At 39.0% G+C, this 144,179-nt stretch overlaps 1 protein-coding gene across 3 annotated transcripts; it reads right to left on the bottom strand.

Annotated features, from left to right (window-relative positions):
- Nucleotides 1-52,934: 52,934 nt before the first annotated feature.
- LOC143269476 (uncharacterized) lies at nucleotides 52,935-128,626 on the bottom strand. Of its 3 annotated transcripts, none has more exons than XM_076554695.1 (9): nucleotides 128,289-128,626; nucleotides 117,453-117,641; nucleotides 115,255-115,377; nucleotides 104,167-104,507; nucleotides 102,799-102,944; nucleotides 101,123-101,193; nucleotides 88,370-88,468; nucleotides 84,717-84,831; nucleotides 67,474-67,951 (listed from the first exon to the last, which is right to left on the bottom strand). In XM_076554695.1, the coding sequence occupies exons 4-7, from the start codon at nucleotides 104,226-104,228 to the stop codon at nucleotides 88,445-88,447; spliced, it is 303 nt and encodes a 100-aa protein (XP_076410810.1). In that variant the 5' UTR covers nucleotides 104,229-104,507; nucleotides 115,255-115,377; nucleotides 117,453-117,641; nucleotides 128,289-128,626; the 3' UTR covers nucleotides 67,474-67,951; nucleotides 84,717-84,831; nucleotides 88,370-88,444. The 3 variants fall into 3 exon arrangements, 2 of the variants coding, with proteins under 2 accessions (XP_076410810.1, XP_076410811.1); XM_076554696.1 differs by lacking the exon at nucleotides 67,474-67,951 and adding an exon at nucleotides 74,794-75,529; XR_013045897.1 differs by lacking the exons at nucleotides 67,474-67,951; nucleotides 84,717-84,831; nucleotides 88,370-88,468; ... (1 more) ...; nucleotides 102,799-102,944; nucleotides 104,167-104,507 and adding exons at nucleotides 52,935-53,072; nucleotides 57,217-57,261 and having other exon boundaries at nucleotides 128,289-128,614.
- Nucleotides 128,627-144,179: the final 15,553 nt, after the last annotated feature.

Genomic DNA, 144,179 nt, shown 5'->3' with positions numbered 1-144,179 from the left:
TGTATACAAATGTAAACATTGTACATGTTTATGTATATGTGTATAGTATATGTGTGTGTATTTAGCTAATATGCATATACATGTATGTGTATGTAATGTAGGTATTTGTTGCTTTTTTTGTTTTTTGTTTATTTGTTTTTTTTTTTGAGACAGGGTTTCTCTGTGTAGCTTTGTGCCTTTCCTAGAACTCACTCTGTAGCCTAGGGTGGCCTCAAACTCACAGAGATTCACCTGAGTCTGCCTCTCCAGTGCTGGGACTAGAGACATGCACCAGCACCTCCCCGCTGTATTACTATTTTTTTACACCAGGACATCAGTGTATGTATTAGTCTTTACCCAAAACAACAATTGCAGGTTTATAGTAAACATGAAATCAGGTAGAGTAATTCTTGTAGTTGACCCTTTTGTTAAAAGCTATTTAGACTATTATGTGTATTTTATATATTTATAAAGATCATTCTGAGTTACAAATTGCATTCTGTGGAATTTGTGCACAGCTCTGGTTATTATGCATTTCTTCTGTTTCTTTAACTTTGTTTTTGTTTACTCTTTGTGCCTTTCACATCATGCCTCCCAATCCTACCCATCTCCTTCCTGACTCAAAATAAAACAAAATTAAATTTAAGAGAAAAATGGGGTGGGGGAGTAAGAAGGGGGAAATCTCATCATGGAAGTGGCAAGTGTCATCCAGTGAGTCACAAAGTAAACCCCTTCTTCCATATATTTTTACATGTAGGCATTCATCACAAGGAATCACTGGTCTGGTTTGAGGCCCCTGATTTCTTGTACTCCATCCATGCTGATCTCTCACTAGGACTCTTCCTGGACATCCTGTTGCTGCTCTTCTCATGGAGATCCTGCAGCGCTGGGTCCACAGGACTGACACACCCCATCTCCACTCGCCTATCCCTTGACTCAGCATCCCTGCCACCCACCCTGTGCTCCAGCAGATCACAGATGGGATGGATTTGGGGTGAGCCAATACATAACTCTGGGCCTGGGTATTTGCAGGGATGGTCAGCACACCAGATCTCCCCTGTCTTCACCACCAGGGTAAGCTCTCTAGCATTTACCTGTCTAGTTCACCCTTGTAGTGTTCTGGAGGACAACTGAAGCCCCATCCCAAGTCTCTGGACTTAGGGAAGGAAGAAGTTCACCCATGAGCTGCCTGCAGTTCCTAGACATGACAGGTTCTGGAGGACAGCCAATGATCATGCATTTCTTACCTGGCCTCCAGATCTATGAATTTTCCTTAATATCTTTTCACAATATTGTATCTGTTTGTGTGTTTGGGAGTTTATAACTATGTTATTAATTTTTTCTTAAGTATTAATTCTGTTAAAATTAATAATTCAATTTTTAATAATTCATTGAATAAATATACAGAAAATCAGTTGATATTTATATTGATGTAGTATCCTGAGACTGAGATAAATTCTCCTTAATGGGCTTTTGTGTGTTTCTGGAATTTTGTTTGTGAGTCATCTATAAGTAGACAGCTTAACTGCTTCCTTTCTTATCTGAATGTTGGTTATTCCTTTGGCATACTGCACTGTGTTTATTAGTACTTTCTCTACAATACAAACATTGGTGCTCGAGAAGACAGCAACTTTTGATCATGCACTAAGAACAGGCCTTCAGTTCTTCACTGTTATCTATGGGGTTTCCTGAAAATCTTTCAGATTGGGGAAGCTCTCTCTTATTCCTAGCATACTGAATTTGTAATTCAAATCATATATATTTTTCCCATTAATATTGAATTATTTTGTTTATTTTTAATGTTCAACCAACATTAAGTCCCATAATAAACTTTACTTAGTCATGACGTTATCTTTTATCTACATTTCTGTTTCTTTCTATCCCCAGTGGTTTGTGCTCTTAAGTTCTTGTTTTTGAAGTTACTGTTAACCATACTTCAAAGTTACTATACTCCTATATATTGTAAGTGCCTGTTTTGCAAGTGTGTGCTAATGACAGAACATAGATCGTCACACATATTAGGCAAGTTTTCACCAGTGAGCTACCTTTCCACCACTCAGTGTTAATAAATACATAGCAATCTATCATCTGCTTTGATCTAGTTTGATTTTCAGCATATGACCTAGTTTGTTTTTCTCCATATTGTCTACTTTGCTTTTCTGCATATGATAAACCTGTTTAAAATTTTTTTAGCTTTTCTCAGATGTTTTGCTGTGAGACTCTCACAAATGTGCGATGTTTCATCAGGCTCTTTTGTAGTTCTCAAAACAAAACCATATTATTTTATTATTTCACTTATGGCTTTATGATGGCTCTTATTTTCTCATGTGAATGAGCACCTCTCTCACAAATCTTAGGGCTTTCCCCTAACTTTATGTAATTCTTCCTGAATCTTTCTGCTTTTGTTTAAATTTTGTACTAAATTTACCAAGTTAAAGATCAATCTAACTATATATTTAAGTGGAATCCATTATAATTACATTCTAAATGAAGGAATACTTTATATACGTATAATATTTAATCAGTTCATCTAAAAATGTGGGCTTTTCATGTATTGCTATTACCGTCTATGTACTTTTTTTGACATTTTAAACTTTCTTATAAGTGATAAAAATATAATTTTGATTGAGGTTAACTCTTACATACATTAAAGTTTATTACTATTGTGGATTATTGTTTTATTTTTACTTATGCTTCTGATTGTTGCTGGAGCTATTAAATTTTTACAAGTACTTAAATTTTATCTTATGTAAACATTGTAGGACTTGCTTAAAATCATGGTTATAAGTATTAGTTCTATTGCTTTTTCAGAATGATAAGTATCTCATCTGAAAATAATGACAGTTTTATCTTCCCCAATTTCCTCATTTTCTTTTCAATGAATTAATTCCAGTCTTTAATCTATCCTTGGTATCCTTTTACCTGCTTCCTACAGGTTTCAACAAGCAGGATTCAGATAGCTAACTGTGAGTAATTTGCAATTATTATTGCATTTTCTCTGTAATGAGTGTTATTTAAATGGGTGTCCCTCAAATGTAACCACTTGTGCATGTGCTTAGAAGTTTATGTTTGAAATTTTCAGAGGCGTGTATTTTCATTGTACAGAATAACGATGTATACAATTGTATTTGAAATGTGGTCAGAAAACATGGCAAGGATCACATTTTCTCCTAGATATCTCCTGAGACTGAGTGAACTGTGATAGCTTTGTCATTTATTTCCCCAGATAGAGTCTTCTTTCCTTCTACGCTCCTATGTGCTGTTAGAGGCTCTCCTCTCTGGCTCCTACCATTTAGGCTCTTAGACCCCAGATTCTTTGACAGATGGGAGGCACAGGCCAAAGATCAGCATCAATTTGGGATTGTAAATGACTCATTCCCTGCTCCATCCTTGCTTTGTGAGAGTATAACCTGCCTGCACTGTGTACAGTCACTGTTTCTCATTATGATGTATCCTATGCTCAAATCCCAAGTGAGTCATTTTCAGATGTAGTGTCAGATGTAACCATCTTTCCTGCTTTCTGGGATCTCGGTATCCTTTGCTTATTCTCTTCACACATCACAAATACCTGTTAAATGTCTCTTCTTCAGTTTTTCTCCACTGACATCCTTTTTGTTAACTTTTTAAAAAGCTATTTTATAGTGATCTTTTTAAAAGAACCATTTACATGCTTGTGTTTGAATGTGAGCAACTATATGTCTGCTCCTGAGACTCTCGGGGTACATGTACACCCATGTGTGCAAATACATCTGCTTATAGCCATGCAATTAATCTGAAAATTATGTTGGGCATTCTCTTCTATCACTCTCTGCATCTCCTTTGAGTCAGGTCTTTGTTTATATTTGTATTTGTTAATCATGTTTTCTTGGCTAGACTGGAAACCAACAAGCCCCAATGATCCTCTCTCTGCCTCCTCAGAAATGGGGTTATAGGCATGAACTGGATACCCAACTTTTTGTGCAGACTCTGAGATTCCAATTCCAGTCCTTTGTGAAGGCCAAATAAGTGCTTTTAACCACTGTTCTGCCTCTTCAGTCCTCACTGACATCTCTTAAACTAAAGCCCAGATTCCTTTCCAAAGCTCTGCTGGTCTGTACTTCTCCAACAGTAGATAGAAAATAAAATAAAAGCCATGAGTGGACAATTGAAAATTACCAAGTGCTTAATTTGAAACATTACCACAAAAGATAAGGAGTTTTATTCCAGAATCTCTCCACATAAACTGCATATGAACCAAGCCACACATCTTGGTCTAGACAAGAATCATTACTGAGTTCAAATTTTAAGTCAATAGCATAACACACAACACCTCTCCCAGGTAACTGAATAAATATAGAATCCTACCAATGTGCTCCAATCTGCAGTTATTGACCTGATCCACTCCTCTGAAATACATTTTCCTTTGACTATTTTGATCTATTTATTGTCTCTACTTAGTCATATTTTAGTCCTGTGTTTAGAATTTGAAATGTTACAGCATCGGAGCAAAAAGAACGTGGTACAGGAGGCCGGAAAGAAGAAAGCCATCCATAGGAAAATTATCTGCTTCCAGGAGATTCACCAATTTCTTTTTTAAAAAATGTTTATTCTTCAGAATTTCATAATTTATACAAAAAATATGATCACATATGCCCCTCATTTACATTCTCATTTCTCCAATATCCCATGACACATCCACATCCCAAATTCATGTCTTTTCTTTTCTTTTTTTATCTACTCAAAATGAAGACTGGAGCATTTAGATTATAAGAACACATTTGCCCAAAGTATTACAAAATTGTTCTGAATTCACAAGTTCACCTTCGCATCCAAGAAGTCTTCATCCAAACTACAGATGGTGTTCCTCCCCAGTCAATACACTTACTTTGCTTTATAAGCTTGCTATGGGGTCTTTGAAACTCTGAAACTTGTGCCATCAGATTGCAGGCTTGATCTTCACCTATACACTATGAGTAACTAAGAATAGGGGAAATTACTGGGAGATCAGATGGCCGGCCATCTGGGGATCTATCCAGCCTTGAATGATGGCTATTTTTATTTTTATTATTTTGTAGACCTTTCAGTGTAGTTGATCACCCATGCTATTTAGTCATTATTCTTATTGTAATCTCATCCACTAAATCGTTGTTAACTGGTCCTCTACCAGCAGTCGACTCTGTGTCTTCACCAATGATATTAGCAACCAAAATTATGAAGTTCCTGCGCCCTCATAGATAATAATCTAGGTTATGAAACCTGTGAACAAATCTTCTCCAGAATTTATCTTTTAGAGTATGTATCATGGTAAGATGCATAACACCCATACTGTAGAGAAGAAATTGCATATTATGTTATAGACAAGGTTATCTATCAATAAAGAATGGCCAAATAATGAGGAAATATTGGAAGATATGTAGGGAGAAAAGTTGAATTTACTAAAAACTGTGGGAACTGAGGCAACTTCCATGGGAACACATGGTTTATAAGAGTACAGTCTTGATGGTTCCATCAAAGAAAACAAATATTACAAAGAAAACCTGGGATGATATGAAGACTTGCTCTCTCTCTCCCAGACCCCTACTTTCCTATGGGTTTCTCTTCAATGGCAAGATCCAGGAAGAAACCAGGATTAGGGGAAACTGGGTGGCCACTTCCTCTTTAGTCAGCTTCCAGGGACACTGAGGAGGATAGAGATAGCATAAAGTAGGTTATGATGAAAGTGTTCTGTTTGTTCAGTCCTTGTTTTAGAATTTGATGGCCATTGTCAGTGATGTGTGAAAAATTTAAGTATTAGAGGCAATTCCGTACCACTTATGGCAGGGGCGTAGTCTGACAAGTAGCCTCCTCAGCAGCAGGTATTTTCCATTCTATCCAGACATTCCCTCACACCCATTAAATGATTTTCTCCTTCTCTAATCTCCTGTGCTTGCAGGTCCATCTCACCTAGTCTTTCATTAGGTCATTTTGCACTTTGACCAACCAATTTGCTTCCCTGAGCCACCCCTGCTAAGAGCCCATAGATAGGTCTATGGTGGTAGTTTTAATGAGAATGACCCCCATGGGTGCATATATTTGAATGCTTGTTCCAAAGTTGGTGGAAATGTTTGGAAAATAATTATGAGGTATGGCCTATTGGAAGAGGTATGTTTCTAGGAGTGGGCTTTGAGATTCCAAATACATTTTCTTAGTCCAAGTCTCAGCTTCTCTGCTCTCTAGTCTTTTTAGTCTCTCTACTTTCTGCCCACCATTCTCTCTCTCTCTCTCTCTCTCTCTCTCTCTCTCTCTCTCTCTCTCTCTCCCTCTCCCCCTCCCCTCCCCCTCCCCCTCCCCCTCTCCCTCTCCCTCTCCCTCTCCCCCAACTCTGTCTTATAGTTGTGTTGGAGAAAATGCTCTAGTACCATGGTTAAATGTCCCTGGCCATGCCTCCTGCCATGATGATCATTGATACCAAGCCTTTGAAATTGTAAATCCCAAATTAAATGCTGTCTTTTATAAATTGCCTTGACCATGATATTTTGTCACAGCGATAGTAAACTAACTAAGATCAACCTTAGTTGGTCACTCTTTAGTGACTCCTTAGTTCCCACTCCTTCCCTGCTGTCACCATTTCTGTCACAGGAAATCATAGATATGACTCTCAGTCTTTGTTGGAAGACTTCCCTAGCATGCACTCAGGTATGTTCCATCCAAATATAACCCCATGCCTACCATCAGCGATGCTGGATTTTGGCACAAAATGTCTCCCCACTCACTTTTCACCAATGAAGAATAGTGTGTGTGTGTGTGTGTGTGTGTGTGTGTGTGTGTGTGTGTGTGTGTGTTGTTTGTGTGCTTGTGCATGTACCATTTTTAGGAAATACATGTTTAGCAGCTAGTCTTTTCAGCATATCATCACTCTGTGATCTATAAACTGAAGCCATCTCCCAACTACTTGGCTGTAATAAATGGAACTTTTAAAATGTATTCTTAGGCCGGGCGTTGGTGGCGCACGCCTTTAATCCCAGCACTCGGGAGGCAGAGCCAGGTGGATCTCTGTGAGTTCGAGGCCAGCCTGGGCTACCAAGTGAGTTCCAGGAAAGGCGCAAAGCTACACAGAGAAACCCTGTCTCAAAAAACCAAAAAAAAAAAAAAAATTTATTCTTATTTTGGTGTATGTGTTACTACCTGCTTGTTTGTATGTCTACACCCAGAATGTGTGAAAATTCCTGGAGAGGCCAGTAGAGAGCACCATATCTCCCAGAACTGGCATCAATAGGTTTTGAGCCATCATGTGGGTGCTGGAAACCAAACACTGGTCCTTTGTAAAATCAGCAAGTGTTCTTAAGCACTGAGACATGTCTTCAGCATTATAACTTTATAAATTTTTCATAATACAAATGTCCCTGTTCACAAAACAAAAATCCTATGATCAGAAGACACACCCTTCAAGTTATTTTCCCTTACTCAGGTGCATCTTTCATGCTTGTGGGAGCACACCAATTTAGTAGAACATTGTTGACATAAAATGAGATTGTCTCATATAACAATATTTGTGACAACAACTTTTGTGAAGCAATGTTCTGACTGGATGGAAGATAGCACTTGCTTTATCCCAGAGCAAGTCCAGTGGGAGGTGACAATGTTTGTTTCTTTAAACAAACTACTCAAGGGATGAAATGTTTCATAACCTAAAGAGAAAAAGAAAAGAAAAACAGAGCATACATAAACTTTAGGGTAATATGCTTCCTAGTAAAACGTTTTACAGCTTTCTCAAACACATGTGGACAGTTAATCTGTCACATTTCTCATCAATGATTAGGGCAGTGTTTCCCATATTCCAAAACCTAGTGATAATATATGTAACACTGTTTGTAGTTACAATAAAACCCAGGCAAGATATGTTTCCTATGTAACAGAAATATGTCCATTAGAGGGTGTATCTTCTATTAAAATCACTCGTCCTGAATAGTCACATAGGATTCTAGGTTGTAACACATGCTCACATTGTGATCTCAAAACGTCTGCTCATCATGAATTTCTAGAAGATAAATTATATTTCAATCTATCTGAACCTTCTACTGATTATCCACTTCCTTTTGTTTTGGGCATGCCAAATTTTGTAATTCCCTGTTATTGTACGTTTAACAATCTGGCATGATTACCTTCCATCATTAGCTTTCAAAAAACAACCATATAGCCCCTGACATACTGACTGTACATAAGTATGATAAATTCCCCAAAAATCACCTCTTGCCTAGTTCTAGTCTGTTTCTGCAGAGTTCCTTTGCTCTTCTGTTTCAAGCATTCAGAACTTTTCATCTTTGTTTCCACTCTCCCTTCTTCTATGAACAGTTATAAACAGCAACTGTGATTTTCATTTTCTGAAGTATTAGGTTATTGTCTCCAAAAGGGTCATAAAGAGAGTCAACTTTTCCTTTTATGTAGTTTCAGCACAACTTATATCATGAACCGTGCATTTTTAAAACCATCCATTTAATTGTCAGTAATGAATTTGATCTTTCTTTCATGAGATGTTGATATATATTGAAAAGAGGGGAGTCCTCTAAATTCCAGTGTCTCATACTTTACCTTTTTAACAGATATCAGATAAGTGGTGGCAGTTATTGTCCTTTGTAATTTGGCTTTCATTCATATTCTACTTACAAAAATACAACATACACAAAGGTGCTTTATTGTTTGAGACACACAGTATAGCTCATGCTTGCCTAGAACACACTAGTCTCCTTTATCAAGTTCTAGAATTAAAGGTATATAATACCACTCCTAGAAGACACTCTAAGTTTTATGATAAAACATGTTTAGTTCTTCTTGAATGTTTCTATGTGGTTACTGTTAAGTGCTAGCTCATGAATCTTAAATATCAAGCCATCTTTTTTTGCATTGTCCCTTCTATACTCCCTTTAAATATGTACACTTAAAGTAAGCTATCTTATATGCATAAGCATATTTTGGTCACACCAAACATAAAAGGGTAGTTCTCAGACAGCAGCTACAGATTATTTTCAGTGAAAATAAATTCTGGAGAAACTGTCTACAATGGATGTGGTTACCATTTTTCTGAGGTAAGGGAATCTATTCCTACCTTCATCCCTTCCATCTTTCCCATCTTTCATTGGACCTTCCTTGTCACCAGGCATCAAGCTCAGGTAGATATTCATGTGGCTGAAGTTTCTGCTTTGGGGATCATAAAAATATCATCCAAATAATTTAAGGACTTCTTGAAAGCTATTTGGCCATAGATATAGCTTGATAATTGCAGCCATGGAAGGCAACTAAATGGAAAGGATACCTTGAATGTTGGTCTCAAAACTATTATTTCATTTTCTTCCACTCATATCCATTAGGGTGGTCCAAAAACCTGGTTCACATTTTCTTTATGTATTACCCTTTAATTATACCTGCATTCCATCCCTGTATTTCTTTTACCTCTCATAGTTAAACTCATGAATGACTTTTTCTTTTCTGAGCAAAAGGAGTCTACATAACAAGAGGTAAACATATTATTAATATTAACAATAGTTGGAAAAATGTTCATCTTTTATACAACCCGTATTCTGCGGCATAGCCCATTATGTATGTGTATGTCTCTCTCTCTCTCTCTCTCTCTCTCTCTCTCTATATATATATATATATATATGTATATATATATATATACATATATATATATATATATATATGCCTTTGTTTGTTGGTGTCTTCTCACTTTGAACTTCTTGCTTCCATCTTTCATTCCCTCTGTTGCTCACTTAGTGACCAATATTGTTCCCTTTCCCATAAGCATTTGTTATAAAACAAACACAACTTAAAATATCACTCAAGAAGTATTTTCTGTCCTATAATTATTAAGAACAAAAGGGATGATTTTTAGTGTGAATGAATGTGAGAAGCAAATGAAGAGAGAAGCATTTTGTGGTAAAGAAATCACTGTAGATCTTTAAATTATATAAAATGACATCATTATATTCTTTCTAATGACAATTCAATAGTCAACAAAGGCATGATGTTATGATGTAAGAAGCTCACATTTGTCCAGAAAAAAAAATTTCCCAAGAACCTTCTTTCTTAAACCCTATTATAAACACACTGTTCCATGAATATAGAGAGCCCACCATGCCTAGGAAATAGTTACCAATGGTGCCTCAAAAGCACAGGCATCTGACTTGCTATCCAGAGTGTTATAGCCATGCTGTTTGTGATTTTAATTAGCTTTCCAAACATATGACAAAACTAGATTGAATAAATCAAACTGACCTTTAAATTTCTAGAGTTATAGCCTATTTAAATGTCCATAATGCTGCAATGATAACCCAAGTTAATAACCATTTCACTCCGCTACCAGAGAGGCTCTGGGGTGATACACAATGTTATTAATTTTGGCATGATTACAAATTATTCCTATAGTTCAGGTTTAATGCAGTATTGATGCTGTTATTAATATGGATTTGTCAGTAAAGATACAAAACTGAGTTAGTCCCAGCTAATGTCAGTTTTAAGACTGAAAAATAAAAACTTTTAAAAAATCTACTTTATATGCAGGAAGCTAGGCAAAACCGATAAGACCAGAGCTTCATTTAAAGGATGTTTAGCTTATTCTAAGAAAGAATTCAAAACAGTAAAACAAGGAAAGCATATACCATAATTCTGTCCATTAACTAGTGAAATATTATAAAGTTATATGTTTTTATAATTTTAAAAATATCTTAGGAAGCCGGGCGGTGGAGGCGCACGCCTTTAATCCCAGCACTCGGGAGGCAGAGCCAGGCGGATCTCTGTGAGTTCGAGGCCAGCCTGGGCTACCAAGTGAGTCCCAGGAAAGGCGCAAAGCTACGCAGAGAAACCCTGTCTCGAAAAACAAAAAAAGGAAAAAAAAAATATCTTAGGAAGTTGATCGACCTCTCATGATAACTCCATAAAGTCTACATAAGGGAAGTTTGAGTTAATTTTCTGCATTAGATGAAGAAAGAGCATAGTTTTCAGTGTGAGTCATTTCTTTTGGAAATTTTCCAGGCAGCATTTCAATGCAAACTAACTATACATATGTGGCTTGGAGAAAAAGATCAATTACCATGTATAGAAACTGTTGTGGTAAGACAGTTTAGCACAGTGGTGGAGAGTTATAGCTGGACTCTAGTGGGAACTAAATTTTAAATTGGCTATCTGTATGCTTGGTTTAATAATTGCTAAGTATATTTATACAAAATGCTTCATCTGAGGTATTAGATTAAAACATTATTTATCTCAGAATGTTTGCAGTGGGCATATAAGAGGACACATGAGATGTGTTCAGTGGTGCTTGCCCTTGGTCAATTCCCAGTATCCATAAGCTCTAGTTGATACATGCAAAGGAGAGAATATGTTCTCCATGTTACTCCTATGCCCAAATAAATAAAGTAATCACCATAAGGACTCACAGCTATGAAACATTTTTGATGAGATTAGAGCCATGATGCTTGCAGTTCATCAGTCACCATGCTGACTCATCTGCTTAGATTATTTTCTGAGGTAAAGTTTTCTAGGTAAAGTTTGGATGGAGCTTAGATTTTTCCACATAAAAATTAATCCTCCTTGAGTTTTGTTTGCACTAATTCAAATAAATCCTTAACATAAGATAAATAGAAAAGCTGGGTGATTCCATCTTCCTTAGAGATATCAAATATCTGTCACTAAGTGGTGTTCTATGGGAAAAACATGAGTATCTTACAAAACACCGGTACCTGCCTTTTCATTGGAAATCTCCCCTGATGCCTGAGAAAATGGGTGGAAGTGTGCTAATAGTAGTTTTTCAAAGCCTGTATGTACTGAAACATTTTTAGAGAATTTATTTTTTTTCTTCAAAACTGACAAATAACGAAGTCACAAAAGTGCTTCTGATGAAGTTCCAACCTTCTCTTTCAGCTCCATTCCCACTGTCCACTAGGTATCCAACCATGTTGTTTGCTTTCACTGTTGATTGCTCTGTTTAACAAGATGCTTTTCCCTTTTGAAACTCCCAGTTCACTCCCTCCATGAGTGACGCTATCCTTCTCAAGAAAGTGGTCTCAGGGTGGTCAGTCGCATCTCATTGTCTTTGCCTTCCCAGTGGCAATGAACATATTCCCTTTTATATCCCGTGCATTTGCATGCATACATGTTACTACCCAAGCAGTTTAGAGGTTTTTGAGTTACAGCTCTGACTGTCTTACACATTTGTGTTTTCTTTTGAGTTAAGTTCTGTGGAGCTGAAAGCTCATGAATTTTACAGACATAGGGCAAAAACACAGAACTAGGAGGATGGGTTTTGGAGATTCTTGGGAAAGGTGGAGAACAGAAAATTACCCCCCAATAACGATAAAACGTTAGGCCAAAGCATGAAAAAAGTCTTTGGTTTGCTAGATAAAATTATTATAAAAGGGTCAACTTCCCTAAGGATATCCAAGAGGAGTCCCAGTGAGAGCCTAGTATCGAGGTGTAGCAGAAGCTCGAGGCCTCAAACCAGACCAGAGACTCAATGCAATAAACACTTACAATTGTACAAGTATACTGTGTGACTGACTCATTGGCCAAAATTTTTTGTTTAGGTTTCTTTTTTTGGTTTTACTTTTAAATTTTGTCTTTGGGAGGGAGGTTGCAAGGGCAGATGGAGGAAGAGGAGTGATGTGGAGGTGAGTGTAACTGGGATAAATGATGTACAATCCATAATGAATCAATACAAGATGTATTAAAGATCAATTTTATCTTTATTTTAAAATGTTTTCTCTGTGAAATTTGAGGTGTTTTCTATTTATACCTGGGTCTCAAAATGATATGAAGCAGACAAAGTGGAATTGGCAGTCCCTGCAGCTCACATTCTAGGCTCCTTCCTCACTCTCATGGTTTGGTTCTTGTTGAGGTGATTAAATCAAAGATATGAGGCAAAACAACCAAAGTTCTTCCTAAGAAAATGAAATTACAACCAGAGCCAAGCAGGGTAGTGACTTCTTACACTGTGATTGAATGCTCTGAGCATTCAATCTCATCCCCACCCCCCCACCATCACCTTCTTAATAGGTCCCATATCTAGACCAGATGACATTTTCTCTTTTCTTTGGCTTCTATAGAAAATACACACCCTGGAAACACCAAACTGTCAACATGTGAGACACTTCATCACTGCTCCCTAACTACAATAAATACCAAAGCAATCTTTTGAAGGCATTCTCAAGGCATCATCACAACAGCTTGGAAATACAGTATCTGAGTCTAGAGAATCTCATCATGTGACCATTAAACTTCTTGACCTGTTTTATAAAATTCATCTCACTCAGCTCAAATTTGGGGTGGAAGTATTTTCTATTTAATTCTGATCACATCATGAGAAAACTTGCATGAGATTACCATAAAAATGTTTGATGGAGACTAAAACCTAGAACACTTTTATGTAATGGACAGAATTGTGCCTGAGAAGCTGCATGCTGGGAGACACATGTCCCAGACTAAACAAATTATTTTCCCCTGTATAAAGTAAAAATCCGCTGAAGATAATTGACTGGGGAAAAATGACAGACCTCACTCATCCAGGCTCTCGGACAATGTACCAGGCAAATGTGCACTAACTGGTGAGAGGAGAGGAAACAAAAAGATACAAGATGGAGATATAATTCAGTATTTAAAAGCACCTGCTGTTCTTCTACAGGACCTAAGTTCAACTCCCTGTATTCAGATGGCAGCCCACAACCATCTGTACCTCCAGTTACAGGGGCTCGGATGCCATTATCTGGCCTCCATGGGCAACAAGAGCCCATGTGGTGCATAGACACAGATGCAGGTAAAACACCCATACACATAAAAAGAAGAAGGTGAGTGCATTCACAACATAATATGACGAAAGGGTTAGACAGGAGCAAGCCTTGCTCCCACAAGACAGTAAGTGGTTTCATGTAGTGTTCAATGGGCATGTTAAGCTCAGGCTAGCTAGTGTTGGCTATCACATGAATGGGAACAAAACAGTAGCTCAATTAGTTATCATACACAGTGTTAGGCAACTCACGTCCAGCTTGTATGCAAGATGTTGAATAATAATTAACAGTCAGACTGAAAGCAGAATCTTAAAGATGGCCTTCTACAACTCAAACTGGATTCCAAATCCCTACTCTAAGGCTCACATCCTGCATCATGTCCAAGAGTCTAGATAAGACTAAAAGTGAGGGGAGATAAGTACCTCAGTCCAATAGGTTAGACAAGCAGAAGAAAACTGTGATGATGCAAAATTAAGGGACATTTGATGAACTAGCAATCTCTGGTATTTTTATATATAGATACAGTGTTTCTGAAGATGTGAAAAATATCAGATAATGATTACTGTAAGAGTTTGAGCTATTAAGAAATACAGTTCTAATTATTGATTTAAACTATAAAATCATGAGCTCAGGAAGAAAGGCTGTATCCTAGAAGTTTATCATGTATACTTCAAGTTAACTGAGTACCAAATCTCTAAAATTGTAAATTTTATAAGGTTTTCTAAAAGAATGTTTATCTATAGATAACTAGAGCTATGTTTATCTATCTATCTATCTATCTATCTATCTATCTATCTATCTATCTATCAGATTTATTTAAGAGGAAAAGCATACCTAGATTCATGAGCGTGGCTCCTGGTGTTATATATTTGCTATTAGGAAAGATTACATGCACAGGATGGAGTAACCAAACTAGTCACAAACTAGTCAGTGATACTGCAAATGCAGAAACCAAAAGAAAGAGGAGTCTCAAATGGCCAATGCTGCTTTCATTGGTAGAGCTGTATTTGCTGAGGCATTAGTAAAAATTTCACCAATGGACGCATCCATAAAGATGTCTAACAGAACAGTAAATCACAGAGATTTAAACCTACTCACCTTGTTGGTTATCAGAAAGTTGATGACTGCTCTATGAACATCAAAGTTCTGAATAAGAAGCACAACGCGTCCCTCCTCCTTCCCTCCATGGTTACATGTGTGTGCAGCAACTTCAGGTACCATCTTCTCCCAAGAAAGACTCCATAGAAAGTTGGGGATGGGCAAGCGATATCACTCTACTGTAACAGAGAAAAACAAAATCTTCCTGAGGCCTTCGTTGTTGGATCTTGTTCACATCTTTGTTCACATATGAATGACCTAAGTTGTCTGATGATATTAATCAAAACTTGACCGTACTGAGGCATTACTAACCATGAAAGCGAAAATGGACAATGGTCCCTTCTCAGTGGTGGCCAGTGCTCCAACTTAGAAGTCCCTGGTGATAAAAATTACAATGACTGGCTAGAATTAAGGCTAAACTGGAATGGTGAAGTCTGTGGAGCTTCTCCCTTCGCTAGCCTCCACTTGCTTTGCCTCATATGTCTACAGATGAAGTCAAATCTGACCCTTTAAAAATACCTTCTCAGAATTGGTGTCTTCTTTCCATATTCACAAGAATTAATGCTACCTCTATCTCTCTAACTCATATTCTACCTTGAGATGTTGCTGGCAGAAGAGACAGAACTCTTTGTTCTGTCAGGAAGAGAAGCCTTTCTTAGGCTTCTTAAGTCACAAGTCATCATGTTGTGCAAGAAATAGTTAACTAACCTGTATTCTCTATGTGCTGTCAGAAACTACTACCCACAGATATATAGCAATATGTTTGCAGTAACTAAACCATCGGAGGAAATAATATTGTATTCACACATGATGTACGGTGGGAGGAAGATGAAAGGCTATACTCTTCTTCCTCCCTCAAATACCAATACCTTATAGACATTATGTATGTTCAAATGACAGGATAATTTTGCCAATGTATCATAAGTTCAATTTAATATTTTAAATGGAATAGAAAGTAAGAATAAAGAACACAGCACTGCATGTGTCTTTCTGTCTTTCCCCCATGAAATATCTAGTGATTAAATATGATTTATTGTGGCAAATAAAAATGAATGTTGTTTGCTTTTCCTCTGAGAGCCATGTCTAGTGAAGAGTTGAATGCCACCAATGACTTCTTCCCTATTCAATTCATTCTTTCTCTGGATAGAAACTGCAAGCCAGTGGGCACATGGACTCTCCTTGTGATGCAAATTGTCTTAGTGTTCTTCCCTGAGGTTGTCTCTTTTGTTCTGATTGTCATGATTTGGACAGGATAGTGAGTATTTAGTAATGACCACAGTTGTCTCTATTTTCTATAGGATAATTTGAATAGGACTAGAAGCTACTCCAGGATCAAAAGTGGGCAACAACTCTGAAACTCTCATTGATGTTAGAAGGTATTGGGCAATATAGACCACCTATATGCAGTGTGCAGGTTACACATGTCAATCAACCTCAAGCTCAGTAACTTCAAACTGCTCAGAAGCATGTGATGGACCACCCCACATCCCCACCCATCACCAAACATTTTAGTAATGATATGATTCAACCCAGCGAGTTTCACTGTTCTTTTTATAAATAAATCAAGTGCAAACATATGGGTAAAATGAAACAGTCAAACCAATTATAAACACAAATACAACTTACTTAATAACAGAAAAATGACTGAAGGAAAGTTTGAGCTCTTGACAATCTGGCATGCCCTTAAGACTGTCACTGATGCATTGTTACATCTTTAAGTCTGTTGATTTGATTGACTCACTACTTTGACATTACATGGCCATAATCTAAAGATGCTTAAAGCAGTAAGTTTTCCCACATTTCCTGCAGAGTTTTAGTCAGGAGTGATGCTCTCCTCATATAAAAGGAGGCATTCTAAGATGGACCTGAAGATTCCAGGGACTCTTGAGTACTTTTTGAATCCCAGTGGCTAGAAAAATAGGAAAAACCAGTTTGAGTTGTGCCACACCCCTAGCTCTGTCGTTGACTAGCACTCCCATCTTGTTATCTCTGCTTGAAAAGATGAAGAACTCACAAAGGATTAAGTATGGCTTATTTTGAAAATAGTTTCATGTTAATAGCTTAGAAATACATCCCAATAATTTTGCTCAAACTTGCTTGACACATCTGGATATTTTCATCTAAAGCTCACATCCTGTACAGTTCCCTCCTCTCAACCTCATTTCTTTATATATCAGAATTTCTTTCTCCCATTAGTAAAAATAAAATCATGTAGGTGCAATTTTGTTTTCTTTATTCTTTGGGGACTAAATTTAACTAATTAACATTTTAATAACATTCCACCATTTGTTCTTGCAAAATTAGGGGACTTGCTGAAGATAGATTAAGATATACTCTGAGCCATCTGGAATTCAAGCAGCTTTGATTTTAAATAAGTTCTTCTTTTTCTATGTGCTCCTGGACATTTTAGAGTGATTAACATATAGGCCATAAGGTAAACTGTGGAAAGAATGGGATTTATTTATTTTTATTACAGTTCTCACACTCAAGAGATTCTGAATTTTTTCCCTAAATGAGATTTAGATATCAGTGAGTATCCTGGCAGAACAGACACTTGAGGTAAGGCTGTGGCATCTCACTGATTGAGAATCATCTGAGGAGGCTCAGTCCAAAGGTTTTTTAATAATATGCTTGTCAAAAACAAATATTTTCATTACTTTTAAAGTATATGCTATAACTCAAGTTAAAGCATCGTTGCTGGCAGCAGCAGCATGGCACTGGTTTAATGATTGACTCAGGGTTGGTTCTGTGTAAAGGATATGTCGAGGACAACTGTTTGGGTTAGGTACACATTTCCTCATAGGGAAAATGGGAAATGTAACTCTGTTGAGATTGGAACAAAGAAGAAACACCTAAATAGGATGCTAGGATACACAAGCTACAGATTAAGTGACTATGTCCCTAAGAAAGATATCTTAAGCCACTTGATTTTAGAGGACTAAGTGGATTTTTCATTACAGGGATAATAGTATGGGCCCAAGTGATCTTCTCTGATAACTGTAGACAGAGTCAACAGAGGTTGAAAGAAAGCTAAGATTATGAAAATTTTGGATAGAGTAAGGAGGGAGTCTGTAAGAACCAAAGTCCCTAGGTTTAACATCATGTCAATTCCACAATGGCAAACATGATGAAATAGAATTCTACTCCCATGGCTCACTCAGAGCCAAGGACTCTCTGTTCCCAGGTGGAGCTGTGCTGACCCATTCTCCTCTCCTAAACTGATTTTTAACCATTACTCAACCATAAGCCTTTAAGTCTGCCCTTAGCACAAATCTCTAGGATTTATACTACTCTTCTCTCTTCTCCTCTGGTGCCTTGTTCTTGCTGAGTATTACATTGTTTTTCTCCCTTTACCCTCAGTTCTGAAATAAAATGTATTTCATTTACACTTTTATCTGACAATGCACATATTTGTAAATGGGATAATAATATACCCTTACCCTTATGTTTCTGCCCTCACTTAAACTTCTCAATAACTTTGACAACTATGAATTTCTTTTTAAATTTGTTTTATATTTATTCATTTTAGTGTGTGTGTGTGTGTGTGTGTGTGTGTGTGTGTGTGTGTGTGTGTGTGTTTGCCTGCATGTATGCCTGTGTACCATATGAGTGATTGATGGTGCCTTTGGAGGTCAGAAGAATGACTCAAATCCCCTGAAACCAGAATTACAGATGGTTGTGAACGACCAGGTGGGTGCTGGGAATGGAAGACATGTCCTTTGCAAGAGCAGAAAATGCTCTTAAACATTGAGTCTCCTCTCCAGCCCTTTAGCCCTTATAGCTATTATTTTCTATTCTTTCATAAATTAAAAAAAACTGATACACAGCAAGTTAAGCGGCTCACTTACAATTACAAGGACATTTTCTGATTCAATTTAAGTGGACCTAGAGAAAAATAGTTTCATTTTGGAAAGAGTGAAAAAGACTCAGGACATCTATATAAAAGAAATAATATTCTAAAAATTTCCTGAGTAGATCTAAGGGGTTTAGAGTTCTAATATTAGTTAAATAACAATTGACATGATAAATCTGTGACTCCAGGAGACTTATTGGTTGAAAATTTGATTTTAAAGAATATCAAAACTCTAAACCACAAATTTGCATAAAATTTCTGAGCCCTTCCTTCCTAATCTTTCCAAATTTAGATATTTTTGGTGCCTAAAACAGTCTTGTATCTGCATGAAGCAAGACAAACAGTCAGCCAGGAAGACCTCAGCCTCAGTCCTCAAACAAATTATACAATTTTTCCTGAGTGAATTTACTCAAATTTAGAAGGAAAAATCAACAGCGAGTGAGCATCATAGTGAGAGCCCAGGATCTACCCTGCCACAGAGCTGTTTAGCGACACCAGCTCTTATGTCTCTGCTAAGTCAGAGATTTGCTGCTGAGCTTCAGTGGACTGGACCACATCGTCTCCATAGTCAACTATTATGCTAGGAAAGTAGCCTTGGACAGCACACAAATGACAGCAACGACTGTATTCTAACATAGCTTGATTTGCACAGAAACCATGTTTCAAGTTGGCTTTGATTTGCAAGTAGCTTTGCAAACTTTACCCCTGATTCTGGTAAAGTCCTAGGAGAAGTTGAGGTTAAGATAAGATGTGTGATAGAGGGACTGGGGGAATGACTCCATTGGTAAAGTACTTACCAAAGAAGTATGAGGACACAGGTTCAAATCCTCATGACCCACATAAGAAGAAGTTGAACATGGTATTGCATTCTTGTAATCCAGGTGTTAGGGAAGCAGAGGCAAGATTCCCATGGAACGCTATCCATTTAGTTCAAATGAAACAGTGAGTCACTGGCTCAGTGAGATAACTTGTTTCAAAAAATAAGGAAGAGAATAGATTAAAGAAGGTGTCTTGACATCATCCTCTGGCCTCCATATGCACACATCTACCTACACATGCATATTCACAGGCATGAACACAAACAAAATATATGACAGAGAAATGAAACTAGAACGATCCCAAAACCACTTTTGCAACTCTCGCTCTTGATATGACTTTAAAGCTGTACTATTCTTTGATTCATTATCTAATACTTGCCACTTTCTACTAAAGTCTAATTGAATGTGGGTTAATATAGACTAGCTCTGGTTGCCTTGGCTTCAGAGTAAGCATGACAAAAAAAAGATAGAAATAAGCCAACAGACAACAGAAGCTATTAAGTCAGTCAGTAATTGTCCTTCATAGTTGTCTGTGGACCATCTTTGCAGCAACAGGGTAATGTGAGCAAATATTTTATCCTCAGATGAGGTTGAAAAAGAATATTGAACCCCCTCATTCTTCCACCATCCACAAACTTAATCCCAGAATGGGTGAAGCCCTACCACACAACTCCATCAAGGCTGAGATGCCCATCCACTTTCCTACCTGAACAATGTACTTGTCTTAGACTTTCATTTCCGATACAAAATACCTTAGATGATTACTGAAGGAAAGAGGAATTTATTTTGGTTCACAATTTTCAAGTTTTCAGCTCAAGGTTGGCTGGCCTTATAGTTTCTCCACCATGGTGAAGAAAAACATCACAGCTGTATTAACCAAGGTTTTCTAGAAAACCAGATGCATCAGATAAATATAAATATAAATATAAATATAAATATAAATATAAATATAAATAATATAAATATAAATAATATAAATATAAATATACATATAAATATACATATACATATACATACATCATATATATATATATATATATATATATATATATAGAGAGAGAGAGAGAGAGAGAGAGAGAGAGAGAGAGAGAGAGAGAGAGAGAGAGAGAGAGGATTTATTAGATAGGCTCATACAATATGGACTGGATACCCCAGAAATGGTTGTCTGCATACTGGTGAGATCAAGAAGCAAGAGGAATCCAGTTATTGCTCAATCCATAAAAAATGGGTAACCCAGCAGTCCCAATTTTATGCTGGAAATCCAGGAAGAGCCATTAGTCTTCAGTCCATAATGGAAAGCAAAAGAAGGTGGGCCCCAGGGTCTGTGACAAATGGTAATGGCAGTGGTAGAAGCCATAGTACAGGGCACATGAAGTCCAAAACAAGGTACTAAGACAAACAGAAAAGCTCAAAAGAAGTGTTTGTTTGTTTGTTTGTTGTTTCCAGATCATCCTGCAACTGAGCAGCTTCTGAGAGGATTACATTCACATTTAATGTAGGCCTTTATTCTGTAAATAACATAAGGCGATCTTCACAGGAGTGCTCAGAAGGTCATCTCACCAGTGATTCTAAATCTTTTTAATTGACAATCAATGTTAAGCATCACTGTGACATAAAAGTATTTGTTTAATCTCATGATAACCAAAAAAGCTAAGGGAGAATCAGAAAAAACAAACAAACACTCAAACATACACATTTCCTCCACCCAGGTGACAATTTTCAAGGTTCCACCCCCTGCTCATGTTGTATTCAAAACTTGAAACCACCAATGAATCTCCTAATGAGGGAAGAAAACTTACTATTTAATCACTTTCGAAAATCCCCACATCTGAAGACTGCATGCTTCAAAGGCAAAGCTTCTATACTTCAACCTTTTGTGGGACAGTGCATATGCAAATCGTAGTACTACTTTCCAGGAGTTATTATATTCTCTATTCACTTCTTTCAAATGCTGAATTGCTGTGGATATCATTCTGTATAAATAAAACACTGATTGGCCAGTAGCCAGGCAGGAAGTAGGCGGGACAAGGAGAGGAGAATTCTGGGAAATGGAAGGCTGAGTGAAGGAGATACTGCCAGCAGCCACCATGACAAGCAGCATGTGAATATGACAGTAAGCCAGGAGTCACGTGGCAAGGTATAGATTTATAGAAATGGGTTAATTTAAAATATAAGAACAGTTAGCAAGAAGCCTGCCATGGCCATACTCTTTGTAAGCAATATAAGTCTCTGTGTTTACTTGGTTGGGTCTGAGTGGCTGTGGGACTGGCAGGTGACAGAGATTTGTCCTGACTGTGGGCAAGGCAGGAAAACTCTAGCTACAAATGGCATCCAACATGTTGGCAAGAGTTTCCACCTAAAGCCTGAATTAAAAGATACTAAAATGGAGCTAAAAACCGTTCCTAGTTGTCTCTTTCAAGTTAGCAACAGCCTTCGCTGGACCTGCAGTATGGCAGGAATGAGGCCTCTGCAAGTGGCACATTAAGCTGCATTGTGGATTTAGCCTTTGCTAGTACAAAACAAAAAAAGAGGTTTCTGGGCTACAGGCTGTTTTGATAGAAGCATAGACCCACTATTTCTGAGAGTTGATGGCTCCCAGAGCTGGTAGAAAATGTACCACCACCATGTTGGGAAGCTGAAGTGGGTGGAGCCAGCAGTCACAGTGCCATTTCAGTCTTAGAATGCTACAGTTTAAAGCAATAGGCTCAAGGTAATATAAAAAATAAGCCAAGTAAAGATGGCTTTCGTAAGATATTCGTTAACTAAAGAAAAACATTTGATTGCAAAAGCTGTTGAGTTATGCCAAAATGTATATTTTAAAGGTACCTTGACTTCAAAATTTGGATGTAAGGATATGTTGCTTTGGAAAGGAGACTGCTTTTGTTTCCACAGAAAGCCAGAGGCTATGGATTTGTTCCAGATTAAGATACATTAGGTTTGACCAGACAAGACCCCCTGAAAGTTCTCCGATGACACCAAGGCCCAGATGATGCAACATCCAGAACCATTTCAAGGCAACTGGCTCAGACGATACACCCTCACGGACTACTCCATAATCCTAAATTTTTTTTTGTGTCCCCATACAGTGCCCCCCTCCAGCAGGAAGTAGTAAGAGAAGCTACATCCAAATTCCCAAATATACCAAGCTGGCTTTGGAGATACGTAAAAGTTAAAACCTTCCTTTAAAAAAAAAGAAAGAAAGAAAAGGGGAAGTGCTGTGGATATTGTTCTGTATAAATAAAACACTGGCCAGTGGCCAGGCAGGAAGTAGGTGGGACAAGGAGAGGAGAATTCCGGCAGGAAAACTCTAGCTACACTGAATCACATTTTCCATCGTTGAGTACCCCTTCCTTGCCCTGTAATATCATTTATCTGAACCATACTGTTTACATAAGGTTATATGTAGATGGTTTAAATTGTGCTCTCTCTACAAGAGGTAACATTCTACTTCAACTTAAGGCAAGCTGAGGATTACACGTGTACACATGATGCCAACATGATCTCCTCCCTCTGCTTACGTTAGTAGAAGCATACCCTGTGCTTCATATAGAACTCAGAGCTGGAAGATGTTGATCTGCATCCTACCAGGGTTATATTCACTAGTTCTGGGAGTGCCCAGACAGAGCCCATCTGCTCAGCTGTCAATTGCTCCCTACTTGAAGCAGTTCACAATTGTCTTAGTAGTGACTTCTGGTGAAATTACAACCATAGTTCTTAGCAGTGTAAGGTGACAATGAGAGTTTGTAGAAACACATTTTTTTTGTCTCCTTCTAACTCATCACAAACAGGAATCCATTGATTCCCATACAAAGCAGATTCCATTCACCTCTGATGAAACAAATCAGGCAGGTATCCAGCGGCAGAGACAGAGTCATGGATCCTTGGTATCAACCTGTCCTGTATGCATTTGGGGACACAGAAGACCAGGATTTAATTAACTTGGTGACTGGCATAGAAGTCATTTTGTCTAGAGTCCACATGACATAGAGTTTAATGTCTGGCTTTCCAAACAGTCTGTTGACTGTCCCCATGTGTTTTCAGCCTCTTAACCATCTCTCCCTTCAGAGGAGAGTTTTGCTGAACACACTCAGAACAACAGAGACACTCTACAAAAGTTTTATTGAGCTGCCTTTTACAACGGAAGTGTTCAGTGCAGGGACTTTCCCCATCCCTAATCAAACTTCATAATCTTACAAAATTGAAATCCGTGGCTATCACATTTAAAAATTAAAGACTTTCTAACATTCTGTATCTTTTGTCCCATAGTGTACACAGACATATCTTATGGTAACTCCTTTTAAAACAGTAAATTTGAGGTAAAAATATTACATAAATGATCAGAACCAGCCAGTCAGCAGTAGAACTTATTCTAAGAACCTTGTCTACTAAACTCATCACAGGAAGTTTGTAGCTTTCTCTGGGTACTGACACTTGGGCTTTGGGTTGCAGGCATCAATAGTTACTTTGTTTAGTTTTCAGAATATACTTCCTAATTTCCTAAAATACATTTGAGAACATTTCACCAATCCTCATTACTTAATTAGAAGAAATATTTTTCTTAGAAAATGTCTTTTAAATGTCTTTGTTGATGACTAATATTCTTTCAACATAGATCAGGAAACAGAGAGCAACTCCGTGAGAATATAATTCTCTCTTTCTGTTTTAGAAGACTAAGTTTATTATAGATTCTATATGCTTAAAATATGTTCAGGTTATAAAAAATCTTCCCTGGAAGGAAAAGGAAGTATGTATGAAGGTCTTCAACCTTAGTTAAGGATTTACAAAGTATCTGCAGAGAAGGAAGAAGCAGGGCCAATTTATATTATTCACCTTGAACTTTAGACATGTCAGTCATCTCATCTCAGGAAATAGATGCAAACTCAGAATGATCAGAAAGCAGCTAGGTCTCAGTGGGAGGGAGAGATAAACATGCATAGTAAGTATTCACTCTGGTAGGAACCAAACTAATATGCAGCAGAGGGTCTTCTGAGATGATAATACCAAGCTTTGGGACTGTGTGGCCAGCCAGGATACTAAGAATAAGAATCAGAAATACAAGTAAAAAGACAGATGTCTTCTAAGATGGTCTTTCATGAAGTATGCCCCAGAGAACAAGAGTTCTGAGCATGATCCTTCCTAAGAGTGTTCTTGGTCAACTAACTAGAAAACACCAGCTGCTATACCCTCTTGAAGATTCAAAATGCAAACAAGTGATAAATATACTTAAGTAAATACTCTTCAGTATGAAAGATGTTAAATATGAAAAATGTGCCTAAGAATAAAAACAATCCCCTATACCCACTTGTAGTGGTATTGTGTTCCCCAAAATATTGTGTACTCTAATAAATTTATCTGGGGTCAGAGAACAGACAGCCACTAGATACAAAGGCTAGAAAATGGTGGCACTCACACCTTTAATCCTAGCATTCTAGAGATAGAAATCCCTCTGGATCTCTGTGAGTTCAAGGCCACATTGGAAATGGCCAAGCATGGTGACACACGCCTTTAATCCCAGAAAGCCAGCCTTTAATCCCAGGGAGTGGTGGTAGAAAGCAGAAAGATATATATAAGGCGTGAGGACCAGAAACTAGAAGATTTTGGCTGGTTAAGCATTCAGGTGTGGTGGTAATCTAATTATACTGAAATGTGATTTTGATTGTATGTTAATAAATAAAGTTGCCTGGGGGTCAGAGCTATTAGAGCCATAGAAAGAGTGTGGCGGTGGTGGCACACGCCTTTAATCCCAGAAAGCCAGCCTTTAATCCCAGGGAGTGGTGGTAGAAAGCAAAAAGATATATAAGGCGTGAGGACCAGAAACTAGAAGCATTTGGCTGGTTAAGCTTTCAGGCTTTGGAGCAACACAGTTCAGCTGAGAGCTATTGGGATGAGGACACAGAAGCTTCCAGTCTGAGGAAACAGGACCAGCTGAGGAACTGGTGAGGTGAGATAGCTGTGGCTTGTTCTGTCTCTTTAAATAGACTAACAGACAGGAAATAGAGCCCTGATTCGGGAAGCTGGGATTTCAGCTCTGAGCTCTGACCTCTCGGCTTTCTCTTTTGCATTGTTTCTGTGTTTCTTATTTAATAAGACGGTTGGTTACATCTATATTCAGGCTTTTGAGCAGTAATTCAGCTGAGACCCATTCCAGATGAGGACTCAGAGGCCTCCAGTCTGAGGAGACAAGACCAGCTGAGGATTCGGCGAGGTGAGATAGCTGTGGCTTGTTCTGTCTCTCTGATCTACCAGCATTGACCCCGATAACTGGCCTCAGGTTTGACTTTATTAATAAGAACTTTTAAGATTCATGCTACACCCACTATTCAGATTAAGTAACACCGTGCTTTGTTGTTTAACATGCATAATTTTAATGATTATAGAAGCTTTCTTGGTGCAATTGATCCGTCAAAACAATCTTCCCAGCCTTCTTAGGCAGCTACTTACTTCAAACATGTTTACTCAGAGAACTTTATTTTAATGATACATATAGTAATAGTCCATAGAAGATCTGAAGTAAACTTACAATTGTTGAAACATGATTGAGGATTATCATCTGCTATTTTCAAAATAGGATAGTGATTGTGCTTCGGACAGAGAGAAATGGGTCAGGAAAGGAAAAAGGAAGCTTGGGACCACAGTGTACAGTGATTCTTGGATATATGAAAGCTACAATGTCAGATCTCTCTGGGAGATGCCAGAGCACAGAGGATGAATTTTATGAAAAAATATGAAACGTCCCTGTTCCTCCCGGGGATCCACTAAGGCTCCAGGAAGGCTTATACTATGCTAGACAGAATATTCTAGGGTTCCAAGTCAGATAAGGGATAAACAAGTTCTGAGAAGAGGAAAAATACAAATAAAGGTATGTTCTAGAACTAACATCCTCCTCAGTGGGTATCCAAACTACTTACAAACTACCAGATCTAATATGGACAAAGTTCCTGTGAGAGATTCAGTTCTGTTGACACCTAAATCCAGGACATCTCTCTGTGCCCTTCTGTGCCCTCCAGAAACAAAGCATTTCTTCCATTTTCCTGAAGCCTCAGTAATTTTGGTTGAAGTTATTGGTTTAGATTTTTGTCCATCTCATTCCCTCCACAGATACAAGGAAATGGCCATGTCCATCCATCTCAGCTGAGTCCAATTTTCTTTTACCAAATTGAAGGGCAGGGGAGCAATAATGAGTAAGGTCTGCCGAGGGACTGAGCTGAGTTACACTTGCAATAACTTCACACAGATGATCTACACCCTGAGCTATGTGGTGCTATTCAGATCCTTCTGAAGTGGAGCCAATGTAGCTGATGTGGCTGAAGGATTCTCAGAAGTACGCCTCAAGAATTTGGGATAGCCCCTTAAACTATTTTGACTATCCCATCCTTGGTACATTTGTTTTCCTCTAAGGATGAGTGCTGTTTATCAGTTCAAGAGTCTGTGATGGACCAATTGTCAACTATTTGACCCTAAGAAAGGGAAGCCCCTTCTGACTATAGCCATAATGATAGATTTCATCTGTTTATAGAGGGTTACATGAGCTGAGACCCACGCTGCACATGTTCTAGTGTGTGGCACGTAATAGAGCCTCAAAATTCAAATCTATTTTTGTTACAGATATTATAAATAACTGTAAAACAAAACAAAAGTCTGTTTGCAATAGCAAGGCATGATTGTCTTGAAGGATTTGAAAAATTACAATCTGCTAGAAATATTTTCAGACAGTAAAAGCCAAGTAGAGAACAAAGAAAACAGAGAAGATGAGAGAATATGTGTGATCTAAATGGGTCAAGGGAGGGAGGAGCTAATTGAGATTTAATTGACATTTTACCAACCTAGAATAGACACGCAATTCCTGGATACCACCAAGCATGGCTTGTCTGAGACCTGTCTCTTCTCTCTCCTGCCCTACCCTCCTGATGCTCCAATGCTTTGGAACAATGGGCTTAGGCCTAAATCACTCATTTAAAAGGAAAGCACCGATTGCACTCGATTTGACATCATAAAAATTAACAAAAACAGAAATTGAGCTTATTGTAATCAAAGAAGATACAATCAGGCTGACTCATGTGTCCTGGACAGTGCAGAAGACCATCCTACAATGGCTCTTTACGTGTGCTCTATCCACATCTGCCTTTTCAGTGTTCAGCATGTTTTGTTGGGCACTTGTTTAGCATATATAATTTCTTAATCTAACTGTCTGTCTAAGGCTATTCTATCCCACATGGCAGCACCTATATCCCCTCTTCCAGGACCTCTTCACTGAGGCCCTCAGGCTTCTCATCTTTAGCTGATACCGACCTGGGCATGATAAGCACTGCGGGGTGACCTAGCACCTGTATTGCTCTGAGGTTACATGGTAATTCTGTGTCATTTGCAGTGGTATTTTAAGACCACGTGGGGTGCACACCATGCCTTCGGAATTTCCTTAAGTTGCTATGTCAGGAATGAGTAGATGAAAACCAATTAATAAATGCCAGCAAAAAAAAAAAAAAGAATGTTTTTGAAATCTAAGCTAAAAATGCACCTAGAACATTCTCTAGAGACGTAAATAAGTTTAGAAAAGTTCGAGTTCAAAAGCATTTCACCCTTGCAAATGCAGTTCAGAAGGGTCTCCGGTGCAGTCCCAATGAGCTATGAAGATATCTGCCAAGTGAGCTTGAAATGTAGTGATGTCATTCAGATGGAAAATAGAATCACTTATGAGATCGTGCCTCATTGTCAATTCTCTATATATTTGCATTTATTGTGACAGATGCTGTCGATTCTAATCCTAGCTCTATTATTCTACAGAAATAGATTGGCCCTTGTGCTATACAATAATAATTAGAATAATATCACCCATTAACGCTCCATGCCCCTTTCTATCTGAAAGGCTCAGAGAAAGCTTTGATGACTATAAACCTAAACTCTATTACCAGTCGCCACTGGACCTTCACTTTTTCCAAAAATTTCATTTTTGACTAAAATATCTCATGGGCTATTCACATCCCAAAGGGAATTTTTTTCCCAAGTTTGAGATAATGACTTTCCTCCATCTTGACTTAGAGTAGAATGAATAAATGCATTTTCTCCACCGAAAATTCATAATGCCTTAAGCTGAGTCTGTGCCTATGACATATTCTTAACTGCCTCCTGAATTGCTTTCTCTTATTTTGGGGGTTAAATGGGAAGCCTGCAGCCTATAGTAGAACTCCACTATATGTGCCAGCCGAAATTATAAAAAATACTAATAAAGTAAAAAGAAACAGTTTTATTGTTATCAGGCTGCACAAGAAAAACATGAAAACTTTCCAAGAACTTTCAGCAAGATGCCTGCTGCTTACTACTATCCACAGATGTATAAGTTGCAAAATTGTGTGTCCTGTGCTTTAAATATAAGACATTCTTTCCATTTTAAGAGTATTTACATTTTAAGGAAGAAGAAATCATGTATGGTTTTGGTGTTTTTTCAATTATATTCTACTTTGAGGCATTAGGGATGCCTCAAATCAATCAGCTGTGCAAGAGAAGCTAATTCAGGCTGAATTGAGTGGGGACCTGAGGAATGCAATTAAGTTTCAGGGGAAAATAAAGTAGCAAGGATCTCAGGGGTTAAACCTTTAATGTAAAAGTAGTTGAAGGTGCTAAGTGTGGGGACCTGGGCTGTAGGGTAATACCTTAACAATCTAGTATACTGAACTGAACATTACATTGGAGAATTGGTCTCTGTAGAGAAGATCTGGCTATGGAAATGGCCGGTGACCAGGCCCATCATGAGCTAGAAGAGCTTACAAATGACCCAGCCATCACTCTTCCAAGTAGTTCAAAGGTGAAAATGTGTCCTAATAACAGAAGTGAAACTTGACCTATGGACACATGGGGCTAGCCATGTAGAAAAAGCCTGTGAAGTCTAGAAGCATCAAGCTAAGTTCTGCAGGACATCAAGACAACTGCCACAGCAACAGGTTGACTCTGGCATAACATTAAATCTGGGGTCATCAGTGTGAGAAGAATGATCATAGACAAAGTTATATTATGGACCTTCCAGGCATGTATGAGCAACCATGTATCTCTGTGTTTCAGCTCAAATGCTAGATTCTGCCCACACATAGAGGCCATCAAGAATATGAGTCATTCAAAATGATATGAAGATTATCCATGAAAAAGTCTTTGGATTCTGATAAATCCTTGCAAGCTGAGCATCTATGAAGTTGTCTTAAAATCTAGAGATAAAATGTTTTTAACTATTTATTAATTGATAAGGGAAACACATATCCATTATTTTAAAATATAAATTACCCTAAACCTTTGATGAAAATAACAGCTTTGATTTCTTCTATCTATCCTAACAGAAATCCTGTTTTCTAGAAATAAACAATGCAAATTGCTCCCTATATGTTGTTAATATTCTGTATTTGAAGTACCTTTCATAGTTTCCTACTGTAAGTTTTGATTTTCATTCATATTCTTAGCATTTCAAGTATCTCCGCACTTGTCTATTTTTGTTTATGATGTGCCATCACCTGTACTCATCCTTCATGGGGAGTGTTTTGGTTCTGCCTTAACTTCCTCTCTTCATTATCTCCTTCCAGAACAACTATGGCTCCTCATTGAATCATATGAAAAACACACTAGGCTTACCCTATCTGCCTGCATTGGATCTTTGGTTCAGGTTATGCCGTTCATACTGGTGGTTCTACTGTCACTGTTCTGTCATCTTTTTGGTTTTTGAAGACATTCCAGTCTGGACCTTCCTGGCTACATTTACACTTAAAGGGCAGATTTGGTCTAAAGGAACTCTCTGGGTGTTTACATGGGGCTTGCTGCCTCCAGGATGAGAGATCTGTGGACTTGATGGTAGAAGATGAGAGCATAATGATTAAAGATCATTGTGGATTTTTGCTGAGATGCTTCTGCTCTCCTATTCGGGGAAAAGAAGCTACTTCATGTTACAGATGCAGGGAAAGCTTGGTGACAGCTCCTCGCTCCTGCTGTCAGACATCAGGTCTTTGAAGCACTTTTCTAAGTCTTTGGACTTTGCTCTAGTGGATATCTCACTGTCCACATATATAAATCTGGTGAATTTCTCCAAAGATTTAAATTGAGTTCCTCTGTACATATGGCAGGAGAGCCGTTATAGAGAGAACAGGTCATCTCTGACACTAAGAAAGGAACAAAGTTGGACGGTTGCTCTGACCTAAATATTCGTAAGCCCTCCTGGCTATGAGATCTTTTATGAGTTTGGAGGGGAAATATTCCCACTGATTCCACAGTACCTCTCAGCAAGCACATAGCCACCCCGTTTTACCTCTGCCATGCCAATTATGACCCCATCATCATATCTACACCCCACTAACTTGATGAGATTTCAGTCTCTTCTCGACAACACCTTGAAACATTTACGAGAACTCTGTGATATTTTAAGGTCTTTTTATTTATTTCCAAACATGGTAGTCCTGGACTCAGACTGTTGACAGAATGCATTTGAAGTGAATATTTTGAGCATTATTATTCCATAGATCTATTCTAGATTAAGGATTATTCTGCTTTCTCTGTGGTTTCTCTCTATACTTTATTAAGAGATTTTCTATTCATTTTATATACCAACCACAGATTCCCCTGTCTTCCCTCCTCCCACCCTGCCAGCCTTAGTTCAGTAGGCAGTGCGTCAGTCTCTATGGTTTCTCAATATGTGCAGGCATGAAAATGAGTTGGCACTAGACACAGCATAGGAAAAACTCTCAATTTCCCACTTTAGGGAGCATGCTCTTCCATTCTCTTTAATGTATCTTCAATATCTTAATTGTGTGACTTTCTAGAATTTCAAAGTAATCTAGACTAGATAAGTTTGGCCTCCAGATGAGAAGGACCTGAGATGCACACTAAGTTCACATATTTGTGAAGATGGTTATATGGAGTAGGGAGATCTATTTCAGCTTCTGCCGATAGGAAAGCCACAGGAGGCAATCATGCCCGAGAGTCAGCTGTAATATTCCAGTAAGCTGGATTCTCTCCTGCCTTGATCCACTGTCAGCATGATGCTCATCAGAACTTCTCTCGTGCCACTGCTGTTTTTGCATCATAGCTTGTGTATCTAGAAGAGTAGATAAAGATGTCAAACTTCCAACCTTTAATAAATTTCATTTTTGACTGCAAGAAAAAAGTGACAGAGTATTACTAATGCTTAGAACTGTGTCTGAACTCTTCCAGGGGAGAGGAATTGGATATCACACCAATCTATTTACTTTCTTTTCAACTAGGTTTTCAGAGTAACAATTTTTATATTTATTTATAATGTTTATCATTACCCTAATGTTAATTTAATCTCTTTGAGAAAAAAATCTTCAGGCTGGTAATAAATGATATACTGGGAAATAGGGAATTGATAATACTTACTGATTTCAAACTCTGTCTGAAATTATAGTCTAAATTTACACTTAGGAATTATTTTATCCTCTTATGTCATATCAATTTAAATAATATCCCACACACTGGGGCATAAAGAATAATGCTAATATTAAAGTTTCTTTTTAATGTTTGCTAATTGCACATGAAAGGCTTATATCCACTGCATTTAGGGTGTGTTTTTATTTAATATTACTGTATTATAAAAATCTATGACATTAAGTATCCTGAAATTATTACATTTAATTATTGAATAATAAGAATGTTGTCCCTAGGATCCCTACTGTATTGTGGGTCTTGAATAAGCCTTCCTGCCACATTGGGAAGGGAAGGGGCAGGGTTTGTTATGATCTTGTTGTTAGAAAAGTTACTCCTCTTTGAAAATACCAAATCTACATTTAAATAGAGCCACTTTATTCATGAAAATTGTGTGATGGAATCAGCGGTGTCATAGATTTTGTTAAACTCAGACCAAAATGAACTGAATCTTATTACAATAAAGGTGAATCTGGTCCTAAAGGCATACATACAAACCATTAGTGACCTACTCCAAATTCTTAGGCAGATCCAAATATTCAGAACCTCTATACACAGCTTAATCAGACCACTTGATATTGGGGCTGAGAGGTAAATACAGAATGAGGTCAATGTTCCAAATGAAGATATAACTACACAGCCATCCAAACTTCATGGCCTCTGTCATGCTGTTTACCTTCTCTGAGCATTAGTGGTAAGCAGAATAATGATGTTTTAAATTCCAGGGTCAATCTTATGTCCCTAAAAATATAAAGATGATTAAGAGAATAATAAAATTAAATAGGAGAGGCTCTACATGTGAATAGATTGTCATGCAAACATGAGGATCTGAGTTTGATCCTCAGAACCCATGTAAAAAATGCCAGTAATGGGAGCAGATGCTTGTAATCCCAATACTGGGGAAGCAAAGGTAGGCATATTTCTGGGGCTCTGTGGCAGACATTCTAACACATTTGGTGAGTTCCAGGCCAATGAGGGAATCCTGTTTCAAAAAAATAATTTGATGACACCTGAGGAAGAACAGCTGATGTTGACTCCTGACCTCCATATAGAAGCACACACATCTGCATGCAATAAACAAGCATCTGAATACATGCACACACAATACACACAAGCACAAGCACACTTGCATGCATATAAATTTCTATATATGTAGAACGGGTATTTATTGGAATGACTTAAGGTGGTGGTCCAAAAAATCCAACAATGGTTACCTAGGTACAGAAAGTCTAAGAATCCAGTAATTGTTCAGTCCATGAAGCTGAATGTCTTAGTCTTCAGTATATTCCAGAATCTCGAAGTAGTCTCTAATGCCAGTGAAGGAAAGGACTTGCTAGGAAGCTCAGAGCAAGCAGGCAAAGAGCAAAAGCTCCCTTCTTTCCTGTCCCTATATAGGCTTCCATCAGCATGCATGGCCCATATTAGAGGTGGGTCTTTCTACCTAAAAGATCTAGATTAAAGGTGTGTTTTCCCACCTCTGAAGATGGAAATTGGAAATGGATCCTCCCATTTCAAATTAAGCAAAAATCCCTCACAGGTTTGCTCCTCCATTTCTTGAGTTTTAGTTAATTGCAGATGTAGCTATGTTGACAATCAAGAATACCCATCAACATCAAAGTGTGGTAATTTCATGAGTGATTTTTTTTGCTTCCAAACTCTAATTATGTATGCATTAAATACTTATACCTTCTCACATGTCAACCATACCTCAAAGTGTGGTTAAAAAATAGACTATTGTCCAAAATTGGAAGAAAGAAACATAATGAATTTCATAGACTTTTGCTGCCTGTGGATCAAACCTGGCCACAGTAAAATAATTACAATTACATAAGATGTTCTTACCACCTGTTCCTTTAGGTATCATGTCCCTGATTAAAAAAAAAAACACCTTTACACCATTACTAAAGAGCTAATAGTTCAGTATGACTAGCCAAACATCAGACTGTAACCAATTCTCTACCTGCCTTTCCCACTTGTACTCATGTCCCACCAATATCCTTTTAAAAAATAGGGTTGGTTTATCTACACTAAGCTCCCTTGAATCTCATGACACTATTCATTTTCCTCCATTGAGATTCCTTAAATTAGGGAACACTCTAAGAGTTCTGCATCTCATTTGGATGTTATCTGGTACAAAACACAGGAAAGATTCTGGTGCCAGCTAAGCTGTTACCCTGTCTAACAACAGTATAGTCAGAAACAAAGTCATTTTCTACTGGGGAAAAGAAGCAATATGCACAAACAACAATGTTTGAGGAAGGTGATCCATGGCATAAAAGCAAAGCATGCAAGACTGGAGAGGTGGGAATAAGATAATCCCTGGGCTCACTAGACAGAAAACATAGAGAGCATAATTAACAATTCCAGGTCTTTCCCTTTCCTCCAACCTCCACAACCAACCTCCACCTAATACACACACATCAGAGAGAGGGAGAGAGAGAGAGAGAGAGAGAGAGAGAGAGAGAGAGAGAGAGAACAAAAGTATGTAAATAAAATAGGCTACAGAACCTGTTGCTTATATCATTTGGCAAAACAATTAATGCAAGAATAATTTAGGTCCGGGTAGTGGTGGCGTACACCTTTAATCCCAGCACTCAGGAAGCAGAGGCAGATGGATCTCTGTGAATTCAAGGCTAGTCTGTTCTACAGAGCAAGTTCCAGGACAGGCTCACAAAGCTCCACAAAGAAGCCTTGTCTCGAAAAACCAAAAAAAAAAAAAAAAAAAAAAAAAAGAGTAGTTTTGTTCCCTATGTGAAATGAAAGTAAAGAAACTAGACCTGAATATAAGTTTAAAACATGGAACTCAGTTACTCTGTAGTATGAAAAATGGTGAAAGGATAAAGCAGAAAAATGAAAATATAGGAAAGAGAAACAATGACAGGTGGTTGTTGAGGGTAAAGATGCTGTCACCAAAAGTAACTACAATGATGATGCTGATGGTGGTGATTATGAGAATGACAATGTTGATGATGATGATATTGCTGATGTTATGATGGTGATACTAATAATGTCAATGCTACTAAAGTTGATGCTGCTGCTGATAATGCTGACTGATAACTTTGATGAAGAAGATGATGATGATGATGTTGATATAGTTGTTGATGATGCTTATAATATGATGTCAAATATTATACTCTTGTTTCATCAACTCAACATTTCCCAAATTAAATTTTCTTGAAATGAACTGTTCACACATCTCTTTATTATTCACAGACAGTATTTATAGTACAATGCTGTAGTCATAGCTCAGTGACAGCAGAGTTGGTTTCATCACAATGGTCTCCTATGATAACATACCCTACCATTACCAAAACAAACAGAACTGAAGGTAGTCATATAGTCTGAAGCAGAGCTAACATGTCTATCCTTAAGGAAAAGGTTATTGTAATTACCATTCATGTTGAGAAAATATTTATAATTTTACTATTGTAAAATACATAAAGTTGTCAGTTTTATCATTTTTATAGTTAAAATTATAGGCTCTGTTATTTCATGTGTACTGTTATTGGGCAATTATGCCACACTTACACAAATGTTGCCATCTTGTTACCAAGACATGGGAACACTGTGGCAAGTAACATACTTGGTTGTGAAACCACTGGAGTAGCCACTGTTCCCTTGTGATAGTGTTCTCTAAAGATGGAATAAATTTCATACATGTACACAATATATCTTGGCCATGTCCATCCTCATTACCTCCAACATGTTTTCCATATCCCTTACAAGTTCACATTTTTGTTTATAATCCAAAAAGTCCTATTAGAGTTGCCATATGTCTGTGTGCAGAGTGTCATCCATTGGGTTATGAACAACATATCAATAGTTACCATCCACACAAAAAAAATGACTCTCCCTCCCTCAGCTGGCAGTGGTGAGACATCAGAAGCCCTTCAACCATGCTGTGTTAACTCTCTTGTTCTTGTGGAGGTCTTGTGCAGATAATTCCATAATAGCCATGACATGCCCAGAGGACAGCATTTTACAATAGTTCTTACCCATTCCCTGTCTGTTAAATTCTTTCACCCCCCTTTCCAGGATATTCCCTAAGTCTTGAGGGTGGAAGCTGATTTAGTTTCCCCATCTACACTATAGTAGTCACAATCAGTTATTCTGGAGTTGGACTAGTTATAAGTCCCTGCATAAGCCCCATCCTCTCTAGTAAGAAACCTCTCTGGCCAAAGTTCAGACTAGCATAAACTTATGAACATAAATTTAAACTTAGAAGGGAGTTTGATAGCATTACTATTCAGCAAAACAGCATCAATAGGTTCTGCCCTAGGGTCTAAGGCTTTAGACCATGTCCACAGTTTTAGGTATGAATTTCCTCCTATGGAAAAAGCCTCAAATACAATCAAAGGGATGGATGGTTATTCCCCTAAACAGTCTTGCCAGTATTAACACCAATGAGTATATCCTGCCTGGCAGATTCCTACTGTAGCATGTACAATCCAGCACTAGATAAAACTATTGATGTCTTTTCTCTTTCAGCAGCCTAAATAGCACCTTCCAGAAGTATGAAAGCTAGCAAGCAAGTAGAGAGGTTTATGGCCAGTTCAAGATTTATTTCTGTGTCCTGCAACTAAAATGAGTGGTGTCCTCAGCAACAGGATCTTACAACACAGTTATGATGGACAACCAGGAGCAATGACAATTTCCTGTTGCCTTGGGAGACTCTCAGGTCTCCTGACCAATAACTTTTAGGAAAGTAATGTGAACCTGGCACTGAGATTTCCATCTACAAACTGCTGAATTTTGAGAGCAGTATTATCTGTCCATCTGGGATACATTTGTTCAAATTCCTGCTTTTGAAAATATTATCTCTAACCATCTTATGAGCTGACATGGTTTCTTGAGACCTCTTCATAAATCCTTAGTGTTGGTTAATCTATCCCCCTACCTCTTATTTACCCCACCTCTCTGCCCCCGTCCTTACTTAAAACTTTAACGGCTAGTATCTACTTTCCATTCTTTAATATAACGTATGCTCCCCTATCCTCTTTTAATTTATCTTTTACTTGAGTTACAAGGTCTCAGGTTCCCCTGTAGATTCTTCATACCCACTTTATTTTGGTTAAACCCATCCTCTTCGCCTTCATTCTCCCTTCCACATATTTCCACTACCTGGTCAAACCTTCCTATCCCCAGTGTGCCCTTCCTCTTTCCAAAAATCATTATAAACTTCTCCTGTCACTGCATCTTCCATGGAAAAAAAACAATTCAAATTGTTAAAGCAATGGCTCAACAGTTAAGAGCACTTGTTGCTTTTGCAGAGAAGCTGGATTTGGTTCCCACAACCCCCATGACCAATCACAAACATCTGTAACTCCAGCTCCAATGTATTAATTAATCTTCTGGTCTTGATGCGACTTTATGTACATGGTATACATACATTTATGCAGGCAAATATCCAGATGAACTAAATAAAAATAATAAATGTTTAAAAATAAGGAAAAACTATGTGATGCATCTCATGCACTCATTTTCCTTATGAAAGATTGGTAAAGAGAAGGAAATTCCTATAAATGTAGCCTTAACAATAAAATGATGTGATAGTAAGATACTCACATAAATGCTTAGGGAAAGAATGTTCTAGAAGGTATAGGCACTATCACTGCAGGGAAACTGCAAAGGACACATTTTCAGACCTCAGAGACACAGGATCTTTCTTACAAGGAAGAATGTTGTAGAAAAAAAAACAGCAGTTGGGGGGGCTACAGATTTTCAAGGGTGCTTTACTCTAATGATTTAATTATAATTTCAGCAGACAAGACAAAAATAAATTTCAGCTGGTATCACTGTCAGCTAGGAGAAAGATGTTTGTATCTGGAGAAATCTGTGAAAATTTTCCAAACAATAGAAAATAGAGGTTGTCTGACACAGTTAGAAGAAGGTTGGTGGGCATGGGTCGCCAATACTTACCTCTACTAATTGTGTAAAGATCATACCTTGAAATACAAAGAGTGATTGCTAATACTAAGTATGGTAATCTATAAGTTTACAGAATGTTAGATGAATGTTTCTGGGTTATGAAACTAAGCATGGATTTCTGGCTAATAAAATCAAGCTCAAGAATGTATACAGGGACGTATTTATAGTTAATATTTTTTAAATAATTTAATTTGGAAGGTTGTAGTTGACTGATGAACAGTAATGTCAGTTTAATAAATGCAGATATTGACCAACCAGGAAATCGATGGTAGCTTAATACATTCAAAGAAAATACAAATATATCATACTTATTTAATCAGATTATGTATTACTTTTAAATTACTTACAAAAGTGAGATTTGTTAGCAAGGAAAGAACAGCAAATATTTAATTAGAAATATATTGTTAGTGCAGTCATTACTCAAAAGCAACCGGAAAGAAGAAAGGAGAAAAGGGAGGGAGGGGAAAGGGGAAAGAAAAGAGAAGAGAAAGAGGGAGGGAGGGGCTATGATGAACAGATTTACTTCTCAGGTGAGCTAATACAAAGATAATGATGAATGTACAGCAGAGTCTTTCCACAACTCTTAGTATAGGTGACTCCTTTGTGGCAACATGGTGTAAAATCTTGAGAAAATGCCTCTCCACACACAAATAAAAACACTATGCAAAGTCAAATGTTTAAGCATTTCACCAATATATTCATTGGTACTAGAAAAGCTTACTGCTAAATCATTTTTTTTTCTAAATAGGCTGCTCATCTAAAACACTGCTGTAAATAAATAAAAAAAAAAAGCTAAGACCAGTTATTCTTGGATATTAACATTTGTGTGTGGATTAGTTTACCAAAATAATCGTCATCAAGGAGACTGTTTCAGTTAAGGTTTCTATTTCTGTGAAGAAACACCATGACCATGACAACTCTTATAAAGAAAAACATTTAATTGAGGTGGCTTGCTTACACTTCAGAGGTTTGCTTCATTATCATATGTGGTGAAATTGTGTCCCCCAATGTATTGTGCATCCTAATAAACTTATCTGGGATCAGAGGACAGAACAGCCACTAGATAGAATAGAGGCCAGAAAGTGGTGGCACACACATCTTAAGTTCTAGCATTCCAAAGGCAGAATCTGGATCTCTGTGAGTTCAAAGCCACACTGGAAACAGCCAGGCATGGTGACTCACTCCTTTAATCCCAGGAAGTGATGGCAGGAAGCAGAAAGGTATATGAGGTGTGAAAACCAGGAACTAGAGTTAGTTAAGCTTTCAGGCTTTTAGCAGCGGTTCAGCTGAGATCCATTTGGGTGAGGACTCAGAGGCTTCCAGTCTGAGGAAACAGGAGCAGCTGAGGAATTGGAGAGGTGAGGTTAGCTCTAGCTGGTTCTGTTTCTCTGATCTTTCAGCGTTTACCCCAATACCTGGCTCCGGATTTGGTTTTATTAAAAAGATCTTCTAACACTTCGTGCTACAATCATAATGGTGAGAAGCAAGGCAGCATGTAGACAAACATAGTGCTAGAGAAGGAGATGAATGTTCTTACACCTTGACTCACAGGCAACAAGAAGTAGTCTGAGGCACTGGGTGTGGCTTGAGAATACATGAGACCTCAAAGTTCACAGCCACAATAACATACTTTCTACCACAAGGCCACATCCACTCCAACAAAGTACAACTCCTTTTGGGGGCCATTTTCTTTCATACCACCACAAAGAATGATAGATTCAAAACTGATATTGCAGGGGAGGAAATGTCTATGTTGTATCACATGCCCATTCAACATAGTTAAGATGGCACAATGTGATACCTAGCACATGTTGTTCATATAAAGTCATTTATTTCAACATTTTGACCCACACTTGATTTATGTTCTATAACCATTTTATGTCTATTACTTTTCAATGACTTTTGATCTTGTTTCCAAAATGTAACTACTTTCTGATTTCCCCATTACAAATAGCACTGCCAACTACTCCTGGTGCATGAATATCTCTATCTATCTATCTATCTATCTATCTATCTATCTATCTATCTATCTATCTATCTATCCATCTATCTATCTATCCTGAATCTCATTTTTCACCAATCCAGGCCCTACCACCTCTCCATTCTATTTTCTGCTATCAATTATCCACACTCTCATCATTTATCATTTGGGTTATTGCTTCCTTTCTTAATTTCATGCTGTCATCAGAATGATCTATTTAAAATGCAAATCAAGGAACTTTATTACCTTGGGAAGAAGAAGAAACTGTTTGGCTGACATAATAATGGTAGAGGAAATAATGATGGAGGTGGTAGAAATTTAAAGAGAAAAGTTAAGCATCAGGTTTGAGAATTACCCACACACAGAGAAATCATCAACTGGAATTTCATCTTAGATAAGTTTGTTGAAGAGACAAACACAACAGGAAAAGAAATAATACAATGTGATAAAAAAAATACCCATTTGTTGGTAGCTGAGGAAGTTCCTGAGATGGTCTATTGGGGTGGATATAGGTTTGGTGAAAGCTGGACAGAGACCAGTAACTTGGGATAAAACTCTAGGATACACCGTGGCTTCCCAATTCATGAAAGCAAGCTTAGAACCATCAAGTGTGGGCAGGTTTTAGAAAAAAGTTACCAGCTCTACAGATAAGTCTCTTCGAGAATGGTAGCAGGAGGTTCAAGGTGTGGCTTGCTTTTCCCAAGAGACAAGATGGTAGATTAAGAATTGAAGCCCAAGAGAAAAATATGAACCTTGATACAGTTACCTGGCCTCTAAGAAGCATGACACCAAGCATGCCCCTCACTTCCCTGTCAATGTGTCCTTCCCTGGGAAAAAAGACAGAAGATATTTACAGAGGGCATGAGTAGAAGACTCAAACACACAATGTGTCTACCAGAACATTCTTTGTCCCCCAGACACCAAGAGCTACCACCTACTGAGTGTTCACCCAAAATTCAGTCAAACATATACAGTGGTTCATCCTTATCTACATACAGTAACAATTCAGTTCTCAAAAATATTTTTTCACAGTGTGCTCTACCTTAGTACTTCCATTTAAAAGATTAAGTGTTGCCAGGGCTGATGATAGACAGAACTGGATGTATGAATTATTTTATACACCAAAAGAAACATTTTAATTAATCAGGGCAAAAAACACATTGGAAACAATCTCTGGATATAACAATATGAGACTACAATAGCCAGAAATCCTGAGTCTAGATATGGGACATGATCAAAAGAATGGTTCCAGTGGGAGTAGACTTCAAAGATCAGTCAGGAGGAAAGTTACTAGATATAGAGAATAAAAACCAACACATTTTAAATATTTGTCTTTATACACCTCATCAAGGAAACTTCTCTTTGCAAGAGACAGATATCACTACAGAAAACCACAAGTAATCAAAATGCAGAGTTGTGGAGTCCAGTTTGAATGGAAACATCTACAGAACACTCCTATACCTGAGACTCATGAACATTGCAGAAGAAAGGGCAGAAAGGTTGTATGAACCAGATGAAGAGGGAGTGTGCTGTGTGTCTTGTAGGAATGTGAGAAGAAGCTATATCCATAAAGGCTCTCCAACTTGACTGCCTATACAGAAGATGAATAGACTAACAATAGACATGCTGATGTGGATAAGGGAAAGTCCTCAACCCTCAGCAAAGAACCACAGGCAACCAAGAAATGCTTAGACTAGGAGAAATAGCCTTCCCTAGGAAGAACACACCAGTTGGTTATCCAATACCAAATGGTCACTCAGTCCTAAAAACATGCATACAGGTAACATTATACATACTGCGCAGGTTGCATTTAGGAATACACACACACACACACACACACACACACACACACACACACACACACATTATTATGCCTGGCTAAAAATAAAAATAATTTTTAAAAACAGCACAGCATATCTGCCTGCCATCATGAATTCCAGAGTCCAAGGAAGATTCCAAGAAGAATGCAAGCAGATTGGTCCACTCAGGAGTGGTAAGGAGAGGCTCTGCAGCCCTTGAGTTTCAGCATGCCAGCACTTTGCTTTGTTCTAAATGACTGATGTTTTCCCAACCAACAGACTTCATCTACCCTCACTCTGGACTCACACATAAATACTTCAGCAGCTTCAAGTTACACAAACACCTTGAAGCCTTTATGCCAATATAGACAAAAGGGCTGGAGTGCTATCCTTAGCCCCTTGAAAACTGAGAAATACTCAAGCTCTCTGTTCAGGACAATTACTGAATTCAAGTCTGCCTGCATGAGAAGACATCAAGAACAGCACAGTGTGACTCACCCTATTCCAGTTAGTTGGTTTCTGTAATCCTCCCATTGTTGTGCATACTTTAAGATCGGATGGAATTCCCTTTGTGTTCAGAGTTAACGCTCCCCTGTGAGGATTCTGGGTTACACGGATTTGGGCCACTTATGCTTTGGTATAAATGAGGTCCCGAAGAGCAGACACTGGGATGGGAATAAGAAGCCTGTGGAGAAAAAAACCTGAAGGGGAAGCAGTGGTGGGGACAGAAAAGTCCACATGCAGATATCTACTTTTCATAGCCCATGAGGAGAACAGCCCTCTTATCATTCCCTACGTAGGCTGCTAGCCTCATTGCAGTTTACCTTGGTCAAATGGCAACATTGCTGTTAGACAAACCAAAGAGTTTGTAGGAGGAGGGTTTAGTCAATAAAATCAATATCCATAACTAAAATTTAGTTTAGTCATATATTTTATTTCAAATGTATATGGAATAATCTATCTCTTGCCGCATAACTCCAGCCTCAGAAAGAGTAGATGACTGACTGCATCTTCTCTCACTCTCAGAGAAGGATCATAAAGATTTCATGGTCACCACACACCTACTTGGCCTTCATGGATCTTTGTTTGTTTGTTTTCCAAACTAGTTCTCAGAAAAAGCACAGAAAATTTTAAATAAACCATGAAAATCTTCATAAAAATTGGTGATATTAGTGAAAACATAAATTAATTAGGCAACTGTTTGAAGGAAAATCATAGAATACATCATATCCTGACCATTCCAAAGTTATTATTTTCTGTCTCCTATTACCAACTTTTAAGCATCTCCTCTTCCCCAGATATCCAATGTGTTAGGTTCATGGAGAGGAAAAAAGTCTCATAAAATCCCTGAAAAATAAGTCTCATAAAATCCCTGAGGCAAAAATGTTAGGAAGCAAATGGATTCAAGGGTGAATGGTGGTATTCAGAAAGATGATGGTTTGAAGTATGGATGAACCCACAGACATGCCTGACTCCAATATGCATCCATTATCATTTTCTATGCATTTTTGCTTAGCTAAGATTATTATTTACAAGTTAGGAAAGTCAACTCAAGCTTATGCCTGTAGAAATTATTGCATGTTGGTTTGTGACTAGAAAGTTTGAAGCATCAGAACTACATTTATTAAAGCTGGATTTAGTAGTTCAAAGCAATCATTTATTGATTCCATAAATAGCAGCTGAAGGCCAACATTGAATCTATAACTATTCAAGGTGTTTTGTGACTAAAAATAGTTATGTCTCTAAATATGGACAACAGAGGTGACAAGAAATTTCAGTTGATAAAGTGCTTGCCATGTAACCATATGGACCTAAGTTTGAACCCCAGGACTCTTGTAAAGACCTAGGCATGGTGGTATGTATGAGTAATTCCAACACTGAAAAGGAGATGTTGGCTGAACAACCTAGTCTGCTCACTAAGCTCTAGATCCCTGTGAGAGATCCAGGCTCCAAGGACAAAGTAGAAGATTCGAGAGGAATGAAACCTAAGACTGATTTCTGACCATAACCCATAATTATACATACACATATACTATGGTATAGAAAATGGTAATATGTTTTGTGGTGAAAACCAGCATAAATAGGCAGGATATAAATTGCATGGTAAATGAGGGCATTACTCTACAGAGATGTAAAAGAAGCCAGCTAAAGAGTTCTTCCATTGCCTTCATCTTGAACATAGACTCCTTGTTGTCTCTGCCTATCTCTCTAGTTCTGATTTCATCTAAACAGGTTCATTCTACAGGTTCAAAGACAGATATGAGATATAGAAATAAGGCTATCATTTCTCCTCCTTGGGAAAGAGACATCTTCTCTTTCTAAGTGTCCCTATTAGTCCCTTAAAATAGTATTTGTTTATCTAAATAACAAAAGCACCTTGAATGTTTCACCACATGGAGCATTTTACTGATTGGCCTGGAACATATATTAAGACTTGAAGCAAAGGAGGCAGGGCTGGGTGATTGGCAACACCACCAGATAAAAAGTATAGTGGGAATAGAAATAGCAGGAAATGCCAGCTGAACTGCCCCACTCCCAAAATTTGCTTCCTAAAGATGCATTCCAATGCCCCTACCTGCCACCTAACCACAGGCTCCACTGCTGGACCCCTGCCCCCAATTCCAAAAGATATCTACATGCCAGTCAGAAGAGGTGAGATATCTCCCTGCCAGCTGAACTAGACCATTTCCTAGATTCCGCTCCTGCTGAGCTCCTGCCCCCAACTCTGGTGGACTTTGGACTTCCAATGCACAGATGCAGTCCTCACCAGTCAGAAGAACAGGTGAGTGACCTGCCTGCTAGCTGAATTGCCCCTCTTCCTAGATTCAGTTTTCAAAGACCCAATTCACCGCTCCTGTACCCAACCCCTCTCCTGCCCCACCACCATCCCTTCCCATTGCTGTGCCCCAGCCTCCAACTCTGTTAGATTTCTGCTGCCCAGGAGCAGGCCACACCATTCAGAAGAACTGTTGCAGGCCATGATAGTTTGATGAACAAGTGTAAGCCAAGCAAGCCAGAAAAACAGATAGACAAATTCAGGCAGAGACTACATGCTGAACCAGATACCACACCCACTGCCAGAACCATCTACAGGTAGCCCACCCGAAGGCCTCCTCCACTCACTCAGTGAGTGTCCCCCAATAGATTCATTGGTCAAAAGAAATGTTAAATCTAAAAAATCACTAACACAAAACATCCAGGAAATCTGGAACACTATGAAAAGACCTAAGAATAATAGGAATAGCAGGAGAAAAATCCCAGTCCAAAAGTCCATAAAACATATTTAATAAAATCATAGAAGAAAATTTTCCTAACCTAAAGAAGGACATACCTATAAAGGTACAAGAAGCATACAAAATACCAAATAGATTGGACCCGAAAAGAAAGTCCCTATGTCTTATAATAATCAAAACACTAAACATACAGAGTAAAGAAAGACTATTAAATACTACAAGGAAAAAAGGCCAAGTCACGTATAAAGGTAGAACTATTAGAATTACACACAACTTTTCAATGGAAACTCTGAAAGCCAGAAAGGCTTATATAGATGTCATGCAGACTCTAAGAGACCATGGATGCTAGCCCAGACTACAATACCCAGCAAATTTTCAATCACCATAGATGGAACAAACAAGATATTTCATGACAATGTCAATTTTAAACAATATCTATCCACAAATCCAGATCTACAGAAGATACTAGAAGGAAAACACCAACCCAAGGAGGTTAATTACACCAATGAAAATGCAGGCAATACATAATCTCACATCAGCAAAACACAAAGAAAAGAAATACACACATACACACACACACACACACACACACACACACACACACATGCACACATGTGTGCACAGATGCTACCACCACTATCAACAAAATATAGGAAATGACAATCATTGCTCATTAATATCTCTCAATATCAATGGTCTCAATTCCCTCAATAAAAAGACACAGGCTAACAGAACAAATATGAAAACAGGATCCATCCTTCTGCTACATACAAGAAACACACCTCAACATCAAAAGTAGACATTACCTCAGAGTAAAGGGTTTGAAAATGTTTTTCCAAGCAAATGAACCAAGGAAGCAAGTTGGTATAGTTATTCTATAATATCTAAAAAAAAAAAAGACTTCAAACCAAAATCAATCAAAAAAGGGAGAAAGGCTTTTCATGCTCATCAAAGGAAAAGTTCACCAAGATGACATTTCAATTCTTAACATCTATGCCCCAAACACAAGGGTACCCACCTTTGTAAGAGAAATATTACCAAAGCTTAAATCACACATTGAACTTCACACGTTAGCAGTGGAAGACTTTAATACCCAACTTTTACCAATGAACAGGTCATCCAGACAAAAACTAAACAGAGAAATTCTGGAGCTCATGGGATATGAACCAAATGGAACTAACAGACATCTACAGAACATTTCATCCAAACACAAAAGAATATATAGTCTTCATAGCACCTCATGGAACATTCTCCAAAATTGACCACTTAATCGGTCACAAAGCAATTCTCAACAGATACAAGAAAATGGAAATAACCCACTGTATCCTATCAGAACACGACAGATTAAAGCTGGATTTGAACAACAAAAGAAACAACAGAAAGCTTACAAACTCATAGAAAACTGCACAACTCCCTACTGAATGACTACTGGGTTGAGGCAGAAATAAAGAAATTAAAAACTTGCTAGAATTCAGTGAAAATGAATACACAACATACCCAAATTTATGGGACACAATGAAAGGGGTGCTAAGAGGAAAGTTCATAGCACTAAGTGCCTTCATGAAGAAAATGGAGTAATCTCATACTAGTGACTTAACACCATACCTGAAATCTCTAGAACAAAAAGAAGCAAACACACCCAAGAGAAGTAGAAGGCAGGGAACAAACTCTGGGCTGAAATCAATAAAATAGAAACACAGAGAAGAATACAAAGAATCAATGAAACAAAGAAAATTAACAAGACAGACAAACCCTTATCTAAACTAACTAAAAGACACAGAGAGAATATTCAAATTAACAAAATCAGAAAGAAAAAGGAAAAAATAGCTGCAGACACCTAGGAAACAAAGTATCATTAGTTCAAAAACCTGTACTCCACAAAAATGCAAAATCTAGAAGAAAATGGACAAATATCTCAATAGATATCACTTACCAAAATTAAATCAAGATCAGATAAACAACTTAAATAGACCTATAACCACCCCTAAGGAAATAGAAGCAATCATTAAAAGTCTCCTGACCAAAAAAGCCCAGGGCCAGATGGTTTTAGTGAAGAATTCTTCCAGACTTTCAAAGAAGAGCTAATACCAATATTCTTCAAATTATTCCACAAAATAGTAACAGAAGGAATATTGCCAAATTCTTTTCATGAGGACACAGCCACCCTGATAATGAAACCAAAGATTCAACACAGAAAGATAATTACAGACCAATTTCTCTCATCAACATTGATGAAAAAATACCCAATAAAATACCCATAACCCAAATCAAAGAACACATCAAAAATCATCCACCATGATCATGTAGGATTTATCCCGGAGATGCAGGGATGGTTCAACATACAAAAATCTGTTAATGTAATCCACCATATAAGCAAACTAAAAGAAAAATACCACATGATCATTTCATTAGATGCTGAAAAAGCCTTTGACAAAATCTAGAACCCCTTCATGACAAAAGTCATGGAGAGATCAGGGATACAATAGACATGCCTAATAATGATAAAAGCAATTTACAACAAGCTTATAGCCAATATCAAAGTAATTGAAAACTCAATGCAATTCCACTATAATCAGGAAAAGACAAAGCTCTCTACTCTCTCCATATTTATTCAATATAGTACTTGAATTTCTAGCTAGAGCAATAAGACAACTTTCCAACAAGTTGGAAAGGGAAAAGTCAAACTTTCACTATTTGCAAATGATATGATAATATATGTAAATGACTACAAAACTCTACCAGGCAGCTTCTAAAGCTAATAAACACCTTCAGTAAAGTGGATGGATACAACATTAACTCAATAAAAAAATCAGTAGTCCTCTATATATAAATGGCAAATGGTATGAGAAAGAAATCATGGAAACAACACCTTTCAGAATATCCATAAATAATATAAATTATCTTGCAGTAACTCTAACTAAGCAAGTTAAATATGTGCATGACAAAAAATTCAAGTCTTTTAAAAAGGAAGTTGAAGAAGATGTCAGAAGATGTAAAGATCTCTCAGGCTCATGGAACAGTAAGATTAACATAGTAAAACTGGTCATTATAGCAAAAGCAATCTACAGATTTAACCCAATCACCATGAAAATTCCCACACAATTCTTTATAGAGCTTGAAAGAACAATACTCAACTTCTTATAGAAAAACAAAAATTCCAGAATAGCTAAAACAATCCTGTACAGTGAAAGAACTTCTGGAGGCATCTTCATCCCTGATTTCAAGCTGTACTACAGAGCTGCACTTAGAAAAACTGCATCGTATTGGCATAAAAACAGAAACACTCATCAATGTAATTGAATCAAAGACCCAGACATAATTTTATACATCCATGGACACTTGATTTTTGATAAAGAAGCCAAAAATATACAATGGAAAAAGAAAGCATCTTCAAATGTTGCTAGTCTAACAAGATGTCAGTATGTGGAAGAATGCAAAGAGATCCATATCTATCACCCCAGATAAAATTCAAATACAAGTGTATCAAAGTATTCAACATAAAACCAGATACACTGAACTTGATATAACAGAAAATGGAGAATAACCTTGAATACACTATCCCAGGAGACAATTTCCTGAATAGGACACCAATAGTGCTGGCACTAAGATCAAGAATTAATCAATGGTACCTCCTGAAACTGAAAAGCTTCTGTAAGGCAAAGGACATTGTCAATAGGACAAAAAGACAGTCTACACAATTGGAAAAGATTTTCATTAACCACACATCTGACAAAGAGCTAATATCAAAAATACATAAAGAACTCATGAAATTAGACATCAAACAACTGAATAACCCAATTAAAAAGTAACATACATATCTAAACAGAGAATTCTCAACAGAGAAATCTCAAATAACCAAAAACACCTAAAGAAATGTTCAACCTCCTTAGCCATCAAGGAAATGCAAATCAAAGGACTCTGAGATTCCATCTTACACCTGTCAGAATGGCTAAGATCAAAAACAGAAGTGACAGCTCATGCCAGCCATAATGGGGAACAAGTGGAACATTCCTCCACTGCTGGTGGGAATGCAAACTTATACAGCCACTTTGGAAATAAAAATGAAGGTTTCTCAGAAAATTATTAATTGATCTACCTCAAGACCTAGCTATACCACTCCAAAGGACACTCTATCCTAATACAAGGACACTTGCTCAGTTATGTTCATAGCATCTTTATTTATAATATCAAGATACTCGTAACAACCTAGATGTCTCTCAACCAAAGAATAGATAAATAAAATGTGGTACCTTTACACAATGGAGTATCACTCAGCTATTAAAAACAATGACATTATGAATTTCCAGACAAATGGATAGAACTACTACAAAATCATTCTGTGTGAAGAAATATAGACCCACAAAGACAAACATGCTGTGCACTCATGTATAAGTGGATATTAGCTGTTAAGTAAAAGATAATCATTCTATGGTCCATGACAGTAACCCTAGCAAAGACTTCCTAGTAATGGGGGACATGGAGCCTGAACTGGCCATCTTCTATAAGCAGGCAGGGCCTCAAGTGGAGGGATTGAATTGGGACAACACCATAGCCACAAAACCTTGGACCTACAGTTTCCCCTGCCTTCAGAGTGTCCTGAGACCAAAGCTTAGCAGAATCATCATCAAAGGGACCAGAGAAAATTCATCCAGCAACTGATGTGAGCAGATGCAGAGTCCCACAGCCAAATATTAATCAGAGCTCAGAGAGTCCTGTGGAAGAGAGGGAGGAAGGATCTGAGGAACCAGAGGGATCAGGAACACCAAGAGAACCTGGCCCACAGAATCAACTGACCAGGATTCATGGAGACTGGCAAAGATCAAGGGAGTCTGACCTAGGCACCTTTGCATATATGTTATGGCTGACTTGGTGATCTTGTGAGATTCCTAAAAATAGGAGCAAGGATTGTCTCTGAATCTCTTGACTGCTTGTGGGACACTTTTCTGACACTGGGTTGTCTTGTTCAGCTTTGATGTGATGGTATCTACCTGACCTTATTTCAGCTTTTTAGCCATGTTTGGCTGAGTCCCTGGGAGACATGTTCTTTTCTAAGAGGAGGTAAAAGGGAACTGATCTGGGGGAGAGTGGAAGTGGATGGGAGAGACTGGAGGAGAAAGGATGGAAAACTGAAGCCAGTATGTAATATATGAAAAAAGAATAAAATAAATATAATAAAAAGAAATAGTAGGAAAAGCACTAGCCATAGAAAAATAACAGCTGTACCTTACATCATACAATTAGACCAAAATAACTTTATCTACAATAAAAACAAGTATGCTTATATAATGAGTAAAAGTGAATATTTTCCTAGATTATTGCTGTTGATATGATAAAATAATATGACAAAATCAACTTAAAAGAATAAGGAGTTTACTTCAGCTTACAATTTCAAGCTACAGACCATTCTTGTGAAAAAGTGAAGGCAAGAACTTCAAACAGCTAGTCATATCATATCCACCATCAGTAAAAGAGAACAATAAGTTCATACTTGTTCATTTGTTTTCTTTCTTGTAATCAGAAAAAAATCCATTCATACAGTTCAGGAACCCAAGACTGGGAATTAGTGCTAGGCTAGATCTTCTCATATCAATTAAGTTAATCAAGACAATCTACCATAGATATGCCCACACGCCAATCCAAGTCTGCATTGAGAATCTCTTCCTAAGTGACTCTTAGTTGTGTCAAGTTGAAAATCAAAGGTAACCATCACATAAGCTAAATATGAAAGCAGTTTGAAGTATATGGACAGCACAAATTGGAGTTAATGTGTTATTAATTTTTTAAAGAGAAGACACAAATATGAGGGACAGGAAGGTAGGTATGAATCTGGGAAGAGTTAAGGGGAGTGCTTAAGTGGAATGAATGTGCTCAAAATACATTGCATAAAATTCCCTAAGAAACAATATAAATATTTACTAGACTGTATTAAGTATATTACATATAATGTCTACTTACTCAAATATTGGCTTATAAAATACATAGGCCTTGTCTAAATTCCATATGTTTATACTGAAGATAGGAAGAGGGGAAGACAGAAACATGGGCTGTTCCTGCTCTCTCTGGTCATTGTAACTGCCATAGCTCATTCCATCTCTTGATGTAATTCTCCCTAAGACAGCAGGCATCTTCTGTGTTCTTTCAAGTACACTGAAGATATGGTCTCAGTTCCTTCATTCACAAGGACTGTACTGCTCATATGGCTAGGTATGAGGTACCAAAATAATTAACAACTACAAAACCACAAACATGATTAAATGCTACTAATTTTTGTCTTTTATATGAATCTCAAGGAATTTTGATAATAAATGAAAACTCACATTCTACTATCACTGTAGGAAACTTAGGCTTCTTCCTGAAACTTGACCTCTAACCCAGAAAGTAGGTCCCAACTTCAATACAGCTGCCATCTCCAGGAGCTGAAACAGCAAGTATGCTCAGTATAGCCCCTGTCCTGTTCTTTACTTTAAAGTGTTAGTCTTCAGACAGAGTTATGGTTAATGCTGATTAATCAAATACTTGTCAACTGGACAGGATATAGAATCTTCTAGAAGATAAACTTCTATATCTAGTTTAGGTTAACTATGGTGAGAAGACCCACTCTAGATGTGTACAATACCATTTCATGTGCTGAAATCCTAGGCTGCATAAAAAATGAGAAAGCTAGCTGAACATCAGAATCCATCTCTCTCACTCTGCTTCTTGACTGTTTCAATGTAACTAACTGTCTCTTGTTGCCTTGACCATCCTGTGCCTACCGTAATGGACTGCATTTGCTTGAAAGGTAAGTCAAAATAAACCCTCTCTCCCTTAAGTTGCTTCTTGTCAGTGATTCAGTCACAGTAGCAAGACAAATAAACAAAACAGACACATATCTGAGACTGAAATGTAGGCCGCAAACTCAAAAAATGTTTGTGGGAGGTCATGGTCACTATGATGGTGGTAGTCAACATGTTCATTTAGTCAAACAACAATAGTTGGTTTCCCTCTAGGACCTTTGACCTCCTTAGCCACAGGCTTTTTGATGAGGTTTATAATACCAGGCATGAATTCTGTGGTTTTGCCTCAGATATAATCAGAAAGTTCTCAGTTGCCCCAATCACCTTCATGCCACTTCACTTCATGCCTGGAAGTTTGGTATTGTATAATTCATTGTTCACTGCTGGGTGATACCATTTATGTCTTTTCTCAAGACCAATGCCATGCATAACATCTTCCAACACTTTGAAAACTTGTCAGAAAGGGGATAGTTTTCAGGGCAGCTCCAGTTTGACTTTTCTCTGTCCTATAACCTACATGTGTTATGTCTTCATCAGTGGGGTCTCACCACTTTGTCATGTCAGGGAACCATTATCAAATGTTCTCAAACTCTTGAATAATCACATAGGCCCTGATCATCTTCAGATTTCTGACTGAAAGTAATGAAGAATTTTAGCCTCTATAACAGCATGAACCTATTTTTATTATAAATTACACACACACACACACACACACAAACATATATATATATATATATATATATGACCACATGTGGGTGTATTAACATATATGTGTATATGGAAATTGTGCAGAATGGATTAAGGAAAAGAAACACATTGGGAGAAGTTTTAAGTCATCAGTCATTGTAAATCCACGATGTAGGTTTTATTGGGGCCTGCGGTTAGATAGTAGAGGGAGCAGAGTAGAAAACTAAGAAGTGTACCTCGTGGTACCTGAGCAGGAGAAGTAGGAGGAGCTGTTTATCTGGCTGTAGATATCCACTGACAAGAGACAGTGTCGCACACAGTCGTCAGGCACATTTCTAATCTTATCATGCCTGGGTTTCTTTTTCACGTGTCCTTCCTTTCCTTCAGCTACAACAGTACCGTGTTCCAGGATGCTGAACTCCTCTTCTATAGCCTAGAAGGCTCTGAGTAGATACCATAATAGCATTGCTATGTTTGCTTGACTCCTTGTTTTTAGTTTTTAAGCATAGCATGTGTATAGAGGTCAGAGAACAACTTGCTCAACTCAGCTCTCTCCCTTTAACATGTGGGTCTCAGGAATCAGACTCAGGTCATCAGGCTTGGTAATAATCACCTCTAATAGGTAAACAACTCACCAACCTCAGCACTGTTGTGTCTTATGTATGTACTCTTACATCTGTCTGCAGTTTTTCCTCTGAAATCCTTTCTTCCTCCTGTATTCTCCAACTCTTCGTTTAGCATCTTGTCTTCTCTGTCTTTGTTTTCATTTTCAGTATCTAAGTGTGGTGAAAGGAAAACACATGCTAAAGAGATATCCCAGAGACCCTCAAATCCCATGATGTTTGCTGATGACTCATCTGGACCCCTAGTTAATCAGCCCTTTGACAGACCTTAGTCCAAGGCTAGAGTTGATACAGCAGTTACATGAGAGGCTGAGCTGTGACCATCAGGAACTGAATAATCATGTGCACTCTCCCCTAAATCCATTTATATTCTAAATGATCAGCTTGAGTGAAGTCACCCTGGCACTTGTCAGGGAATGGATGGCTTGGCAACACATTGCATTTTACGGTGTGGGTGATGACAATCATTTTACATACTAGTACTATTTCATGACTATGGTGAATGACTGTATCCAAATGGAAAGAGAAGGGTGTGATTCACAGTGAAGCATGGCCCAGGGATACATACAGGACCTGTTCGGCTTTCCTCCTGCAGAACGTCTCCCCTGGGCCTGAAAGTGACGTTTATCTGCAAATAGTTATTATTACTGTTTTATTATTGCCTCAGTTAGCATTTATATAACACTTCATATTTTCAAGGTGCTTTTCAATCATTTTTATTAGTGAGAGAGGGCAGATTCCCAGGCACAGGTGGAAGGAACTAAGAGTCTAGGTTTTCTTGAGAAAAGAAAGACATTTCTGCAAACAGACAGGCATTTTGCTCTTTAAATTTGACTTTTCAAATGGTGGTTGTGAGAAACGGAAGTCATTTCTGCAGCAATTATCCAATAAAATTCCACTAAGCCTTCTGAAACGCCAGGGGAGAAATTATAAATGCCATTCGGCTATGTAGTCCCTGGGAGAAAGATTCATGCTAGGATGCATGCAATTTGGTCCTCAGAATTCACTAGAAAACTAATGTCATTTCTTCAGACACTGTCTACATGCCACAAGAACTACAGAGAAATCAACCCATGGCTTTGATATTAAAGGACTTTATTTTAAAGATAAAACATTTCAAATAATTAGGAACATGAGACAAATAGGGCTGATTTAAAATACAAAAGGGTTTAGAAACGAATGATGTATGTGTTTGGGTAGGCACATTCAGACTGGGTTCCCTGAAGAAAATTGGACCTGAGTCAGTGTTCACCGGGTAAGCAGGTGTTGGAGAATGTTCTAGAGAGAAGTGAAGAATATGTGATTTTTATCACCTGGAATGATTAGTGCAATCACTAGAGTTATTAGTTCTCATTTCTAAAGGGTTCCATAAACAGATATTGTGATTGGAGAGATAGGCAGACCATTCATTAGGATTTCAGAATAAGATGGTATCCAAAATAAGGTTAGCATCACTAAGAGAATGTGTCTGCTAAAATGCAACAGAAAGATATTTGTAGAAAAGAGAAATCAACACAATTCAAGAGCAAAGTACTTATGTTACCCCTGTTTGTACTCTTTGTGGAGGGGATCTTTTTTTTATTAAGAAAATTTTTAATTCATTTTACATACCAACCACAGATCCCCCTTTCTTCCCTCGTCCAATCTTTCAGCCTTCTTCCCCAACCCACCCTCCATTACCTCTTCCAACAAGGAAAGGCCTCCCATGGGGAGTCAGCAAAACCTGGTACATTCAGTTGAGGCAGGTCCAAGCCCCTCCCCCTGCATTAAGGCTGTACAAGATGTCCCACCATAGGTAATGGGCTCCAAAAAGCCAGCTCATGCACCATGGATAGATTCTGATCCTACTGCCAGGGGGCCTCTTAAGCAGATCAAGCTACACAACTGTCTCATTTATGCAGAGGACCTTGTCCAGTCCCATGGAGGCTTGTGGGGGAAATTTTTACTCAGTCATCTTAACAGGGATTACAACTCATGATGACTAAACACTACAAATATCTTGGTGTGTCAGAAATTCTCCATTCATATATTTTCCCATTCCTTTCATGACTGTAGAAAATTGTAATATGGAATTGTACAGAAGATAACCAATGGTACAAACTAAATCTAATATTTGATATAAAGGAAGTGGCATTTATGCTAATTCTTAGTCCTAGCTTTCTTTAATACAACCCATCTATGAATATTTATCCATCAGCAGCTGTACTCCCTCTCTTGGGCTAATATCTGCAATAGAATTATGGAAAAAGACCACTTCTGGTTCTCAGGGAAATTATTCACTTATAAGTGGCAGCTTACTTAGAGTGTCAGGAGAATAATGACTGAACGAAAGGAAAGAGCCTAGATATATATAGGAAAGAGCACAGTTGGTAAAGTGCTTGGCTAGCATGCACGATGTCCAGTACCTGATGTCTAGCCCTGCAAAACTAAGGCATGGTGGCCATATCTATAAGCCCACCACTCAGGAAACAGTTGTGGAAGTATCATAAGATGAATGTTATCCTTGTCTGTATAGTGAGTCTGTTGTCTCAAAACAGTTTATCCTTCTGTATTTGGGAGCATTGTGTGTGTGTGTATGTACGTAAATAACAATTAATGAAAAAAAAAGGACAATTAATTTGAAAAAGGATGAAGAGAGGCATATTGGAGGCTTTGGAGGGAAGAAAGAGAAGAGAAAAGTGATGGAATTAAATTATAGTATAAAATGAAAAGAAACAAAGCAACAACAAAGGGTAATTACATGAGAGAATAAAGATAGGAAGGTGACAAAAGCCAAGACTTCTACTGCAGAAAGCAGTTTCTCTGATGAGGGTTTAAAGATCCACTAGTATACTGATACAACAATAAGTCATTAGGATAGGTTTGACACTATGACTATTTAACAGACTAGTAGTGGATCATCCCATAGGTCCTAAAACCTGTCTAGGTACAGGTACTGCTTAATGTCTAAAGAATAATAGACTTAGCCGGGCGGTGGTGGCGCACGCTTTAATCCCAGCACTCAGGAGGCAGAGCCAGGCGGATCTCTGTGAGTTCGAGGCCAGCCTGGGCTACCAAGTGAGCTCCAGGAAAGGCGCAAAACTATGCAGAGAAACCCTGTCTCGAAAAACCAAAAAAAAAAAAAAAAAAAAAAAAAAAGAAGAAGAATAGATTACAAAACTTTCAGTCCAAACATACAATATTCTTAATATGCACATTAATTCTTCTCTAATACACATATTCTGTCTCCTCCTCCCAAGGACAAGGGATCATTTCAGCAGAGAAAACACAAATACTTTAAGAATCAGAGACAGAAGATGACTATGAGGAAATATTTTCTAGACACACAATAATAGTTGTGCTTGTGAACTCAGTGCAATTGAGACAGCATATACAAGACTTGTGTAAGCTCAAGCCAGACAGTAAGAGGGGAGCTGGGCACAGAGCCTTATGCCTGTGTATGAGGTAAAGGCAGTTTTCTTTAAGAGTGTGGCCCCTGGGAGGTCCATTACTCTCTGGTGAAAGGCCACAAATCCAAGAATATATGGACATCACAAACTGGGCTTGATGTGATTTTTTTTAACATAACAGGATACAATGTTGAGTAGGTAGTTAAGTGGGTGAATCTGGGAGAAGGGGGAATGGTAAATATGTCAAAATACATTGTATGATATTCTCCAGGAACTAATAAAAATGAGGGGAAAAGGTCAAGACATCTGTCTCAGATAGGAATATTATTGGAAAACAGAAACTTGAAGATATCTTTTCATGCTGGAACCCAATGTGCACAAAGAAGGACATTAGAACAAAAAATATAGTGTCAAAAAATGATGTCTGCAAGAAAAATGAGAGGAGAGAGAGAGCAGTTTCTTCTTAAATGAGGGCACACGCTCCTATCTCCCATTCTCCTTTGTTCATTCTATCTAAAGCCCAGCACTGGTGGAATCGGCAAGTACAAATACCAGACTGAATAAATGTGACTGATAGAGCCTGGAAAACTACTTGTAACTAACATGTGATGTAGAGGGAATAAACTAATTAATGATAATCACTGAATTGTAGGCACAACTATCTCACCCAGCTAAACTGAAAATGAAATGAAAATCTACAAATCTCTCAGCATCTCCTTCACCACAGTACCTACTCAACAGTGTTTTCCTTGTGTTTCAAATTTATACAAAGGTCATGGATTTTGCTTTACAAAATTGTTTCAGAATTCTAACCCCCTCCAAAATGATGAGGAAATAGACCTTAAAAGCAAATCTCTACTAACCTATAGATTATATTTATAATAGTTTACCTTTATTGGTGCTTTTACCTTTTTTACACAGCTTCATGCTCTCAGTGTAACCTTGGGTGAATTCTGGAATAAGAGAGAGAGATTTTTTTTTCATTGAAGGTAAGTGATTCACCAACACACACTTCTAAGTATTGCCTAGCCTTGAACTTGGGTCTTAGATCTTCTTTATATTGCCTACTGTTTCTTGGTGTATGTTAAAGTGAATCTGCTTTAGAGATGCATGAGTCGTATAAACAAGCCTTCCTTTATTTTAGGGGAATATAATAGTTCTACAAAATGGAGCCTGTGATTTTAGACTCTGAAAAATGTATTGTAATGGTTACAATTGTACTGTTTTTTTAAATAAATGGAAGAGATATTTTGAAAGAATAAGAAATTGTATACACCAGATTCTTTTGGCATTTCCCTCATAACAAGAGTGAAGCTGCCTTTATTTGTGAAGCTCCTGGCCCAGTACACAGGCAGAGAGGAGGGTTGGGTGAGTGATCTACGTGGGCCCAGGCACATTGAACTGTTTGAAATGAGAAAGAATAAGTATCCCAGAAGAAAAAAAGTACTTTATAACATTTCAACATGAAATTTATGGTCATACCCCATGGTCCAATCAATAAAGTTGAGTAGAAGCCAGGAAATGAAGAATTTCTGTTTGCTGCAAACTTTTTGATTTGTTCTATTATCATAATTGATGACCTAAAATCAAGAACTCACTCAGCTAGAATATCAAACATCTCATTCTTGCATAGACAAATGCCTCTGGAAACCAATTAGGAAAATGTTGATTCACCTAGCTCTTCTCTTCCCTGGCAAATTCCTCTCTCATTCTCTGCTTAGCCATCTGACTCCAGTTTTAGTCCTTGGGAATGTGTGTGTTGAGGAAACAGAAGGCTCTGTTGGGATGTTACCTAGTCTGCTCAGAAAAGTCCTGTTTGTGGAAAGCAAAACTCACTGCCTTTGTGAAGTCATTCCCAAGATCATCCATCCAGTGCCCTTTGACTCATGGTGTTCATCACAGCCAAGCTGTTTCTTTTGTTCTTCAGGGCACCTTTCATGCAGCAGCCTCTCATGTACCCCATGCTTATGTCCAAGCTTTTGTTCAGAGAGTAACCCAAGCTGTGGGCCTCCACAATCAACTTTCCCTATATCTGGCTTCTTTTACTATTCTGTTCATCAGAAAAGCTTCTTTTCCTTGTGACTATAACAAAATACCCGAACCAGACTAACTTTATAAAGAACTTAGGTGAATTTTAATGATGTAGATCACAGCTCAGGGAGTTAAAGGGCATGACACTGGGGCTGCCATCCCTTAGCTCCAGGGAGAAGATGATAAATGATTTACTGCAGTGGGAACATGTATAAGGAGAAGAGTTTATATATTCAAACAGGAAATCAGAGAGCGTCAGATGGGGTCAGACTTGGCTTCTGAAAGAACTACTTTGCTGCTAAATGACAACTGGAAATTTTGCTTATTTATGGGGTACAATGTGATGTTTTGATCTATGTATGCTTTAAAGAAAAGTTCAGTCAAGGTTATTAGCATATCCATCACCACACAAACTTACATTTTTTTTTGTGGTAAGAAATAAAATATCTACTCTTTCAGCAATGTTCTGATAAGCATTATTACTACTGGTGGTCCGAATGTAAGACAACAGATGATTGTATCCCTCCAGTCTACTTGGACCCTTTAATCAACATGCCCCCCTCATCTGCCTTCCTTGGGCCTCTGGCAGCTACCCTTTTTGCTTTGTTTGTTTGAGATCACCTCTTTCACATTGCTCACATAAGTTGAGATCATGCAATATTTGTCTTCCTGTACCTGACTTAATTCACTTGTCATAATGCCCTCCAGCTCTAGACTCAGACTATTTAACTCCTTAATCAGTGTTCCTTTCCAGTGAGGAACTGCCAATACCTGTGACCCTACCATAAAGTCTCACCAATTCCCAAGTCATCACACTGGGGACCAAATTCTCAATGTAGGCTGCTCAGGAGTCAAAGAGCCTCTGAATCGGACCTGACCTTGCTGCCTACATTTTATCCCTATACCATTTTGCGCATACCATCCTACATGATTTTCTGTAGCACTTCTGTCTATCTACAATTTCTTTGTTGGCTTACCTACTTACCATCTATTTCTCTGAACTTGGGTAGAAAACACACAGGGACAGGCTTGCTGCTGGGCTTCTGTGCCCATCCCCAGCTCCTAGATTATAAGTGTGTGACATAGAGAAAATGTCACTTAACACTTGTGGGAGTGCACAAGCATGAGCCACAACACTGATTTGCCTCAAGAGAGTTGTCTGCATATCTTTATGCTTATTTCTCATTACTTTTAGATATTGATGACTTCTTTTATTAACTCTCCAGAAGAGTCTGTGTCTACTCTGTCTCCTGTGGCTGATCATCACACTGATACAAGGGAAATTCTTAGTGCTGATTAAAAGGGGAAAGGTTGAAACTGCATTTCAAACATAAATACCATAAATCAAACAAAACCAGTAGATACACATTCTTAGTAAGGAAAAGAAGTAATTCCTTTTCCCATGCACTTTAGTTGAGGGAATATGAAATGAAAATGTACACATAGAAATATTTAAGGACAGAATGCTTCTCTTGAATTCACACAATGGAGGCTAGTCTCTGATGTGATAGCCTAAAGAACTGAATTCAGAAAGTAAATAGGTCCAAAAGTCAGCAGTCCCTTGATAAAACACGTATCCTTGTTAGACGAGTTGGAAGAGAGCTTTTCTTTGCTTCTCTTTGCTTTCTGCCATACTAGACAATAAACTACCAGCCCTCTTTTTATGTTTTAGATTGAGATGACCTCTCACTAAATTGCCCTGTGTGGTCTTAAACTCATTCTGTATCCTAGATGGCCTTTAATTTTAAATCCTCCTGCCTCAGTCTTCCAATAGCTATGATTCCTGGCCTGCATCACCATCCCAGTGATATAAATGATAATTATTGAAACCACTCAGTCTATTTGTGACAACAGACTGAACTAAGTTAAGCAAAAACAGAAGCAAAGATCCAAAGGATTTCAGCAAGGAAGACTGTGTGGCTGTCAGGAAAGATGAGGAGCATGGGAAAACTAAAAAGTCAAGGACACACCAGATCCTTGAGTCATGATCACTGTGAAGTGGAGAAATCTTCATCCCCAAATGGGAAGCCAGGGAGAACATTCCATGCCATTGAATGCAGGAAGAGAAGTGAATTTTAGTCCAGAAAAACTGAACACAAACCTGTGGAAGACACACGCAGAGATGCCTTTCTCATATCAGAAAATAAAGCATGAAGTACAACTGGAGATGGAGATTTAGCCTGTTGTCATCTTCACGTCTATGTGGATGAGTTAATATATCCAGTAAGCAGACAAGGGGTCAAAGGGCAGCCTTAGAGAACACATGAATGAACAGAATTGAGAAAGTGCGGGGGTGAAAGGAGAAAAAAAGGTGAGATGGAGAAGAGGACACACAGGGGAAATGCCATGGAAAATAGAAAGAACATGCTGCAGTTTCTTTTAAAATGAGTTATTTCTTTGATCAGAAAATAAAGGCTAACTATATGCCTTTGTTTCTGTGCTTATAGTATGAGAGGAATGCACTTATACATGAATGTTCTTATTTAACCACTTTAATGTGTTTAGTTCACTTACTCAATACATGTGTACTATAGTACAAGATGTCAGGACTCCCCCCCAACCCGGCCTTTGATTCCCCCCAACACTCTGGCACCTTCTTTGAGAGAACTATTTTGTGCCTGTCAACCAATCCTTCCCTGTGATCTTTGAAAGGTAGAAATGCATAGTTTGGTAGTCGGCTTACAGTGACAGCAAATGATGTTATACTATAGGGCACTGTGTGGCACTTTTCAAAAATCCTCGAGCATACATGTTTTGCTAAAAACAGGGATGCCCAAAAAGGAACGTGACAGATTCCTCCCTTAACTAGAACTTCTGTTCGGAACACAATTCCCCTGACATATGTCCTATGCACATGTGTGATTTTTTCCATGGTTCGACAAGCCTTGGAGTTGTGATGTTAGTGAAGCACCACTATCATCCATTTCTTACTTGAACCTCCCAGGGACCACTGCAGACAGGCCTGAGAATGTAGGGAGCGAACCAAATGCTGGCTGAATTAAAATCCCTACAGCTAGCATGTGCACTGGCCTTTCCCGCCTTTTCATATCACTACCCCTGGATTTAGTGCAGGCTCAGGGCAGGCACCAGAGGGACAAATGCAAGCCCATTCTTTGGCACACTGAGGAGCAATGATGGCCTGTGCACTCTTAGTCCCTTAGATCCACAGTACTGACCTTAAAAGAAGGTACACAGGGTGCCCAATTTCCTGCTGGAAACAGTTCACCAGAGAATATGTGCCTCTCCCTATTGTTGAGCCTCTGTGTGTCTTCCTAACCACAAACCCTAGAAGGATCATACCACCAACTTGTCTCCACACTGACACACTCACACACCCACCACAGCCAGCGCATTCAGACTCTTGGTCCCATTCAGTCCACGTGGTGTTTTGAAAATATGTAAACGGAGAATGAGACTCCAATATTTCCCCTTCTCATAAAAATGGCATTTTAAATGAGGTTCATGCATATTCATCCTCTGTTTTTTTCCCCTTCTTTTTCTAAATGCACACCTATCGATTAAGTTTTATTCTTGCTTTTCTCTAGCTTCTTGGTTTGAGTTGGAAAAATTGAAATGTGGAATATTAACCAAATAGTTAAGTTGGATAGAACTCGAGTCCCTGTGGGAGCCTGAAAAGACATGGAATGACAGTCTCCCAGTAATTAACAGCCACAGGAAAGCAATAATCTGTAAACAGAACATTTATGGAGAACAAGAGATTGATCTGTGATGTCTGTATTGTTAACTTAAAAATCACACTTTCTAATTCAAGCTAGAGAATTCTCAGGTCATTCAGGATTTTGCTGAAGTTCCCTAGGAACTCCATGATCTATGTACATTGGCTCTACTACACCAATGTTCAAATGAGTCCAGCACAGATAAACTCCATCCAAAAAAATCATTAGTTTTTACTTTTGCTTTCTCCTTTTCTTTTAAAAAAAGAAACCGAGCAGGAAATCTCACTTAAACAAGCTGTCTCACGACATTTCTGGCAAATCCTGATTCCAACAAAGTTGAAAATATCTCAAGAGCAGCCTGTCATACAGAATTTCAGTGCTTCTGTTCCAAGGAAATGCAGAAATAGATGATATGTGGGATTCCGGGGATTTAGATCACTTAAGAAAAAACATCATGATGCCAATTTCAAGCTGACCTGCTTTATGTCAGAAGCATATGCTGCCCTCATGTATCAGTTAGCTACTGCTGTGTAACAAATCACCCCGCTACGTCAGTGATTTAAACTAACTTTTCTCTTGCTCATAACCAGCCTACAGTTCAGATAGGCCATTCTATTGTCCTTATCTTGGCTCAGCCAGTTAGTCTAGTGAGTCAACTTTGCTGCTCATGATTCAGTGCTCTAGAAAACTTGAGAGCAACTTTGCTCTTCTCTGTGTGGTCATTCACTCTCCATAGAACTATCTCACAATTTTCTATATAGTGACACCAGGCACAGTCTCTTAAAGCCCAGTCTCCTAAGTATCATGCCATCTCTGTCACTCAGTTTCTTTGGTTAGAGTGGATCACAATGCCAGCTAGGTCCTAGGGCTGAATAAATCAATGAAGCAACAATAGAAAGAAGTTGGATACAGCAAAGCCATCAAGTAGGTCCATTAATTCATCTACCCACCATACTTCACATTTGAAGTAATAGCTTCAGGCATCCCATGACTGTGATTTAAAGGGTTCTTTGCAAGGCACCTGTGCCACAACCTCTTTACCACATCCCAGACAACAGCATCAAGATCTCTGTGGGCACACATCCTGCTTGCCAGAATTTGTAGGAAAGTAGAAAAGAGAATTTAAACATCAGCACTACTGTACTGCTCTCTGGAAAATTCACAAGTATTTCCATATTTTGTCCTCTCTGTATTCTCTCCTAAGCACCTCTGAAAAGAGTGTTGCACGTGTTTCCCCCATCACTGTCCTCAGTCTTCGAGCATAAATGAAAAGGCCTTTTGATCCTACCAGGGAATATAAAAAAAATAGATTTTCAGAAATGTACCAGAACTCATATTCCTCATAAAAAAGCTCTTAAATGTAGTGACTCAACCTCTGAAATACTGGTTGCTGAGAGACACCACCAGAAACACAACCGAGTGGGCACGTGTGGCTGTGGTGACAGTTGAACTTGTATCTCTGCTAGGCCACAGCAGTTATCAGCTTCTATTGTTTATGACATGATTCCAGAAATGTTAAAATGTGAGCACAATGAGCACATTCAAATCAATGTAATAAAAGTACTAAACATCACTGTACTCACTGTGTGCAAAAATGTTTTCCATAATACACCAAGTGGTCTTTGGATTGTATTTTCCCAAAACAGTTCTATTATTCTGGAAGTTTTTCAGTATGGAATGTATTCCTTAAATTTTACCCATTTTATGAATGTTTAATTACAGGATTTAACTAGAATTGAGTTTCTATTGTTTCCAAAGGGGGTATATTTTCCTTACTAAGCAGTTGACATTACCTCTATGTGACATTGACTCTACAGATGAAAAAAATCCCTTCCAGAGAAGTTTCCTTAAAATATTAGGAAGTATGGTGCAAGTGAGGACATACGGACACAGCCCTTGGGGCACAGTTTGTCCTTTGACTATCATTACCTTTTCAATAAATTAGTGTCTCCAAGTTTAACCTTCATCTGTAATCCATCTGGGGCTCCAGCTCATAACTCACTCCAGAAGGAACATCAGTGGATCTGCGTTTTCTCCCAGGGATTCTCCCTCCTTCTGTTTTAAATCAAAAAATGCTTTTGCAAATTAGCCAAAGGAGACAGGCTATAAGCTTCTGTAAGAATCCTTCAGTGTGCCCTCTGGACTTTTTGTCTGGCTGTTCTCAGAAGTTGTGCAAGTCGGGATGGACATTAAAATCTACATGGAACGTGTAAACAGCACATGTGGGGACACACGACTTCCATAAAAACAACAGGCCTCTGCAGCGTGGCTGCTATTGAAACCCAAAGCACACATGCTCACCAACTAGGAGCAAGCAGCTACTTTCTCATTTTATGATGCTAACAGCATTTAGAGACCATGAGAGTGCCATCCCCTCATTTTACCTAGGAGGAAGCAGAGCTTAATTATTCTTTCATTCTAAACATAATTATTAAGTGTCTATAATCAGACAGGAACTGTGCTAGCTCTAAGGCACAGAAGAGCAAAAATCAACTGACCTATCTGAAGGCACAGAATAAGCTATCGTCAGGCTTACACTGGGACTTGAGTGCCCTGTTCCTTCTCCAGAATTCTAAGTCAGTACCTGTGTCTTTAATTGACTTAGAATATTTGGCAATAGGGACACAGAAACAAAAAGTAAATCTTAACTTCCAATGCCCTGACCAAATATTTGTTCTTCTCTAGTTATTCACTTACCTTCAAGAGAGCAACAGAAAGTCAGTAACACAGGCCTAAGTGGCAACCTCAGTAACAGAACTGCACTGCCAAATCAGTACCCAGAGGCCACTGCTTTGAAAAGGCACAAAGAAAATGTGCGTTTCATTCATTTGTTCCATAATTTCCACTGAACTGGCTCTGAGCAGAGTCCACAGCAAAATGCAAAAGGGACTATAAAGGAGAAAGATGCAGCCCCAGTCCTCATAAAACTGCTTAACTATCCAACTAAAATCAACAACAGCAAAAGCCAGCCTAACAATTAGAGGCTAGATGTGTCCCAGCACATGCCCATCTGTGCCATAAGAAGAAAGCAAGTTCAGCGTGGAGTGAGTCAGCAGCTTTCGGGAAGAGACCCATTTCCAGTTGGGTCTTGAAAGCAAAATAATTAGTGAATAGAATCCACATCTTTTGTCTTTGAGAAGTCATCTTAATCTTTAGGGTTTTTGTTTTTGTGTTTGTTTTGTTTTGTTTTTTACCTAGTGTTTCTTTCCTTTCCTTTCAGGGACAACACATGCTTTACACTCAAGCCAGCTTTTCATCTTTCCCATCTATGCTTTTCATTCTTTTCAAGTTTGTCCCATCCAGCTTCCTTTGCTGGCTGTTATCAATGATGACACTGTTTTCAACTTGGCATGTTATATTATTCAGAGTTTTCTAGAAGGACAGAACTGATAGAATGAATATAAAATATACATATATATTCTAATGTGTAGAGTAGCTTACAGAATGTGGTCCAGCTAGCCCAATAATGGCTTTCTACCATTGGAAATTCATGAACTCAGTAGTTATACAGTCCACAGAGCTGGATGTCTCACCTGTTCTTCAGTGTATTCCATAATCCTGCAGAAGTAGGCTCTGGTGCCAGTGAAAGAAGGACCTTGCCAGTAATATAAAAAGCTTTATCCCTTATTCTTTATATAGGCTACCATGAGAAGATGTGGCTCAGATTAAACATGGGTCTTGAAACATCAAGTGATATAAACTTATGGTGGGTCTTCCTATCTCAAATAATCCAAGTAACTAAAAATCCAACACATCTGTGCTGAGGGACTTGGGTTTTCGGTTAATTCCATATATAATAAAGTTGACAACCAAGCATAGCTATTACACATATGCTTTTCAAGATTTTTACTCACCAACAGCCCCCTACAGTGCTCAAGTACAGGCTTCATTTGAGTATTGTTTTATTTTTTTTCCTTTTCTTTTTACGTTCTAGGCCATGCCATGTAATCTCTGGTTTTCTATCCCATTCTTATGCTGTCCAGGGCAGGACCTCAGACATCTCTGCATTAGTTTACTTGGTGTTTTGATCATGGACAGACGTTTATTTTCCATTTGGTTTTCTTTCATGACACAGTGAATCAGATTCTCTGACCACCCTGTTGAGTAGCTTCATGGAATTTTGCTTCCCTTGCTATCTCAGTCTCTCATAATGTCTTGTTTTTCATTCCCTGTTTATACCATCACTTTGGGAGATAATTCTATATGTTTTACTTTTTGAGGCTCATCTTCAAGTGTGGTAGTTCTCCCAGGCTCAGCTGCTGGTGTCAGGGTGGCCTTTGCAGAATGTGTCATGTTGGCCTGTAGCAATGCGTGACAGCTAATCTTCCTTATTCTCCCTTATCTGCTTCACTGAGATTAGTTTGTTTGATGCAAACCTCTGGGTATATCCTATATCCCTGTGTTTCCAGCGAAGCTGACCTGCACAGGGAAGACTCATCCTACTTCGGTGGAGGACTGGACTCAATCAAAAGGTAGAAACATGGAAAGTGAGCTGAACATTAACATTCATCGCCCCTTACTTCTGGACAGAGGACTAAATGTGACCAGCCACCTCAAGCGCCTGCTTCCATACTTCACCCACCAGAATGTACCTTTGAACCATGATCTGAAATAAACACTTGCTTTGTTCTTCTGTTTCTCATCAGGTACTTGGTGACAATAGCAGGGCAGTCACTAACATAGAATAAAGTATATGAAATCTCCTACTATTCTTGGTCATTCTGTCTCCAGCAATCAAAGCCCCAGTAGGCATTCCACAATACTGACTTCTCTCCCTTGGTTGGACAGGAACATGTTTTCTAGAAATCTGGGCTATGGTGCATGAAACATGTTGATTCCTTTAGGATTATTCTCAAGACATTTTAGGCAAGGGCACAGCCGCATATGGGGATGCAACTGAACAACTTGCCTACTGAAGCAAGATTCTTCCGAGCATACTTCCACAGACACATAAAGTCTTAAGATTCATCCAGCCTGGTGCTATGAGGAAGAGGAAACCTCAGGCCAAGCAGCCCAGACCTCTTAAGCCTTTGGCCCTTTTAGCTTAGTTATTTCTCTGGCCTTGAATGGTTTCCTCACAAAGGCATGTTCACTACCACTGGGCTTATTTTTCAAGGCTTGCTTGCCCTCAGCAGTTTCTCTCCCTAGGCTGCTGTGCTTTCAATTAATCCTCCCATCAAACTCCTTCATCTTCCCCATTCCCATGTCCACAATGCAGGGAGTCCACCGGGTCCCTCCTCCTCAAGCCGTAGCCTGACTGTCTCTCAAAGCACTAAGCCCAGGAATATGTAAAGCTTGCTTCATAATTTCCCCTCTTTCAGAGATCACTGTCCATTCTATGATGACCCCAAAACCACCCATTTTAAAAGAACGTGTCTCTATTCATGAGGGTGTTTTTTTCATGTGGATGAAAAATCTGATCCAGATAAACACAGGCCATGATGTCATTCTTTGTTTAGCCCCAACTTTATTCCTTCTACAAACTTATTTCCAACAGCATTCAGGTGAGCTCCCCCTGGTTATGTTGCTTCAAGCAAGAATTGCAGGCTTCATTTTCAGAATATTCCACTTAGACTGGACACCCGACTTCTGCCTCTATTGTCTGAGACAGTCCCTAGGGAAGGTCCCTCAGCAGGCTGCACAACTACTTAGCCCCACGACAGACACATGGGCAAGCCTTCATCTCTGTGATGGGAAGAATAACAAAGGTCCCCTGGGTGTGTTGTTTCTCAGTCCACTTTCATTCTCCTTTATTTTGGAAGGAATCATCATGTTGACACAGCTCTCCCTCCATCTGATGCTGAGCTCCTCAGTGGGTGAGGATTGTAAATCCAAATGCATGGAAGTCCCCGCATATGGCATGACGCCTGTACACTGGGAATTCTTAAAGGGCATTTGTAAATGATAAAGAGGAGTACAAGAAATTGAATCATAACTGAGGAAAAAGCAGAGAGAAGGATATGACAAGAACAGAGCAAAACTAATATAGTGAACACTCTGTGTTTCAATTTAAATTAAGTCTAAATGCAAAAAATGAAGCATTTATGTCAAAATATATACATTCTTAAATGTTTTAATAACAAGCATTTACTAATGGCATGCATGGTACAGCACCAATAGATGAAGAATAGAATACTGACAAAAAGGAGTCACATGAGAATGTGAACATGACACATGGCATTTATTTGTATTTCTCAAAATCTCAGTAAAAGAAGCATCTTTCTTTTTCACTAATGCATGCCCCTTATCTTAGCTTCTATGAAACATTCACTAATGGAAACAAAAATGAACCAAAGCTTAGAAAAATATGATAGTGTCCACTATACTTAAAGAAAAAATGTAGTTACTTAGTCACTCTAATTACATATGCAGAGTGAAGCAGTTGTTTGCTATTTACTGCTGTGTGCCAGAAACAACTTAATATTAATAAATATTTGTGAGAAATCACATTGTAAATTTTAATTACTTAATAAAAGCAGTAAAATAATTTTTAATTAAAAATTATGTGCACCCTAAGTTAATTGACCCTTTGTGTTTCAGTATGGAGGCTACTGCGGGAGCTACCTAACCTAACCTAGCCTCATTCAAGCCATGGGAAGAAAAGTGGACTCAACACTACCTTGTCTTTTGACAATGGAAAATTGGAACAGAAATTATTAAAGAATAAAAACCTGCAGAGGAGTGAATAACCCCCCTATATTCTCTTTTTTATCTTATAAGGGACATCCTCTTTATTTACTTCAACAAAGTACAAAATCCATGGTTGTAGGGCTGCCAAGGTTAACTGATAACCCTGATGTCTTCAAACCCTGATCTCCTGTAATCAGGACAGTTTCCAAAGGACTAACTCCTCACAATTATCAGTCACTGTATTAACTAGGATTCTTACTGGAAATTACAGCCAATTTGTGGAAGTTAGCATTCATGATTTTTTTCTCAAAAGAAATAAATACCCATATAAATCTTTCAAATAATTCCAACCACTCATCAGCTGTAACCAGAGATTAATAACTTGTGAAGTGGAATGGAGATTAGTTCCCTAATGACCTCTCAGTGTGAGCAGGTCAACAGAAGTCTATAGCCAGAAATTTCCCCAGTCCCACCCGGCCCCATGGTCCTGCACCTGCTTATAAAATAATTGCTCAGACGCTTATATTAATTATGAACCCTATGGTCTGTGGCTTTAGCTTCTGGTTAGCTAACTATTTTATCTTAAATTAACCCACTCCTACTAATCTATATGTTGCCACGTGGCTGTGGCATTACTGGTCTGCTGTCATCTTGTTGCTCCTTCAGCCAAGGCCTGGCATCTCTCCCAACTCTGCCTTTCTTCTCTCTGTATCTCGGCTTGAGTTTTCCACCTGGCTGGAAGCTTTCTTGACATAGGCCAAAACAGCTTTGTTTATTATCCAATGGGAGCCACACATTCATAGCATACAGAAAGACATCCCATAGCACTTTTTGTTTTCTGTCTAATCAAAAAGGAAGATTGTAACTTCAACATAGTAAAATTATATATAACAAAATAGTAATCAAGCAAAAATTACAGTTACAATATATAGTCTATCTGTATTTGTCAACATTAAAGAAAATATCCTATCATCTATCCTATTTTTGTGAGTCTAAAGTTTTATATCTAATGTATCTTTTATCATGACTAAGGAAAACTATAATTATAACTATCTAGTCTTCAACTCCATCAAAGGCCCCAGAAGAATATAATATTACCTGAGTAAACAGGAAGTGAATGGCAAGAAACCTCCATAATTCCAGAAATGACAGAGACATCTGGCACCCTAGACAGTTATCCAAAGTTCCTCTGTAATGCTTGGGGCATCTATCTTCAGCTTACAGGCCTAAAGTCTCTGGCATAGCTCTCAGTAAAGCAGGAAAATTTAAGGACTGTTCCACCCATTCTGATAAACTTAGTAAGTTGCTTCTCCCGTGTCCTGTAGAATGTCTGGCAATTTTGTCTGTGAAGCAGGAACCTGAAGGACCATCTCGCCTTGCAAAGTTCAGTGGTCATCTTCCTATGGGTACTGCACGTATAGATTATACCGCATCCTGTCAAGCAGTCAAGACAAGGGCAATTTTTTGCCCAGTAGCTAAATTTTGCCACAAAGAAAGCAAACTCCATAATTAATTTTTTTGATGCCTTTCATCCTCTTTGAAGTAATTGATGCTGCCAGGAGAAGATGTGTCTCATTTTCCAGAAAAATTTATAGCAATGTAAAATATCTCAAATGAGTTGTTGCTTTTTAAAAGTAGATTCAATAACCTACCCTTTTATCCTATCATATCTATAACCTACATTACTATATCCCCCTTTCTTCTTTTAGAAAGAGATTGGCTATGACCAGCAACAATTTGTAACCAACCTCCCAAACAAAGACAAATATCCATAATCCATTTTTTGAGAATGTGGGTGTAATGTTCTAGGCTACTTCCTGTTGATTGGGGGCTCTGTTAATCTTATGGGGATCCTGAGAAAATTTAAGATAATGGTCAATTCCTGGGAAGACTGGCTTTAACCTTTGCTGATAGATACCATCTGTCAAGGTTCGGGAGGTCTTACTTGCTCAAATCTGATCCATCTTAACCTGAAACAAATCCACAGCCTCTTCCTTCATGTGGAAACAAAAGTAGAGCCACCTTTCCAAAGCAGCATATCCTTAGGCCCAAATTTTGAAGTCAAGATACCTTTAAAATATATATGTTGATTTAACTCAGCAGCTTTTACAGTCAAATGTCTCTCTACAGTTAATAATTCCAAAGACAACACAGTCCAGACTCTCTGTGTAATATCTATCTTTATGTGGCATATTATATTTTTATATATTTTTCTATTTCTTTAATTCATTTTATTTTTATGACTATCTATATCCTTTCTATCTTCTCTCTCTCAGGCCTATGTACCTTTTTTTATACACAATATAGACGGTTTAGAGTTTTATTCCATCTGAACCTGTCCTATTGTGAATCTATAATCATTCCCCGGCTGGGAGAGATTTTAAACTGCTAAGCTGCATGGCTAGGACCAATGTGGCAGCCTTGGCTGCTGACTCAGGCCCCCTCAGCTTTACAACATGATGGAGGTATGTTTACTGCCAGCTCTGGGAGTCATGCTCACCGCCAACTCTGAGAAGCAGTGGGTCTGTGCCTCCATCAAGCAGTGTGTAGCCCAGAAACCTTTTTTTCCTGTACTAGTAAAAGCTATATTCACCACACAGCACACTGAGTGGCCTGGAGATGCCTCTGTATACCGCACCTCTGTATACTGCACTGGGAATCTGCCATTCCACTTAGCTCATGGCAACTGGCAGCCAGAACCATCGCTGTCAGGATATCAGTCTCTCCTTTTCTGCTGGCATGAGACTGTGAGACTAGGAAACCCAGTGTGGCTCTGTTTCTGTGCATTCAGAATCTTTAAACTTTCTCAGTTCTATGTGGATCAATGCCCAATGGTGAGCACCAAATATAACAGGAAATTTCTCCAGTCCCACCCAGGCCTGAGGTCCTGCAACCACTTATAAAATAATCACTCAGGGGCTTATATTAATTATAAACTATATGGCCTATGGCTTCAGCTTCTGGCTGGCTAACTCTTTAATCTTAACCCATTTCTGTAAATCTATATGTTGCCATGTGCTCAGTGGCATTTCCAGTCTGCTGGCATCTTGTTGCTCCTTGAGTGGCTGATATCTCCCTAAGATTCCACCAATCTCCATCTTGTCTTCAGTTTGAATGTACCACCTAACCTTATCCTGCCCTGCCATAGGCCAATGAAGCTTTATTTATTATCCAATGGGAGCCACACATATTCACAGCATACAGAAAGACATCCCACAGCAGGAGTCCTTTCTGAACAAGAGAGCATTTGTAGTTCTAGCATCATTTGTTTATCTATCTATACAAACCACACAGTAATGCAGTTATTTCTCATCCAGGCATGCCAAATTCTATCGTTCACTGGTATAAGCCAAATCCGCTTCATGATTGATTATCACAGAAACCCTTAAAAATGGACTTACTCAAGTCCTCTATATGAGTTTTATTGCTAGAATGCTGCATTTTATAAAGTTTCAGAAATCCTGGGGGAAAGTTGCCTTGACTCTTATTCCCTCTAATGAATCTGCAGCAGCCCAGGCTATCACAGGTGTTGCAGGGATCAAGAGAAGGACATTCAGCAAATATTTTCTGAGACAAGACTCAATAAGTGAACTCCTTGGCCACAGTCCCCCAACTAATTTCAATCTGAATGGGGAAATAAGGTCAGGCAGTCCCAACAAGTCACACCAGAGTCACTCTTCTAAAAGTAGAGAATTAGTCCTGGAAGAAACACATATCGGGCTGGAAACTTCATGAAAATTTCAATCTATGCATAATTAGAAACAGAAAAAAATAGCCACAACTCACAATGTCAAATTAGAAGCATTCGATGGAAGTTTCCATTAAATGTCTGAGTCAGTTGAAATTTCCATGTGGCCAGCTAAATTAGGCATACGAAAGTGTTTTCCTGTGGTTATGATGTCACTACTGAGAAAGGGTGACCCACAAGGCATAGATGTAAGTAAAATCACTGAGAAACAGCATGTGTATTGTGTTGAACAGACACTGTGGTGTAATTTTCAAATGAGTATCCATCAGGAACAGGAGAGTACTTGCATACAAAGCTTCCCCAGGCACTGGACCTATACATTGTCTCTGTCTTCCTCCCATAATACATTAACCTTCATCAAAAGCAAACAAAAAGAAAAGCAAGACAAAAACAAGAGAAAATTATCAAAGAAAAAATTGAATCAAAAAGTTTCAGAAATGGAAACATCCATAAACCTTTGTATGAATACTTCCAGTAGTGTGTGTGTGTGTGTGTGTGTGTGTGTGTGTGTGTGTGCACGTGCCATGAGTGTGTTTTTATTCTGAATTATAGATCATTCTTATTCATTCAGAAATTCTTCATTTGACAAAAGCTTTATCACCCCAAGCAAAAGGTGGGCAATAAGAATAATTTTATTCCTTACAGACCCTAAAATAATTGTAGAATCTGAGCAAAAGCTGGTCCAAGGTAGCTTACCCATCCCTCTCTGGGTGTAGACGGTCAAGAATTGACAAAGGAAGGAGGACTTCTGAACTAAAACATTTATAAGAAAGAGTGATGAGAAGGCATGTGGAGATACATGCACAAATTTGTGGGGGCCCCAGCACTCAGGAATAGCTGAGCATGGAGGTGCATTTCTATTACCTCAATAATGGAGGCCGAGATAGGATTATCCTGGGGGCTCAGTGGCCAGCCACTCTCATCAAAACAGTACCAGGTTCCATGAGAGACTTTGTATCATCGAAAAAAATGTAGAGAGCAATAAAAGAAGTTAATATATCTCTGGCATTCACATATGCCCATGTGTGCAAGTGCATCCTCACACATACTCTACACATTTATAAATCATGTGAATAAAAATGAAATAATCAAAATTCAGTATTTGTGGAATGTCGTAAGAGGACTTTATCAACCCTTCCTTTCTTGCAGGGATGGCACTGAATACAGTAAGACCTGGGGCTCACACATGTTTAATACTTTTTTATTTGAGAACCAATGGGATTAAGAAGGATCTAAATTTCAAATAAATGTCACTCAAGAACAGTACGATAACTATATACAAAATGTTTTAAGATTCTTGATCAAAACAGTGGAAAGAAATCAGAGGAAAGGAGAGAAAATCCAATCCACTTATCTGCTGTTCTGGACTCTAGATTTTAGCAAACAGGAAAGGTAATGTGTATTGTTTATGGGTTTGTTTCTTAGTTCCTTACAACTCATTTGGGTAAGGGAGGCAAGCTCCAAAAAAAAAAAAAAAAGAGGAGGTTCATTTGTACTAGGTAATCAAATCACACTTCATCTGTAGAAACACACCAGCTGGGGTGCTGGAAGTGAATGAACAGAATGCACAAAAGCCAGTGAAGGGAAATGATACTTCATTTTTGTTGATCCTCTCTAAATCATAGATTTTCCATAATATACCTCTACTGGTTATCAATGAAAATAATTTGTACATCAGTATCTATTAAGATATACAGTGAATAATATCTCTACAAATTACATATTATCTTCTATGCACATATAGTTTATGTATGTGGTGTGTATTTGTGTGTGTGTGTGTGTGTGTGTGTGTGTGTGTGTGTGTTTCTGTATATATTGAATTCCTTGGGGAGAAATGTGCTTATTTCATCTTGTAGATTACAGTCTATCATAGAAAGAAGTCCAGGCTGGAACATAAGGTAGAATACCAATAACTGCCTTGCCCTCAGGCTCATGTTCAGCTACCTTTCTTATGCGTTCTAGGCCCACTTGCCTTTAGGGGTACTGTCCACAGAGGGCTAGGCCCTCTCACATCAATTAGTAATCAAGAAATGCCCCACAGATATGCCCACAGGGAAAACTGACAGAGGCAATTCTTCAAGTGATGTTCCCTTTTCCCTGGCATGTCAAGTTGACAACCAAGATTAGCATCATGGAAAAAAATTAGTTTTTCTGGATTCTTGAATTCAAAACATAACATGTCCATATAACAAGCACATGTGTGATAAGCCACACATCAGAAGCCAAGAAAATATTCCCTGTTGCTGAAAATTCCATAAATGAAAAAAAAAGTTGATGGTGAGGAGGAGGATTTCAGATGTTTTGTGAGGTCGTCTTGGAGATCTGAAGGGTAGTGAGGATTAGGGTGAATGTGTGAGGTGGAGAAAGGTAGAAAAACCTATCAACCAGGAAACACTACAGACAGGCAAATCTGAACATTCATTTTCTGCAGCAGCTACCTACCCCAGATTCAAACCCCAGATACACTTTGTACAAATTAGTGAGGATGATGCCTTGTTCCCCTGGTCCTTCCTTTGTCTGATCTCCTAGTTCAGAGTGCAGGACAGACATCAGAAAGGAATGAGGTTAAGCCACCAAATCCTCCAGCTTCCTCAGGAAATAAAGTGGCCTTTATCCTATGATCCTGGAGGAGTTGAGGCTTGCTTTGTTCTTGTGCTACATAGCTTCTGTGCCCTGTGCTTGTCCAAGGTTTGTCCTTTCCCTCAAAGGACTACTGAGCATTTCCACTTCGGCATGAGGAAGTCCAGGGTTCTAATCATTCAGCATCTTGTAAATATTGACGTACACTTATGAAGAGGATCTCTATAACAATGCTGATATTTAACACATTTGCACTAAGACAACATGTTCCTTTTGGTTGTCTTTCAGGAATTCTCAGGTCTCTGCTGTGCCATCTGTTCAAGACAAGGTGTAATCCTGTGGCTCTGGGGTATTCAGACCTCCCTCTGCTTATTCTTGAATTAGAGCCCATCTGGATACCAGTTCATGACTGTGCTTCCTTTAGATCCCAGAATAGGTTCAGAAAAAGGAGCAAAAAGCAAGTGTCCAAAGAGCAATTCCATTCTTTGTAGATAACCCATTTTGCTGTAGATACACAAAGACTGACATTTTACTTATGTGCTCCATCTTTCTGTACTGTAAACAGTTCAAAGAAAGTATTTAAGAATAAATACCAATGATTTTGTTAAAAAAATTTTTAATTAAATGTTCCCATGAAAATAAAAAGAAAAATTTTGTTTAAGAACCTTAAAATAATAAGTAAGACAAGAGAAGTGAGGGGATGAAACAGTCAATAAATTGCTTACCATACAACTGGATCTGCATTCTATCCCCAGAACTTGGGTTAAAAAAATAGCTAGGCTTGGTGTCATACATAATTACCACACTGGGGAAGAAGAGGCTGGACTTTGCTGGGCAGCCAGACTTTCATAATTAATGAATTACAGGCAAGTTAGAAATTCTATCTCAAAAAACAAGATGGATGGTGTTTTGAAGGACCACATCTAAGGTTAATTTCTAACCTTCAAGTGTATATACACAGGTGCATGTTCAACTATGCATATATACATTCCCTTACCTATGTAAACACACATAAAATATGCTAACTAATGAGCTAAAGAAGTGGCTGAAAGAGTAAAGGCACTTGCCAGCAAGCCTGATGACCTGAGTTTGATCCCAGAGACCTGTATCAATGAAAGATCCAATACCCACAGAATGCCCTCTGACTTTATATGCACATTTTATATGTGCACACACCATGCATACAAAATAAACTAAAAGACACACACACACACACACACACACACACACAAGGATGTAAAGAGATAAAGTAAGACTAAATATCTTTAACAATCAACAAAGAATTTGGGCTGCTCATCAGCCTATGGTTGGCACACATCACTGGTGGCTCTCCTTTGGCTAGTGAGAGGTATCACCAGGATGTGATACAAGAAGGAAAGAAATCTAAAATGGTTTAGTTGGACCCCAACACAAAATCCTGATTGACATGGACTGACTGATAGGGTCTTCAAATCTGATAACAAAACCCTCTTTCAATGAGTGACTCTTCCAAGAGTGTTTGCCTATATGTGGATCAGAGATAATGCCTGCCAATCATCTGGGCACTCAGAGGGTCTCTAGGAAACACAATCCTGTATTATCCAAGGGGACTTTTTTTTTCAGCCTCTGGTTTAGCTTAAGATACAAATTTCTTGTGATGTATCTCTTTAAACTGCCTTACCACTGGACTTACTTTAGAATAACTAATGATTTTTATTATAAAACCATGGCTAAGTATGGGGATCCTAGGAGTTTGAAAGAAGTAGAGGATAAAAATTAGTGGAGTGATAGCAATACCAAGTAGGAAAGTCAGAGCAAGAAAGGAACACACATGTCACCTCAGCTTGCAACAGACAAAGGCCGGGACATTACTCAATTTTAAAGTCTTTATAGTTAGTTACAGGCCATCCAGGGTTTCACAGTGAGGTCCTGTCTTAAAACCAAACTAACAAGTTAAAAAACAATGCATTTCCCCATTGTTATGACTGAGTACTTCATTATACACAGGCTTTTATTTTGCCCACTTTTCAGCTGATAGATTCCTGGCATGTTTCTGTTTGTGTGCATTGTGAATTGTCCTACAGTAGACATGGGGCATGGATGTGTTTGTGACAGTGTGATTTAATTTCTTTTGTGTATACACCTAGTACTAGAGTTGCTAAATCATATGAAAGTGTTTTTTTACATTTTCCAACACTTCTACTGTTTTTTCATAATGGCTATACTAATTTACATCCCCATCAACAACATATGGGGACCCATCTCCTCATGTACTTGTTAGGATGTTTGTGTTTTTGATATTAGTCATTTTAACAGGAGTAATGTAATATCTCATTGTTCTTTTGACTTGCATTTCTTTATAAATCACTGGACATTTTCCTTCCATTTGCTGGCCACTTGTCTACCTTCTGAGAGATGTGTGTCTACTGACTTCCTTTTAGTTAATTTACTTGGTTATTTTGCTCTTAAGTTGTTCCTTTTTATATTGATATTAACCCCTGCTCATGCATATGGTTTGCAAATATCTTCATCCCTTTGGTAAGTTGTCTCTGAACTATAGAATAAAATCATTTTCCTAGGAAACAACATGGGTGGAACACAAGGCCATAACACTAATTCAAATAAGCCAGGCTCAGAAAGACAAGTATGCCAGGACCTTGTTCATATATGAAATCAAAACACTGGAGCTCAGAGAACTCTAAAGTAGAAGTTACCAGAGACAAAGTAATGTGGAAAAGGATAAATAAAGATTGGTTAGTATGTACTGAACAGGAGAGGTAAACTTGTCTATTGAAAGTGAGGAGAATACTATAATCTACTGTGTATTTTAAGAAGATCTTAGGAAGCATTTTGAATGATTTTACAATCAAATAAATTAGGATTTTTTAAAAGAACATAGACATGGTTACCCTGACTGGAACACTATATAATGAATACATTTATTGAAATATCCTGTGGTACCTCAGAAATCTGTGCCACATGTGCAAATCAGAACATCATCTTTCTGCGTCTGGGTTACTTCACTCAGTATAATATTTTTCAGTTCCACCTATTTACTTACAATTTTCATTATTTCATTTTCCTTACAGTTAAATGGTATTCTATCATGTATATGTAACACATTTTCATCAACTTTCATCAGTTGAAGGACATTAATGTTGCTTCAAATTCCTAGATACAGTGAGTAGAACATCCTCTCTGCTCTGTGCCAGGGCTTGTCTTAGACAAATATCCCAGACTCCTCATCATGGGTCAACTATTCCTCCTATAAAAGGCCCTTCCATTTCATTCTGTTTTATTCTAATCCATCTGTCTTCCATGTATGCATGAGGCTCTTCCTTCATGGAAACCTAACTGTCTTGACAGTCAATTGTCATGTGTCTCATTTCTGAGTAAGCATGATAGTATGCCCACGTCTAGCATACGTATTCTATGTAGTGCCTTTTCCACTACATGCTTCCTGAACATAAACTGTGTGTTACACACTGCCTTGGGTGCTAATACTTCAGATTCCATAATTTTTAAGATTATCTGAATCCTGTTTCCCTGGAATTTGCCTAAAGGAGACTCACTGCAAATATGTTTTTTCTCTTTATAACTTCTGCACATAGAAGATGTTCAGTTAAATCCATGTTGAAGCAAAGGGAATACATTTTAGTCGTAAATATACCTGTTTTCCAAAGATGACTCTATTATGTAAAACCCCTAGATTCTGTTAGGTAAAGTGGTTACCTGTGAGACAAAATGAGAATATATGCTCCGAGTTTACCTATGACCCTCTGACCACAGCATTTCTACCAGGTTCATAAATGAGCTCTCAGAGACTGTATGAACCACCAGTTCTTCCCTGACTCTGAAGTACCTGCCCCTCCCCAGTAGGAGACAAGGGAAATTGTTCTTAATTCTGAGGAGAAAGATACTATATTGAGGCACTCTCTGCCAGCTGTTTGGAAATTCTCTGGGGCATTATCTTCCAGACTGAGGGATGATCATCTACTCTCAACCAATGTTAGAAGGTGGAGAGTCATGAGCTAGCTATGGTCATTGGAGTGGCATTAGATGCCATAACTTCCCATATAGTCAGTCGTTGGTGGCCTTGGTTTTCAGAAGTGCCTGAAAAACCTTGGTGAGCATGTGTTTGATAAATGAGTGAATAAAAGGAAAATGTGGTCCTAGATTCCTAAGCAGAAAACAATCATCACCCAGAACACAGCATCTTGGACCTGTTTGTAGCTTCTCCATTGGTGGGTACTTGCTGATGTCACTCAGTGCAGCTCTAGAGTTATTGTGTGTCTGTATCCCTTTAATGTTTACCGAAAAGGAGAACTTTACTCTTTTTACTTACAGCTATTCTTCTTTGGATAGAGCTCAGTAGGTATACATGGGCTGAAGAACAAGAAACACCTCATGAGCATATATGTGGCATGTGTCCTAACTTCTTTGTTTCTGCCTCTTTGAGATCCCTAATATTTTGAATCCTATCTACTATATCTTTCTCATCATGTGTATCCGAGGTACCTATTGCCATTTCTAAGAAGATATTTCTAAAATTATATTTTCCCTCAGTTATATTCATAGAATCTATTCACAAAATTAATTGGAAAAAGACAGAGGCCACCAACAAATTTAAGACAACCATTATATGCCATGCTCTCAGATGCTGGCCTCTTCTCAAGTGCTTCTGTCTTATTCATGAGTGTAAACACACAAATAGTCATATAATTAGCCTGGAGTAAACTAAGGAAATATCTCTGTTATCATCGTTGGTTCACTTCAAAGTCTAAAACTGTCCTCCTAGACAATAATTCAGACCTGGCCCTAAAATGATGCCTCTAAATTTTACCTTCCATATGCTTATGATTCCTGCCTATTTGATTTAGTCCACTGGTCAGAAGGCTCTTGACAACTAGAATTTATCACTCCTGGCCTCTACTTCCCACACATGTTTTTATAACACACCTTCTTTGAATTCTTGGGTGAATGAGTAAATGTTCTGGTATTCATATTCCTTCCAATTCAAGAAACCTGCTATTGACTGTGGGGTGCAAATCTGAAAAGCCTTGAGAAGTTGAGAGCCTCTCACTGCCTCCTTCGTCTTCTAAACCATCAAGATGACAGGATCGTGAATACCAAATCATAACAGGGTTGACATGCATGCTGCACACTTCATGGAGCCAAGATATACCAGTGTAACAAAATACAAACATGCTTCTTTAGCTTTAGGTTCTTAGAACATTTATTTCCACATAACATCTCTTAGAAAAATTTTTCTAAGATCATATGATCAAAGTGTGTCAAGGTTCCTGTGGCTGCTGTAGCAGCACTTAAGAACATAGATACCTTTCTGAAAACAAAATATGAGACGTCCTCTTAGCTCTGATAGCACAAATACTTTCCTGCAGTCTAACATAAAATCAACTTCCCGAGAAGGGTCGTGAGACTGAGTGAGGTTCCTTATTGGGGGATAGGACTTCAACTGTTTTCATGAATTTGTCCAAAAAAAAAGTTTCAAAATTCATAAAATCCTAGGGTATTATCTGCAAGATCCAGTGAAGTGAATAACTTTTGAGGAGCATGGCATATCTATTGATACTACTGTGGGTCACAGCTCATTAACTAGGATTCTCTATTAACTAAACTGTCAATGTAGACTATGAAGAATAACAGAGTAGTTATAGCTAAACAGCCAGAGATGTCTGTCAGGAATATTAAAACTGGAATATTACAGAAAGATGACAAATAAAGATGCAACAGTGGATGGGTAAGTCATACAGAAGATATATAAACTCTACCACCCAGAGAGATAAGGAATAAAACTGGTCAGTACTGCATTATTCCCTCATAATACACAAGGCTATTAAATAAACATGTGAAAACTTATTTGGCTTTGAATGTTTTTTTAATTAGACATTAAGGGCCAGTGAGAAGGCTCAGTGACCAAAGTCCATAGCTGTCAAGCCTGACAACTGACAACTTGAAGTCCCAAATGATGGAGGGAGAGAACCACTTCCCAAAAGTTATCCACTAACTTCCACACATGCATCATGGTATATACACCTACACCTACACCTACACACACACATACACACACACACACACACACACACACACACACACACACACACATTCCATTTGAAAATAATCCCTAATACTCCATTGTGTAAATGTACCACAAAAACAAATACATTATGAAATTTGTAGGCAAATGGATGGAACTTGAAAAATATCATCCTAAGTGAGGTAACCCAGACCCAGAATGACAAACATGGTATGTTCTCACTTATAAGCGGATACTAGCTGTAAAGTATAAGATAATCATGCTATAGTCCACACACCCAGAGAGGCTAAGTAACATGACTTAAGGGGAAACACAAGGATCTTCCTGGAAATCGGAAATAGAACAGATTTCACAGGTGGACTCGGTGCAGGTGAGGTTGGGAACAGGAGGGATCAAGTTGGGTGGGGGAAATACTGGGAAAAACTACTGGAATTGTGGAACACTTTGTGGATGATGTGGAAACCTAATGAAGTGGAAACTCCATGGACTCTATGAGAGCAACCCTAGCAAAGACTCCTAGTAATAAGGCACATGGAGTCTGAACCAGCCATCTTCTATAATCAGGCAAAGCCTCAAGTGGAGGGATTGGGACACCAACCCAGCCACAAAACCTTAGACCTGCAATGTATCCTTCCTGCAGAGTGTTCTGAGCAGAATCATCATCAAAGAGACCAGAGAGACTTCATCCAGGAACTGGTGGGAGCAGATGCAGAGATCCACAGCCAAACATTAGGCAGAGCCTGGGGAATCCTTCAGAGGAGGGGGAGGAAGGATTAGAGGAACCAGAGAGGTAAGGAACACCATGAGAATAAGGCTCATGGAATCAATTAACTGGGACTCATAGGGGCTCACAGAGACCAGGGAGCCTGCAAGGGCCTGACCTAAGTCCTCTACATATAAGTTACAGCTGAGAAGCTTGGTGTTATTGTGGGATTCCCAACAGTGGGAACTGGAGCTGTTTCTCACTCCTTTACCAGCTTATGGGTCTCTTTTGCTCTTAATGGGTTGCCTCATCCTGCCTCAATGTGAGGGTATGTGCCTGGTCTTATTGCAGCATATTATGCTATGCCTGGTTGATGTTCATGGGAGGTCTGCTCTTTTCTGAGGGGATAGAGAGGGGGAGGTCTGAGGGAGAGGAGAGGCTGGGGGAAGGGGAAATTATAGTCAGGATGAAATATATGATCCCGAATGATATTCTGCTATACTCATACATTGATGCCTAGCCCAATTGTCATCAGAGAGACTTCCTCTGGCACATGATGGGAGCATATGCAGAGACACATTGTTAAACATTAAGGTCAAGTAGAGCACAAATTGGAGATCTCCATTGGGTCTCTTCCCTCATAACTGAGGGAACCCCACAGAAGAGAAGAAGCAATAACTGTAGGAACCAGAGGTGTCAAAGACACCAGGAGAACAAAAATCAGCAGATTCAACTAAGCAGTGCTCATAGGAGTCCTATACCTAGAGAAGGCAGATGTCCAAATCTCAGCTAAGGACAGGGCTCCATGAGGGGTCAGTGGTTAATGAGAGCATTGTGGATCCATGAACAACCAGGACTGTAGTTAATACTCAGAACAGACATTCTTTACCAGATGGAAATTTACAAAAATTCTGCTGTTGACAGTTTTAGACAGTTAATCCAGGTAAGATGGACCTTCCACTTGGTAAAAACCATGCTTGTAAAAAGCACAGAGTTTACAACTAGAGCATCTGGGTTTGGGTCCCAACTTTGCTCCTTCCCAGCTGTGTGAACTTATAAATCTCTTACTTTGTTGTATTTTTTATTGCATTTTTAAAATGGGATTTTGTTGATTTTATGAGCACATGGATTCAGTTCTGAACTGACAAATGGCACAGCAGGAAAAAAAGGTGCTTACTGCCATGTTTGACCACCTGAATCTACTACTAACAACCCACAGGGTAGAAGGAGAGAACAGATGACCAAAAGTTGTTCTCTGATCTCCACATTATGCCACACACATACACACCAGAGAAAATGGAGAAATGCAAATCAAAAAAATTTTAAAGAATTCAGTTCATCACTTAATACAGTGAGAGATAAAGGTATGGCATGTATTATTGCACATTATATAATTTAATATGTTTTAATAATGCATTACACAGATAATAAGAATTATATATCATGTATTATACATTCACATTATATAATGTAATAATCATAATCTAATTTAATACAATGATACACATCCTATAATATGTTATAAACATTTGTTTATAACAAATGGCAAGCTATGAAAACACCAGATCTGTTTGATCCACTGAAGAGATGGCAATATTTTACAAATTTTTTTGCGTTGAGCATAGCAATATATTTCAGTGTGGATGATTAGAGAAAATAATGTGAGTGTCCTCTAGTGACATTTGACAGTGACTAGAGATAGCTTTGGGTTGTTGCAGCTGCAGAGGGGAATCGTGGAGTCAGAGACGCTGTTCTTCTCTAATGAGGAGAACGGGGACATTTCTGCACATTGCACATTACTTAGTGCCACTCCGATATAACAAAGAATTACCTACCAGAGTGGCAGCAATACTTAGAAACTCTGGTTCTTGATATGCACCTGCCACTGCTGCTCATTAAGAATGGGAGACTCCATGAGTAGCAGCACAGTGGGGCAGGAACAAGAAGCTCATTCTGGTACCCACCCAATCTTGTACTCACTGCACTCCTCTGCTAAGCTATTTCTCAACTGTGGTAGTGATTAAGTTCATAGACTTCAAGTCATGACATAGGGACCAAAGAATTAAATCAAGGAAGTATTCTATTCTTCAGTTCAATGCAGAAGTAGCCACCAGCATCAGTGTATGTCCACTCCTGAGCCCCATGGTGTGTGTTGTAGAAAAGCATCAAGTTTCTTCTCTCAGCAGAAAGAGACCAGCAGTCTCACTTAGAAAATTACTGCAGAGCTTTCTCAGCTGGGGGGAACTGTGACTGAGAACTGGCCAGGAAACCACGGGCCCCAAACAGTCCTGGGGAGAACTCTGGTAGCTGCAACTCCAATAATGCTTCCCAAAGGTAACCAAGCCCAAATGAACCTGAGGCATAAACAGGATTTTGATGAATGGGGAAAAGCATTCCTTTAGATGACAATGGATTAGCATAAGCACAGTGGAGGGAATTCAAGGTTCCAGACAACCGTGAGGAGTTTTCTCTGAGTGTGCAATGACTTCAGGGGACAGAGCAGAAGGAAGATTTGGGAGAACAAGAAATAAATTTGGGTGAGGAAGATTCTACTGAAGGTCACTAGCTCTCTCCCTGAGGTGGTGAAGAATTACACTTGCAAGGCTCCCATACCTGGACATAACCAGGGGAAACAGGTGTTTGCAAATGCTGGAGTGTTTCAACAAGAAGACAGACTCCATGCCAAAAGGCTGAGAGAAGCGGGAGGGAGGAAAGGGGCCTTCTGCCCTGGAGACCAGTGCATCCTGCACAAGCTGCTGCACTGCTTGCGCCTCCTGGGAAAGGTGGTATTTAACCTAGCAGCAGCTGTCAGTTTGTACACATTCCCATGCAGAGATTTGTTACCATCCCATACCATTTGCAAGCACAGCCACAAGCCAGCCTTCAGCTTAAGGTGGGAATTCATGTTTACTTAACTATGTGGGTTTCTTTCTTCTTCTTTTTTTTTCCTTTTGGTTACTAAATTATACATGTAAATCAATATGTATCTAGAATTTACATACCAAATGCAAATGGCGTGCCTGCAGCTTTGCCTTTGTCCAGTTCCATATTTGTTCTCTGCAGGAGGAATAACCATATGCACTTTCAGTGAGCCACGGTGGGCCTTTGCCCTTCTTGCTTCTCAAGAAACCATCGCAGGCGAGGTAGGAAGAAGAGTTTTACAGGTTATTTTAAACAGACAAGCTGTGGGCCTTACATGGAATTCACAATCAACCCATTCATCTAAATCCAGCAAGTATGGCCACTACCAGATCTGAGGAAATCAGAATAACTACTGAAAACTGGATAAATGAGTTCTAATATCAAGTCATTGTTTTAAAAGGTAATTAAACCTGGAAGAAAATGAAGAATCCAACTAGGCTAAAGACCTTAGAAGCTCTTCCTTAGCTATCTTCACATTAACATGCACTGCCAGTCAAGAGCTATGGCTCAGGTCTTGCTTTGGTTTAACTGTGAAATGTCCCATTCATGTATTATATGCAATTTTTAACTGTTCTTGCTTTGTGGGGGAGGTTCTGAAAGCTTTGAGAAATGGGGAATACCTGGGGGAAGAAGGTCACTGGGAGCTGGACACAGAAGAGACCATGTTTCTGACACTCCTGCCCCTACCTGCCTCCTGCCATCATGTTGCTCTCTACTGCCACATTCTTCTGACATGATGCTGCTGTGCCTCAGGAGACAGGACTAAATGAATGTGTCCTGAGCCCCTAGAAGCACAAGGAAAAGCAAACACTTCCTTCCCTTACATTTTCCTTCTGGAATTTGATCACAGTGACAAGAACTTGGACTGATGCAGGCCTTCATCACTGAGGGACAACTGTTCGCCTATTTCCCAATACTCTGCCAAAAACAAACCCTAGAAGCCCACAGAGGCCACCAACATTCATCTGCAGTACTCAATTTGTTTGCTATAATCCTCCCTTTTTTCTGATCAACTCCAGCCCCAGTCTTTTAGCACCCGTGTTCCCAAATGGCTTTTCTGCATGGGGGCCAAGTTGCCTTCTCTCCTTTGAGACCATTCCCATTGACTCTCAGGCAGCATGGCCCACTGGTTCCCCCAGGAACTCCCCTTGTTTCACCATTCATGGGAAAAAATCCAATCAACTCTAAGACATGAATTCTGGAGATATTTTGAAGCAGAAAAGAAAATGAGCTTCCTTGACTGCCTCCCTCTAATTCCATGTCTAAAATCCCACTCTGCTATTTCTGACACTGTCTTTCTTCATGTAAAATAATTTTGGCTATTAGCTGCATAAAATGGGCAAGATTAATTCTAGGTTTTTTTAAAAATAAATTTGAGTTTTATTCTTTTTACCAAATGCCATTCCATATATTTTTTTTGCTAGTTCAGGACAGTTTCCCATTAAGAGCTATCAAATTCAATCATGGTACTCAGTTCTTACAGTTCAACTTTGCTGAAAGGCAGTGCTCTTCTTTCCCTCCCAATGAACTTTGCTAACTATACGCATAGAGTTGTCATTCAACCTTAGTCACATTGAATGGATGCGTTTCAAGTCTCTCATATCAAGACAGGAGCAATAAGACCTTAATCACTTCCAAATGGAAACACAGTTCTCTGATCATTGACAGCTGTGCTGTGTCAGCAGCAAAGGCTCTCCTGTCATCCCATCCCACTGGTGGGGAGTGTTCCCTGCCTGTCTGGTGACCCACCCCAGTGCTTCAAACACTGAAAGGCTGGTTTGATATTTCTTGAAATGCAAGAGCTAATTTTAAAGACTGGAACGTTTCATAAGACTTGCCAGTATTTGCAAAGGTAAGACTTCTTGCTCCAAATATCCTAAAGTAACTTTAGCTGTGTTTGCTTTATTTACATCCCCCATACCCACATATACAAATATCACATTATTGTTGTTTTTCGCAAGAAGAAAAATAAAGCCAATGTTCACCATAATGGAGCCATTGATGAGCTGTAGCTATCTAGAACCTCTTTATAATGCTCTTCTCTCCCTATTTTATAAGTGTGCCTTATGACTTATATATGCATGCCAAGCTCCCCTCCTTATTCTTGTCTCCACCAATTCTCTCTATTCCCTTCTTTTGCCTCCTTATCCAAGAATCATCTTTCCTTGGGAGTTGACAGAGATTCATATCTTCACAGGTATACATATACATGAACAAAGACTATGCTTCAAGATGCCCAATTTTGGATTTAATAAGCAAGGGGGTGTGTATGAGCACAAACTCTCCTTGTATAAGTGGACCTGTAGTACTCAATTTCTCCCCCTTCATATAAGTTTGACCTTTGTTTTCTTGGCATCAAGATTTTGTTTCAGTTCTTACCAATTCTTTGTTTCCTAATGTAGCTTTTTTATTTGTTATATTATGTTTTCAAATAATTTTTATATTTATTGTATATGCAGGTGTGTGTGTGTGCACACGTGTGCACATGTGTGTATTTCTATGAATATGTCAGTGCACAAGCATACCTCAGCGTGACAGTAAGAGAAAAGGTAAGAAAAGAAAGCCTATATTAGTTGGTCCTTTTCTTCCACCTTGGTGATCAGATTGAATTCAAGGCATCAGGCTTGGCGTCAGGTGCCTTTACACCCCCACACCACAGACACAGACACACCCCTGACACCACCATCTTGTTTGGCCCATGATGTTTTTGTTTAAATAAAAGCTTTGCTTTCTGGTGAGGATGGATGGACAAGGATTCCTAATGTGGAAGGAAGAATGGCTAATGTATTGGGAATAATGAGTGATGTTTTATATACTGGGAAAGCATACCTGAAGTTCTCAAGGTAGCATACTTTTTATTATCAGTACTTCCCTAAACACAATATAGTCATAGTTTCTGAAAACATATTCTTACCAATAAATAAATAAATAAATAAATGCACAAAAATGAGCAACTGTAGTTTTTCCAGAATAGGAATAAAAGTTCAGAAAGGACAACTCTAGCTGAAATTGTGAATGAAGCCAACACACTCTGTGATTAATACTCAAGAGCTCTCTTACTGTAGCCATATTTTCCTTGTCCAGGTCCCCTATTACTCAAAGTCTTCATTGCTTCTTAAAGTAAATTTTATATTTGTTTTTATATAGCTTTCTTTTTAAAAGTAATGTTTCCATTAATTCTTTGAAAATTTCATACAACGCATTTTGAGGCTCTTAAATTTAGACTTGTCCTCCAATCTTGCTATTAGAAACATACTCAAATAGAACATAGTTAAAAGTTCCTGGGGTAATATCAAACTCAAATAATGAAAGATACTTTTTTACAAATTCTGAGTTTGAGTGAATGGCTTACAGCATGAGAATTTGAACATAAGGCTCTAGGTGCCACGTGGAGTGATGACCCCACTATCTTAGTAGAATTTGTGGCAGTTGAGGTCTAGGTTGTAATAAGACTGTTGTCATGCCCTGTCACTGTGTTTAAAACCAACAGAAGCTCAATGATGCCCCTACTGTCTGACAGACTTGGACTTCAGTCTGTCATGTACAGTAGACATGTGTATGTAAGGGTGTGCACTATCACCCAGAAAAATATAGAAACAACAAAATATTTACTCTCCAAGGACCTGCCCACATACTTTCTTGCTCCTGTAGATTCAGCCCACAGGAAGTGTATGCTTCTTTAAACCTACAGTTCTTACTTGACAATGAGTACAAAGATCTGGTAATAACATACCTTATATTTGTGATTTCTTGTGTGTCAGTGTGATTCCCCAACTGGATTGTGAGCTCCTCAAAGGTAGGGGTAGGTTCAGCTTTTCATCAAAGGATCGAACTTGCAAAAGATAAGCGGACACTGAGGGTCACTTTAAACCATTGGAATGAGGCCCTTAAGGGATCCTGGCTTCAATGAAAAGGCAACGCCACCTAAGTCAACTTCTCAGCCACTAGGTTTCTAAACCTTGTTTGGACATGTGACATCACTGCCATCACAGAACTCATCTCCTGTGTGACAGAATGATTTCATCAACAGTCTAACTGACGAGGTCTGCTTTGCCAATGAAAATGAGCTAAGCCATGTGAAGTGATTCCCAGAGATGATACAGCACATTTGTGGCAGGCTGGATCCTCGGATGTGCAATGATGCCCTCTCCTGTGGTCTTTTCCATAAGTCCTTGCCAGCCTTCTAGCAATATTGTCTGAGGCAGAGTATCAATTTCCTGGTCAGAGAGTTTTATTTGCCTGTGAAATAGAGCCTGTGTCCTTCGATATCTTTTTTTTTCTTGTAATTTTAGGATTTTTTTTTCTTCTGAAACCATCTCCAGACCTTCAATCTCACAAACTGCTTGCTCACAATTGCTCCGCTCTCCACAGGAGGGAATCATCTGTGGAGGAATTGCCCCAAATCAAGGGTGATCTTCACGACATGGCTTCTCCGAGACAGGTCTTAGGACAGCTGTCCTGAGCTTCTGCTTCCCCTTTGAATTCTTACCACATCCTCCTCTGGACACCTGGGGGGGCGGGGGTTACTCAGCCTTGGTTCTGTGTACAGCTGGCTGTTTCCTTCCATTTTGCCTCCTCTCCTCCTAGAAAGCATTCTTGGGCTCAAAGTCACCACATCCTTTCAACCTTTCCCCTCTCTGTGGCACACACCCCTCTCCGGCCATTCTTTTACCTTACAAAACTGCCCTTCCTTCCCCAGAAGGCGAGGGAATATTTCTTCTAAAACCCTATCCCGCTTACTTCCTAGGAAGCTTTTCAGAGTTCTCGATAATCAAGTTAGGTAGAATATCTGACTTTTCTTGACTTGCTTAGTTGCTTTATGTGACAGCTAGTAAAAGGCGTGTTGTTCTTACTCTCTTCTATTGTTTGTAGGATTTTCCTTATAGCATATGGGGCCAGGTTTTTATCAAATCTATTTGGATTATCAAGCCAGAGGTTCATAACACAACCCTGTATTACAATATTGCACCCATGGAGAAATCAGATTACATTTTGACTTCTCATGCCTCAGGAATTCTGTTTGTACTTCACTTCTATTTTTCTGTAAAATATGCTATTGCAGCACAAAAATTCTGACAGAAGCCAGCACTCTAGGCAAGGCGAGATATGAAATTTAAAAGTTAAAGAGAAACAAAATACAAAATGTCATTTTAATGAGAAGAGAAGAGAATTAAGGAAAGGAGAATTTTTTAAATTAACCTTTGTAATTACAAAGAAAAAAGACAATGTAATATTCTTTTATGTGCTTACCTTACCTACTACTACCCAGTCCACTGATTTCCTTGAATACTTAAAGATCTCCATCTGTGCATATTACCCTGAATTCTACCCCATAGAAACTTCCTCAAATTCTCAAATTCCCCCGCCCCGTCTCTCTCTCTCAGTGTTCAGTTAGAGTTACCCCATAATATGGATAAAATGCCCCTACTAGATACTACAGACTAACAAATAAAAAGATCACGGTCATAAATAGATTACTTCTTTTGAAGTTGTTTGCCAGTGAGATCCCAGATTCCAAAATATTACAAGCTATTGCCAATGATTTTGATTGCTCTCCAGAACTTGACCATAAGACCTTATTACTGAAGACACTACATACTTGAATCATAGAACATGGAGAAATTAAGCTGATACTCATCTGGAAGCTTCAGCCCTGCTGGCTACCTTCCAGAGTGCTAAGATTTGCTATTCATGCTATCATAGAAGAAAAACAATCATAGGTCTTACTCTCAATTATGAACACTGTGGCTCATAATAATGACCAAAGACATGCCTACTGATGCAACTGTGCATAGACTTTACAGAAATAACTAACCACTTAAGGTCCACTGTACAAGTTGAAACTCCATACCCAGCACTGCTATCATGGCCAAGAACATGTGGATAGCCAGATCATAGTCTCTAGGTGGAAACCTAGTGTTATTACTCTGCTAAAGTGGCTCAGTATTAACCATATTTTCAATGACTTGTTACACACACATCAGTGTATCTGTCTCTACTCTCACCAAAGAAGCACTTTTTAATTTATATATATATAGGATGGGGATTAACACAGAGATCCACAGCTCTCTCTATTGGCTTTCATGAATAGGCTTTCCTCAAAGTATATCCACTCTGTGCTCAGCTGCTTGTCAGTTGTCTCAGTTACTGTTCCTACTGATGGGATGACATACGTGACAGAAAGGATTGTTAGGTAGGAAGTATTTCTGACCCATAGTTTAAGGTACAGTGAGTGGCGGGAAAGACATGGTGGCAGGAGTGGCAGATGTCCGGTCACATTCTATCTTCTGTCAGGAAGTAGAAAGAGAAGACTGCTGCATTCTGCTTATTATCTCAATCTTCTTTTATTTTTGGTCCAAGACTTAATCTCATGAGATACTGCCATCCGCAGCCAGGGTGAGTCTTTCCTCCCCAGATGAATCCTTATGGAGGTGTGCCTCCTCCATGATTCCAAATCTAATCAAATTAATGTTAAACACGGCATCTACCATGCTAGGATGGAGATGGAGAAACCTCTTCATATACCAATGCCATGCTGTTATGATTCATTTCTCTATGAAGTTTGCAGCCTTGGCCATTTTGGCATATGCTTAAACGGGTCACTTAGGGAAAGACCCATGGCCTGGGCAGTGGGTGCTTATCTACAGAGATGAGAAACAGGGTCCCTTGAAGGATGTCAGGAAAGACACTAAGTAATTGAGGGAGGGGCTTCCTGGGGCCACTGGTAAGAGCAGATGATGGCTCATCTGCCTGGCTCTTGAGAGACCCTGCACAGTATCCCCAACTTCAGCCTTTCCCCTTACCACCTGGTAGCTTTAAGAAAACAGTGACGCTCCAACAGCCAATTACCATCAGAAAGGGGTTTGGGGGTTAATGAGTTTTGTTAGCATGTTACTTTAATTGCTGCCGTTATTTCTGTACATACGCCTAGAGGCTTGCAGTGAGTGCATTTTATTATTAATATTAAGCATTTTGTACAGCACTTTCTGTTTGCAAAGTGCTTTACAGTCATTAATTAGTTATTCCTCCTGACACCCTGGTGAGGTGATCCAGGCCCGATTCACATCCCTGCTTGGTTATAAGAAAAGACCCCAGAGTGTGGAGGTTAAGTGACTTGGCCAAGGTCACCAGGCCATTCAGAGAAAGGCTGGGATAAGAGAATTCCCCTGTCTCCCTTCAGTCCAAGCTGCTGCTGCTGGAACCAGCAGCTTCCCCAGACAGTGTTCATAAATGTTACAGTAAATAAATACATGAAATCCGAGGCAGCAGGAAGGGCAGTTCCAAGGCCTTCTTACTAAGGCCTGGGTACAACTTTGTCATGAACAGGAAGTAGAAATTGCTGAGAGAAGTCCAAAATGGAGCTGCGGTAATAAACTTCTGTACATTCATATCCAGTTTTAATGCATGCTACTGAGGACCCTGGCTGTCCTCCTTGGTTGCTCCTCTGAGTCCATTTCCTTGCACATTTCGTCTTAACTCTGAAGACGTTTACTGCCCAAAAGGGCTCTGAGATGTATAATAACATGCTGGCGCCTGGGAGAGCACCGTGTCAATTTAATTTGAACCAATTTGACAAGTCCGATATACTTTCAGGACAGCAGCCCACCACGAGATGACATCCAGCGCCTCTTGTTAGGTTCTTATCCCGCCATTTCTCTTGGAGGTAATTACCTTAGATCAAGAGACCGATTGTAAACGCGTTATGTTTTGCTGACAGCACAAAGCTGGGGAAAGCCAGGAACTCCAGTTCCAGAGGCAAGGAAAATGCAACACGATGTGCAACCCTCTCTAAGCCGCTCTGCAGCAAATGAAATTCAGTATTGACAAACGCACATTAATGCCATTGGCCCGGAGAGGGGTGGCCTGGGAAGTGCTGACCTGCAGAAGAAGCATTTGCTAGAAGCGGTCGCTGGGCTATGCTACTGGGAAAATCACAGAAGAAATCAGCGCCAAGAGGCTCTGGGACTTGTCTTTTTATTTTAAAATAGTCCGTCATTTTAAGAATCAACAGCCCTCTCTCATACCTACCCATACTAGCCCTCCAGTCCCCCTGCCAATATGAGGCACTCCTAAATCCTACCCCCAGGGATTAGTGATCAAAACTGACATCCTGTGAGGAAATAGAGATTTTTTTTTCCCTTTTGCTAAAAACAGGAGTACTCGATTTAAATCCCCTTATGGCAGATGTTTTTTTAAAAGCAAAACCTATTTTGCCTCAGCTTAAGCAGGACAAGCACAGCCTTGATTTACACTCATTACTCCAGAATTCTTCCTTTCAGACATGAGAGGGGATCATGACTGTTCAGTTCATAGCGCTTTTCTCACCTCCATTTTGATGATATTTCCAGAAAAAAAAAATATCACAGAACCAGATGGGCCACCTTCCTCCGCAACACCCAAAGTTAGTTTTACCTTCCAGGAGAAGGAGACACCGCCAGGCACAGCACGGGTCTTCACAACACTTCCTTTTCTGGTGTGTTTACTTGTTTAAAGCAGTCTTGGCCTGTGCTAAAATGAGTTCATACTAAGAACTCTTGCTTGTGAGTGCTGTGTGGGTGGGCAGGTGGGGGTGAGGGCACACGGGGGGGGGGGGGGGGAGGCTGACTGGACCATCAGGGGCAGCTCAAAGCTACCTTGGGTTACAAAGGGAGAGCTTGACTCAAGAAGCCAAAGAGTGTTGAGGGGAAGAAGGAAGGAGGGGAGGAGAGAGGAAGCAGTGAGGAAGTCTAGAGTTAGAGATGGATCAGTTGCCAATCAAAAATCATAAACATTATCAGACTGTGAGAGGCAGGGCTAGAAGAAACCCCTAGGAACTCACAAACAAAAACTGGGCAAGTCTTTGCATACCAAGTGTGTTCACTCTCACAATCATATATTCACATCCAGGAGCATAAACATGTGTGTGTGTGTGTGTGTGTGTGTGTGTATGTGTGTGTGTGTGTGTGTGTGTGTGTGTGTGTGTGTGTGTGTGTCTGCGCATATGTGTGCATGCAAGGATGTGCATACACTGGCATACATATATATGCATATGCATATAGTTTTTTTCCTAATGACAACCTCACCTGATTCAGAATTATTTTTAAGTGCTCTTCAAATTTTATCTACTTCCTCCAATGTTCTATAAGTACAAGCATTTGATTTGGGGTATACCCGGATCACAGGGTGAGCATCTCAAGACTGGCCTTTGTACTGTTTGTATTTTCAACTGTTCAGTATCTCATTACTGGACACAGGGAACCTGGGCATTTTCAGGGGCTCTCTGTGTCATGGTGAGCCTCTCTGTCCCTGCATCAATCTCTCCGAGCACAGACTACAAACCTGAGCTCCTGAAGGAAAGCCAGCCATGACTCTGCTTGGGAAGGGCTTGCTCATCCTCAGAGCCACTGGCAGGTGGCAGCTTTTTCTGGTCACTTCACTTTCTTCTCAATACACAGAGCACTGTAGATCCCCCAAGCAAGTCTTTCAGGGAGTCACTGCCTCATTGCCCAGATTCTTTTTGAGTGCCTGCTGTGTGCCAAAGTGTCACTTGTGTGAGTAGTCCTCATTGTAATAGCATGGGAATCATATCTAATATTAATTAAATGTCTATTGTTACTGTGCGTAATATGCTATGCTAAACGCATTGCTGTATTACTCCATAGAATCCCCATAGCATCCCCGTGAAGAAGGTATATCTATTATCCCCGTGTTTAACATGAATAACCTCAGGCTTAGAGAGGGTGCTAAGAATTTCAAGATTATATAGCTAATAATTGTCTGTGCTGGGGTTGAAGGAATCTCTGGCTGACTCCCAGGTTTCTGCTCTTAATCTCCACCTCCCTGCATGAGCACCAGGATATGACAAGAGGGAATACATGCAGAAGTGTTCTTCCAGTTCAATTGCTTTTAACACTGACAAAACATGGAGTTAGGGTGGGGGAAAGATTTGTGAACAACCAGAATAGATTGTGAAAGTCCCCTGCAGCAATGGACATACGTTTGGCTCATAGGAAGATCGTTTGGTATCATTCTTCTTTTACAGATAATTATCAGCTTTAAAGAAGTGCCACTCCTATCTTGACCCCTAAGGAAATGAAGCTGGTAGGTATTACAGATATGTTTATGGATGTGATGCTGGCAAGTGGAGAAACTGAATGTTCTGTTCCATGAACTGATTTTAGTCAACTCAAACGATAAAAATATGTATAATCCCAGGAGGCTTTCTTAGAATGTCCTAAGAGGCCCTAGCATGGCTCGTATAGATTTGCATATCCATAGTCACTTTTAGTCTCTTGTTCTAAGTAGGTTGCTTAAGAGTTTGTGTCAATACCACAATGCTGTGAATGTATATTGAAAATTGATAATTATCACATGCCAGTAGACTTAAAATAAAGCTTTGTGAATATGCTTTGTAAATCCTCAAGCTCATAACTGCTTAGCAAAAGCCCTTTTATTTGGCACAGTGAATAATCAGTTAGTGTATAGTTCATGGAGGGCTTATGGGTAACCTTCTGTAGTAAAGCAAGCCTTCCCTGTTGTCCTTTAAACATGTTTGCAGTACACTCCTAGCTTATACATACCTTCTTCAAGAATTACATTTCTGTACCTAAAACAGCATAATCCCTAATTACAATCTAAGTAGTTGTCCTTATATACCCATAGTTAAGTGTAGTCCTCACCCCTCATCAAGGAAACTTCTATTTGCAATAGAACATTGCAGAAAACCACAACCAATCAAAATATAGATTTATGTAGTCTAGTCCCAGTGAATATATCTCTAACACAGCCCCTGCACCTAAGGCTCAGGAGTTATTGCAGAAGAGAAAGTAGAAATATTGTAAAAGCCAGAGCAATAGGGAGTGTGCTGTTAGATTGTGTCACCTGGAAATGTCAGAAGCTACATGTGTAAAGTCTCACCAACATGAGTGCCCAAGCATGAGCTGAACAACCCCAACAGCAATGACCATGCTAACATGGAACAGGGAAGATCACAAGGCCTAGATCCACACTGAGAACTCCAAGCAACTACAGCATGCTGAAGGTGGGAGAAACAGACTTCCCCAGGGGAGAACACACTAAATACTTATCCAATACCAAGTGCTAACCTCTGAAAACACACACACACAAATAAGATAGTAAAAGCTGCGCAGGTTCTATTTATGTATTTAGGACGGTACACGTGTGTGCATACACACACAAAATAACAATTAATGAAATAAGAGGCCATGAGTTTGAAAGAAAGCAAGGGGTGAGGTATTGGGAGGGTTTGGAGAGGAGAAAAGAAAGAAAGAATGTAATTATATTATAGTATCAAAAATTAAGGAAATATTTTTAAAGGGGGATTATATTCCTTCAGTGTCAAGTTTTACTGTTATTTATCTGGGTCCTTTTAAAATTTTCTATCAATGGATTTCCAATCTACAAGGTTCATGTTAATGATATACTTATGACTAAATTCATTATTAAGATTTAGTCTTAGTAAATGAGCACACAGCCTTTACCTCTGGCTCTAAAGGCATGAGGGATATAAGACATTCTCATAGGCCATCAATGTAGCAAATACAACTTTGAAATTCCAAAATCTAATTTCTTTCTTCATGTGTTGACTAAGCATCTGCAAAGTATTGAACACATTTCCTGGTCCTGAGGAAAATAGGAGAATATTCTAACAGTTTTGGGTAAGGTAAATAAATATAAAGTTTATCTGATAATAAAGAAGTTGTATTCCTGAAACAAGTAATCAAAGAAAAAAAATGAGAAACTCAAAACCACAGTGGTATGTGCTATAATCATCCAGCCTAGGCTGTTGAAGAGGGAGAAAATGTTGGGAAGAGTACTGTCCTAAGCCATTGTTGTAAAGCACGGCATTCATATGGGGATTTGTGTCTGAATTTTGCTAAATGGAAGAGCCATATCATGACCAGTGTATAGGACAAGGAAGATGTGATTCTCCCTGATTTGGGAGGCCCATGGCACAAGGGCAGATAAGACTGGAAGAGAAGCTTGGTGCATTAGATAGATGATCATTCATTCACCTCCATATGTAGATCAGTGACTATATCATAAGATGTTTTCCTGTTCACAGGAGGAAAAATGAGCTCCATTTGCAACTCAGAGGGACTGGTCAGAGCTCCCTGCAGATTCTCATTGAAATATATCTCATCAAGAGGACATTTAAGACCTTGGAGAGGGGTGCAAATGGCCAATAGAAGGACTGACTGAAATGAGAGGAGCAAAATAATTTCCCAGATTGCCCATGACTATTAAAATAGGCCATGAGGGTCCTTGGTTATTACTTTAACAATTAGTTAATTTTAACAGCAGGGAAGCCATTAGCTGACCAGCTCACTCTTCTGCCCAGCATATCCTACCCAATGAGCTGTGATTGGGGCAATAAAAATGAGATTGTGCCCAGACAATAAAATATTTAGACTTTTAATATGTTGTTGGGAATAAACTTCATTTAAAGTGGCAGGGCATCATCCTTTGTCTTACTTATTTTTCCAAGGTTTTGGGGAGTAGCCATACATCAGTTTTCTTTCAAGAAAGGAAGACAGGATATGTGTAACATTACTGCATGAATATCAAATTGATATAATTTACAAAGAATATGGAAATTAATAGTGTAAATATAACTTTATCTGTGAATAATATCTATGGGTACTGTCTTTACCAGTAAATGCCACCCAAATGTAAATGAATTGCAGATTTAAATTTAATCTATAGAATGCATGTAAATAATTCAAACACTGTATATGCAAGTTAGTGTAAATATCATAAAACCCCTGAAAATAAAAATGAGCATGCCAAACTTTCTGCCCCAATAAAGCTAACATTCAAATTACTATTGTTTCTCAACAGAGGTTTGTTGTTGTATGCCAAGCAGTAAGTGCAACGTATGCTTGGATTTGTCCTGTCATGAGCACTTAGAATTCTACTTTCTTGGAATCCTCTTTACTGTGCACATGTAGTACAGCCGTGCACCTGACTATCTTTCTCCACACACCATCTACAATGGAAAGTCTTTTGCCTTGTTGGAAACCCACTTTCTCACAGTCTCTCATAGCTACTTGTTGAAAGTCATTATGTCTGTCTTGAAACATTGATTTCCTTGCTCAAAAGAGCAGTGTTTCTCATGCTTTTTCTAGACTCAGTGTTCTCTGCTCCAAACAAGACCTCTATGTCACCTGTTTCCAGGTCCAGGAAACACTGAGGAAGATGAGTCAGAAACTGTTGGAGCAGGAGAATGGCGATGACTGTTACCAAAATCTGTCTTGTGGATATGACAGGGTCATGACAATCATCAACACCTAGCAGCTGTGATTTCTTGCATAAGATGGAGCTTGTTAACATTCCATCATTGAGTGACAGGAGGCTACACCACTCCACAAGGAGCTATTGGCAATTAATCGTTGCTAGAAAGAGGGAACTAATTTTCTTCAGTGATTTATTTACTGGTAAGTGCCCTGCACTCCAGAAATAAAACCCTGCAACACACACACTTCTACACCCTTATATGTATCCAAACAACCCTAATTAAATGGAGTGGGTCATTTAAAAAATGGGAAGATAGGGGTTATCAGGAATGGAGGGAGGAAAAGGAAAGGTAAAGGGAGGATAAACATGTTCAAAACAGATCACATAGATGTATAAAATTGTCAAAAGTGAAACTGAAAAAAAAAATAAAACTTAAGGGAAATATTTGTAGTAATTGGAGTCAAGTTGTCATGTGAAACGATTAAAGAGGCTTTCCAGTGAGGCCGGCAGCTGAGAGACCTTTGGAGGACCAATATTGCTTAGGTGGACAGGATAAAATGTCCAGGCCTCATATCTGACAAAGAAGTCAATGGTGGAGAGCTTAGCAACCACACTTGTTTCTTTTCCCAGGTCAAAGGACTTGACATGACAGGAGACTCAAGTACACACTGCAAGGGCTGGTCTGACTGCACCTTCCAGAATCGCCAGTGTGACTGGTGGCTTTGCACTGATCTGGCATGGCATCAGTGTGGATATGATGGTCAGCTCTCAGTGGCTTTCCTGGAATTACATCATCCTTGAGTTCTTAGCTCATCACTTAATATCAAGTTCACTAGTATTCCTTATTTGTCTGAAATAAGAGGGGGAGCAGGAAAGAAGGAAGGATAATTTACATTTCCTGATTCAAAGCCAGGGTCTATTCATCATCGCCTGCACATCGCTTATAAAGATGATAAATGAATGTATAGTAACTGAACCCTAAAACAAAATAATGTGTTTTTCTTAAAGCATCGCAGGGCTGCATTTCCGTTGTAATTAGTTTACCAGTTTTTTAAAATCAAATTCTGTTAAACAGCATTCAAAATGAAAGCTGATATTCAGAATGCTAAAAGCAACCCCCCAAAGAGAAAATAAGGAGATATATATATATATATATATATATATATATATATATATATATATATTCAAATGTAATGGTGCAAAGAAATATCAAGGTAATTGTGTAACTCCCAGAAAAAGCTAGAATACTACCATGTCTTACTGACTATATGATATTAAAATCTAGGTTGTTATAAGAGAAAAGACCTTTTTCTTTAATTTCTAAGTAAATTGCTATTTCAATTTTGGAAGTTTGAATTGAGAATGTCTTTAAGTTTCTTTACTTCTATGGTGCCCACTGGGGAAAAAAAAGAAAACATTCAAATGTTGCCATTGTAATTTCAATAGTTCACCCTAAGTTAATTGACTGGTTAGAGATTATTTAAATGTGTGTGTGTGTGTGTGTGTGTGTGTGTGTGAGAGAGAGAGAGAGAGAGAGAGAGAGAGAGAGATACAGAGAGACAGAGAGACAGAGACAGAGAGACAGAGAGAGACAGAGAGACTGTTTTGCCAGCATGTATGATGTATGTATGTGTACTATGTGTCTGCAGTACCTGCAGAGACCCAAAGAGGAAATTAGTTCCCATGAAAATGGTGTTACTGATGTCAGTGAGCCACTACATGGATGTTCAGAAATGAAGCCATGTCCTTTGCAAGAGCAACTAGGGCTCTTTATTGATGAGCCATCTCCTCTAGTTCCCTGTGTGTAGATTCTTACTATCTCACATTCTTGTCAGATTTCTAAAACTGCTGTCATATAGAAAAACATGAGCAAATAAATAATTATTTAAGTAATAAACAACAGAAAACAATAAAGCTATCATTAGTGTATACTCCTGTTAAGAATGTCCTTGTCTCGCTTACTGCTTAGTTACTTTCATATTGCTATGATTAATACTATGGTCAAGAATAATTTATAGATTAAAAAAAGTTGATTTTGGCTTAAGTTTCCAGAGAGAGAAGTCCAATAATGACAGGGGAGGTATGGCAGCAGGTGGCCTGAGCAGGAAACTGGGAGATTACATCCTCAACTGCAAACATAAGGCAGAGGATGGACTGGAATTGTAAAGTTATAAACTCTCAAACTCCAGTCTAAGTGACACCCTTCCTCTAGCAAGGTTCCACCTCCTAAAACTTCCACAACCTCCCAAAACAGCATAACTAACTAAGAATCAAGCATTCATGTAAATGAACCTATGGGGTACTTTTTTTTTCAAGCATGGGGGAAGTCCCTACCAAATACCAAATGCTAAAAGTTAATCTGTATTTGAACCCATGGCCTCCTTCTCATTCACCGCTATGTAAAGACCCAGAGGAGCCCAATTATGCTGCATATGTGCCTGTTTTCCTGGTATCTTTGAGCACTGCACCCAATATAAACACTATTCACAGTAGAAAACAAGAATACTCTACATAGAAGAAATAACCAAAATTTCCAAACACCATCGTATGCTACATGGAAGACCCAAGAACTTTTTTCCCCTCTGTTCAACTACATGAATCACAGTGTCTTTGTAATGTTATCAAGTCAATACCATGGCTTTCTTTCTGCCTCAATTCTCTTAGGGATTATGAATACTCCTTTTTTTATTTGTCATAAAATTACCACTGGCAAATGTGCACTGAATAGTTGAAGAATGATTAGTCAATGTGTGTTTAACCAGAAATCAAAGTAAGCTGTGTGACACATTTTATCATCTCTCTTTCACAGTTAAAACCCTTCATCATTGACAAGACAAACATTAAAATCTTTGGCATGAGATAAAAGTCCTCCCCAGTCTGTTCTGAGCCAACAGTCTCAGTTCTTTTACCACCTTCATCCAGTACTGTGGGCTGAACTGAGTCCCCCACCTAAATGACGTCATAAAATAGAAGTCCTAAGTTGATCCTCAAATGAGGTCATAAAGGCAGAAGTAGTGCCTTCATTTTTAAAAATGAATTCCCCCTCTCTCTTTCTCTCTCTCTTTCTCCTCTCTCTCTCTCTTTCTCTCTCTCTTTGTCTCTCTCTCTCTCTCTCTCTCTCTCTCTCTCTCTCTCTCTCTTTCTCTCTCTCTCCCCCTCATCCTCACACTTTCTGTTATCCCTTTGCCCATTCACTGACACTGAGGAAATCCTATGGAAATACAAAATAAAATGTTGCCCATTTACACACCTTGAAGGAAACCATCTCCAGAAAAAGGATTAAAAGATTTGCACTGATCATAGACTTCTCAGCCTCCCATACTTTAAGAAAAAACAACAAGAACAACAACATTAACAAAACAACAAAAAACAGCCAAACAAACAAAACATCCTGTTCTTTAAGAAAAAAAAGTCTGCCAGTGTTTTGTTACCACATTTCAAGTTAACTAAGACAGTATATGTATTAATGAAGATTTTTTAGAAAATCAAAAATACTAATAAGGCAGAGAAGGGAAAAAAGAAGGAGAGAGAGAGAGAGAGAGAGAGAGAGAGAGAGAGAGAGAGAGAGAGAATGGGAAATTTCCAAGATCTGAATTTTCCAGCTTAAAGAAGGAACTGAAAGCCCATGGCATGTAAACACTGATGTAAATAGTGGGGCAGAGTGAGCAAATGCTTCCTTACAAAGCATCTTTGCTGCATTCAGGCCCTTAAAAGATTGGATAAGGTCCACCCATGCAGAAGATGGATATGGGCTTTCCTCAGCCTACAGAATCAAATGTTAATTCACCTATAAATACTCTCATAGATACACAAAGCTTAACATGTCACCAAATATCTGGGCATCCCGTGGCCCAGTCAAATTGACACATAATAGTGACTCCCAAAGACATCTTATGTACCACTTTGCCTTGGTGCCTCCTTTCACTGTCTCTATTCACATAGAAAATGACCCATCTTTAAAGATCAACCTGCAAATCTCTGGAACCTTTACCATTTGCTCAGAATTGCTGTTTTTTTTTTCTTATAATTGCCCCTTTAAACAGCAGATGAGAACCCTCCACTAAGTAGCATTGTAATCTTTACTTATATAGATGACTTGTTTTTCACTGGACTAAGAAGTCCTCCTCAAAATATCATTTATTTTTTTTCACCTCAGAACATTGTGCAAAAATAGACTTCAGGACATATCTGATGATGTAAGTTGTGCTTATGTGAGAAGGAAATCAATGGTAGATATCAAAAGGCAAGAGTTTGAGTCCACAGCAAGCCATCATAGGTGCTAGTTAGGAGGATATATCCAGGACCCCTGCTAGCAGAGCGTAAGGGGCCTCCTGTTACTTGCATCCAGAGTACTCCAACCACTGTGCAGAATTATCCTATCTTCCTTCTGTTCTCATTTCCCTCCATTTCTCCAGGTAATGGATAGACTCCCCTCAGAGATCTATGTGGGAGTCCTCAATAATCTGAGCTCCAGGCAGATTCCCTAAAATGTATTTAGGGAATACATTTTCCCCAAAATATCTCTATATGTGAGAATATGGAATGCACAGGAGAGCCAGGAAGGGGATCCTAAGTGCCTACTGTGCCATGTCTCAGGCCATGTCAGGCACAACACCCCTGTGGTTAAATGGAAGGTGTTTGTGGCTAACTGGGGAACATCCAGGATAGGGAAGATGAAGTCTGAGGAAATAGACACCAAGACTCTCTCTGACATGCCAAGAGGAAATTCAGGTGCAAGAGTGATGTCATGAGAGCAGCCTTGTACTCAGACCTGGAGAAAGTTCTGCACTTCTGACTTGAGAGATCCTTCTAAAGAGGCAGAGTGGTTATTTACACTTCTGGGACACAGAAAAGCAAGTAGAGTGATGTTACATCACATTTCCCAGCAGGATATGAACCCATGTCAATTTATCCAACATTGTTTACCCACGACAGAATGAAGGAATGATCCCACAAAAGTCCAACTTGCTGAATGTGGTGATTTGAATGAGAATGCTCTCCATATGTTCCTGTCTTTGAAGGCATAGTCCCCAGTTGGTATAACTCTTTGAGAAGCATTGGCAGATGTGGCCCTGTTGGAGGAAATATACGGGAGGTTTTAAAATCGCATACCACTTCGAATTAGGTCTCTGTCTTGTGTTTATGGATCAGATATAAGTTTTCAGCTACTGCTCCAGCACCACACCTGTCTGCTGCCATTCTCCTGGACTATAATCCTCTGACATTGTAAGTCAATTTCCAACAAACTTCCTTCCATAGTTGTCTTCGTCCTGGTATCTCTCCACAGCAATAGAAAAGTAAGTTTGAATGTGTGGAAGTTTCCTTACAGGAGCTTGGATGACTCAGAAATAGCTGTATCCAATATAGCATGGACGAAAACCTCACCAAAGAGGCATCATGGAATCTAACTCTTGCTAACTTTCACCTCCTTTGATCACATGCAATTGGTGAGGAGAGGAAATAGTGATGGCTAGAATCTCTGGTCCATGGCTCTCTCTTCTCTCTACTAGAGAGTGTTAGTAGTTCCATTACTGCCACCATAAACCTGTTACTGAATTCTGCTTATGTCCTTGCCATGGCTACAGGATGAAAAATTCTACAGGTCAACACAGAAAAATTTCCTCTATGATAGCCAGTAATCATGTCAGGACAGGGTGCAATTGCCTTACCGCAATAAATTGGAGCCTGAGTTCAGTCCAAACAATGCCTTTAACAAAGTGGAGGGTGACTCACCAAACAGTAGATGCAGTATAGCAGCACTCAGTAGGGACCTTGCAATGTGTTCTGCTGTCCCTGTGCTCTGCTTGATGGCCATGTTGTCACAGAAATGCTAGTCCCCCTAAATTGCAAACCTATGTCACTACATGACAAGAAATAGAGAAGTGGCCTGATGTGTTTTTATGTGTTCTCCTGTCTGTTAACTTAACCCAGATCACCATGTCCACATCCAGGAAACATGTGCCTGCTTTCTTTTTTCATAAATGAAAACTTGTCCCATTTTCCTGAGTAGAAAATTTGGGTCCAATTATTTTTCTGTGATGTTTCTGTGATTTAGGCCTATATACAAAATGGCCTACATAACCATAGTAAGAATATCCATTCTAACTGATGGCAATATCTTGCTTCAGGTACCTATGGGCTTTGGGTAATGATGTTAGTGACCACCCCCCCCCACCTCAATGCAGATATGTATACTGGGAAATGGAGGAAGAGATTTTCAATGGCACCTCAAGGAACTATTGAATTTATAACTATGTACATTCTCAAATTCACACAGAACACAATTCATCTTACCAGAGAATGTGGTTGTCTTTGCCAGTCTGTCCTGAAGATGCTGCTAAATTGGTCAGCTCCATTGCTATGTAGAGTTCTGGAATCTGGTGACACCGGCTTTGCCAAATTTTCAGCTTTGAAGTTAGTTCAAATCTCTAGGTCAGCAGATCTCTGGCACATCCTCAAGCACCCAGTGCAGCTGGATGTACAGTTGATGCCTTAGATAATCCAGCCACTGGATTTTAACCAGCTGAGAAATAAGTGCTGTGTTATCTGCAAATGAGTGCTCATTGGAACCAAAGGCATTAGCCTCTCCATAAGGCCTAAGTGGCTTGCAAGAGTAGCTGGGATGTTAGAGAAGTCTTGTTAGAGAGAAAAAAGGAGAAAAAAGAACACTAAGAGAGGCATAAATTCATGTTTTCTGCTTTCCTGTGTAGTCTGAGAATTCTACCTCCAACAGCTAAAACTTTCAGCTCTGTACTCTGTTAACATCCATTTGACCACTATTCAAATCTTGTCCTTAGTGCATGAAAGTCCAGCATCATATTGTATGTTCATATCCAAGGACTTTTGAGACTTTCAAAGGATGATCACAACTTGTGAGCCTTTAAGTCTCAGGCATTCCTCTACTTCTGAGAACACCAACCCTAATCATCCCTTTTGTCAGCTGTCTTCAAGGATATTCCATATGTGAACTATCATGTCCATAACAGTTCAATATGATAATAATATAACTACTATTTCTGTTTTCTGATTAGTAAAAGTGGAAGCAGAAATTTTATATCCTTTTTCCAGAGTAATAAAATGAAATGGCAACCAAACGTTAAACAAAAAGGTCAGGTAAATAGACCAAAAACTTGCTGCAGTTTCAGAGCAAGAACACGCCCATCTCCTGTCCTTCCTCTCCCCCACCAACCGGAGCTTTGCTCTAGCTGTGAAGCATAAATAATGACCATGTCTGTTCTCAGAAACTACATAAAGCCTCCTGAAAGCAACTTGCTAAGGTCTTGCCTTACCAAAGGGACATTTTCACCCTGTGATGAATGGCCTCTTATATGGACAAGACATCTTGTCACTGAGCCTGAGCTGGTAGTGAAAGGGAATGACATTCCTTACTGCCACCAATTCTATGCAGTTGGCTCTGTGGTTTGGTTCTGCTTGTTTTGTGGGAGAAGGGATGAAACCCAGGGTCTTATGCATGCACACACATGCTCTATGAAGTGAGCCACACTCAACTCTAATACTAAAGTCAGTTCCAGGGACAGACAAATTTATAGAACCTTCCTACAAATGAGTAACCCTTCATTCTGTCCATTCTAATTCTGGCTCCTTTCGTTGTATGTATCACTTCTCCAGCAGAAATGTTCAGTGCATCAGGAAATACCTTTTCCAAATTCTATTCTTAAAGATAGCAAGCTGCTTTAACCTCAGCTTACTAATCCAGCTCTAGAGCCTCTATGGAATAATCAGAGGCATGCCTCTAACTCTGAATTACATAGACCAGACAAAAGTTTTCTTGGAAACAATAGGAAAATCACTGAGGTCCAGACTTAAGGGGACTAACCTAATCATCATAACAGAATGTCTCCACATCTTGGTAGGTATGTGGAGGCCACAGCTTTGAGAACTAGAATCAGAGGGAGGACAGCTGTTTTTCTAAGATACTCAGTGTGATGTATGACCTAACTTAGCTGTCTAATTGGGAAATATAGTTATATATAACTTGAGGGAGCATGTAATGTTCAGCAGAAACTCTGGGCCTGGGAAGCTGGAGAATAGACTAAATGTACAAGAACTTTATATTGCTGTAAACTATTCCATCATTGGGCTGTACTGCTGATTTATCCACTAATTGCTGCACACTTAAAAATGTCACTCAGTATTAATAAAAGAATACAGATGCTCCAAGGACATGAACACATCCAAAAATATTAAGACAAGAAAAAAAGTCAGACACCCATAATTCCTAGACTGAGACTGAGGTTAGAGTGAGGGCTGATAGCAGCAATACAGGAGGGATTTGAAAGGTAAAAAAAAAATGTTTGATACCTTCAGAAAAATATCAATTTTATGATGACACACATTTACTAAAACCCACCAAACAGTGAACTGACAATGCATGAATTTTAAGATGCAATTATATACCATATGTTCCTACTAATGGCAGAGCACATCTCCAGTGGTGGGTAGCCGAGATACAGAGAAGTTCAGGGAGCTATGTATACATCATTGACATGGACTCGAAGTTCATAGAATTGAAATATCTAACAAGGGATTTCTCAGATCATATCTCTGTCATTAAATGACATATGAGTGCCTCTAAATCACACTTAGATTAAGCTGTGTGTGCAAGTACATACACACCCACACACAAATGAAACCAAACCTACTTCACACATCAAAATCCAAAGTTTAAAAGTAGTTAACTGAAACCAGAATGGCTAAGGAGGAATTAAAGATCAGGTAATAAAACAGAAAAGATCAAAGACAAATATGAAAACACCATTATAAACCCAATACTTCATATGCTAACCAAAAGAAAACAATAATATATAAAGAAGGAAGCAGGAACTGAAGCTTGCAGCAAAGGTGATAGGAAAGGTGATAGGAAATTCCTTCTTGGAAAGTGGCTCAGGGCCCAGAGCAATTAAACACCACTGAGCTCTTGAAAACTGCTAGTATGGACTTAAACTCACTTGAGAGCAAAGTCAGACTAAACACCATTAGGCTATTTATATGGGGTGAATTTTGAAAATGTCACTTCAAAATAGTACTGCTGATTCATAGATATCTGCCTATGCAGCATCAACGTTTTCAAATTAAAGATTGTTGGTCTATTATCACACTGTAGAAATGTGGCATCCTCCAAAGCTATGAAGGAGACTGCTTTGGCTGCACAAGGAACTGAGGTGTAGATTGTGCATTCATTCTCAGAGGGTCTACAACACAAACACACACATTAATAATTCTTTGTGTTTGTGTTTCTGTGTGTGTGGTACACATATGTTCATGTGTGTACACATGTATGTAGGCCAGAAATCAAAGTCAGATTTCTTCATCATTTTTTTTTCATCTCACTTTTAAAGACCTAGTATCTCATTGAATTTGTAGTTCACTAGTTGGGTTAGCCTGGCTTGCCAGCAAACCTCAAGAATTCTACTGTCTCTGCCTGTTTGCAGGTGCGTACTACAGCATCTAGCTTTTTGCACAGGGGCTGGAGACCAGAACTTGGGTCCTCATGCTGGCATGGCAGATACTTTATCAACAAATTCAATTTTCCAATTCTTTAAAAAGTAGATAAACATTGGATTAGCAGATTTCATAGTGAAAACTAAGAGGGAAGATGGGGATAAAAACAGAGGTAATGAATAGAGACATGGTCATACAGGGACACAGAATGAACATGTCAGACTTAATATTGCCTTTAAAGAGCCATGCTTTGCTCCTAAATACCCAAGAATAATGGTGTCAGGTGAGAGAGGTAAGGCACATTTGGGATTAGAATCATGACAGTGTGTCAGCTATGATTGCAACCACATGCAGTATTTGATCAAGTCTGCTCATTCCTTGTGGCTCCTAAGGCAGACTCAGTCTCCATCATAATGGACAAGGTCTAACACTTCAGCTACTGCAAACAAAGTCTCTTCTCTGCTCTGCTCTGCTCTGTCAGCATTGTCACTTCCAGGAAATAGATCAGATTGGAAAAAAAGACCAACAGAGCTGAAGAGTCTGACAGAAAAGAGGAAATTTAAATAATAAAAGATTAATATAGTTGATACTAAGAAGTATATAGACACTTATAAATACATGCACTAAATATGTATGCTTGCATAGAAACACATACATATTATACACTGTATGATTCATATTGCACATATAAGTTATATAATTTTATATGTTGCACAATATATAAGCAGATATGTGGTGGTATTGTGTTGCCCAAAATATTGTGTACTCTAATAAATTTATCTGGGGTCAGAGAACAGACAGCCACTAAATACAAAGGCTAGAAAATGGTGGCACTCACACCTTTAATCATAGCATTCCAGAGATAAAAATCCCTCTGGATCTCTGTGAGTTCATGGCCACACTGGAAACAGCCAGGCATGGTGACACACACCTTTAATCCCAGAAAGCCAGCCTTTAATCCCAGGGAGTGGTGGTAGAAAGCAAAAAGATATATAAGGCATGAGGACCAGAAACTAGAAGATTTTGGCTGGTTAAGCATTTGGCTGGTTAAGATTTTGGCTGGTTAAGCATTCAGGCGTTTGAGCAGTAATTCAGCTGAGACCCATTCCGGATGAGGACTCAGAGGCCTCCAGTCTGAGGAGACAAGACCAGCTGAGGATCCAGCGAGGTGAGATAGCTGTGGCTTGTTATGTCTCTCTGATCTACCAGCATGGACCCCAATAACTGGCCTCGGGTTTGATTTTATTAATAAGTACTTTTAAGATTCCTGCTACACAGATACATATCAGATTTCATATATGTATCAGACACTATGTTATATGTTATACAACTAATGTTTTTATATTGGAGATTGAGATTTTGAGATGAAGTTCAGACAAAACCAAAGAAAACAAGGGCACTCACAAGAACCTAGCATCCCATATCCTTGAAAAATGAACATGTAATTTTGCAAAAGAAAAATTATTAAACGGAGACTAAGAAAACATGAAAACATTTCAGCATGCTCTAGTTCAACACATTCTTTACAATTATCAGCAGAACAGGTTGGTAACTCAAAGAATTTGCAAGTTACAAACAATATAATTACCAACTCTGGATTAGCAAAGCATATGAGGTTTTCTGAAAGTCCTCATCTCATTGGCATACTAAATGAATATGTGCAAATTTTAAAACTATGACCATAAAACATCAATAAAGATAAAAATCATCTAAAATTCCCATACACACATGACTTTACTTATTCATATGACTAGAGATCAGAGGCCCAACTTATCAAGAATTGTATTTCTTCACATAATAGGAGATAGGAAAACAATGAATATACTTCAAGCATCCTTTGTCTTTCTTCATCACACCAGCATAGCTGGTCACCAATAGGCTTATTCCAAAGTCAACACAATCCCCACACATGTGCTCAAAGGAGCTATACTCTTTCCTACAGCTGACTATGATAGGCACGTATTAGAACATTTTGTTTCCTAAAAGCAACAGGAAAAACTGGATAAAATGCAAACAAATAATGTTTATTGGATATACTGACAGCTTCTGAGGCATACCAGACATTAGAGGCCAGGATCTCAGCTAGGAGGAGAGCTCAAGACCCTGCCAAATCTTGATTATCTGTGTGTGAGAATGTGAATTAAACTGCAGTGTATCTACAGCAGACACAGAAGTCCCCAGGATGAAGCCACAACACAGAGACTGAAAGACTAAAACTAGACATGAGCTATGAAAGCAACTGGGTCCTTGAAAAACATGGTAGATAGAGTGAGGCTGGCATTCTGTACTTAGGAATGGATGACCAGAAGAGTCCTACGAAGTTCAATAGAGCTTCTAGCAGACCTGTTGCTCTGTGAAGCAAAACTAGAATTCCCAGTTTTCCTGACAACAGGTTCCTAACTATGACCCCCAGATCTCAGTATCACATCTATGCGTGTACTCAGGAGCTACAACTATGTGTGAGAAAGAAGCTAAGGATAGAACCAGACCTGTAAATTTTTAAAACACAGATTTGAGCAGGATCAACTGATAACCAAATTGTAGTAATGTGTAATCTTTTACTGTCTGCTCATGCACGAAGCTCATTCTCTGGGAAGAAAATTGCTCAACCCGAAACCTTTCACAATTTTCATCTTGCAAAGGTAATCATGCCATCAAAAAGTAACTGTGCAATCTATGGATGTCGATGAACAGGAAGCAGGTCATGGAGATAGACCCACAGTTATCACAGATACAATAGTTGTCAGTCAAGTGTATCAAGACAACTGACTGATTGATAAGCTCAGAAAGACAGATGACAAATTGAAGCATTTCACTACAAAACCAAAAAAAAAAAAATCTGAGAAAAAAATGGATAATTTGGAATGGACACATTATCTAAAAATGGAAAGATGCTTACTGCAAAATAACCAAGGCAAATATGAGAGAGAGAGAGAGAGAGAGAGAGAGAGAGAGAGAGAGAGAGAGAGAGAGAACAATGAAAGAACTAAGGAAAAGAGACAACAAACACACACAGAGGGGGACAAAGGGAGATAAGGGGAGGAGAGAGAGAGAGAGAGAGAGAGAGAGAGAGAGAGAGAGAGAGAGAGAGAGAGAGAGAGAGAGAGAAGATTGCTAAGAGTTTTCAAAAAACAAGTGGAAACCATAATTAGAAGCTCTCCAGACCTTTACAGAGGAAAATTACAAAGACCTGGATATGTCATAGCAAAATATCTAAAAACCAAAGACCAAAAACACAAACAGAATAAAGATGGCACTGACTCTGAGGGAAAAACCAGTGAAAGGAGCACTGATGTGAACTATACAGAAGCTGTAACACGACAATGTCCTTGAAGCACCAGAAGAAACACCTGGCAACTTAAAACTCTATGCTGTATGAAAATGTCCTTCAAAGGGGAAAGTTTAAAGAACATGATTTCAAATTCAACAAATGCAGAAAGAAGTGCTGATGAACACCTGCACCAATGGATTAATTAAGGAGAGTTCTAGAACAGGAGCAGGTAAAAGAGGAACTCCGAAGAGGAGAGAGTGGAAAGGGCAAAGTCTGTGTTCACACAAAGGAGATTTGCCCTTTCTCCGTCCACTACCCTCTCGCTTTCACAAAGTGATGCGTAGACTTTGGGTGGTTTGTAGGCTTCTCACTGTCCTTGGAACTGTTGCTGAACTACAGCTGCAAACATTGTCCAGAAAGAGTGAAACTCAAGCAATGGCAACTCTAACTAGCATCTGTGATGTAGAATATCTGCTTTACAAATACTTTTTTTTGCATAAGTGAATTCTGTGTTAAGTCAGGACATGCTGAAAATTGCTGTTGGGTGGGTGACAACCTGAAACATTCTATCTTTTTAATGCAGTAATACCCATCCTTAAAATCCCACACTATGCTAGCCTCTTTCTTGAGTCTTGCCTTATTGATATGGTTTTCATCTTAACCATCTCCTGTGATGAAATGTTATTGACATCTATTTGTTCTATTTTTAAATGAAAAGGAAAAGTTGGGTTCTTTTTACAATTTTCATAATGCTTGATATTTGTTGATATTTACTCCTCACTGTACTTCTCTTCCCTAACACCCTTCCACTGCTCCTTTCTTTCCTCACTAGAGTTCTCTTACATTGTATTGACACACATTCTATTATCTTCTTTAACCGAAGCTCTCACATTTATCTCTGCAGCCTCCTTTCCAATTCCATAACTATACACATATACACATATATAAAAATACAATCTAGGAACTGTTTAAAAGAAATTCATATTTTCCTTTATGAGTCATTGCTTAAAACAATAGTTTGTTTTGGTTCCATACACTTGCCCAGAAATATAAAGATTTTATTTTTCTTTACAACTGAATAAAATTCCATTTTGTATGTGCCATATTTTCTTTATCCATTCATCTGATGATGGACATTAAGACAGGTTGTATCTCAACTACTGAAAATAACAGAGAAGTGAACATGGATGTGAAAATATCTCTGAGTAAGTTGATATAGAGTCTTTTAATTTTATGTATATGAGAAACTTACTGACATGTATTATATGGACTTCTTGGATGCCTAGAGCCTGTGGAAACCAGAAGGTGCCATATCCCCTGAAACTGGAATTATAGATTATTGTTGGACTCCATGTTGGTGCTGGGACTAGAACCCAGGTTCTGTGGAAGATTAGCCAGTGCTCTTACCTGCTCATCCATATCTCCAGCTCAGACTAAGAATATTTTTATTGTATGATCAGAAACAGCATGGCTTGGCCATCTAGTAGATCTATCTTTAGTTTTCGCCATTTCCATAGTAGCAGAATCATTATTCACTCCTGTGCATGTGTTCCTCTTTCTACACATCCTCAACAGCATACGTTGCAGTTGTTTTCTTATTTTATGTTTTTATAAAAGGTGAAATGGAGTTAAATACACTTTTGATTTGTATTCCTCTGATGGTTAAGGATACTAAACTTTAAAAAAAACTATTTATTGATAGTTTAATACAAATTTACTTTTGAACGGCTCTTACCTCCTTATTGGAGGAAAGAAATTTCCCAAGACTTGCATAGTAGAGCTTCAGGGGAACCTGTCACTGTTTTCATGGTCCTCTTTGTCTAAGCCATGCACTTTTCTGATTGGGTCTGTTCCAACCGCTAGTTACTGACCTAGAGTCTTTCCTCCTTGGGTTAGTGCTTCCTTTTTCTCTGGAAAGCTCAGATTTGGTAATTAGAGATAAAATGTTTCAGTTTCCTCAGCAAATCAGTTTTCTACTTACTTTCCCCAAAAGGAATTAGCTTTGACTACTCCCTTTCCAAACCTATTATTGGGAAGCACTGTGCAGCACCGTTGGGTGTGGTTAAAGGATGGTGAGAGCTGCTGCAGCTGAGGAAGGGCCCACAGATTTCTAGCTCCCTGATGATGAACTTCCCTTAGGTTTCCGACCCTCGGGCCATAAAGATCAAAAGAACCATGAAAGAAGGAACATTTTTTCACATGATTTCTCTCTGGTTCTGGCAGCCTCCTTGGAAGTACACATATCTCTGCAGTAGTCTTTGATATTGACTGATAACAAGATTTGTACCAAGAAAGTTGATATTTGCAGAAAGATTGAGTTCTACCTTGTTGTTATTTAACTGCTCTTTTCATTGTCCAGACATTACTAGATCGTGGGGAATTATGTTAGATTAATACAAAATAAGTCAGGCTATAGCTCAGAATACAACTTTTGTTCCTAATATGGAACAAGATGTATCAATTACACATCTTTTTGGTATACAAATTCTTTCTCTGATAAAACAAAATCTCAACTGGAGTAGACTTTACCTTAGGAGATATCACATCTCTGTTTCCAACTAATCTGTCTCAGGGTTCTGACCTCTAGCCTGCAGGAAACTTAACAATATTGGAAGCCTCATACCATGGAACTGGTACTGAATGGACTGGTCTTGCTAATGTGAGGTTGAATGCACATCTGGAGACTTATAAGCGTTAAAGGTAACAAGATTAGGTGAAGATCCCATAAAAATACAGGTACATGTTACCTTGATGATATTTATAGGAAGTGAGAATATTATACCTATTCAAAATCAGAGTAAGAAATAGTTGCACATAGTTTTCCTCTATTGGATTCTGAAGGCAAGACATATGTGAGGACATTGTCCTCAGTTGCCTAGATGACAGGTTATCATTGTGAGGGCCTTTGAAGCTGATTCAGATTATGGTGGATACTGTCTTGCCATGTAGACTTAAGAATCTAGTTAGAGTCCAAGGAGGGAACAGAAGGCAGAAAGAAGGTGTGGTGATATTGTGTTCCCCAAAATATTGTGCACCCTAATAAACTTATCTGGTGTCAGAGATAGAACAGCCACTAGATAAAAAGGCTAGAAAATGGTGGCACTCACACTTTTAATCCTAGCATTCCAGAGGCAGTAATCCCTCTGGATCTCTATAAATTCAAGGCCACATTGGAAACAGCCAGGCATAGTGACTCACGCCTTTAATCCCTGGAAGTGATGGTAGAAAGGAAAGATATATAAGGCGTGAAGACCAGAAACTAGAAGCATTTGGCTGGTTAAGTATTTGGCTGGTTAAGCTTTTAGGTTTTGAGCACACAGTTCAGCTGAGATTCATTCTGGATGAGGACTGAGAAGCTTCCAGTCTGCGGGAACAGGATCAGCTGAGGAAATGGCGAGGTGAGGTAGCTGTGGCTTGTTCTCTCTCTCTGATCTTCCGGTATTCACCCCAATAACTGGCCCCAGGTTTGATTTTATTAATAAGACCTGTTAAAATTTCTGCTACAAGAGGGGATGGGGAAAGAGGGAGATATTGCAGTTGAATGAGTATAGAATGAATTCTAATTGGTCTTAATAATAAAAACCTGGAGTCAGATATCAAGGGTAAAAGCTGAAATTTCAGAGAAGCAGAGTAGCCAGTCACTAGAAAGACTTCTTACCTCTACTGAATCCTCAGCCTGAAAGAGAGTTGAGCTCTTGTCTCCTCCCACCTTATACTCCTTTTTCTGCCCAGCTATATTACTTCCTGTTTCTACCTCCCTAATGCTGAGATTAGAGGCATGAGATCCCAAGTTCTGGGATAAAGGTGTGTGCCACCACGGCCTGGCTCTGTTTCTCTTTTAGACAGGATCAATCTTGTGTAGCCCAGGGTAGCCTTGAACTCACAGAGATCTATCAGCCTCTGCCTCCCAAGTGCTGGTATTAAAGATGTGTGCCACCACTGTCTGGCCTCTATGGCTAACTAGTGGTTTAGCTCCACACTCTGTCTTCAGGCAAGCTTTATTTGTTAGATCACAAACAAAATATCACCATAAATGAGTAGGGAAGTGGGGAGGATCTGAATCTAGGAGGAGTTGACAGCGGGGGAAAACATCATTGAAATAAATTGTATATAAATATTTAATTGAGCCAGGTGATAGTGGTGCACTCCTTTAATCCCAGCACTTGGGAGGCAGAGCCAGGTTGATCTCTGTGAGTTCAAGGCCAGCCTGGTCTACAGAGCAAGATTCAGGATAGGCACCAAAAGTACACAGAGAAACCGTCTTGAAAAACCATATATATATATATATATATATATATATATATATATATATATATATATATAAAAGAAGAAATAACTGCCAAACAGGAATACTGGGTCAAGTCAGTAGACACACCAAGGTGTAGCATCTCAGGCCCATGAAAGAAGAGAATGCAGTCTTCTGGGAATGTCCTTCAGACGAATTAATAATTAATAAATTATAATTAATAAATGGGTTCTAATGGAGAGTATTTACTTACTACTGATTGGTATTAGTATTAGTTAGTATTACCTGATTAATATCTCATTACAGATACTAAATTCTATCCTGAAATGGGTGCTTTTCCATGTATTAAACAATAATTTGGGGCTATGCAATATCATTCCATCAATAAGAAAATGTCACATACCAAAGATACTTTACATTTTCAAGGGGACTGCAAAAGCAGATGCTCAGATACCCTGATACTTGGTTAGTTTTCACCTCCTTTGCACTGCTTCTTCTGGTCCTCAGAAGAACCCCAGAGATAGGCCTGCAATAAAAAAAGACTTTAGTAAGTAAAGAGTTCTATATAACAGAAGGCAGTGAAGAGAATTCTTTCTATCTTCCTTGCAGGTCCAACTTGCATGGATACGACTAGAGATATGAATCTATACCCATTCCAAAACTTTTCACAAATATTTGGTTTGGGATCCCAATAAAAATGGAGTAAAGATGATTTACAGATTAATTATTAAGAGTTCACAAAGAAAATTACCTTGCTCACACTTAGAGAGTCATAACAAAATGGGACAGATTTATTGTGTTATTGATTACCATGGGATATTTAGGTGTTCCCAAAGGTTGAGTAGACAGCCTGACCCTTCCTGTGAATGCAATCCAGCCTTTTTGCCCTCCTACCTACACTTCTTGCAATGGACCCAACCTAGGCACACACAGAAGAAAGAAAGAAAATTCTCTATAAATCAAGAAGACCCTCTTACATCACTGAGTAACTGATTCAATCAGTGCCAAGCACCTAAGCCCCTCACTGGACCTTATGGAACATTTGTTTTCAAGGGAATCATCCCAGTCACTTTCCTATAGTATTTGAATCAGTGATATACCTTTAATGATATATATATGTGTAATATATATATATATATATATATATATATATATATATATATATATACAGTAAGGCTTTTCTTTTCTGGTTTAAAAATTTTATGCAAATCCCACCACCCACAGATTAAGAAAAGCCTTCACACCACAAATTAGAAATGACAAATGTTCCAATAGAGTGACTTGTTTTAATGTGACAGTGTGGAGGTGATGAACTAATTCCCTAACATTCTTTTGATTGTGTCAAATATACCTCTCCTAGATGTACTTGGATAATGTAAATAATGAAATGACCAATGAAAATTTGCTTTCAGAAAGCAATATGTGACTTGAGTAAAGGATCAATATGGTACCTTTCTGTCAAAAATGAAATTCACAAGTTTGGAAATAAAGAAGCAAAAATGAAATGACTGCTCCCTGCTCCACACCTAAGGTAATAAACACCATCCATAGGGTTGTGCTTCTGTCCCATAAACTTGCTCTATAGTGCTTTAAGTTTCTTGGTACCCAGAATGCTATTAATAATGAGCATTGGAAGAGTTCCTTGGAGCTGGAAGGTGAACTCACTACCTGGTCATATGGGGCTTCTCATGTCATTAATTCAAGAGATGTAGAAGAGGTTACTGACTGTCCAATTAGACTATGAAAGTGAAACAAGGTCGGTACATGATGAAGTCAGGAAATATTGTGTCTGCAACCCAGGGGAATCCCTTAGTACCTCCAAGAAGCTCAAAATCAAATAAAAATGTCATAGAAGGCCATAGCAATCCAATATAGGTGTGGTGCTGAGCACTGAGGATGCCCTTCAGAAGAAAGATCTGAGTCACCCTAAAAAGTAAAATGCTTCCACAAGTGAAGATTGGAGGTGAAAGCAAAGAAAATCTGGAGCAGGGAGCAGGAGAAGGAAGTTTAGAACACCACCAGTGCCCTTGACGTAAGATACAAAGTCAACAGCTACGCCTATCCCTTTTTTGTTACACACACACACACACACACACACACACACACACACACACACACACTTTCTTCCTTCTACCTATTATGTTACATAGAATGTGTCTGTTTTATTTTAATGCAACAGTTTTACTTTAATCTCGTTTTTTAATGGTGGGGAATATTCAACATCAACCTCATTTAATTTGGAATCACCTAAGAGACATACCTCTAGATGTATCTTGAGGGTCATTCAAAGAACTGAGTATGCAAGACCCATTTGGAATGTTGGTGACCCCCTCCCTTGGAGTAGAGTCTTGAACTGGAAACAAAAAAGGGTAAGCTGAGCACAGCTTCCATCTCTGATCGCAGACACGGTGTAACCAAGCGGCTTCACCTCCCTACTACTCTACATTCCTGTCTCTACTCTCAATCCATGAGCCAAAGCAAACTCCCACGTAAGTTACTTTTTCTTTTGCCAGGTATTTCATCACAGGGATAAGAAAAAATAGCTAATATCTTGTTTTAATTATAGAATATTCACATAGCTGAGGTAAAGAGAGATCTTACCCAAAGAATTTTGCAGGGAAGTGGATTTCATTATGCTGAAGCATGAGACTTCCATGGTTTTGTTCAAGATATGTGACTGTGAACAAGCAGCCTTGACCAGTTATTGACTTCTGCCTCTGAGTTTCACAGGGGTCTCCTCAAGTCTGTTCATTTAGGCCAGGGCTGTTATGGGTCTTTCCATCCAGCTTCCTGGGAGGATTAATGAGAAAGGAGATATGGTGAGGTCAGAGGTGGGGGTAAGGAAAAGAGGCGTTTCTCTGCTTTCCCTCTGTCTTCTGTAGCAACCTGAGAGGTTTCAATGGTCCTGTACTCAGCTGTGATGCACCACTTCATAGACCCAGCTCTGGCCACAAGGCCTTTGCCCTGCACTCTTGCCCCTCCCCCTTCTCCTCTTAGCAGCCTGATCTTGCATGTAGGAAGTTATTACTTGCTTTTCAATTCACTGCCACTGTCTTTTTTAATCAAGAAGGATGTTTTCCTCGACTGCTGCTCAAATCTTTCCTGACTCATCCTGTCTCTCCTGGACATCTGAGTGCCTGAATCAACAGTATTTATACAGGTCCTTGCAGCTTTGAAAGTAACCAGAAACTTCTGCTAAGAAAAGGAGGGGAGAGAAGAAAAGGAACCAGAGTTATTTTGAAAATAACTCTGCTCACGTCAACTGCATTTCCTTCTCTGTATGTTTTGCTTACATTTCTCAGAGCAATTTCATCAGAACAAAGACTTTTGCTTATAATGAAATGTTTAAAATCATGGATCTTTGCCACTGATAAACATGCTAAATAGAATTTGATAAAGAATAAAAAAATCAGTCCCCTGCCTCAGCAGACATCCCTTTGTTCTAGCAAGAAGGTGGAGAAAACACATCATCAGAATGCAAATTTCCTTCTTTTCCTGTCTCCAATCCCTTCTAATCAACTGGGGCTTGATTCCATGGCCCTGGCTGTCTGCCCCTTGTTTCCAGAGTATTCACACCCTCCAAAAGCCTGACTGAAAAATTCCCCAAACATACTGTGTATCAAAAGACTGAATGCATCCAGAAAGCCTGCAATAAAAATAACCCAAACAAATGACTACCACATCACATGTCCTATTAGCAAAGTACTTGTGTGGGAACAAAATGTTGTTGTTGGTTTTGTTTTCATTTTTTTTAATACAGTCAAGGCCCCAGTGGGGCATGAATGTGGAATATCATCCCATTTTATAATATATGCACCATAATCTTCTTAAAATGAGTTTTCACTTCAAGAAACATAAGGACTTAAATATGAGCAGCCTGTTTTGTGTGCCTGTGTGTTTGGCATCTCATTACACTTCAGACCATTTTGTCTTCTTAGAACAATTGAATATCATTAGTGGAGGCATATTTTGTTGCCAGAACTTGCTTGGTTGTGATTGTGCTCGTTAAAATGTGTCCATTTGCCAGCTGATGGATGGGAATTCTGAAGGGTGCCTGGTGGGTGAGCATTTGAATATCAGAACTTTCATCTCTTTCTTCCAGAAAGAAAAATAGCCTTGCTACCAACCAACACAACACATGAATTGCCCTTGACTTCCCCTCCTTCCTTCTGTCTTCTTTGTGTAACACTCAGTTTAACTCTGTGAGTTTCTATCAGGCACCCAGAATTCTTACAAGTCCAAGCTTAAGATCTAGACAACCCAGAAGTAAATGCAGGCTTCACCCTAGCTTGATTTGTGTGGTGACCCTGAACAAATCCCCAGCCTCTTGAGGCTTCAACGATTTCATTTGCAAAATGAGCTTCTAAATGTTTACTTTTCAGGGTCATTACAAGGAAGACCTCAAACTCATTTTGGGAACATAGTAGAAACCCAGAAGATAGGAACTGGCCAATATAATACATAGAAGAGTTGCACAAGAGCTGATAGAGTGATAGAGTGTCGTCTAGCATGCATGAAGCCCTGGGTTCAGTCCCCAATATGGCATAAACTATACTTGGTGCCCCACACCTGCACTGGCAGGAGAATCAGAAGTTCAAGCTCATCTCTGGCTACATATTGACTTTGAAGTTAGCCTGGGCTCTGTGAGACCCTTTCTCAAGAGAGACAGAGAGAAAGAGGGAGACCATGAGGGAGGGTGGGAGTGAGAGAAGCAATAAACACTGAGGGGGGAGGTAAAAAACAAATACTGTAGGACAGTAGTTAGAACAGTGTTGGCACCAAACACCCTGGAGAATCTAAGGAACTCGGAGGATATATCTCAGAATAAAATGGCAGTATACTATAAGTCCACAGAGAACATCACACTAAATGGCAAAAAAATGAAGTCGAACTATTACTATTTGCAGATATGATTCTATACATAAAGACCCTACAAACTACCAGAAAACTTCTATAGCCAGTAAGAACCAAGTGAAAGTAGGAGTATACAGAATTACCATATATTCAGAATAAAGACATCTTACCTAAGAGAGACCAGACTCATTTGATCATTGCCTCATGAGGTACACATATTTGTAGTCTCAGATTGTACAAGGGAAAGAACAAAAGCATGATGGAGTGCTCATTACAGAGATGAGAAACTAAAGATAAAAGTGTGCACAATGTTCTGTCAGTACCAGGCTTTATAAGTAAGTGATTGTCTAAATAAGAAAAAGAAAAAAAAAAAACTGAGAGAGAGATGGGAGTCGTGGCTTGTGGAACAAAGGGGTTGGAGAAAGTCCTCTAATACTGAATTTGTATTTTCTAATCGGCAATGCCCACCTGTTCGCACTCCAAAGCAGCACCTTTCTGCTGTGGATATCGTTCTATATAAATAAAACACTGATGGCCAGTGACCAGACAGGAAGTATAGGCGGGACAAGGAGAGAGGAGAATTGGGGAAACAGGAAGAAGGAGGGAGAGACACTGCAGCCACCGCCAGGACAAGCAGCATGTAAAGACGCCAGTAAGCCACAAGCGATGTGGCAAGGTATAGATTTATAAAAATGGGTTAATTTAAGATATAAGAACAGTTAGCAAGAAGCCTGCCACAGCCATACAGTTTATAAGTAAAATAAGCATCTGAGTGATTGTTTTATACATGGATTGTGGGACTGCAGGGCTTGGTGGAACCTGGAGAGACGCTCTCCAACAACACCTTTCTTTCTTATCTCAGCATGTAAAGACTTTCTCTTTGCTCAAAAGTCCCCCATAGCAAGCATTATCTATACATTATCAAAAGATCTTCCTGGTTGGTATTTTTGTCAAACTTCAGTTGGATCTGCAATCTCTAGGACATAATTTTTTTTTTCCCCTTTGGTCCATTCGCTTTAATTCCTCTGGCATAACATCCTTTATACTCAGCTTCAGTTCTGTTCTCATGTCTAACTCCTTTCTTGCCTGATTTCTCTCTATATTTATCTACTGTCCCCTCTAGGTTCTATCTTAATTCCTTCATCTAGTTCTGTCCCTTCTAGGTTCTCATCTATCTAGTTCTTTCCCCCATCAGCTTCTCTCCCGTCTCCTTCTCTCTCATCTAGCTCTTTCTCATCTTGTTCTTCCCCATCTGTCTCTTCCTCATCTTCCATCTCGTTCCTCTAGTCCTCTCTTTTAGCTCTTCAATCTAGTTCTTCCCCATCTCAGCTCGTTCCTCTCCAGTTCTTACCCATCTCGTTCTTCCATTTTCTTCTCTCTTCCTCGTCCTGTCCTCTGCTTTACAGTTATATATCTCCGCAAAATCACAATCCTCCCCTCCACCCAGGACACTCAGCCTGAACTTCCTCAGGCAGTGATTGTCCGCTATCAGGATCAAATGGAGGGTTGATAAGAATTACAAAGGACATTCTGGCAGCTTTCTGCATGATCAGTGTTACCTAAGTAAAAATATTGAGGAACCTTTGGGGTGTAAGGGCTTTCGAATTTCTACTGTATTTGAGTAACTGACAAATTAAACCACTGTCAGTTATTAATACTTTAGGGTAAATTAGCTTATCTTGGATTGCAAAGTAGTAATCATGTGATTCCAAACCATAATTTCATAGAATGAGAAAGCTGAGATCCGTAAAGGGAACATATTTTATAACTAAGTCAGAAACGTGAGATAGGACCGAAGCCCAGCTCTTTTGGTGTTTTATCAGTCATCAAATTCTGTTCCCAAGTCTTTCAAAATGGGCAAGATCATCTCCTGATGACATTTTCAATTAGCCAATTATTATGAGGAAAGGGTGTAAAACCCTCAATAAAAAGCAAATATCATAATGGAGAAAAATGCAAATAACTTTAAAATGTTTTATCTGCAATTGGTTTACCCAATTAGATGTTCCCAAGTATCAGGTCCTATGAAAGATATCATTCCATGAAAAAGAAATTGAGAGGGTAGGGAAACCCCTGTATCAAGTAAATATGAAGTATATGAAGTATGTTGTTCCTTCCACCTCACAGTCCGGTAACCTTGAGTCTCACTGCAAAGGACTTTACAAACAATTGTTATGAGATGCTATTGATAGATATTGACATAGAATTATCTGCCTGTGTCTTTCCTTAGCTCATTTGTGCTTGCAAAGAGGGCTGCTTGCTTTCTCTGGAGGATTTAAAGGTTGCTAGGAAATCTGTGCCTCTAACCCATAAAGAAAGGAACAAGTATTTGTCCGTTTGAATATAGTATGAAGAAACACATTTTTGTTATGTATGGAATTGACCGGGTGAAGGTGACCGGGTGAAGCTAACAGGACAGCAGGCATGTTAGCAAGATCCCTGGCAAATGAGGATCCTTTCTGAGTCACTTCCCACCATGACTTTTGCACCTATTTTCAACAACTGTTGAATTCAAAGTTATTGTAGAGTAATCACAACAATATCTGTGGGACCGTAGGTGACTGAAAGAAACATGCAGGTTCTACTTCAAAGGATGTGTCTATCTAATTGTCAGGATGGATTAGGTTGCCATGTCAGGGAAAAGGATGATGCTAATGATCTAAACCAGAGGGCAGCAAGCCTTGTCCTCAAGCCAATCTGAACACAGCTGTCTGATAAACATTTGCCACTGGGACAAAGGCCATGTTCATTTATTTACATATTGTAGATAACTGCCCGGGAGCCAATAAAACAGGAACAAGAAGTCGTGACAGATATCACATGGCCCACAGTCACAAAAATGTTTTCTATTGTCCCATACTGCAGAACATTTGCTAATTCATGCTCTTAACCAGCACATCAGGATTTGGACATAGGCACTTATGTTTCTGAAAAGGCTTCTCAAAAGTTTCTACTAGAATTTGAGAAATTTCACATTGAACTTTCCTTGTGCCAGGTTTCAGGCATGCACTGTGACTGAGTGGAGATGGGGCACATTTGCACACTGTTGCCCAGTGGTTGGGCTCTAATGGAATTCTGAGACAGATAGCTTCCTTTTTACTTTTTGAATCTTATACTTCCACTTCCTGATTTAGTATCACATTTGCTGATGCAGAGTACTGGTACTTTTCCAGTTGGCTTTTGGAACCCTCCTTTTCAGCAGCTAGTATTTACTCTTGGCATGGCTCTTACTAGTCACGTTTTCTCTCTGTGTGTCTCTCTGTCTTTGTCTCTGTCTCTGTCTCTGTCTCTCTCTCTCTCTGTGTGTGTGTGTGTGTGTGTGTGTGTGTGTGTGTGTGTGTGTGTGTTCATGTGTTCCTATGTTCCTGTGTTCTTGCTCTACTGTGGACTCCAGGTATCCAATTCCCATCTCAGTGTGAGTACAGGCAAAACAACAACCAATGTTCTCAGTGATTTATGTCTCTGGAGGTTTCTAGTTCTTGATGCCCGATGCCAAGGCAGTTGGAAACTTGAGATACTCAAACAATCCTTCATCCATATCTCAAGGTCAGTCCATGCTCAAGAGATTGTTTTGTGGGGTAGTCCAGCACACATTAATTCCAGGGCCCCAGAAATGCTCTGCCACAGCTAAATGTCATGAGATTGCTTGGTGTGCTGATTAAATTTGTCATCAACATCATTTTCATATTGGAGAAGGCTGTGCTTCTCTCTAACTTCAACTTCCCAAAGGCTGAGAAGAAAATATGCACTCGGGTTTGCCTGTTGGCAGGAAAACATGGAGGTAGCAGCTTCTCCATGGTTTCCCCTTCTATATGATGAGATTGGGTACTCTTCTCCTTCCATAGCCGGTTGAGTTGGTAATAAATTTAATTGGATAGGAAAGCATGTTACTAAAAATTATAACATTGAAGCATGGATGATGGAAAATTACTTGGTATTGAGTAGATATCTATTTTTATAAACTGAGATAGATAGTAAAATGCATGCATACTCATATGTACACATAAAACATATATATGTATATAGTAATGTATATATTATATTGTTAATTACACACAACCCCAAAAAACCAGAAAACTGCTATCAAAAGCCCCATGTCACTATATTGTGCAATTATTTATGACACAAATAGCCAAGAGTACTTGAAAATTTCCCAATAATATCAACAGAACAAAATTTAAATGATATGTATGTTAGAATATAAAATTGAATTAAATTTAAATTAGACTCAGAATCTTCTCTTAGAAAGCCAAAGCATTCATAACCATCTTTCAAGTTATCTGATTAATTAAGATGTGAGCTTCCCCTGCAGTAGAACATTGATCTGCTTACAGGGACTCATACCCCAAAGTCTCTCAAGGTCAAGAGTCTCAGTAGCTATTTAGTTGCAGACTTCTTGTGACCTTCTGTGATAGTTTGAATGTAACTGGCTTCCACAGGCTCAAACTATTAGGAGGGGTGGCCTTGTTAGAGTAGGTGTGACATTGTTGGAGGTAGTGTCTCAGTTCACTTCCTGCTGCCTGAGGATCAAGATGTAGAACTCTCAGTTCTTTCTCCAGGACCATGACTGCCTGCATGCAACCTACCATGACGTAAGCCAGCCCAGTTAAATGTTTTCCTTAGTGAGAACTGCCATGATGGTCATGCTGTCTCTTCTCAGCAATAGAAACCCTAACTAAGACACCTTCTGAGATCTCCACGAGAGCTTCCCTGTGCCACATTCAACATTGTACTGCCCTTGTGTGGCATATTCTAAAATTCAGGTTTTTCTAGATAAGTCCTATGGCTTTGCTATTGGAATGGGTCTCCTTAGATTTAAACTCTAATTTGCATAGAATAAAAATATTTCCCACTCTTAATCTCTGGGTTTTGGGAATCAAGAATGTCCCCTATCCAATGACAGAGAATCAACTAACTGGACTGCTTTCAGGCCTGTTGCAATACTGCTTTCCTTCTGGTCAGTAAGTGTAAACAATCCTCATAGCTGCTGTGCTCATTCAAGATATAACAACTACCCCTTCTATGAAATTTACATCACAATTGTTACTGCTCCTGAGAAACTATGAGCTACTTCCACAGTCTTTTCCAGTTCCCAGGAGCTCCTCTCAAGGAGATAATGAAGACATGTGTCAAAGTTAAGTGAGATTCAACCCCAGGGGGTAAGAGCAGATATAGCCATTGAGAGTGATAGAAATGACAAAGGCTGAAATACAAGGACAAGCTATTGAGGGCAAAAGATGAGGAGGATGCTTATAGCATCCTAGAGGAGGAAAGCATGGACAGAACATTACGTTAGTCAAAAGAAGAAATAATACAGTAAAAGGTGCTTACTACCAAGAGAAATTGCTGAAGACACTCACAGATCAGGGGCGTGAGGGTGGCCCTCTGAAGGAATGTTGAGTGTAAGCATTTAGTGTAAGAATGATTAGACTTCCCACAAGACAGGCAGGAAGGGTCAAGCAGCAGTAGAACAATAGACCAAAGTAAAGATAAAAAGATAGAGACATGAATGCTAGAAAACAGAGGTAACTATGTTTCCAAGGATATATTTCAATTATTTCTAGTGGGTCTTATTTGCCTAGACTGCTAGTTCCTACTGAGCAAAGACAATCTTGTGTGTATTTGGAAATAAAACATACACAAAATCTTAATCCAAATTCACTAGCTAACTAGTACAAATACCAGGGGTCTTTGGCCTGAGAGGTTTTTAACCTACACTAATAAATATTTTAATAGATACATATTTAGAAATGCTTGATTCTTTGATACATTAAAAACATATTTTGTTATTTAGTCTTCCTTCATTCCTACTATACTATTAAAGTTTGTGATTCTCTGGCAGCCATTTTGTGTCCTTGCAAGAACAAAGCAATTAACTGAACCTAAAAGAAAATTAGTTATGTCATGAATACATCTTATCATTACTATTGTTTATGTGTAAGAGTGACATTGTGTACATATGTATTTCCTATACAGCATTTACACTGTGTGATCCTAATTTGAATAGCCTGTCGTTAAATCTCTGGGGCTCCAGGAAGAAAATTTTAATCTTTACATGTTACTGAATACCTTCCTGTGGAACTAAAACACACACACACACACACACCACTGCTCAAGTTCCCTTTTTGCATCTTCCTCTTTCAAATCAACTCTGAGAGAGATGTGTGCTCATTTGTTTAGTTCCGGAGGAGTTTTCCTTTCTTACTGTCACCATTCATCTACAAGGTCAAGGACCCAAGGGTTTCAAATGTGCTATTTCTGTTCCTTACTGTGGACTCATTCATTCTTATCATTGGGGGGCATTTTAGTACAAGGACCTGGAAATCCATGATTCTTCTTTTTTTCAATTTTAGACAGTATCTTCTTATGCTGGGCTTGAAGCATGTCCAAAATGACTTTCAACTCCATATTCTCCTGCCTTTCCCTCCCAAGTCCTAGGACTGCCACTGATACAGCTTGGAGTTGAATATTTAGAGTAAGTAAATTTCAACTGCAGATGAATTTGAAACAGAATCCCATTCCATACCATCCAAGTTGCTTGTAGCATATGAGTTTCATGGTGTTAGTTCAAGATATCACCTTAATTTAAAAGAACAGAAAATGACAAAACTCTCATACTAAAGAATGTAAAATAAAAAACGCCTGATAAATAATTTCAAAAATAATAAATTATTAATTTTTTAATGAGGACAATATTGTCTTATGTATATCCTAGGCACAGCAGTGAATGAAAGGATGGAGGGATTTTAAGGCATAATTGTCAAAACACAAAAGACATGAAGTGCCAAAAACAAAAAGTGTTGAAGCTGAGAGGAGTATAATATCATTAATACATTCATTACAATGTGTGTGTGTGTGTGTGTGTGTGTGTGTGTGTGTGTGTGTGTGTGTGCGCGTGCGCGCGTGTAAGCAGAGAGAGACATGTTAACTGGAAAAGTTAATATCTATGTATAGGTTTTTACCTGCCTAAAGAGAAGGATTATGTTTTTCCCTAAATGGAAAAAATGCATTCTGAATACTTAATATGCTTCTGGATATTGTGCTGACTTATTTATCAAAGTAAATTAGACACATTTGGAAATTGTTCCCAAATTAAGTTGACTTAGCAGAGGCAAATTTGTTCTCCCATGAGTATTCTTTGAAAACCCAAGGTAACCTAAGGAAAGGGGTTATGAAGCTCTGCTCAGGCAGGCTATCAGTGTTTGTATTCTGAAAGAGTGAACAATAATATTGAGGTAGGTGTTTAGAGTTGGCTTTGCTGAAACTACTGATTTCTCACTTGGGTCCAAAAGGTAATGGAAAGCAGAGTCAAAGTATTTTATCTCTGTCTTCTCCCCTTGTCTGCCTCTTATGCTCTTGCTGAAGGCACAGAGATGACTTGTCTTTAATCTTTCCTCTTGAGTCAACTTGGATTGCAAACATAGCAGAATCTCAGAGTACAAGTGCCATATGCCAAATAAGGGCAATCATCCACGATGCCAGGACCAAGAGAAGAAGAGATGTCAGTATAGTAACCAGATCGATGCCTTCAAGTGATGGCACTAACAGAACTTCCTCAGATCATCTTGTGAAAGCAACTGAGAAAGAAATCAAGCAGACCACATTTGACCAGGACAGCTTGATCACATTTCCCTCACCCCTGCACCCATTCATCCCTAGTCACCCTAGAACTCATGACAGTGCTCCAAAGATATATTTAGATCCTTCTATTTATATTTCTTTTTGATGCAGCCACATCTAATAAACTTCTTTTAGCATTTTTTAAAAATCATTAGTTGTTTTTGTTTGTTTGTTTTTTTAAAGTTTCCTGCTGAGAAGAATGACCAAGACTAGTCTGTTTGGACTTCTGGAATACAAGTTTCATGTTAAAAACTCCAGTAACAGAATCCCAAATCTAAACTGTTGCATCTGGTTTTATAACACATCTCTGCGTGTCTTTTGCAGGGACATACACTATGCGGTGACCAGTGTTCCAGGATTTAAATGTAAGTAATGACCCAGTGATCCATATTTTAGATTAACATTTCCTTTTGGACATGTTAAAATCTGCAGAAATCAATGATTTGAACAAACCAGCAATTAAAACATTATCCCAAATAAGTCTTCTGATGGATCAGGTAAAATTAGCATTTAATACAATCCAAATACTCTGATATTTATACAAATAAACATAATAATTTATTGTAATGTTGAAAGAGGTATACTTAAGAAGCCTCAGTTATTATAACTATTTTTAAAGTGCTAGCATAAACTAGTGAGGTGATGCAGAACAGCAAACTCTAGCAATCTGGTGGCTGAGACAGGAGGATGGAGAGTTCAGAACTTCCTGAGCTATATAGCAATCTACCTATCAATCAATAAAGCAGGAAAATAAACATAGCAACTAATCACCAATAAAGAAGAGCCTAATTTTTCTCTTCTTATAAATATTTTGTATATTTGTAAGTCTATGATGTCTATGCATGTGCATTTATGCATGTGTTTGTATCTCAGTGCATTCATGCTTAGGATAGTGAGCACAGCATACACATGCCAGGTCATGCATGTGGAGGTTAGAGCACAAACCTAGGTGTCAATACTCACCTTCCAACTTGATTGAGAGGGTCTCTCATTCCCTGCTGTATGCACCTGGCTAGCTGTCCCACAATTCCTGTCTTCACCTCTCATCTTACTGTAGAGGAACTGGGATTACAGACATTTACAACTGCCTCTGGTTTCTACTTACAACCTCTGGATCTGAACTTAGGTCTTTACACTTGCATAGTAAGGATGAGCCATCTCCCCAGACCCTGTGTTATTCCTAACGTTATTCAATATTTGATCATAGCAGATGATTATGAGGTTAGTCTTCACTTTCACTTAAACAGTCCTTTGGAAGGAGACTTCTTTGTGATGGATCCTTTGCACACCCTGTGGAATGTGGAATGTGGAATGTGGAATGTGGAATGTGGAATGTCTCTCTGTCCTGCTAAGGTATTGCAGGTAATGGTGCTTTCTTCATCTGAGAGAATCCAAGAATCTCAGTCTTTCTCTCTCTCTCTCTCTCTCTCTCTCTCTCTCTCTCTCTCTCTCTCTCTCTCTCTCTCTCTCTCTCTCTCTCTCTCTCTCTCTCTCTCTTCTCTCTCTCTCTCTCTTCTCTCTCTCTCTCTCTCTCTCTCTCTCTCTCTCTCTTCTCTCTCTCTCTCTCTCTCTCTCTCTCTCTCTCTCTCTCTCTCTCTCTCTCTCTCTCTCTCTCTCTCTCTCTCTCCAAACTCTTTGAAGGCATTGGGCTGACAGTTCTGGGTCGGACTGAGTTTAATCTTTTCCTTTCAAATCAAATTATGGGGAAAATGCCAGGGAAATGGCTCCCTAACAGCTGGCATTGTTCAGAAATCACCAAGCTTGGTGAATTTGTAAGATAAGTGTCTAAATTGTGGAAAAAGGCAGACAGCTTCCCCACTTGGGCTGATAGACGAAGAACTAATGACTAAATGGCTCCATTTCCCTCTCCACACAATGGTCTGTCTGCAAGACTGGAGATGCTCTTGGAGTTCAGGGACCTCTTCAAAAACCAGCTTGTTGCAAAGTTGATTCAGGGTTTCCTCTATGCCTTCATTTCTTACTTAATAATAATGTAACTTTAAAGCTGATCAGGCTCTAAGAGGATAGATTCTTCCTTTAGGTAACCTGAGATCCACAGAAACTGTCCTATCAAGATACTTGGAGAAATGGCCAATAGGAAAAATAAAATGGAATAGAAGCATATACGCCAAAAAGGAAGAAACAACTTTTAAAAATATTATTGGAGAGGCACTCCATTCACATTAAGTACTGAAATATTAAAATTGATAGAAGTTGTGAATAAGTGAATTACTTAGTCTCCTATGCATTAAAATTAATTTTTCATCACCGTGTCTTCAAGCCACTTCCTACTGGCTTCCTTAAGCCTTCTTAATATTTTATTTGCTGAAGGTAACGAGTTTCCTTTCGACATACTGGGATTCCAGGAGTTGGCCAACTGTCTCCACAAACATCTCAGTCCAAGTAAAGACATTATACGGAATAGATTTGTCTCTCACACTGAGCTAGCCACAGTTCTTCTAACCAGTTCCACCCCCCTCCCCAATGCTCTTATCTACAGATCCACTCTCTGTTCTGTATGCTATACCACCTCCCCATTTTCCTCGGCCTGATTTAACCATTGGCCTCTTGAAAAATATATTTAAAAACCTGGAAGACAATGTAGGATCTTTACATTTGAGATGCTTCACCTAGGGCTTGGATTTCATGGTAGTAAGGCACAATACCCCCTAATTTCTGGAGATGTCAAGAGGGAATTTTAGGACAGTAGCAGATAGTAAGGTAGACAGTAAAACCAGGGTGGACAAACCATACTATGAATCTAGCAAGCAATTTACTAGTCTCCCAAAAACAACTTAGCAATAAAGCTCCCCCCGCCCATATCAGGCTTTTTATTTTGGGGCCATCAACCACCTCCCAAATCATGACAGGAAGACGTATTATTAGTTATGAATGTTCAGCATAGCTCAGTCTCATTTCTGGATAGCTCTTTTTAACTTAAATTAACCTGTTTCTTTTTATCTACCTTTTGCCTCAGGGCTTTTTACCTTTATTTCTGTATGTCCTACTCTGTATCTGCTGGCTGGGGGCTGCCTGGCATCTCCCTCTTTCTCTCCTCTCTCCTTCTTTCTTCTTCAGCCTAGATTCCTCCTCCTATTTATTTTTCTCTGCCTGCCAGCCCTGCCTATCCCTCTACTGCCTAGCTATTTTAGCCATTCAGCTTTTATTAGACTAAGCAGGTGCCTTAGGCAGGTAAGGTGAAGCAAATGCAACACATCTTTACATCATTTAACAAAGGCAGCAGAAACTAATGAATGCACCTTCACATAGTTATATTCTACAACACCCTCCTCCAGTTTTCTTCTGCCATTCTCTCATGCCAAATCTGAACTCTTTGTTGTAAAGAATGGAGTAGGAATTTAAACCATCATTATTCTTCCTTCACGTATCCCTTCTTTAATACAAGCATAGAATGATGCATGTGTGCAGAGAAAGGATTATCAGAACAAACTGCAGAATAATCTCACCCTAATCTAAAATCTGTCTTCCAAAGAGCATGAAGTAGCAGCAGACAGAAGGGGCAGGACTAGTCCCAGATGATACATACACATCTGAATCCACACCAGCACCTTGTTACCTGAGTTCTCATTTAAGGACCTTTGTACAAGTTCAAGGACAAAAGCTCTTATCCTGTCTTTCTGGAGTCTATGCAAGTCAACCAACCTGATGAAGAGAAAATTCATCTTTACTGAAAATATTTTACCTGCTTAGGGGCTTTACAGAAAAGAAACGAAAACTTGCAGAGTCAGTTAACCCCATGGGCTGATGAGTTGGTTGAAGGTGGATATATTGTGGATAAAGATTGTTTATCTCAGCTTGTTGTGAAGACTTGATTTATCCTCAGCAATGAGAATTGTGTTCCTATTGCTCACATGGGAGAAAGGCATCTTTGCAAAGGCAAACATATGTACTGCCTTTAGGCAGAAAGGGCCTAAGAACACTTCCTCTTATTTCTTCTTCTTCTCATTGGCATTAACTCAAAATAATCAATAGGCTAAAGTGGCAGATCAAGGGTAGTGTCTCCCAATCCCCTAAATAAACAGATACTTTGAGGACAGATTGTGACTAGACTGTGTTTTCATATTCTTTTAAACATGCTCTTCCATTATCACATCTGTTAAGATTAGAGGAAGTTGTAAAGACATTCTATTTCAGGTCACATGTGTCCAAAGTCAATGGTACAAAGAAATGATATGATGGCAGTGCTGTTACAGTCTTGACAGTATTCACACAAAAACATCAGTGTATAAACTAGTTCAACATATTCCTTTTGATGGCCTTAGGAGACAAGTCAGAAGCCATGAGCCCCATTCAACTCATGGGAAAATGCTAAGAAAACCCCATAATTCACTTGGGGTCATTTCATCAGTCAACCCTGAGGGATGGAGGTCAGCTGTCCAATTGCTAGATCTGAGCTCTGTCTACACAATATCCTCTAATGGGGAGAGAAGGCACACAGTGATTTTTACTTAGTGAGGACATCAAATAGATGGAAGGTTCTCAAAGCTTCCAAGGAAGGGAACATCAAACTATGCTATATTGATAGTATTCCAAGAGAGACTGGCGAGGAGGGTCAGTGTCTAAGAGAACTGAGTATTGCTTTAGAGAATTATGTTCAGTTCTGAGCATTTGTTTGGTGGCTCAAACAGTCTTTAACTCAAGTTCTAGGGATCTGGCATCCTCTTCTCACCTCTGCAAGAACTTTCATATGCATGGTGAATATACATATATGTATGCATTCATGTGTGTGTGCATGTGTGTATGCTCATGCATGGAGGGTATATACATGATACAGAACAGAATGTTTCAGAGTCTTTAATAACTTGGTGGATTTCAAAAATATTTAAAAGATATATATGCTAGATATATCTGCAAACAATTATGAGCCTGGCTGCCATCCACTGAAACGAATTTAAAAGTGGTCAAATGAAACACACCTGACATTTAAAGTGGTTACCTAAAGTACCTTAGGAAATACAAGTTAGTGTCTTAAAAACCCCACTATTCTCCATTAAATGTCCAACAAAGCCCAAGAGTTACTGTTCTCTAACTCCAGTTGCTTTGCCTTCTTGATTGAATAGCACCAGAGTTCTCAACGCCAGCAGTCAGTCCGTTAGGAGCTTGCTAAAATCGTAGTGTATACCTTCTCATCTCAGGTCAGACCAAGCACTCTAATGAACCCCTCTAACCTATCGCCACACAACAGCACTGCATGTTCTTCACCTTCATTGCAGTCATACTCTTTGCTCTTATCAGACTCACTCATTTTCTGCTCCCATAATAACCACAGCTCTTCTAAGATCTTGTCTTTGCTTATATTGTTCTTCTTATCTGTAATGAATTGTTTTATCCTTCCTCTCAGTCTAGCACAGTCCTCATCAAGATGTCCTTACATTCTATCTCCCCATTGTCACCTATTCAGAAGTGACTTCTTCTGCTGTAAATATTCACAGTATCATTCCCTCCCTTCGTGGTCTTGCTAGTTATATTTTACAGATTTGTGTTTCATCTGACACTTTGGTAACACAGTCTTTCACTCATCTTTGATTCTTTATCACCACAGAGGCTGATGTTTAGAATATAAAACATTTCAAAAAAGCAACTGGTTATTATTGGATTTCAGTGAAACAGAGGAGTAGAAGTCTTATCAACAGGTTGCAATCAGGTTACAGGGACCCTTGATAGCTGCAAATGTTTGGGATGGAAACCGATAGATAACTGAAGATGTTCTGAATCTGTGCTGAAACAGACATGGTTTGAATGTGAAATGTGCCCTATACTTGAGGACCAAGTTTGCACACTTGGTCCTCAGCTATGCTATTAGGGAAGGTGGTGGAATATTTAGAAGGGGAAGCTTCACTGGAGGAAGTAGGTCACCAGAGGTGGGACTTGAGGCTTTATTGTCTAGCCCCATTTCCTGTCCACTTGCTGTTCTATGTATGTAAATGCAATGTGACTAGCAAGCCGTGCCCCTTTCATGTCCCCATGCCTACCCTGCATTTTTCCATCATGATGGGATCTATCACTCAGGAATTATGAGCTGAATTAAATCTTTCTCCCTCAAGTTACTTTTCTCGGGGTACCTTAAAGCAACAGAGAAGTGATGAAAATGGAAAACAGGAGACAAAAAGGGCCACGCCTTGTTGAAAAACATGATGGCTTGATGGAAATAGGCAGGCGTTCCAAGTCACATTCCCTAAGGCTGATTCCCATCTATGCTCTCAATACCTCTATGGGCCTACGCAAGAGGGAAAATCCCTCTGGATCTCAATTTCTTCATTTTTAATGTTTTAGAAGCTTTGTTCCCATGATCATTGTGGGTCGTTATGTCCCTATGGATCATTATGACGGTTGGGTGATGGAATCCATATAAATCACTTAGAGCTCAGCCTGACAAGTAGTGAGCCCTCAAGAAACATTAGCTACCATTAAAATAGCTACATGAAAAGAGCATTGACATGAGTATCTGGTCTGTGTTGCAGTTTAGAGAAGGGGTACCAAGGAGGTCAAGTACCAGCAGTTGAGTATCCTGGATTGCACTCAAGAAATGAAGGCATAGGTTTGGTAGATGTGCAGATTTGTGCACCCCAGGCTCGCAGCACACCAAACTCATTCATCAGGCTCAGAGAAACAATCTATAAAACCCGGAATCCTGACTCATCAATGTGTAATGAGAAATAGAACTATTAAGCAGATGAAATGTCAGTGTTTATGGATAAGCATGTGTCCAAGTTGTGGACAAATATGTCAGGAAGCCAAATTATAATTCACAGATCAGTTGCAAGGAAAGTAAGTGGTCTCCAACATGTGGCCAAGCTCAAACCAGAACCATCCACTCTGCTGAAAGCGTATATCTGCTACTGCATGGAATACCACATCCTGCCAGTATCAGAGAACATGCTCCTTTTCTTCTGAGCTGTCTCTAAGATACTTTGCCTACCACTATTGGCTGCTTATAGAAAGATATGTTGGATGGATATCAAAACAGAGTTTTGCCTACATGTTACAGATTTTTGATATTCAATGATCTTTTTTGGAGTGTATAAATATAGTGTGTTGTGTGTATGCAGTGAACACATACTTGCTAGTGTGGATATATGCACACATGCATTTGGGTGTGATCCTGTAGATCAGAAGTCTATGCCAGGTATCATTATCATTCTCTACCATTATTTATGAGATAGAGTCTCACAGCAAGGCTGGATGTCTAAGGAGCTCCAGGGGCTCTGCCTGTGTCTGTCTACCAAATGCTGGGCAAATGTAAGTGCATGGTGCACCATGCCCTGTATTTTATGTGGTCTCTGGAGATCTTAACTTCTGTCTTCATGTACAGAAGGCACCTGACTAACTGAGACACCTACCCACCAACCGTGAGCACACCTACCCACCACCAGCACAATTTTAAGATAGCTCTTATAAATTCCTTTGTTGGGCCTCTTACTTGAAGAGACTCCGGAGAAGATATTTCACTGTCCCTTCAGCTATGATCTTTCCTGTACTTGTCTATAAGTTATGGGATCATTAACATGGGTTACATAATAAATGACCCCCAGAAATTATTACATTAAAAGTTTGTTTTAGGGCCCCGTGTTTGCTAACTGCAGTGTGTCTGCATTTCGGGCTAACTTCACCTGAGCTTCTCTCTCTCCTTGCCAATCTGCCAGCTGTCAAGATTTGAGCTCAGATGTGGCTTAGTGGACTGTGCATTTCCCAGGTCTGTCCCTCTACCTGCTCTTTTAGGACCCATAAGGACCTAAGATGGGAAAACAGACTCTACCTCTTGAGAGGAGATGTTGTAAAGATCCTGTGGTCACATTTCTTAAAATGTACTGTGGATGGGAATAAATTGCAGTGGGACCAAAATGAATAATTGAATGTACCTTCAGAGATGTGGGTAATGACTGATGAGGACTCTCAGCACATTGAAATGGAAGTTCTAAAACCCAAGAGTCCAGGAAATGTACACATTTAGGACACAACCAAAAGATGCCCAGTCCCCTAAGGAAGTGCAGGCCAGGCAGCTGCAGTATTCCCTCCCAACCCTGAAATTTTGTTACCCCACAAACATAATCAGCAGGGGTGTGGAAAGACCTGAGTGAAGGCTGACATTGTGACCCCTCTTTAGGAAGCTGACACTGACCACTCCTGCCCAGTGATCAAATTTGATGGGTTTCATCATCTTCCTCCTGCCTCCAGAGCACTCTATTGATTACATCGTCTTCAATATCTCTTTTGTGGTTAAAGGCTGCTCCCGAGGCTGCCCAGTCTGAGTTGCCTGGTTTTGTCAATTCCAATTCAGCCAGATATCCTTTCACCCTTTCCTAGACAAAAAAAGCTTTGTGGTCGATGTTGAAAAGAAAAGGACAACCAGAAAAGGTAAGAAAACGTACAGAGGACTTGGACACCTCAGGAAATCATCTGGAGCCCTCCTTTCTCAGGACCAACTGTAGCCCACCTGGGTTAAGAACAATGAATTACCCTTTGCCAAGAATATCTCAAATTTACCTTTTCTTTTAGCCTTTCAGACATAATATACAATCTCCTTTATTATTTTCCCCTTTCTTTCCACTTTATGAAAATTAAAATGTTTAATTGGAAGCTCTGGAGATGGCTCAGTGGGTTAAGTAATTGCTGTACAAGCAAGGAAACCTGAGCTGAGATTTCCCAACACCCATGTTTTTAAAAAATCTTGGAAATACACATCTGTAACACCAGCATGGGGGTGAACTGGGGAGGTCTATCCCAGGGCACTTTCTAGGCAGACAACTGAGCTGAAATATTGACCTGCAGGTTCATTGAGAGATTCAAAGATGAAGAAAAAGGGCCAGAAAGATGGCTCAGTGAGTATTAGTGCTTGCAATGCAAGCCTGATTACCTGAGTTCAATGCCCAAAACACACAAAAGAGATTGACTTTTTGAAAACTGTCCACTGTTTTCATGTCTACACATGTGCTTTGGTGTGCTTGCACCTGTTTATGCTGTCCTCTGCTGCTCTCATATTCCCCCTCATTCGCATATACATACAGAGATGATAATGATAATAATAATAAATTTAAAACAGTGGGTAGCCATAGAAGAAGGCACTTTATGTCAACCTCTGGATTTCACATTACAACACACACACGCACACACCACATGTTAAATTGAATTTAAATATAATCTATAGTTTATAACCTTATGTGTGTGCCTCACCTTATTTTCTAGATCAGAAACATACCTGTGGAGAATTATCTGGGATCTGAATTATAAAACATAAAATTTCTGGGTTTTTGTTTGTTTGTTTGTTTGTTTGTTTGTTTGTTTGTTTGGCTTCAGATCCTACATGTCTCTTCAATACTAATGAGTACTCCTGACTGGCAATGGCACCAAAATCTTTGGAAGAGTTGTAGCTCTCAGGTCTCTCGTAGCATCCCAGTTGTAACCTGATAATTTTTCAGTATATTTTACACAACCCCACATTAAGTTTTTTTTTTTATCTTAAATATACCAAAAGGCCATGGGTTAAAGGACTAGTCATGTGTCTCTGTTCTTTTGCATTGTTCTCATATTATGAGAAGTCGGGTCACTACAGACGTGCCTTTGAAGGGCACATTGACACTCCAGCTCCTGACTCTTTAGCTTTATGCTTCCCATGCACAAAAGATGAATAGCTTGGCTCAACCCATGATGCCTGCCATGATGTTCTGCTTCCTTGAAGTCCGCAAAGCCAAGTGAATATTGACTGATCCCTCAGAAACCGTGAGTCAAGTTAGACCTTTCCATCTTTGAGCTGTTCAACTGAGTAATTTGTCGAAGGAATAGAGAGCTGACAAACATGCCTAGCCTTTGTCCCAGAGAGTTCGCTCCTCCAGGGGGCTGGTATTAGTAGGATTTACCTTTGTTTTTATAGTACATCTCCTTTCCCTTCTCTGCATCCTATTTCCCCTTTATCTCCTGACAGCTCTCTCCCTCAGCAGGATTCTTTCAGATTATTAACATGGTCTCATTGCCTCTGCACTACAGTCTTATTTATCTCCCCTTGCTCCTTCATTAAGCTCCCTATTCTTCTCTACCTGGGCACCTAATTCCTTAAAAGAATAGCTTGCACCTGCTGTCTCTGCTGAGCCATTTAGACACTCCTGAATTCTCTGCAATCTGGTCTCTAACTTCACCACTCTTGCCTCATTTGCCTTCAAAAAAAGTAATAAACTATTTATTTGAAAAAACACCTATACTTACATATAGACCATATAACATAAATATAAACCTTTAAGAAATTCTTACTCTTAGTCTTTCAGTCAGTAGCATCCTCTTAATGATCTTTTGAGACTTCATCCTTCATGAGCTTGTAGTCTGTGTATTCTATCAAGGAGGTCATACAAGGAGTTATAAAGTTTCCTCACACTTAGAGTTAGTTGGTGTTCTCTCATGCCCAGCTCACACTGCATGAATCTGGCGAGTGAATTCTCAGGATACTAGGCACACTTCTTTGTCAACTAACAAGTTCCATACTTAATATCTCAGCCTGATTATAACCAAAGATGCTTTTGCTATTTGGACTTATTATTATTATGACACATTTTAATTAAATAATACATCAACCAATAAAATATGTATGCAAGGAGTTATAATCATTTCTTTCATGAGATCTAAATAGAAAAGATTTGATGCAGGCAATTTGGAAAGAACAAAACACAACAAACCCTGTTAAATTAAAGTGAGACATTGTTTATAAGGGGAAGAAAAGTCATAAAACTCCTAAGAGTTGTCATTCATAACAGTCATCATCATTTTAAAGAAATCAAAATGAAAAATCCAAGATGAGGCAGTGATATGGCTTATGTAGACAAAGTAAGCAGCAGGCTTCTAGGCTGAAAGTGAATGTTGTTGAAGAAGGAGTCTGGGAGATAATAGAATCCAATGATCATCTACTTCTGGAAAATTCATTTAAATATTTTGATAAGTCTACAATGGCCAGTCCTTATCATACCATATATGAGAGTTTATGATGCTGGTAAGGGCTCAATAATTCCTATCAAATATGATGTCAAATTCAGCTCAGTCACTCACTGTCTGTGCATTTCTTAGCAAATTACCTACCTTCTTCAAGCTCCTATTGGCTTACATAAGTAAATGAAACAATAATATTTAAAGTACACTGTTGCTATGAGCCAAAACATAAAATGTCCAATCACATAAAAAAGATACTTAACCTTATTAGTATGTAAAGTTAGTTATATAATGTCTAATTCTGAGAACTCAATAGTGTTGTCTGGGACTTTTTAATAAAGTGTTCCATGAATTATCATCATCACCATCCTCATGAATGCCATTTATCGATTTTTTTCCTTCCATATACACATACATTATAGACTATATACATGATCTGCCCTCAACTCACTCTTCCCTTCAGGATAAAATTCTCCTTTGGCAAGGGCACCAATCTAATGACATCAAGGTATAGTTATGCCAACCATGCATAGCCCTTGACAGCATGTGTAAGATGACGTCTTTGTCACCGGGTTATTTCCCAGGGTCTGGCAGGATCCACCCAGTTATTTCCCATGGCACTGGAACTTCTGTCAATGCTGCTGTGTGCAAACCACATGGGATATCTCACTAACTCTTAACATCAGTCTCCAGGCTTATGATATCTGTAGAGTCTACCTTAACTTTGGAAGCATGGACTGTCTACTCCTTCCATACACCTCTCATCTCCCAACATCCCTTCCTAGCCACACGCTGTTTTCCAAATATGAACATGATCATTTCTTTTCTATGAAAGTCTTTAAATCACCTCCTAACTACCCATTAAAATTCTAATCATTCTTGGCCTGAATATATAAAAAATTAATTCCTGCCATCTCTGCTGCACCATTAGACATTCCCTCATTTTTCACAATCTAGTCCCTAACTTCATTACTTCTTTTTCACTTCCCCCATAAAAGACAATAAAATATCTATTTACGAAGAGAAAACACACACACACACACACACACACACACACACACACACACACACCATGCATTTTTACATTGGAAAAATCCAATTATTTTAAAGAAGAGGGAGTATATTTTTAAATCTTTGTCTTCTTGACTTCTCCTCTCATTTTGAATCCAGCTCAAGTTCAAGCTTTGTGCCTTCCACAGCCCTTCAAAGGCAGTAACATGGGCATATCAGCCTTGACAAATCTAGACACTAAAGTGAAGATGGAGTGGTTACAGCACCAGAAACAGACAAGACTACCATCCTATTTGTAGGTTCATGTCTATCAATGACTCAAGAGTATGAAGTAGTACTCCCTGAGTAATCACACCCCCCCTTTATAGTTCATCCTGTAAGTTTCTGATGTGCTTGCTCAGCCCAAATGACTAGACCTTGACTTAGTTTCCTTAATTAGTCCCCAAGCCCCAAAGCTAAAGTATCATAATCTGTTTGAAATGTTCATACATTATCTTCTTTTGTGTTTTATAATGCCTTGCCCCACCATCCTCCTTTGTTGGTGAATGTGTTTATGTGAAATATACCAACTTCCTTGAAATATGCCCCCAATTTCCATACAAATGAATCTTTTTAGTAGACTGAGTCTATAGAACATTGGTTCTGAATTCAGTATGGAATAAGGTCATTGTTACTTTTTAGAGAGCACGTGGAAGTTGGCACTATCTCTCCCTTAATTGGGTAAATTCCCAACATGATAGTTTATGTTACCCCTATTTTCTTGCCCATGTTCCTATTCTTTGCTGCTTTTGAGGGCTCAGAATGATTCCTTGTCAACTCATGCTACAGTAGTTAGCAGCTGGCAAATTATTGATGATGGATTGATTGATCCCTTTTAATAAGCCCCAAGGGCAAGTAATATACAGAATGGTGACATTGAGCAGTGGAGGGGGGAGGTTTCACTTGAAATTGCATCAAACAGCCCAAGAGAGGCCATGCTGTGGATCAGCTCATGGCATCCCTGAGAAGTAGGATGCTCAAGGGACAATGGTTGTAAAACAGAAAGCAGTGCCAGCAAAATCAAGCATCCATACAATGCTAGGGTGTGGGAGTACTAACATCCCTCTTAATAGAGAGACAAAGAAGAGGGAAGGAGGGTTGAACATATGGAACAATCAGCAGGGGAACATAGTGATTCTTTGCTCACAAAGAGCTAAATAATTGATGGTAGGGAATAAGTGCTCTGATGATGAATCAAATACAAAAAAAAAAACTTATGGAATCTGTCAATGAGGTCAGTGACAGGAGATGAAGGGATTTTATAATCAGCTCAGATCCACATGGACACTGAAGTCAGGAATAAGAGTTTAGGAATCACACAGAGTGCAATTATGTGTGATACTAACGGAAAAGGAAAAAGCAATCTTTCGGGGGTGATTCACACAGTGAGTAATTGACTCTGAGTTTGGATTGTAATTGCAGCAATGGCACCTCTGGACGATGAGGCTGTGGGGGCTGCAATCAGGCAGGTCCTAGATCCAGTAGCTTTCCGAGGGACCTAGTAGAGTCAGAAGGGAGAAACCACAGTTTCTTGTCCTTCCTTATCTGTCCTCCTAAACCTGAAGCCTGCGAGGTGAACTCCCTGACACAGCTTCCCAAAGGCAGTGAAAGACAGGGATGGCAAAGATGGGTACCCCATAATGGGATCAGTCTGCCACAGTCATCACCACAACCCAAGCAAGCACAGGTGCCTCGTGTGTGCATAATCTCTGCTTCTGCATAACTGCGCTCCTGGTTCCCTTCAGCAAGCCATTTAGCCCTTGGCTGACATCATTCTTCTAAGTCTAAAGTGGCCCTGCCTCTCCCAAGCTCCTTCTCCAAGGTTAAGCAGAACCACCATTCCCTCAGTAATCCCTTTCCAATTTGTCCAGTTTACAGAGCCTCCCCTTCTCTTTGGCTTAGTCTGTGGGTCTAGTTAAAAAGTGGTAATGCCATTGATCATAGTTTGAGTCTTATCGCTCTAAAAGATCACATAAGCTTCTTGAAAGGCAGACCTGTATCCACAATAATAGCCAGCACAGACCAGAGGCATTAATTGCCTAGTGAATACATATTGATCAATTGATTATTTAACTCACTTAACACTTGCATTTCTTGGCTTAGGTCCCTGATGGCTAGGGGGAAAATCAGTGAAATTCAAACAGATTTAATTCTAATTAATAAGGAACAGAGATAGGATAAGTGAATTATGTGGAGCAATAAAAATAAACTTGAAAAATAAAATGAGCCATTACCTAAATTATACTGAACTTTGCTGATAACCAAGAAAACATATCTTAAAACAACAGTGTAATATCTGTTATACATTGATTTTTTAAAACAAAAATGATAAATTTGGTGTAGAGAATTGGAAACTAATATACATTCTAAACCTTGGTGGGACACAAACTGAATCTTCCTTTGATTCAATCCAATTGTTCTTCTCAAAAATCATACTTTTGTTGGCCTGTCCTACTACAAAAAGTATACTTGGTCAAAAAATGTCAGTACTGAGATGCTTAGATATTATTATCTGTTATAAGAAAGTAACTGTAAACATCTATATGACTCAGTAACATGCTGAATAGATAAATCCTAATTATCAGGCATCATCATACCAAAGATTGAGGGGAACTGAGAAGGTATCACCAGGATGGTGTATGTCCACTAGAATCAGATGCTCTGCAATGCATGATGGTTTCTCCAACACCTGAAAATATCTGAAGCTGAACACACACATACCAACATCTCCCCCCAAATGATGCCTATTCAATGCACTCTATCAAAGAGAGGATCTTAGCTCAGAGTCTGGATTGTCTGTCTTTCCACCCGGTAAACTAGAAATTGTGCCTCACACATGCTGGACAACATCACAAGTGAGTACTGCATCACATATCATTAGTAAGGACAACGGTAAAAAAAATCAAAGGAGTTTCTGCTAAGTGTACATCACATTTACACAACCATAAAGTCACAGAATCATAGGTCAAGCCATCATAAATCAGGTCACCCATATGTATACAAATGATCTCATTTATGTTGCAAGTGTGCATGAGTGAATATATCTACATGAATCTATCTGATCTACTCATATAAATGCCTAAGAAGAGAACTTGAAAGGCACTAACCAAAATGTCCATAACTACTAATCCATGCCTTCCAGAGGAATTGTATTAGGGAGGCGGGGAAATGAAGAGGTACTCAATGTGTTCAGCATAAAACAGAGTTAAACATGAAGCAGAAGACCAAAGCTAGGGAACTTCAGCTGCACCCTCAGTTGTGGCTGATTCACACATGCAGAACACCCTCTGATTCAGGGAGCCATTAACAGAGGCACATGAAGAGGCCATTCAGAAAGCAGGAATTTGCAACACGCAGGGGATACCCTGGCCTTTCCACCTTTGACAAGGGGTGTGTCTTCCCTCTCACACTTTAGCACTATTCCTCCAGTCCCTTTGTGCTTCCTCAGTCTGCATTGATCTCTCCCTCTCAGAACTCCTCTGCCATGTCTGCATCAATCAATTGATAATTAATTATGAATGATTCTGTGACTTTGGAGGGGGTAACTTTCAAATGAGCTGGTAAGCGTTTCCTCTGTTGTAATGTTTACATTTCACTTTGACTCTTTCACAAGTGGGAGGATGACAGAAGTCCATCCCTTTCTCTTTTGATCCTCTTTGCATATGTGCTTTTCTTAGCTTTCCCTTCCCCCCATCCCTGATCTATGGCTACTCCTCTGACAGTGAGAATCCAAAGTGCTAATCTAGGCATAGAACATGGATCCTTCGCCCTCTCAGCTTGCTGCACCTTAGTTCCCACCAAGGTACAAAGGTAATATGGCACTTTAATTACCACGAGGGCCTTTTTCTCTGATGTACCTCATGGCAATTGAGTAACTAAACATCTGCCAAGGCAAAAATGGGCAAATTAGAGAGCCTAAAATCTCACAGTCAAACTCGGCTAGAGTTATGTAACCATATGAAAAACAAGCACTGTAGTAACAGGAATCCCATTTCAAATGTTGATTCTATGTATTGGGCTCCGTGTTTAAAAGCTGGGGAAACAATCCTTAAGTATTAGTCAATCAGCTTGCATCCATTACTTGGTCTCCACACAAAGGAGGTCAGACCAGCAATTGGTCCCAGGACAGAGTGGCCTCTGTTGCGCATAACTTGTCCCCCAGGGCTGCTGATTGTTCTGCTCTTAGAAGAGAAAGGAGCTGCTAAAAATTCCCAGAGTCCTCAGGGTCATCTCTGTTTTCCTACCCTCTCGGCTTTTACTCATCTGTCTCCGTTCTCCCAATTTCCCAACTCCTAGAATTTCATAATAGATGCACAATACATTTTTAATGAATTAAATTAACATTTTTAGCAACATCACAGAAATAAAAGCTATGCCTCTGGCTGAATGTAAAATAGAGTTGCTACCTAAAATTTAAGAGAGAGGTGGGAGAGAAGAAAGAAAAATGAGAGAGGGGGAACAAGGAAATGAGAGAAAGATTCGAATTCAATAAGCATACAGTGGGGGCAGAAGAAGGAACGCAAGGGTAGATACGAAGAAGTCATGAAGGCTTGTATACATACCATACTAAAAATCTGCCTGTAACATACAAACAGCCTGTGATGGATTTTAAATTATGAGAACACTATGACCAAAGAATGGCTTTAAAAAACCCACTCTATAACAACAGAGATGATAGGCAGGTGGCCAAAAGCTTTTGCAAAAGAGTTAAAAGTTTTGAGACAGTGGCAGTGACATCTGTAGGAGATAGTGTTCTGTAAAGACCCAGCAGTTGCACTGATAAATCATCTGAGGGGTGCTGGGTACAATTGTGGGATCTGGAGCCCACAGGCAGCAGTGACTCAGAGATGGCGTTTTAATGGCTAGGTGGATGTC

The sequence above is a fragment of the Peromyscus maniculatus genome, chromosome 19, assembly GCF_049852395.1.
Source record: "Peromyscus maniculatus bairdii isolate BWxNUB_F1_BW_parent chromosome 19, HU_Pman_BW_mat_3.1, whole genome shotgun sequence".
Lineage (NCBI taxonomy): Eukaryota > Metazoa > Chordata > Mammalia > Rodentia > Cricetidae > Peromyscus > Peromyscus maniculatus.
This window is presented reverse-complemented; position numbering and strand designations above follow the sequence as displayed.

What these genes read in the sequence shown, in the direction of transcription:
- LOC143269476 (XM_076554695.1), bottom strand. Translation starts at nt 104,228, where the DNA reads ATGGAGCTGACCAATTTAGCAGCATCTTCAGGACAGACTGGCAAAGAC. An exon ending in ATTCCTTCATTCTGTCGTGG is followed by an intron (nt 101,194 to 102,798) that starts GTAAACAATGTT and finishes TTTTTCTTAAAG; the next exon opens with TATGGGAGGCTGAGAAGTCT. An exon ending in TGGAGATGGTTTCCTTCAAG is followed by an intron (nt 88,469 to 101,122) that starts GTGTGTAAATGG and finishes ATCTTTTGCAAG; the next exon opens with TTCGATCCTTTGATGAAAAG.